The sequence below is a fragment of the Odontesthes bonariensis genome, chromosome 22 (assembly GCF_027942865.1).
Source record: "Odontesthes bonariensis isolate fOdoBon6 chromosome 22, fOdoBon6.hap1, whole genome shotgun sequence".
NCBI lineage: Eukaryota > Metazoa > Chordata > Actinopteri > Atheriniformes > Atherinopsidae > Odontesthes > Odontesthes bonariensis.
In genome coordinates this window covers 21319361-21463539 of record NC_134527.1, presented here as the reverse complement: position 1 = coordinate 21463539, position 144179 = coordinate 21319361, and the positions used below count along the sequence as shown (strand labels likewise).

At 41.1% G+C, this 144179-nt stretch overlaps 4 protein-coding genes across 8 annotated transcripts; 2 read left to right on the top strand and 2 right to left on the bottom strand.

Moving 5' to 3' along the window:
• Positions 1-75325: 75325 nt before the first annotated feature.
• Positions 75326-82584, bottom strand: mzt2b (mitotic spindle organizing protein 2B). Of its 4 annotated transcripts, none has more exons than XM_075456430.1 (5): positions 82400-82584; positions 81569-81757; positions 81320-81480; positions 78107-78244; positions 75326-76424 (listed from the first exon to the last, which is right to left on the bottom strand). In XM_075456430.1, the coding sequence occupies exons 2-5, from the start codon at positions 81742-81744 to the stop codon at positions 76276-76278; spliced, it is 624 nt and encodes a 207-aa protein (XP_075312545.1). In that variant the 5' UTR covers positions 81745-81757; positions 82400-82584; the 3' UTR covers positions 75326-76275. The 4 variants fall into 4 exon arrangements, with proteins under 4 accessions (XP_075312545.1, XP_075312543.1, XP_075312544.1 ...); XM_075456428.1 differs by lacking the exon at positions 82400-82584 and adding an exon at positions 81939-82333; XM_075456429.1 differs by lacking the exon at positions 82400-82584 and adding an exon at positions 81853-81938.
• A 39-nt stretch (positions 82585-82623) lies between these two features.
• trim23 (tripartite motif containing 23) lies at positions 82624-89086 on the top strand. Its single transcript, XM_075456410.1, has 11 exons — positions 82624-82760; positions 83418-83580; positions 84590-84711; positions 84830-85108; positions 85190-85372; positions 85456-85671; positions 86022-86156; positions 86282-86411; positions 86497-86607; positions 87237-87361; positions 87451-89086. Exons 1-11 carry the CDS (start codon positions 82662-82664, stop codon positions 87628-87630), a joined length of 1743 nt encoding a protein of 580 aa, XP_075312525.1. The 5' UTR covers positions 82624-82661; the 3' UTR covers positions 87631-89086.
• Positions 89087-89103: 17 nt separating this feature from the next.
• ppwd1 (peptidylprolyl isomerase domain and WD repeat containing 1) lies at positions 89104-94216 on the bottom strand. The gene is made up of 11 exons (XM_075456409.1): positions 94038-94216; positions 93799-93901; positions 93132-93235; positions 92882-93002; positions 92346-92793; positions 92075-92265; positions 90603-90792; positions 90337-90518; positions 90172-90253; positions 89908-90090; positions 89104-89430 (listed from the first exon to the last, which is right to left on the bottom strand). Exons 1-11 carry the CDS (start codon positions 94168-94170, stop codon positions 89287-89289), a joined length of 1881 nt encoding a protein of 626 aa, XP_075312524.1. The 5' UTR covers positions 94171-94216; the 3' UTR covers positions 89104-89286.
• Positions 94217-94624: 408 nt separating this feature from the next.
• On the top strand, positions 94625-137987 carry cwc27 (CWC27 spliceosome associated cyclophilin). 2 transcript variants are annotated; one of them, XM_075456412.1, is made up of 14 exons: positions 94625-94845; positions 95067-95163; positions 96027-96139; positions 97050-97193; positions 97315-97413; positions 97502-97605; positions 99424-99493; positions 99941-100020; positions 100114-100150; positions 100241-100416; positions 118881-118984; positions 127506-127609; positions 127733-127836; positions 137503-137987. In XM_075456412.1, exons 1-14 carry the CDS (start codon positions 94804-94806, stop codon positions 137663-137665), a joined length of 1437 nt encoding a protein of 478 aa, XP_075312527.1. In that variant the 5' UTR covers positions 94625-94803; the 3' UTR covers positions 137666-137987. The 2 variants fall into 2 exon arrangements, with proteins under 2 accessions (XP_075312527.1, XP_075312526.1); XM_075456411.1 differs by having other exon boundaries at positions 127503-127609.
• Positions 137988-144179: the final 6192 nt, after the last annotated feature.

The window sequence follows — 144179 nt, the reverse complement described above, 5'->3', positions numbered from 1 at the left end:
AATCAACAGTGCAGGATCTACAATGCTAAGAATGAACACCCCAGCCCATATGTGCCATACCAAGGATCGACTCTCGCTCTCACTCGTGTGCCAAGTCATGTCGGCTGCCAGGAAACAAACCACAGAAAAATATTGATTCAGGCACAAGCCAGCAGAATTATCAGAGATATATAGAGCTGCTGGAGTGATCATAAACCCGCATGGTTGTGCTCAGCTGGAGACCTGGACAGTGGGGCATCCTTGAATTGCTTACAACAGGCAAAGCGAAATAATTCAGAGGAGAAGACAGCCATGCTTCGCAAAAACAGTGATATAAGCTTTAAATACCCGGCTAAATCAACACCCAGGTCCCCTGATCTTCTCCTCTGGAAAAGCTGTCATGCTCTCCAGGGCCTCCTCTCCTCTTTTTTCATTTGGTTTCCTCTCCTCTCCTTTCTTTTTCCTCTTTTCTTCTCCTCACATTTCCCCTCAACTTTCATTCCTCCCCTTGTCTACTTATTTATTTTACCCTCCCCTCCCTCTGATCATATCCTCTCATCTTGTACCTTCTTGTTTACTCTCCTCACACCTTTTGTTTTTTCATCTTCCTGACTCTTCTACTCAATTTCCATCCTTGCGCATCTCTTGTTTCCTCTCCTGTTTTTATTTACTTGATAAAATCCACAGCTAGTTATTTTTTTTCATTTCAACATGTGACGGTAAAGAAAGATTTTGTTAAACTGTTATATCCTCAGGAATATGATGTTTCTACATGACTGGCACTGCTGTTGTAGGTAAATGAGGAGGAGAGGGTCAGCAGGAGCGACTCAGTTTTTTCGTGTGAGGCAGCTCTTCTGCGATCTGGAGATAAACACAAGGAGTCGGTGTCAAATCCATTTGAATATTCTTTTAGACGTGATGCAGCTGTGTGCAAATGTGGGCGTGCTGAAGGTGGTCATAGGGTTGCTTCCTGGTTTTACATGTGTGGGCGTACGTGGGTATGCATGTGTGTGGGATCAGCAGGGTGAGTATGTTAAATTGTTCTGTGTTGCGGAGATAACACCAGATCCTTATCAGCTGCATCGTGGGGCTTAAGACCCTGATGGGCGTAAGGGTAGAATGAATTTTCCTCACCACTCTGCATATTACAGGATTACACTGCACCTTTAGATATGCTTGGGCTGAGCCTATCTCTGCCTTATGGCTATATGCATGCAGATTATTGAAATAGACTGTCACACAGCGAATGCATTGAAGCAACACCACAAGAATTGCATCAAGTCCTGCAATGAATTACGATAAAATGAGATAACTGTGATAAGATTGGATTTTTTTTTTGTTGTTGTTTTGACCAAATAGTGCTCGCAACCTGAGTGTGCAGCTGTCTTTATAACAGAGATTGATTGAGAAAAGCTAACGTGGGCCCCTGAAAGAGGGTTTATATCTGCCACTCAGATGTCTATCATCAACTTGCATCATGTGTGACAGATTTTTACCCCTCTACAGACTAGCCGGTAGAAATGTTGGGCAGAAAAGAGTAGACCTGTACTCGGAGTTTGATGGTGGACGGTGGAGGCAGGGAGGGATTTTCATCTTCTCTTTTCCCTTCAGCGCCTCCTTCGCTCAGCCCGTCTCTCCGTTCCTCACAGCCTCTGGCTAATTACTCCCTTTTTCAAATGCAAAGCAGCGGCAGAAAGTGAGATGATTTCTCGGCGGCCGCTTTAGGGGGGGGAAAAAAAGGCGAGGAGAAAGAAGAGAAAGAAAGCCACAGCAAGAAAAGAGGAGCAAGAAGAGACGAGAGAGACGCTGAATGGAAGAAAGAGGTGACTTTCTTTCCTCGGCTGGTGAGGACCTTTGAAGTTGGGCAAGATGTAGAGGGGAGGGAGGGGTGTTTCTGTGAGGGGATGGAGGTAAGAAAAAAGCGAGGGAAGATCGTGTTAACGAGATGGCCTCTAAAGACGAATTAAATGGTGGGAGAAAAGAAACACGATCAGGCCTGGCCCTACTTATAGACTCCTCACAACTCACTCTTTTCAGCACTGCAGAGGTGTTCCAAAGCCTGAATTCCTTAGCTCAGCTCTTTAAAAGGCTTGGAGTGTGGGGTGTGTGAGTAAGGGACTGCATTGGGGGCAATAGGCTGTGTGGATGAGTGCAAATGTGTATGCGGGAGGGTCACCCGTCCTTTAGTCACACATCCCAGCCCCTCAATGGGGAGGTCAGGGACTTACACACCGATGGAGGGTCAGAAGTGGCAGGGATTACACGTCTACTCTAAGTCCCCAAGATCCTAGTGTTTTCACTCCCTCTTGGTGTTTGTTGTTTTGTGGCGGAGCAGACGGAGGAAAGAAAAGGAGACGGTCGGGGAATTAGTGTAAAGCTCAGGAGATGAATGGGCATCTTATTCGCACCTCTTGTTGGCTGTTTTTCAGCCCCCCAAAACAGCCCTCCCATTCCTTGTCGAAGTGAAAGCACGTTAGGGTTGCCTTTGTTGAGACAAAAGGAGACTCCCCTCCTGGCTTTCATGCTCCTGGTGGAGCAACAAGAGGATTTGGCCCGCCGTGCAGCGCCCGAAGCTGCTCCAGCTTTGATTGGACATCGGCAGGAGAGAGCTCTGGTTCTCCTTTCTTGATTAATCAAGTGATTCCAGTGCTCTCAATAACACCTTCTTTTTTTAACACACCCTTTCTGCGTCTCAATGATCCCATCTTTTCCCTCCAAACACCCCATCCCGACAAGCCATGTCTGTTTTTTTTGCCCTAAATGAAGAGCATTTTGTCATCGGATTTCTTTTTTTTTTTTCATGACATTTGAGCTAATCTAATGTGTAGGTGTTTTTTTTTTTTTTGTTTGTTTTGTTTTCTGCGTGCCTCTTTAACACTGAAAACATTAGCAGAACTAATTTAGAGCATTTGTACAAGAGTTGACCAAGAGTTGACCCGGGCTGTTATTAACAATACAAGTGGCTCCAACTGTCTGATTTTAGATTATTCCGTGAAAAGATATGTTTTTCCTCTGTAAACATGAAACGAGAGAATGAAATTGTCACTTGAGTGTTTTTAAAACAAGTACCACCAGCTCATGCATAACACGCCTCTTCTCTATACCTTGATTTATACGCACTGAAATGCAGCCACACTCCACAGATTATTCTTTTATCATTTCTGATGTTGCAAAAGACTATCTAGCATATTGAGTTCGATTCTGTTCAATTCATTTTAGTTCAGTTCAGCTGAATCCAGCGGCTAATGCATTTCACCAGCCATCACTAGCTTGCGAGATCTATACAAAGAATAAAACTGGAAGGGAACACTTAGAGTTGCATTTTTTTCATCATTGGGTGGGTGACTGGCCGTCTTTGTGGTGACTGATATTTTTTTATCCAGGACAGATGCCTTCAAAAGATTTTTAAACAAAAAAAATTTGTTTCTTGGCAGAAATCTAAACACAATTAATGCAAAACTCAAAGCATTTCTATTGTATTGTAGCGAAGACTGAGTATGTTTACGTGGCACAAGGAAAAAACAAATGGTTTTCAGTCAGTCAGACCAAAATTGGACATTTAAAATTCATCTAGATATTGTTAGTCTGACTAAAACCGAGCAGAATCAAAGTTCTCAAAAGTGGACTAATGTACAGAGATAATCCAGGTGGAGTTCAAATCATTCCTGCATGTGTAAACTCAACTAGACTCAAATGGGCTTGGAGCTTCCCGCAGGGTCCAAAGTTCAGTCTTTTTGCATCTTTTTGTAAAAATAATAAAGTGTAAGTGTATATCAATACATCTGAATTCCTAATAAAGCTGCTCTCATTCAAATTTATTCATATTAATAAAAAACAACCAGAGGTTTCCTTTTAAACAGTGCTACTGCATCATTCGTGACTAATGACATAGCAAAAACAGAAAAAATAACATCCCCATCCCAATCAGACTGAAAAACTGCAGGAGCGTTCAAAGCTACAGTATAAAAACATGTGTGTCTCCTGGCGAAAGATAAAAGCCCAGACTCATCCGAAAATGTGTGACAGGTATGTCTGTCCACATATTTAAAAGATGTTGGTTGTAAACTGTGAGCTGGCAACAGACCCCATTGTCTGGAAGGCAGCATCCACCGGGATAAGCGTTTTGTAACAATTACAAATGACTATCTATCTTATTTCTTATTTTTAACCCCCATTTAAAGGGGAACTCCGGGGCATTTGAAGCGCGTTTCCATTGCTAGAGGTTGTCAAATACTGATAGTAGGACACAGAGAGGTGCAAATCTGCGCTCCCTGTGTGGAGATCGCGCTGTTCGCACAGCGTGTCATGCGAGGCTAATACGTGGTGGCTAAGGGGCAACTGCTAACCCTTCCACGTAAAACAACAACTTGCACACAGCAGAAACGTCACACCACTTTATAAACCATCCGACAATAAAGTCACAAGCCTTACCATCAAAACCATATGCATGGTTCTCACATTACTGGCATGGGGACGTTACAAAACAACTTTATAAACAGCATGTAACTCACCGGCTGGTTGTAGGCTCGCGCATGTGAAAGCCCAAAAGAGTCGATGGACGATAATCCCATATACAAAACAATTATTTTCTCTAGAAAAACTGCGTTCAAGTATTTAAAACATTACAAGAATATTACTGGGCATGTATTGTTGTAATGTTTTAAATACTTGAACGCAGTTTTTCTAGAGAAAATAATTGTTTTGTACATGGGATTATCGTCCATCGACTCTTTTGGGCTTTCACATGCGCGAGCCTACAACCAGCCGGTGAGTTACATGCTGTTTATAAAGTTGTTTTGTAACGTCCCCATGCCAGTAATGTGAGAACCATGCATATGGTTTTGATGGTAAGGCTTGTGACTTTATTGTCGGATGGTTTATAAAGTGGTGTGACGTTTCTGCTGTGTGCAAGTTGTTGTTTTACGTGGAAGGGTTAGCAGTTGCCCCTTAGCCACCACGTATTAGCCTCGCATGACACGCTGTGCGAACAGCGCGATCTCCACACAGGGAGCGCAGATTTGCACCTCTCTGTGTCCTACTATCAGTATTTGACAACCTCTAGCAATGGAAACGCGCTTCAAATGCCCCGGAGTTCCCCTTTAACTCCATTTACAAAATGAGATACACTTTCAAGGCTGCTCAGGAGAGTATGGAGTGCAGTTATTCATCAATTGAATTATGCAATTTGTGCAGTTCTCTAGTAAATTATGCATATCTTAAGATCCGAGTGAAGAAAATGTTGATATTTTGCTTTGAAATATAAGTCTCAGAAGTGAGTTGTGGATAAAGCTAAGAGTATCCATTTGATGAGCCATGAGACTCGCTGGCTTGATGGCTTGACACGGTGGAGCTGTACTTAAAATAAGTCCTCTCACTCTATAACATTTCGAATATAAGAAGTGTTAGGTATCTGAAGATACGGCAGTGCATTGTTTTTACCACAGCATCCCTCCCTTTGTTTCCTTCATATTTCTGGCAAAGTTTACACTCGTTGCACTGGCTATAACATGCATGCGTATCTCTTTCTCAGGAAGCAAGTTCGAGCCTTACCAGTTTATTGAAAAAGACAACCAGAACCAGAGGGATACGCTCTGGGTCCAAATTGGTCAGTCTTATGAGAGATATAGAGTTTTTTGAGCTGTTCAAAAGGCCGCATCTTTGGTTTAACTTGTAGTTGTGGCTGTGTGTTTGTTTTGGTCTGAATTGCTGCTGCTTCGGTGCACGTTCCAACAAAGGAAGCCCATAACACGACGCACAGGTCCTTCAGGCATATCAGTCAAACATTTCCAGTTTGTTTATCAATGGTCCCCAGATTTGTTTTATTTGAAATTTTCCCGTTAAAGGAGACTGCTTAACATTTTGATTCTGTGTTGTACAAAAACAAACCAGATAAGATGAAAATGAGATCAGGTAGGCCTGTGTAACATTAGTGAAATGGCATAATTCCTGCCATAACAAAGATAAATACTTTCATTCATGTTATGTGAATGCAACATATTCTTAGAGTTATTCAGCTGACTGTTTCTCTCTCCATATCCCATGTAGTGTGTTTATACCACACACCTGTTCTGCAGGATATCTCTTTCTTCTCAGCTTAACAGCGCTGGATCTGCCTTATCAGCTCGGCAGCTTTGAATCTGTATAGTTGGAGGATTTTCAGTGAGTAGGTGGGTGGCTGTTATAGATGCGACAAAGACAAGAGAAAAACACAGAGAGTGGGAGAAAGGGGGGTTAGAGGTGGTGATAAACAGAGTTGGGTGGGGTGTTGGGGTGCCTTGCAACGATAAATCAAGTTCCAGACTAATCTATTTAGCATGCTCTCACCATTATCCTGTCAGTGAAACAGCTAATTAATTAACTGATTCCACAATGAAGAGGTTTTGAATGAGCCCATTTAGATAATTACTACAAGGAGCCGATTGGGCCAGTCATTTACAACTGTCACACAGGTTCCAGCATTGGCAGCTGCCCTTCATGCTGGCCCTGGTCTTCATTGTCACAAACACTCTCCATACTGCATTACAACAGCTTTGTTTTGAGGTTTATGGGTGTGAGCACAGAGATAGCAAACACAAAGTGATTGTTTAGTTTGAACACTGGACAGAACCGAACAAAAATCAATCCACAACCTCATTGTTTTAGTAGCTCTTTAACTCTTGGTAAAAAAAAAATTTAAAAAAATGACTATCTGCAGTGTGTTCTCGCAGGAGAGAAGAGAGATGACGAGTCCGAGTATGTTCTCTGTATCTTCGGCATAGACTTTGCATCACAAATGTTCACACAGTAAAAGGAAAGGTCCCTGTCGTCAATGTTTGCCGTTAAATAACGTGGCAGTTGTGCATTTTGTCTGCAGGCGGCAAGGAACAATTGAAAGTACATCCCGCACAACAACACTTTAGGGATTACTGATGAGCAAGTATAATGAGAAAAAATACTAGACGGTCTTGATGAGATTTTCCCTCCACAAACAATGTCAAGGACAATTGTCAGCATCATTGGCTGCAAAGTTAATAAAAGCTGTTTAAATCTTGTTTCAGGGAAATTTTCGGCTCCTAACGTGATGGCTGGAACCTCATGTGGCTTGTCTGATTTTTAAAAAGGAAAAAACACAGACAATTTCTTGTTCAAACACAGTGACGCTGATAAAAGGTTGCTGGTATTTTCAAAACTGAAGCAGACAACAGACATCAAATCTCTCACTGCTTGAGGTTGGAGATAAAAGCCGATGCATAGAACGGACTCTGCAGTTATATAGTGCCTTTAAACCAAAGCTTGATTCTACAAAGACCTTTATGATATTTCTCATGCAACCCTTCACACACATAAATGCTTATTCTTCATCATACATACAAAATTTGGTCAAAAATTTGCCCAAGGACACTTTAACACTTTTACTTCATGCTGGGGACTGAAGTATTGACTTTTGGATCAGTGGATGCTTAATCACCAGAGCCAGGGCTGCCCATCATTACTCACGTCCTTATGAGGGAAAATCAACATTAGGAAAGTGTAAAATGACAAAAAAGCACAATTTATTTATTAACTGAAGTCTTTGTGAAAGGTGGCGTGTGATGATTTGCTTCGTTGTCAGTGTATTCTGTGCTGCTTTTGGTGGTGATAAGTTTAATCATAGTGACACCGCTGATGTGCAGCTCTGTGTCTTAGAAATTAGTGCAAAATTGCAAACAGCATTCATGCTTTCAATGAGCATAAAGAAGAAGTTGACGTACCCATTCAAGACATTTTGAGCTCGTGAAAAAAATGGTTTGTTTTCCTATAAAATATGCTCTGAAGTTTCACTTGACAGCACTCAGACTTCATGTTGGTTCAATGCATCTAAAAATTGGCTAAAGGCTCAATGCTCAACGTGGATGTGTTGGATTAATTAACAAGCCACCAAAAGGACAACTTTAGCTTCTCCATAAGCTGTTCTTTTGTAGCTCAAACCAAACATCAGGTAGAACTCAGTGATGTAAATCCAGGTTCTGTGGTTTTCTTCAATCTGCTTAACTCTGAAAATACCCACCTGAAGTGTATGCTCCTTTAACAGGATCAGGGTACAGCACAGATTTGGAAGATCAGATCTAACAAATGCAAAGATGCGGCAGCACAATGCATTGGACAGGGATAATTTTTGGGACAAACCATCTATACGTTTGAAGACTCTGCACAGCATTTTATAACATTATGAGTAAGGATTGTGCAAGTGTAGGAATTCTAATGATAATTGGGCACTTGTTAGAGTAAAACAGGAGAGCATGCCCCTGTTTGACTGGCCAGCACAGTGTGTTGCCAGTGTGTTGGAAGTTTTTTTTTTTTTGGGGGGGGGAGTAAAGCAGTCATCCTTCAACCAGTAGACTGTTGATTCAGCTTCAGCTTCTCGTCCATATAGCAGAGTATCCTTGGGAAAGATACTGAACCCCACATTGTCCATCAATGTGTTCCTTACTGTTAACTTCCTTTGGATAAAGTCATCTGCTAAATGGATGTCTCTTTTTGCTAGTGGGTAATATTCTCCTTAAATAAATCTATAGAGCACTGGGGAAAAAACCCCACTCCATTATAGTTGAAAGTCCTGAATGAAAATGATCACTTAAGTAAAAGTTACATCATGATTTACAAAGGGTAATTTAGCTATTCAAAGTATTAAAAATATGAGTACCTCTTTGGTCTCTGACTGTTGCTGTTGTAGCTGCTGGTGGTGAAGCTGGTTTAAACAACTTCACATAGTTTTATATTTAGACTTGTGATATGACAATTAGGAAGGCAAAGAGCAAAAACAAATTTCTTCTACAGAAACATAAAGCCAATTTTTTTTCCAACTTTCTTCTAATCTTTTATTTTTAGTGAGATGTTTGACAATCATTTATGAAAACTCTCGGCTTTTCATGGGACCAAAAATGTTGGAAATCGCTGGTTTAATCTTTGTGTAAATTCTTCATTGGCACAAAATTTGCCAAAATACCGTACTTGTAAATGTACTTTGTTACTTTACTCCTCTTGATGGTTCTCACTGTGGACACTCAGAGATCATTTACTATGTATTTTTGTAGGAATTCATGAAACTGTAATCTACTGATTTGTGCCTGAAAACCTTCTCCTTTTTTCCACTGTACATGGACCTAAAATTAGTTGGTTAATTAATTAATACGCAGTCTCACAGGATGTGGTGTCAAGTGTTTCTTGACTCTATTTCATTTGGTTTTCAGCTGTTATGTTGTTTGGCTCTAACTCACTGTTTGCTTAGGTTTCAGGATTAACAAGTATTTCTTTAGAATTTGAAAAAAATATGACAGTTTGCCTTAAAATAGACTCCTGTTTGTGGCTTATTGGGTAATGAGTTCCACCGTACAAAACAGTTGTGCAGGCACAAATGAAAGTCCCCACTCAAATTCTATAATTTCTTTTTCACATTTTACCATGAGAATGGGTTGTCTCATGGGAAAATGTGAAGATGGCCTAAACACCTCTGAACTGATCCACTTTCCAATGTATTGTCATTGTCTGAGGTGGACGATGCGCAACAAAATGGCCCTCACGTCTAACCCAAAATTTTCCAAATGCAAACAAATGCGCTTGATACCCAGATAAAAGAACAGTACACTAGTTGTGAGAGGGTCCGTGTCAAAAAACATTGAAAGTTCTCTAATCTGAGAAGGTCAAATCTGAAGGACTGCAATGAGGAATTAAAGAAAAAAACAACACTGTAGGAGGAGGTTAATTAACTGTGCGAGATGGAATCCCAGTTCTTAAGCTTGTATCTTTTAAAAAAAATAATTACTCGATCACTTCTGTATGAATAAAGCAACGTGGTTTTCATTGTTTTTTTCTGATTCAAGCAGCTCATTACTACTGATTGTTTTTAGAGGCTTTGAAGCTCCTCATGAAACAGCATAGTTCTGTATTTGACCCTCTTTATAGCCTACTCCTCATCATGGACATGTCTTTGTCATTAAGATTGACAGAGTAAGATTTGAGAATTACTGCATATGCCTGAAGCAAATTGGCTACTGAGAAGCTCTTAAACAAATTACCAACTCTTTGATTGTCTTGGACTCTTCATCACAATCTCCAAGCATTTAGATATTCAGTGAATTCTCAAACTACATGTCAACCATGCATTACTTCACACCATTTGTTGTGTATGACTGAATGAAACACCAGGCTACTGAGTTCATCTGAGCTGATGAGGGCGCACCACTGCTCTGGGTCACTGTGGGCATATCACCCCTCCATCCACACGCTTCATCCGGTCCTCTTCATAGTGTGGGAAAGCCCGAATTAAATCCACACCACCGTTCTGAGCACAATGGCCCAAAGGTGGTTATCTCATCTCCTGAGTCACTGATCAGGGTTTTGTCTTGTCACCTTTTTTTTCTCAATCAAACAGCAGCAGACCGCTCAATCCACTCCATCAGATCAGAGCTCCTCTCTACATATCTCCCCTTTTCATTCCTCTCCTCTCAATAATGGTCAATCCCACATCAATACGCCAGGCTCCTTTCTCTGTGTCTATTCCCAGAGGTGGCCTCATTACCCCAGGGTGTTTTGTTTGTTTGTTCCTTGGTCAAAGAAGTTGAATTGAGCAGCCGGCAGGGGTGGATGGAGAAGAGAAGAGGGCCAGAAAGGGGGTAAAAGGGTGAAGATGTAGTTGTTGGGGGGGCAGAGGGCAAAGGACACAGGAGTCCCCACGGCTCTGAAGAGAACAGATCAGCAATCACCGGGCAGAAGGTCGTAGGACGTTGATTCTATGCGTGGAAATGGTAATACAAATTATCACAAGGAAGATTATGGTGGCTAAAGTGGCAATGCACAAAAAACTTCCTAAGAAACTTACAAAGTACTGCAATACATATTACTAATCATCTGAACTGTGTTTTTGCTTAGACATTTTTTTTTAAAAACACAGCCTATTCAAGTTTCAAAATGAGAAATGTTTTTGCTTTGTGAAAAAATATCTGCTCAAATTAGATTTGATGTCAACAACAGTTTTTTAAAAGTCAAGCCTGAGGCAGCAAGGCAAAGAGTTGTGTAAAAGCTCACTTCCAATTACCTTAATGGGCAAAAAGTCAGTGATGAATGTATATAAAAAGAACATCCGAGGGAAGGATTTCAGAGGTAAAGATATAGGAATAGCAATTCTCCGCTTCGAAATGCAACGAATTTAAAACTGTCATTGTTAACCGAACAAAAGATTCCGAAAATCTGGAGAAATTTCTAACCGAAAACCATTTATTGAATGTTAGAACTTCATGCCAATCACTGTCACATATATGGTTCATCAGTGCTTCCACAAATGAAAGTTAAAACAAAACCATGCAAAAAATAAGAAGCAAATGCGATGTAGAAATACTGCTGCCTTCTGTGGGCCTGAGCTTATTTAAGGAGGAATAATAATAAAGAGGAAAACTGTCCTGTGTTCTGACCAGTCAGAATCAAAAGGGATGTTCCTGAATATACCATTTTTAGAGCAACATGTGCTGCCATCCAAATGATGTCTTTGAGGTGAGGCCGAGTTTATTTCATTAAGACAACAATGTATTACAATTGCATGGCTCTGAAACAAAAGAGTCAGAGTGGAATACTCTGGGGAAACCTTTCTAAAATGACAGAAAACATTTAAAGCAAAAATATGACAAGCAAAATGCCAAACTTCTCAGAAACTTCATTCTATATTTACTTGAATATAGGGTTGAAATAATTTGAAAATCATTGTAAAATGTTTTTTTCTATGGTTTACACAGCAACCCAGCATTTTAGACAACTTGATTCTGTTGTTAATAGGTCATACTTGATAGATTTCAGGAGTTTCTGGGCATCTCGAAATACTTTAAAAGATGGCATAGTCCACCAATCTTCACATTTCATTTCTCAGATCAGTGCTTGTGTTTTTGAAAATAACATAATTAATTCTACCACCTCTGGGAGAAATTATTTGTGTCACCGAGACCTGTGATGTGGGAATTCTAGTTCACCATCCGAGCTGTTAATCTGCACCTTAAATTTCAGTGACACATTTCTTCTTCTTGTTGAATCTGAATAGAGAATGACACTTTAACACCCACCTACACACACACACACACACACACACACAGACTTTGCACCCTGTGAAGGACACACAGGCCGATGAATTACTGGGAGTAGGTCATTTTAAATCTGGCAGAAGGACAGCGTGTTGTTCCTGCAGAATGGGTCGTAATTAAAGGAAGCCGAGCAGCGGCTGGGGAAAAGGCCACACATCAGCCCCTCATGGGCCTACCATGCCACTGATGGGAATTTATGGTTCACCCTTGCCAGTGTACGTGCTCACTGCTCAGCTTTGAGCCAGACTTGTTAACTTCAAAATCACATGCAGGAACTTGCACTGTGCAGACAATGGTGAGATGCAAAGAAATTTGAGGGTTCATTGAGCACGTTTTGTAAGAAAGTGAACATGTTACGTTCTCATGTATACAAAACGTTAGCCGCACGTAATGCAAATATAATATGTGTGAGGTCACTGGGAGATAAGATGCAGCTATCCTCATCAACAGAGGACACAAAGGCACAAATAAAGGCTCACGTGCACACGGAGAATTATTTAGTGAAGACAAATTTGAGCGTGCTCTCTTCCCAAACAAAAAGTGAATTGATTTTATGACTCCTCTTCTGCAGGGGAAGAGGATTTATTTGAACAAGCCAAAAGTGTCTGCAGCACTTCACTAAGCAATCAAAACTGGATACTGCATACTAAACTAGCTCTCTTGCCCTCGTTCCATAAAAGTTTCTATTCCATCTATTTCATTTCTTTTCCTCATTTTCCACTTTTCTTTTATGTTCATCGTCTTTTCTTTACTGCCTCCCCTTCCGTCCCCATTGCCTGGACTGCCTGTTTTTACCTCTCTGTGCATTTTTCTACCTGTTTCCATCTCTTTTTCTGCTCAGTTCTTTCCCTATCGCTCCATAAAACACTCCTTCTACCCGCTGGTTTCTGACGTCTCTCCTTCCACCTCAATCCATCTCCTCCTCACTCTCTCCCTCCCTTCCCCTCTCTATCCCTCCACGACAAACTCCACCCCCGAACCTCCACAACCACCACCACCCCGCTCACTCTCACAGCCGTTCACTCCATTTTTCTGCACATGAGATTTGCCTAACAATAAGTGGCTCTGCCCAAGGTCAGATAAGAGAAGCACAGCCCAGGAAGCCACAGCCACTGTTTCTTTCATCCCATTTTTCCCCCCTCTCTCTCCTCACAGCTTTCGAATTATCTCTGCAGCACATAATAATAATTACTGAGGACGGCAACATAGAGATAAGAATGCAGGAGCTGAAATGGCGAAAGAGAGGGAGAGGCAGAGAGAAGGGGGACAGGTTAGAAAAACTACAGAGGCAAGAAGGAGCGTAGTAAAGATATATTAGAGAGGCTGTGAGGCATGAGAGAATAAGGATAGAAGGTAGAAGTCAGATGACAATGTGGAGTGGCAGAGGGAGAAGCTATAAAGAAGAAATCAGGAGCTCAGAAAATGGAAATTATTAAAGGACGATGCTGGTCTTCATATACATTTTAGTCTGTCAAAAAAAAAAACTATTCAAAGACTAAAATAATCAATGTGTTTGTCCTCTCACTACTTTCTGACCCTGTTTGAGACTCAAATATGGATCAGTTTCATTTCTAAAAAAGCACATTTCTTTACAGCTGTTGGCTCTAGTTATTAGCCAAAATAAATGGTTAAATTGAAAACGGCAATTAGTACAAACTTGACAGTTCTGCTCCCATTCCCCCTCCTTCAGCTATCAAAGCATTGTCATTTCTAAAATCTTCTTTGCTTAAGAAAACAACAATATCGGAGATATACCTGTTCACTAAAAAGGACATGTGAACAAGGATATGTGTCAAAGAATGCTTTGAAAGGTTGTAAAGATCTCCAGAATACACTTAAGACATCAGCTCCCTAATAGTGAGATTCTTGCAATGCAGACATTGGTTATCCTCTCGTGCCTGATTCATAACTCACACTTTAGATAAATAATTGGTCAACTTTCAATTCAATTCAATTCATTTTTATTTATATAGCACCAAATACAACAAATGTCATCTCAAGGCACTTAGATAGTAAGTCCAATTCAAGCCAATTGGAATTCAATTAATTAATAATAAACTTGTGCTGCTGTTTTGACTTTTGACATTTTGTAAAGTGTATGTAGTTAGTTTATGCATGCACCTGCTGCAGTTTATTATGTCTATACTGCTAGCTGGCTCTGGATAGATAAAGGTCCCATCCACGAGAAAGCCAAACAGACTCAGTGTGGTTATATGCAATCCTGGATTACATTAGGGCAGTGGTTCCCAAACTGTGGTACGCGTACCCCCAGGGGTATGCAACGTGACGTAGGGGGTACACGAAAAAATGAATAAAAACATGGTTTGAAAAGAGCCTGATTACATTTTTAAACTGGCATATACTGGGGTACCTGTTCACAGTGCCAAAAACACAAGATACTGCCATGCATAGATAGGCTATCCTCTAGTGGTCAGTGAATTAATTGCACTACCGAAAGGCTAGCCCCGAGGCTAACCGCCAAAAATGGATAAATGGCTAAAAAGGATAAATAGCCCTTCCAGAGGGACATCAACTTCTACCACAAGTCAGCCCACAGTCGAAGGTGCACTTTCCAGTGCCAACAACCCACGTTATTCTTCACCTTCACCGTCTACCTTTGACCGGGATGCTAGCGTTGCACCTGTGGCTGGCCAAGCTAAAAACCTTGTCAAAAAGGCGAAAATGTGCCACCACGTACTTGTGTGAGAGTGGATTCTCAGCCCTAACAATTATGAAAACAAAATGGAGAGCGAGACTTTGTATGGAGGATTATTTAAGACACAGACTTTCTGAAATTCAGTCCAGTATTGCAGACTTATGCGCGTCCTGTCAGGCACACCCTTCTCATTAAAGCTGTTGTGAGTTTGTTCTTCAGTGTCAAGTGATTTATAACTGAATATGTTCTAGAAATGTAGAAATGTTTGGTAGATTAATTTTTTCAAAAGTGAACTGGTGTTGCTCACTGAAAATGCTGGTAGAAATGGACCTATTTGGTGAAGAATAAAATAAAAATTTAAGTGATTTCTGATGTGTTATATGCTGTGAGGTGATGGTGGTGGGGGGGCTTAGAGAATGTGTGTGCAGGAGTAGGGGGTAGATGGCTGGAGGTCAGATGTCTGAAGGGGTACGTGGCTGTGGAAAGTTTGGGAACCACTGCATTAGGGAAATAGGTTAAGCTATGATCATTGACCGAACCATGCAGATTTTACTGTGTTCAGTCTGTATTCAGATGAGGCTATGCAGCTAACTCTAGTTAGCCAAATATCAGGTAGATGTCAAGACATGGAGGGGATACAGGTATCTTTTTAGCTTAGTTCAACCTTATTAAGCGTTCTCCAATTAACCTATAAAACAACGGCAACATAAACCCCACCATACCATCTGCTTCCACCATTGTATCTACATCACATTTCTTCAAGGTTTGTGGACGAATGTGGTCAAGTAACTGCAATAAACAAGTCGACATCACTGCTGTGCGGTCTCCCTGCAATATGCATGCTTTGTTGAACAAGCTGTCCTGAGAAGTTTTCTTTTACTTTAACTTTCAATGTACAGCTCCTTTTAACAACAATGTCTAGGAAACTGAGAAGAGCCTGCAAAGTTTTTCGGTTGCTCCAACCTACGACGTAACGCTCACAGATTCCCTGTGCGTCCAGAAGATCAAGATGGTTGACAGATGCTGGCAAAGTATATCAACAAAAAGGATATTGTTCCCACTGGCGGTCTGTCCAGGGTGTACCCCGCCTCTCGCCCGATGACCGCTGGGAAAGGTTCCAGACCCCCCGCGACCCGATCAGACGGATTCAGCGGGTACAAAAAATGGATGGATGGATATTGTTCCCAACAACTTGATTAACAGTAATCAATAAAATTGAGGACGTTGTTTATAGTTTTTGGTCAAAGACTAAGTTCTATGCCACAAAGGCAATGATAACTGCAAATATTCAAATAAAACAATACAATATGTTTTGTTGTAACAAAGATAACAAGATATGTATCTTGGGTGGGGGGTGCCGGAGCCTGTCCCCATTGCTATCAGTCAAGAGGCAAGGAACACCCTGGACAGGTCGCCAGTCTATCGCAGGACTAACACAGAGACAAGCAACACAAACAACCTTGCATGCTCACGCTTGTCTCAACAGTCAATTCAAAATCACCAGAATGAACCTAACATGCATGTTTTTGGGCTGTGGGACGAAGCAGAGGTACCCAAAGAGAACCCATGGATGCACAGGGAGGAAATGCAAACTCCATAAAGATGTGCTCCCGCTCAGATTTGTACCTGGAACCTTCTTGCTGGGAGGTGACAGAGCGAACCACCAAACGACCACCATGCAGCTCTCGCTAAAAAAAAGTGGAAAGTAAGAACTAAATACAAACAAAATACCACAAAGTCATCTCTGATTTAGACCCTCTTATACTCAGCAAAAGACAAATATCTTCATTAATTTTTTGACAGAATTCAGCTCAGTGTCATCATATCCCAGGGTGAGGAAAAACCGAGACAAACAGAGGAAATTGCTTTTTCCCTTTTTAATGCTAGCATGTGGTTCAGTAGCATTTCTGCACCTGTGACAATACACCACTCACTGTCACACATCAGACCTGTGCTCTGCAGGGGTCAAATTGCCATTTTGCCACAAGATGAAGTGTCCATTAAATTGATTATGTTTCTGCAATCACTCTAGAAAGGAGAAGAAAAGGGGACTATTTCTCTTCATGAAATGTTACACCTGCACACACACTCATCTGCGGGGCTGACTGTTGCGTACTGGCAGATGCTGTAACCGACCTGCAGGGAGTTGCAGCGTGTTTATTAAGATTTGCAGAAATTTGGACCATTTTGGCACATTTAAACAACGAGTCAGACAAACACACATTCGCCTACAAAAGCAGGCAAACACACCACCCATGCTCCTCCAGCCGTCCTACCCTGCCTAACCCCTGACCTCCATATCTGAGGGAGCAGAGTAAGCTCCCTAGTCCCTGAGCTGCTGCTCCCAAACCCCTCAACGCACACACAAACATGCATACACCGCCACATCCACCCACCCATGTCTCACCCCTCAGTACTCCACCCCCCACCCCCAAAGGACCTGCTATCAGCTGGGCTGAGCCCTTCTGCACCAGCCTGATATCCACACAGGATTGGAGGGAGGGGCGGCGGCTGGGTGGAAGCATAGAGAGCTGTGATTTACAGTGAGAGACGGAGACAGAATAAGAATCAGGTTCTTTCTGTATTTCTGTTTGCTGTCCCCGTCTGTCTTTGTGTGCAGCTCCCAGATGTGTCTAGGTCCTTCTTCTCTCTCTCTGCGTGTAGTGATGATTATCTCTAATATATTATTACTTCAAACCATGGCAGATTAACCCCCACCTTCACTGCCCAATCCCTCCATGTTTCATCCCCTCTCACCACCTGGCCACCACCCCAGCATCACCCCTCAGAGTGTTGGGTGTAGTAATGCCATTCTGACCACTTCTTATCTCCCAACTCAGGCCCTGTCACCCAGGTGACCCATGAACTACCCATCAAGGGGGGAGCTGGAGGCAGAGGAGGAGGAGGGGTTTGAATGGGTGACTAAATAGAAGATGAGGATGGGAGGAGGTTTCATGGGAGGAGGGCTTCTCCCAAGAATTAAGTCTGTTCTAAAATCAGTAAAAAAAATCCCCTTTAGATGAATCTAGTCTGGTCCCACAACTAAAGCAGAACAGAAATCTCAACACTTCTTTGATCTGGCACATTGATTATTTTTTCAGTTTTTCAAAAGAGTGACAAACTGTTTTTGGATATATTTGTGGAAACAACATTTACGATTACAGCTTGTGGATCTTTCTCAACTTTCATCTATCGTGCCATTGCTCGATTTAAAAAAAACAACAACAACAGTTATTTTACTCAAAAAGAAAGAAAAAAATGTTGGAATGTTGTAGAACGGTTGACAGATGCTTGTGATCACTCATCTACATTTAAACAAATATCTGTCCAGATTTACAGTATAATTTTTTTGTTGCGGACCCCTATAACTGAGAGAAAATTCAAAGCTGTTTCATCATTAGGTTTAAACATAGGAGGATATTAAAGATGGACATTGGGGCTGAGACATCAAGAAGAAAGCTGAAGTGCAATAACTCCCATGACATCTAGGGGGCATACTCTAAAAACTCTCTGGATCCAGTCTATTCTCTTTAAGAAAGCATCAACTTCTCTCATGAAATACTAGGCCCCCGTCCTATTTTCAACCTTTTCCCTGCGCCTCTCTTTTATAGTTTTTCTTTTAAGGGTTAAGGAATAGTTATCATTTAGCCCTTTAACTGGGGCATTGGGGACCATGTTGGCAAATGACCGCTACACCATTTGGGGCGCTGCAGCCCTGAAATTCTCTATATATCTTCTGGAGGGGCTGCAAGTTAGATTACACTTGATGTTGTGTGCAGTAAACCTAGCAAGCTCCCGCGTAGTAAGTAAGGTAAATTAGCCATGTGTGAATCCAACAGGTCATTTTCCAGACCATTCATGGCAAGTGAATGTGTGCTGATAGCTGTTGCTGTATTGTTTTGTTTTTTTCTGCTGGCCTGAATGTATCCTTTCTCATTGTTAATCAATATACATATTCACAAATGTTGAATGAATATAAATATAAATGAAAAAAAGTCGGCACGATGGATGAATAGGGTCCCTTGTCCGGTGTCCCTGATGCACTGTAAACAAAACAAAGCGATTTTTGCAGCATAATTTGCACTATGTCTTACCTCCTGTTTGCTAAGCACCACTTCAGAGTATTTCACCTTGCACTTGATGTGTGGAAAGGCAACTGCGGGGAATGTTCTCACTTAATTCATTGGGGGTTTTTTATGTGTAAAAATGACTATAGAGGGGTATGCCTTCATTCTCCACATGAATATATACCAAATCTTGAACAGAAAAACCAGTAAGGCTATAACTGAGTAGACATGTCTTAGATCCATGATTTTTATGTTGAAGTTAGTGTAAATATGTTGTCTGAAGCTGAGATTAACATAGAATACGTTCAAATCTGTCAAAATGATCACAACTGCTACTTCATAAGAGATTTCTGGAAAAGCATTGATGTAGAAACAATTTTGCTGCTATTTTCAGAAAGTGCTGAGAGAGATATACTGCCTTTGAGGTCTGCAAAGAATTTGACAGCGGTTGCAGACTACATACGTACATCTGATTTGCATATGTGTCTCTCTGATTTGGAGGCAGACCTTATCTCTGTGTTTTTAGCTCGAAACCTGCCAATGACTGACTGTTAACCCTTCAGAAATTCATCGTTTGGCTGCATTGATTAAAAGATGAGTGAACTTATTATGCATTAAAGCGTCATGTCAAAGCCCTGGCACGGCAAGATAGCAGCCTTATCTCTCTTCTACCTGATAAGAGACAACATGGGAGAGAGACAGGGCAGCGGTAGCAGAGGGGAGGAGGGGGGAGGTTGTGGCGAAGTGGGGGTGGAGAGGTGGGGAGAAAAGCACGGCTGGAGGAGAGATACAAGATGGGAGAGAAGGGTATGGGGTGGTGGGAGGTGGAGAGCTGCAGTCTGTGGTGTTGTAATATGAAAGGCAGCGTATAGTACATTCAGAGCACAGGGGAGGGAAGGGAGAAATTGAGAGGGATGGCAAAAAAGATGGGAGACAGTACCAGGGCATTGAATGTTGCCTCTGTCATGGCATCATTCTTTCTCTTTCTCTCTGCTTCCTCACATTGCTTCTTTTTTTTCTTTTCTTTTTTTTTGCCCCCATTTGCATTTTTCCCCATTTTTCTTCTTCACTGTCCAATGGTCTGACTCGCTTTTTCCTCCTCTTATTCTCCCCTCTGTCTGTCGCCTGCTCCTGCTCTCTCTTCGGTAGGTCTTTGAAGGGAGGTCACGAGGGAGACAATGCAAACACAGGCTCGGTGAATAGAGAATGGGAAGAGGACAGCTGTTGGAGATGACAGCGATGGCTGTTAAAACGCAATCTGTCTCTCTTCCCACCGGCCTGTTGCAGACGCACACACGCATGCATGCATCCACACAGACTGTGTGGCTCACATCTTTTCACAGAGGCCACAGTGTCACGGCGACACTCCCAACTGTCAAACACGAGTGCGAGAGCACACACTTCACGGCATGTGTCATCTCACACACATATGTAAATGCACAGACTCTGTATAATGCACAGTTGGTGGGACAAGAACAATGAGCACATGGTAAAATGCATCCATGAGACACTTGTGTAGATAAAAGCTATATCAATGGATTAACACGTCGCAAGCATGAGCAGAGATAGCTGTCCATATTGTGCATTGTGGTCATTGTGGAAGTAAGAAAATATCTTGTCTTTATAAAAAGAATATCAACACCAGTATGTCCTGGTACTGAAAATGTGATGCAAAACCATTATTCCACGACAAGTGCAAAAATACACGTTAAGTATATAACTAGTACTTTTCAAGCATGCAATACTGTCATCTACTATCACAACTCATCATCATTCTTTCATCTTGTATTGATATAAGGACATAGCGTCTGTTTCAGCAGGTTATTTCAGCTTGTAATCTTTGATCTAAGTTGCCAGATTCTGCTTTTAGTCGCATGTCGACTACAGTTTTAGCTCTATTTTTGATCTTCACGAGCAAACACCTCAGTTCTTAACTGATCCCATAGCTATCACTCAGAACTTTGTCCCCAGCTTGGAGTTTGACACAATTAGCTACTCAGAGTTATTTTCATTGGGAACTGGCACCTGTTGCAGCCACTGACTGTATAGAAACACGGACATACCTACTGAGACTGAGAACTGAAGCCAACATGCAAGTGCAATACCTCTGATGGCCTGTACGTCGCCTGCTCTCGGAGATAGAGGCTCTAATACACCATTACCAGTCAATTTTACTCCGTCTGAGTGGTTTCTTTGAATATTTTGCCACAGCAAAGTGCATATTAGGCATATGAAAAAGTGTGTCCAGCATGGCGACTGGCTTGACATGTTTGGAACTCTGTAAGTGATTTATTTGGGGGACAGTTCAAGTTTAATTGATTCACACCGTTTTAATTACGGACTAACATTTTGTTTTAATTGACATTAGAATACACAACATATTTTTCAGACAGTTGTTGTGTTTGCTTGTTTTCATCAGTTGTTTTTTTATTGTCCACAATAATATTTCTTCTTTACTTTTCATTTACTCAACAAACAGGTGATCAATGGATTCTGAAATCCAATACTTTAGTAAGTTTATAGCCCAAGATTACACACTGATTTTTGTAAGGCCTTGAAAATTAAAAAAAAAAAAACATTTACAACTTACTGGTTTAAGTTTTAAGAATGTGTTGTATCGGAAAAGATTGTCATATAACTTTGACTCAAACAGATGTCAAACAAAGGTATAAAGCAGCATGAAATGGGAATGCTCAAGTAAAGTTCAAGTATAGAAAAAGTACTCACACATGCTTAAAAGAGTAAATGCACTTAGTCACCTTTCACCAGTGCTACTACAAAGGTCAAGATTCAGTTCAAATGTAACTGCTACCATATAAACTATATAAACCATTGACCATTTAACTGCACCTGAGTCCTCAGAAGATAATATAACCTGCATTCTGTAAGTCTTGTTTAACATTGCATGGCTGCTTATAAAAATCATGTGTTTTTTAAGTTTCCATTAGCATGTTTTACACGTTAGTACTTTTAAAGTTTTACCGTCATACAGTGCATGCACTTGTAATAAAGTTCAGCAGCTTTAAATGTTGTTAGCTCATTAAATGGAAGATAGGTTTGGCTGACATTTATACAGTGTAGCTCTGCTTTAGTTTAGAGGAGGTTGTTTATTGTGAAGAAACCTCATGAGGTCAGGTGCATTTGTGCCTGACACTGAATGTTTAAGTGCTATTTTAGTGTAACAGAAAATTCTAACCCAGAGCATTATTCAATATGTATGAAAGCTTTGTATATTTGCATCCTTTGTATTTGAGGTTACATCAGCTGTAGATAAATATGATGGAGAATCTGGTCGCCGATTAATCAAAATTGTAAAGATTTCCAACTAAAAAAATAAGGTTTGCGTTGCATTATGAGCTTCACTTGAAATGCTTTTTTTAAGGTACAAATATTCTGTTTGATATATCCAAATGAATCTTTAAGACAAAACACTGAACAGGGAGCTCACAGTGTGACCTTTCCATATACAATAAAATCACAGAAACAAAATCCTGAACACCTGTGATAGCCAGCAGCTATAATTGTGTTTTCACATCATTCTGAATTACATGCTTTTAAATTTTCATCAAAATCCCTGAAAACAAGCTTTTTTTCTTTTCTTTTTTTTTTCAGCACAGGGACTTTCAGAACACCACTACAGTAAATTTACATTGGTGCAAACTTTCAAACTGATACAGAAATATATGCAAATTTGACTTGTTTGTGCTCAGAAGAAATTGCTTTTAATTACAAATGTTCTTAACTAGCAAGAAGGAGTGGTGAGTAGGGAGGGGGGGCAAAACACTGGAAGCAGGAGAGACTGATTTAAAGTCTATTAGTCAACCAGTAATCAGCACAAACAGCTGACTGATGGGATTCGGGGGGTTGGACAAAGCAAAAATGTAAACAGGAGGTTTGCTCTATATCTGGCGTCCACATCCTCTCTCGTGGAGGGGGAAAGTGGTGCAAAGGAGGGGGTGCAGGGAAGAGGAAAGCAAGAAATCGCAGGTAACAACAATTCTTGTTGATGTGTGTGTGTGTGTGTGTGTGTGTGTGTGTGTTTGCATGTGCGAGCAGTATCTCAGCTCCCATACTCCTCTGACAGCAGGAGATAAACATAGGCCTGTTCTACTGACCACATGATTTATCAACATGAATTTCACCCTCATCTGCTATCTCTTTCTGCTCCCCCTCTTTTTTACTCCATCTCCCCCCTTCACTTTTTCACTCCCAGTTGTCGCGGGCAGAGCTCCCATGAAAACACACACACGGTCCGCTCATTAACTGTCAAAACGCACTAATGAGAAATAAAGAGATTGTCAGAGTATATTGGATGGAGGTGAAAGAGCGACATTCTGGGAGACACAAAAGACGAAAATGAAACAAAGAAAAGGAGGGGGAGGAACGCCAAGACGAAAACGCAAGAAGAAACTTATTTTTTTTTGCGAGATGAGAAAAAAAAAAACAGGGTTCATCTGGAAGATTAAAAGCAGAAAGCTGTTGCTAAGGTTTTAAAACCTAAAGGAAGCTAAGATCTAAAGAGAAGCTCCTTTTCTTGCGGTGAAAGAATAATTCACAGCTACAGAGAAAGCTCACTATTAGGCACGTGAATCTATGCACGCTCACACACCTTGCAATTAGACTGTTCCCTCTGCTTGGTTTGTGCGTGGGGGCTCTGGTGTTGAAAAGGGTGTTCACACCTCGTCTTCCTGCATCCTCGCTCCTTCCTCCCTCCCTTCGTTTCTTTCATTTTACCCCCTCGGCTCGGCCCCCACTTGGAGCATGATTTGGGCAAAAGGTGCCAGACACTCAGAGCCAGAACAGGGACTCACACTGCTGGAGATAGAGATGGAGAGGAAGAAAGAAATAATGATGTACGGAGAGCTGGAACTCTGTGTGTGTGTGTGTGTGTGTGTGTGTGTGTGTGTGTGCGAGTGGTCTTCCATGTGTCGTGTTCAAACAAGTGTTAGCTTGTTTATTTACCGTTTGGACAGTGTTGATTGTCCCCTCCTAACCTTGCTTTGCTTGATGAGCCTGACTTCACAGAAGTGCTAACTAGATCTCAACTGCTTGTGTATCAATAGCCTCTCCCCCTCCAGTTTCTTCTTTATGTCTTTAGCTGGTGATGAACCAGTCAGAGGGACCTTAAACATTAATGTCAAAACATCTGAGAATCATCCAAGTAACCAGAGAATTTAACTGTAATTCCTTCACAGGTCTCTTTTTACTTGTGGTCTTAAGTTTTATGTCTACAATTCTGGTTTGACTTTATTGTTTTCCTTCTTTAATTTGCATATATTTTGAAGTCATCGTGATGTTTCACTGGCTTTTCAAACACTGGAGTTTCATTTTCTCAGACTTTTAAACTAGAGAAAGAAACTTTCCCTCCATGTCTTTCAGCCAAGCCTGATGAGAGTCCACGTTAATGCCCGAACATGTGTTCACAGGGACGTGATTTCCATTTAGGTCAATTGATTATCAAGAATAGGACGTTTTACATTAATCAACATTTAGACTGTATTTTGAGCCTTAATACAGCAGCACATGATTATTTGTTATGCCTCAGTGTGCATTTGAACAGAGCTTTTCGTCTCTGTGTTGTGGCAGCTGGTCCAGTTGCTCAAGCAAGTTAATGCATGTGAGTCCCTGTCGCCTGGTACGAAGCAGGCAAACTTTTATATTTTCCTCCCGTAATGAAACCACATTCTTTCATGTTAAGGCCTTCCGTGAGATTTAACTTGTATACACTTTGCTCTGGTCTTTGAGCTCGATGAAGTTTGCTTTCACTTGTTGTTTTTACTTAGTTTTGCCTTGGACGAAGATTTTGCTGCTCTTGTGCAACTCCCAGTGGTTTTCCACCGCATTGTTCTTTCCAGACACCGTTTTTGCCGCATTCTGGCTTCGACACGGTTTCGTACATTTCACACCAGGAGAGCTTTAGAAATGGGATGCACTCTCTGCATGACAGAACAGATCACATTCAATCAGGATAAAAATCACATATTTTTGTTCCATCTAACAACTCAGGTAGTAACCGTCTTGCTTCCAAAACATGCCTCGTCCTGTCTGATATTGCTCTTTATTCAAAGAACAGGGTGTCACATAACACCTTTTGATCCCTCAGCTGCTGAAACGCTTGTTATCTATGGTTCAAATCTTCTGATTGGTTTATTTTTGGCCAGTTAAATCGGTGTAGTGATGCAATATCTAATTAAAAACACAATGGTGCATCTGATAGAAATATTAGTGTACTAGACTGGACACAATGAACTCTATTGGAACTGGAAATTGCCACGTCCAGTGGACACAAAAGTGTAAGCCAGGTTGTACATTTTTTACCCTTAAACAAATGTAAATGCAGCCCAGTTAGGCAAAAGGCTTCATTTCATTGGCTGTCCCTTTGTCTGATTTGTTTTAGGCATTCAAAAATAACTAATAACTAATGAATAACGGCACAACATTTACGGTAGTTGACAAGTAATTACACAGTAATTTAACTTTATGAACTCAAGTTACAAAACATCTACTCAGTTCAGTCAAATTGAATTAAATGATTTTTAAGACACATACATGAGACACATATGCTTGAATATAGTATATACAGGTCCAAGAAAACTAACTCAAAAAAAACTAACCCAACTGGAAAAATGCCTCACCAAGTAGTAACAATGCTGCCACTGAGATTTTTAATTTCATCGTCTGTTGTAAGGTCTAACCTGAGAGTATTCTTGATTACATTATTTTATTAGTCTATGTCTTGTATATGTCATATATATGAAATATGAATAAGCTGTGGCAGAGTCAATCATTCCCATTTAGATTGCAGATATGACTGAGCAAAAAAACTCAATCTGAAGCTTGTGAAAACTTTTCAGGAAGCATAAAAGGTGTAATTTGCTCTTTTTCCTGTATATGGGAACAATAAATTGCTGCTTTTATAGTCTCACTGTCTATTTCACAGGCCTATGTTTTTAGGTATTACCATTTGAATGAGCTCCCCCCCACCCACCCCCGTAGCTATTACTAATATTGACAACTGGACACTATTTAGAGGAGAAGAAAAGACAGAAAGAAAAGTTGCTCTGTTTTTGGACCTTATCCCTTTCTGCACACACTGTGTATTGATCAGGACTGTTTTTAACAGACTGCTGTGAGGTCCATTAACCAATGGTGATGACAAAGCATTATGAGACTAATGTGTCCCTGGGGGACCGTAGGGCCAAAGAAGAATGAGTGGGACACCTCAGCAGATGACACTGTTCTACTTCTTTTATCCGCAGCGCTATCAGTTTAAAGTGAAGGCTGATGGCTTAAAGGCTGTCAAGATTTTTCTAATCATAAATTGGCCTATTTTTAAAGTGGCTTTAAAACGCCGCATATATCGATAGTGATAGTCTACATTTTCACACCCATCTTTAAGTGTTGTCTATCCCTATGACAGAGAACTGTCAGCTTAATGCAAAATCTGTTTTTAAAGTATGTGAGCATCGTTATAAGATGGAGCTAAACTGACGCGACTGCGACACCTTGTAATTCAATTAATCCAGACAAACTGGAGTTTAGTTTAACTACACGTCTAGTCACTATTGTATCTATGAATTCATGTTTATATAAAACTAATTTGCAGTATCTGAATTATTTTTATAGACGTAAGAAAATTAGTTTTTAATTACTATATTTGCTAAGAATGCTCACACAGGAAAAGATAATGTGCAAAATGTTTAATGATAATCATTTTTCAGCTGCTTTGCGATCTGTTAGTACTTAAGGTTAGAGAAAGATCGTGACTTAATATTAAAGTTAACAGTGACCACACAAAGTCTGCATTGCTTGTCTTATTAACTTCCCTGATCGTAGTTTTAACAACACTGAACTTTTTTTTCGAAAGATGCTAAGCTCTGGGTGTTATATATCAAAATTCTTAGAATAAAAATACTGAAGAAAAAAAAAAAAAACTTTCTTTCGAAAGAAAAAGGAAAAAGGAACCGAAACCAATCTCAACATTTGACACAAATCCATTTCCGTGATCAAACATGGCAATAAACAGATCTTCTTTCCAAGGTTAAAGGCCTCGTTCATTCACTTTCACATTGCGAGTGTGCTCAGGAGGGCCTCTTTCAGGTCTTCAGACAGAAATCTACACCTCCTCAACTCCAATGTAACAATATGTCCAAAGAGTGTTTCATCCAAGCCATTCTGATCTTCAGAGATCTAGTTGTTATTTCAATATTTCACACCGACACTTTCTGAGGTACGGTAAATCACTTTAATGGTTGTGCAGGAAATTGTTCCCCTTACTTTCTATTCTTTTCTTTTTCTGGGATGGAAAGAGAAGTGTGTCTCGACACTCAACCACATTTGAAAACACTTTGTTTTAAGGGTGAGAACAGTTGGGTTGGCTCAGCAGCTTGTGGATGTAGCAATATAATTTGATTTAACATTTACTCTGTAATACCCTCAATAAGTGTTTCAGGACACAGACTGTGGAAGATTTCAAAGAAACATTTTCCATTCTTGGATCTCAAGAGACGTTCTCCGGCACTGTTGTTTATCATTCTGTCCTTGACCCTTGAATCTTACCTTCATATTATTAATTCTGTTTGCTTCTTTTGTGGAAAAAAAGCCCATCAGTAACAAAGAGAATGAACGACATGTCTCTAAGAGTGAGGTTTTCTATCAATATTGCAAGGATGATCAGTACGGCATGCAGCAATTACAGTCTGATGCTGACTGATACAAAACAACAATGTTATTCTTTCTGTAGCAAACTAATATTTTATGAAGGTTCACAATTGGATGCATCAATGTTACTTTCAGCAGCAGGTACGAACCAGTTTGTCATAGATGCATACAAGCAGTCTGTTCAAGAGTAAGATAAAACTTTTTCATCTGTTGAACTGAAACATTTTGTCCTTGAGGATAAAACATAGTATTCTTTTAAAGTAATTTAATATTTTGTTTGACGCAGTTCTTATCATTCCACTTCCCAAGTGTAACAAGTCATTTTCAAGTCAAATTTCTTGCTTCAAGTATTGAGTGAGAGACGACTATTATAAAGCCATGCGATGAAGTCATAACGTTGCCGATTATCTATTCTGTCCAAACGAATTCTATGTCATCAATGAACCTCTTTCAATGGCTGATGTTTCCAGTAAGAGTTATTTTGCTCGCTTGTGTTAATTAGTTCACTTGCCTCCATTGGAAACCTTCTACAGCTCCAAATCCCCAAAAACCTGTCGTGTGTAAAATGTAAATAAAAGCAGAATGCAGTGGTTTGCAAATCTCGTAAACTAACATTTAATTTTCGCAATAGAAGATATAAATCATGTCAAATGTTGAAAGTGACATATTATAATATTTCATGAAAAGTATTAGCTCATCTTGAATTTGATGGCAGCAATACACCTCAAAAGAGTTGGGACAGGGGTCTGTTTGCCTCTGTGTCGCATCTCCTCTTCTTATAACATTCGTTTGTTCTCTAAAACCTGTATTTACCTTCCAGAATTGATGGAGCCTTTCCTGTGCAGGTTTCCAGTTCCATAGGCACTAATGCACCCCCATACTGTCAGAGATGCAAGATTTGAACTGAGCCCTGACACAAGCCACGGTGACTCTCTTCTTTAGTCTGGAGGATGCAGACCAAATATTTGCATTTTGATTTGTCTGAACCACAAAACAGCTTTCTGCTTTGACTCAGTCCATTTTTAAATGAGCTTTGGTAACAGGGGGTTGAGTACAACTTGATCCACTTCCAAGGTGCTTGGAGTGGGAAAAGCTCCAGAGAGGTTGGATATGTATATACAGAAAGCAACTTTATTGTTTAACCAAGAATTTCCTGCTTGTGGCCCTCAAAAGCTTCATCATGAAACTTTTTTTTTAAAATAGCAGTTAAATCGGATAAATAGGAAAGAAGAAAAATACAAACCAGCTAGTATCTGGTTTATGAAGGCCACAAGCCCAAACGCATTGGTCAAACAAATAAGCTAGCAGAAGGGAGAATGTGGCAGCGTTTCTGGATCATGTTCACGTATGGCTTCTTCTCTGTATGACAGAGCTTAAACCTGCATTTGTGGATGGTATGGTGAACTGTGCTCACAGACAGTGATTTCTGGAAGTGTTCCTGAGTCCATGCAGTGATTTCCAGGACAGAATCCCATCTGTTTTTAATGCAGTGCTGCCTGAGGGCCTGAAGATCAGACATCCGATACTGATTTTTGGTCATGTCCCATGCACACAGAGACGTCTCCAGGTTCTCTGAATCTTTTGATGATATCCTTCACTGTCGATGATGGAATATTCAAAGTCTTTACAACTTTTATGTTGAGGAACATTATTCTGACATCATTCCACAATTTGTTGACACAGTTTTTTGCATATTGTTGAACCTCTGCCCATCTTTACTTCCGAGAGACACTGCCTCTCTAAGGTTCTCTTTTTTTTTAACCAATCATGTTACCGACCTGTTGCCAGTTAACCCACTTAGTTGCAACATGTTTCTATAGCTGTTTCATTGTAGTGTCACTTACTTTTCCAGCCTTTTTGGTTGGGATTGTACACAAAGGATCCAGAACTGGTTTATTGTCCAAACAAATGGCTCATTGCCTCAGGCCTACTGTATGAGGAAAGCTGCAGTTTTGGCTCTCCATATCCACAGTACTCAGAATGGTAAATTCAGAAATTTGTATTGTTTTTTAAGACTGTATACCATCATGAATGTCTTTTTTGATGTAATAAAAAAAAAACATGATGACCATCAGTGAACATCAATTAGAAGTACTGAACATTAGCCATTAAAATCCTATCCACAACACGAAGGAATGGATCGAAGTGAAGCTCTGTATTTATCGTGCGTGAAAGTAACAGGGAAACGCGATGTGATTTGGACTGTTTTACCACCTGCCGGCAGGCCCTTCAGGAAAGTTTTCCCTCATGGAGCTCCTCAGTCCCTGCAGGGCTATCTAAGAAAAAAGCAGACAATGATCCATCCATCTGTACAACCGTTTCTCCCTCCTGCAAGACCCTATACTGTACAGGCTGTGTTCCTTTTGCTGCAAATGAAACAGGAGCTGCTGGTCCTCCCTTGTAGCCTTGATGCGATGTGCGAGCTGAGGCGCGTTTTAGATGCTGGTTTATAATCCGACCATTTCTTTTGTTTATTCTGCCGGGTCGTTTGCTCTGACTTCACCAAACTGGTTGCTTGTTACCTCTTTAATTCAGCAGTTTTTGTTCCGTTTGTGTCTGTAGAACTGAGATCACTAATTAAACATTTATAGTTTATCTCTGCTCCACTGATGATTGTCTCGGTTTCATAAACAGTTAAACTGTAGATAGTTGCTTTCACTATCATGTATATTTAGGTGTGGTACAAATGATGTCTTGGTATGCAAATAACAAATTTGGCAAGTGTCCGCATCCATTCATTGCTAAAAACGGGAGTGAAAATCAGGTTTGAGTGCGTGCTTGGTTTCATGGTATATTATTTTTTATTAAAAAGTGTCCATACAAAGGCTTGGCTTAGGAAAAAGAATGCGTATGGACATTTTCTGCCTTTGTGTGTATGATACGCTTAGTTTTATGCATCTGGCCCCAGGATTTTATCAGGCCATAAGAGCAGCCTGAAAATACCTCGAAAGTGACCATGGGTTAATGCGTAGACTTAATCTCAGTGTCAGACTTGGTTCACGGACAAATAATAGAAAATAGAAAAATTTGTGAATGAGAGCAGCTTCGGAATTCAGCTTTGTTAGGATCTAGTATATATTGGCACACAGAGCAAGATAGCTAACAGATGTGAAGGATGGACACCATGCAGAAAGCAATATGATGTCATGAATATGCTAATTACCGAGCTTTAGATCCCTTGAAATAGGTAACGAGACTTATAAACTGATTTCCTTTTAGCCATGTGATATCAGTAACTGTGCTAAGTACAGTGTCACTGTCATGGACAGAAATGGAGGCCAAAATATTATCAAAAGAGTATCAAAACAAAGTAATCCTTGAATGTTCAGGAAGATTTTTTGTTGAAAAACAGAAAATAAAGACGATGTCTGTAAAGACTCCTCAGAGCTAACAGTTTAGGAGGAAGAATGTGCAGTTATTTATTGTTAATTTGTTTGTTGTCCTCTCCTTGTGTGTCCGTAGCAACCATCAAGAAGATGCCCCAATGTAACTGTCCTCCTGCCATCCATTCGCTTTTCTTATTTCATGCTCAGCTGGGAAGTCATGTTGTTCCTGTTACTCTGATATCCGGCATGCAATCAAAACATCTGCAGGACTGAAACTGTTTAAGATTACTTCTAACCTTGTTTTGTTGATTATTTTAGGACACACGACAAGTGGTGCAGAGATTTTTCAGATAAGCAGATATCCTTTTGTTCTTTCAAACCTTTATTCTTCACATTTTGTTCTTTTTTTTTAACTTGCTCTCCTTTTTCAGCCTCCCCAATTTCCTCATCAGATTCCTTCCCTCCATAATTACCACTTATTAATTTTAAATGAGAGCCCTAACACGTTGCAGGGTTTTAATACAGCCTGTTAATATGAGAGGTAATTTATGGGGTGTGTGGGATGAAGGGATGACGGAATGAGTGTCGTCCATCACAGAAATCATTATAGACTGGAAGCTCTCTTTCACTCTCACTCTATCAAAGAAAGAGACTCTCACCAACTCCTCAGCGTGAGCTGATGCCACAGAGGTGAGTGTTGGTTAGCTCTCAAACAAAGACGCTTGGACAGTAAGTTGACGAGAAAGTCACTAATTTCATGTTTTTTTTTTCTTCATGTATATAGAAACAACATGTTCAAGTTTGATGAGAAAACTGAAGCTAATACATCCCTCCGTCTCCGCTTGCACTCTTTCCCTCCTTCTCTTCCAACAGTTTCCTTTCTTCTCCTCTCCACTCTTGTCTTTGTGTTGCATGCCCCATTTCAGAGGCTTTTCAGGGGCTGAAGTGGCGCTTGGCTATGCTGAAGTGTCTGCACTGCTGTGCCTGAGCCTGCAATTCACCAACTGTATGTGTGTGTATGTGTGTGTGTGTGTGTGTGCGTGTGTGTGTGTGTGTGTGTGTGTGTGTGTGTGTGTACCGATGGGTGGGAGGGGGATGTTGTATGTGTGGGTGAGTGTGTATGTGTGTGCCCGAGCCTGCAATTCACCAATTTCACCGCTAATTAGCCCACAAAGGCTACCGGCAGGGAGGAGCAGAGAAGGAGGAGGGAGAGGAGGGTGGAGAGGGGTGGCAAACGCGGGAGGTCCAGGCCTGGGGGGGTGGAGATGCTGGCACAGCTGAGACACATGGCACGGGACCAGATAGACGTCTTTCTGTGTGTGTGTGTGTGTGTGTGTTGTTGGAGAGCATATGCGTTTCTGTGTATCTGTAGCAGTGTGTTGGAGCATGTGTCTCGTAGCCACTCTCCTGCTCTGGCGATGGCGGGGTTGGTTGCAGCTGTAGTTCAGCGAGTCTTAACTCCTGAGGCTGGTCCCAGCATGCCCAGTGGTCCCACTATGCCCACTGGCACATACTGCTGGTCCTCTGCCATCACTGCCTGTGTGTGTGTCGGGGTGTGTGTGTGTGTGAGGAAGCAAGAAAGAGAGATTCACATCCCTCTTGCCAATTGTTTTACTACGTATCAGACTGGAGCCTTTTAGGGAGGCAGGTTGCCTGGCTTCCAGCCCATCAGAGCGGTGGAGACAGTCCAGTGTTTTTATTGTTGTTTTGGCTATATATTTGTTTTTGTTTTTTTTATCATGTTCTGTGTGTGTGTGTGTGTATGTATACGTGTGTATACACATATATATATATATATACATATAAATATGTATATGTATATGCACTTATTCAAAATGAGAATAGGATGGATGAACAATCACTTTCTTTCTGAAAATAATTCCATGATCAGGTCATAATAATACCTCTCCAACTCCAAACCTTTTCTAAATATAGTTAGATGGTAACATGATGGTAGTACAATGGTGATGTTATCTATATGCATGCATCTTCATCTTTACCTAAAAACTAAATTCACCATATCTTGCTGCATTCGCTGCATCCACTTCTTAACAAATGCGGACTTACACACTCACCTTTGCACTCTGTATGACTCTTTATTACAAATACGTTATTGGGTAAATTACAGACTTACATTTCTAGCCATTAGTAATAACCCACTAGCCGATATGATGCTAGATCTACAACTAGACTTCTTTAAAATGTTTCTAGCTATGTTAAACTGGAATTGGCCTTAAAATATTATCAGCAAACAAACACACGTTTACATACTTTCAAATGTGTTGTAAGAACTGCGCTGAAGGAAACCTGTTGCTGTTTTACATAGTTTTCTAACTGGGAGAGAGATATGTTGGATTTAGTTGTTATGCACATGTCTTTTAAAACAGATGTTTATGTTAAATTTTTTTAAGTTGAAAATTGTTTTATGCTGCCTCTTTGGCTCGGGCTCCGTGGAAGACAGATCTTGTATCTTTAATGGGGCCTTCCTTGCCAAACAAAGTAAATAACAGCCAAATATCAAAATTCAGGCTTAATAATGGCACTGCACAACAGGTGGTGCCACAGTTACTATAACTTGTTCTTATATAAAATTCTAAGTGCAAATCCCAGATAATTTCTGGATTTCTGGTAGATCAGTGAAGGAGCTCGATACTATTAGCTGCAAGATAGTCCTGCCAGATCTGAGCCACTGTCAAAATGGAACACGACACCACATTGATGCACTGTGTGAAGTATCCACATATTGTCTCTAGGAAAGTCGCTATTATGATCACCGATTTGATCACTGCGTAAACGAACTGCAATGTCAACGCAGCGCCAGAACAGTCTAAACAGACGTGTGAAGCGTGCTGGACTCACTGCAGTCCTCATCCTTAACAGTATGTGTTGCTACTGAGAAAATAAGCCCACTACACCGCTGGTATGGTGCAAGAAGAAGTCATTCAGGAAGGTCATTATCTATAGACCACTTTTTTTGCGAATAGACATTACTGTATGCAGAAAAAAAGAAAAAAAAAAGATTAGGAGTTGCAAGATTGTAAGAAACTTATCTCAAGATTATACGTTTTTATTTTTGTTGATTCTTTGATTTAATAATGAATTAACTTAATCTTCCAACTCTATTTCACAGTGCAGATTTGAAAGGTTTGTAGAAAATATCAGCTGAAAACATTCTGAAATCACAGGAACTTGTTTTTACCGTTGGCTGTGTGTTTTTGCTCTTCTTATTTGGCAATATAAGCATCATGGTGGTAACAGTAGTTTCACTGGTCTCATTGGCGATTAATGATCATGTCAAGTTATACTTTATGGCCTGATACATTTGAAAGAAGTCTCACCTTCTGTAAACATACTGTACAAGAAATGAGTGACTTCTCGTTCAGTTTGGGGCAACGGCTTTGAATGGTTACAGTTTATTATATCAATAATTCAAATGTGAATTGAGAGATCTGAAATATGAAGGGAGATCACAAATATTCTTGACAATGAATGGTAAGATATTTCTAATAGCATGGCCTGATACACATGGCATTGAGAAGTATTTGTAGACAAAGAAGGCACAGCAGAGACTCTGCTGCCTTTGGGGTTCCCAGGACCCCACTCTGCTATTTTATTGCCCTAGATACACAATCTTCTTCTGCTCTTGGCAAAGGGCTGTGATCACTTTGGAATATTGACCAATTTCCATCCACCATTTTTGGGATTTGGTAGTTAACTGCCTTGTCATCTCTGTCAAACAAACCATGATGAACACTTCTTTCTGCCCCCGAGTTGCACACACTTCTGAGATGATGTTGCACAGAATCCCTTTCATAGGCAAGGTTTCAAATTCTCTGTTATACTTGTAAACTGTATTTGATGTATTTGTACCTTCTCTGCTTTTAATGGGTTGTACAGGTGTCCGAAGAGATGGACCTGCTTGCACTTTCTTCCCTGCAGCTCTTCTTGTTTTTTTTAAACACGCCACTGCAGCAAGCATCAGGTTACAAAAATCAGGAGGTGCACAACCGGCTGTAACAACATTTAAAATGCCCAGCACATTAATTATTTTGATGTCAACTTGTGGCGTATGAAATTTGCTTGACTCATCAAAGAATGGCTGTGCTATAAGCTTTCTTTTGATAGTTCTGACCAGTGTGTATATCAGTAGTAATACCAGCACATGCATGGATCAAACATGTAAAACACCAGCCAGTCCAGTCTATAGCTGGTCCTGTCTGTGGTGAGCTCTGGTTACCAGACCAGATCTCATAACCACAGACACATTTCCTCTCTGTTCTTCTAGTTAAAGGGTTGATGTGCCTTCTCACAACCCTGACCAGCAGTAATCACAGTAGCTTTATACCCTTGCTTCAGAAGCATAATCCTTTAATGCTGCTGAAATGTGTTCCAAAGATGAAAAAGGTGAATTCGCTCAACCCGACAAGTGGCTGACATAGTCAGCCTGCAACTCTCCCGAGTTGTGTTGCAGAAACACAATTGTACATTTCCTCTGTTTTAGACAACACTGAAGCGGACCAGTGGCTCAGCTCCTATGCGGTTCGATCAGTCGTGACATTGTGCGGACACACAAGAAAGGTTTCCTTTTTTGGGCTACTTTTTATAGCCTGCGACCGCGTAGTCAAAGGGTTTGTCAACTCACTTGGCGACAGAGTTGTACTCAGCTTGGGACAAAAACATGATTGTTTTCTGCTGCAAATAAGTGAAGCAGATCAGGAGAAATGACCACGTCAAAACATTCGCATTAAAAATGGCAACCAATCTTCACAATTTTCTTCTTTTACCTTTTCCAGTTGCATTGGTTTCACTCTTGATTGACAGCTGAAGATGTCAAAACAACACGGGAAATGTCTGAGCTGATTTGGGAAATGTAACATCGGTGATCAAAGCTTTCAGAGCTTTGACACAAAACTTGATTTGAGTGATTAAAGTGGTATTTTTTTTTAAGTTGGTTTGTCTACATTCAGAGCGCTTACATATGTGTGCTTGCTTATTAATACACATTTACATTTTCATATGTTACCCACAGTGAGAAATTCTGAGTAGATAGATAGATAGATAGATAGATAGATAGATAGATAGATAGATAGATAGATAGATAGATAGATAGATAGATAGATAGATAGATAGATAGATAGATAGATAGATAGATAGATAGATAGTTTGCTGACTGATAATATTCTTCAGGTGCCCATTTAGCAGGCTGAAGTAAAAAAAGGAGCTGAGGTCTGTGTGTGAGTGATGGCTTTCTTGCCCTGTCTCTCCTCTCCACTCCCCACTGATGGATTAAAGCTCTGGACAGGTTTCAGCCCTATTGATCTAACCTGCCACGGCTGCTCACATCAGTGACAATTGTGTGTGTGAGTGTGCAGGGGAGAGGAAGGATAAGATGGGACAGAGGACAAGGGGGCATTGAAGGGTTAAGGATGTTTTTGCACCTAGCCTCAACTAAGCTAAAGGTGATTAATCGGCTTTCTTCTTTTGTTTGTTTGCATTTGTTAGCATTAGCTGTACAACACTGAGCAGTAAAAAAAAAAAAAACTGAAAATTCAACTAAAAAAGAGAACTCGGTGCTAATTACAAGTTTTGTAGAATGAGTGGGAGGAAGCATTTAACTAATTAAATGAGTAAACCCATTTATGGACTAAATGAGACACATCTTGTTTGCTATTGTTTCAAACAAGTCTGTGAGGAATACATCTAAACTTAATGAGGCTACTTAGCACGATTATCTCTTTGCTTTAGTGTTAACTAGTGCAGTGCTAATTCAGGGAGAGTCTCACTCAGGTTATTTTCTGCAAATACATGTCCCCTAAACACCTCACATTCTCTAATGTTCCTTGACACCTCAAATGCAGGCAGTCGGTCGTTATGACAGTGATACAGAAACACACACATTCCTGTTTTTTAAAACAGTGCAGCTATAAGGATGCACTTGCTGTACATGTGTTGAACATTCATAGACTGATAACAATTGACATCTTGGGCTGGCTGCAGTATTTGGTCATCATCACCATCTTCATTGTTTAAAGCCAGATGTGGCCACATTTGGACAAAAGAGCAGAGCTAAGCAGTAGCACCTGGCACCTGATTTGACAAAAAAAACGGATCTCTTTGAGGCCTCTCTTCTGATTTATGGCATCAAACTCCAAAAAGGACCACATAATAATTTGAGGAGCACAAAAAAAATCTTCTCACATGAGAAGATTTGAACAGGAGTTTTCATTTGAATGAGAGTTAAATTGAAACCAATTGATTTTTGAGCCAGCTTCTAGTAGCCATAGGTGGTGTTGCATTAACATTAAATCCACGATGTGAACCAAAAAAACAGAACTAATTCTAACCAAAGCAGCAGAAATTCCCCTTATTTATCAATATTAATTATTTTGATAACTGTTCCTATCTCATCAGTTTAGAATCTATTGAAAATCGTGTACAGATTTAGGCTGAGAATATAGTTGCTTTTTAACCTCGAACACAGCACAGCTGTTGGTGTAATTGTTCACATACTTGCTTTTGTACTACACTTGTTCCTGAAGGATTTCCGCTTGTGAGCACATAAACTGAGGCATTACATAACTTGTGGATTTGCAGGACGTAAACAACGAAAATGGAGACGATAAACATGTTAGTATTTTGTTTATGTTAAGATGATGGCGGAAAAAAGCAACCACTGTGGTACAAAAGATGGTATCTAGGAATCCTTAATCAAAGACGCTGGATATCTGCTCCTACACGACTTCTACTGGTAACCTCTATAATGTATCTTCTATAGATGTAGCATTAAGTTTAGAGGGCATGTGAACTGACTCTTGAAACTTAAAACAAATGCAAGATACATGAGGGAGCAATCGTAAACACAAGAATTCACACATAAAAGCAAGTATATTCTCAATCTGGGAGCAACAGCCAATATTTTTTGGCTTTGAGTGTAGCCAGCAAACCTCCTCTTGCATATGCTGGTCACTATTTGAATGCAAATACATTTTTAAAAAGCTGACAAAAAGCCAAGTGGCATGGTAGTGTGGTGATTAGCACTCACAGCACGAAGAATCCTCCTGTAAATCTCAGCTGGAGCTTTTCTGCGTGGAGTTGTCTTATTATTCCTGTCTCTGCTTGTTTGTTTTTTTTTTCAGAAATGTTAGGTTAGTCTGGGATTCTAAATTGACCATAGGTTTGTGTCTGAGCATGCATGGTTGTTTGTCTCAGTGTTAGCCTAGTGATGGACCAACAGTCCATCCACGGTGTACCCCACTCACCCTGACAGCTGGAACAGGCTCCAGCCCCCTGCAACCCTGAACGGGATAAAGTGAGTATGGTAAATTAATGGATCAATGAAAAGCTAAACCATCCTCAGATGATAAGCAGTGGTTTCCACATTGTATTTCAGCCAATGGATTCAGCTTCTTTTGCTATCCACACGTGTTTACCTGCATGCAACCAAACCCACACAAACACATTTGGCCAGACAGAAACCAGAAAGCTTTTGGTACCAAATATCACTGAATATTGTCTTTAGGGATAGAGCTACCAATTGGTTGTGTATTGCCCTTCTAATCTTGGGAGGTTGCTGTTTTCATAATTCCCTTTGGTATTCGAAATGCAGTAAATTGCAAGTTTTGATGCAGGTCTTGATTGTGCAATAAAGCAGGCCTGCTTGGTGAACATTGACAAAGAATATGTATACAACAATTGCAAAGCATTTGCATATTTGCATGCAGAAGTCTGTTTAAGGAGACTTACAGCACTGCAGCGTTTCTTCAAGGCTGTGGCTGCACACATCAAAATTCTCTGCAGGCCTCAAATGCAGGGAATCGACAGTTTTGAAAGCAAAAGAGAAAGTCAATTTTGCCACAAAATAATGAACTGCTTATCCAGACAACACAAAACTCTGCACTGCACTTCCTTGGGTTTGCATGGAATTCATGGGTCAGGTTTAAAGTAGAATGATAAAACAGTTGCAACGAAAAGTAAAGAACACACTGATATACTAGGTTAATTTACAATATCCATTTTTCACCAAAATGAGTGAATATGTGTAGGTCTTTTGAGTCAAAGTCAAAGTCTTTATTCATTTTCTGCAACTTAATTGGATGCTGTCTTGATCTGAGAATTATTGGAATATCAACTTAAAGATCATTTAGTTTATTCAGGAAATTAATTGATTTGTGGCACACTTTTAAATTAAAGACGTTTTGATCATTGACTTTGTTTTTTTTATTATTATCTTTTAGTTAGGAATAGTAGTAAGTTTTTAAGCCTAAAGTCATCAAGTTTCTGACTCACGTCCATGTCATGTGGCTTCCATATTTCTGGTAAGCTCCTAAAAAAATACAAGTGGGAAAAGAAAAAGATGTTATTAGAGATAAGGCAAAGTATTTTCAGTTGCTCTCACAGATAACTAATTTTTCTCATTTCTTGGCAGTCTTACACTAAAGATGAAAGAGTTTAGTGAGCACATGTGAAAACACCCAAAGGCTGTTTGTCTCTGTAGATTCAGCATCGAGACTCATTTCATGTGGTAGACTATCACCAAGCTCCATGCCGTTCTTATCCAACTAACTGATAAATAACATAGTCTGTCACAATGATAACAAGGTCAATTCAATAGGCTGACCAACAGCAATGTTTTCCCCAAAGCGTGCCGAGCGGCCACATCTGATGCCTGCGTTGACCTCCATGCTAATGAACAAAACACAGAGAGAGACAGCGAGAGAGAGAGGGAGAAAAGAGGGAACAAATGAATATGAATGAAAAGCAAATCTATCAGAAACACGCCTCCTTTAAATAACCCCCTCCTTCATTCCCCTCCTCCACTCCTTTCCTCACGCTCCCATCCCCTCCACCCTGTTATATTTTATTCTCCAACGCATGGTGAATTTAATAAATATATGCAAATGTGTGCCGTGGAACATGACGAGTGTAAATCAGGCGAGGATGTTCTTTGAGCGCTGCCGAGATTGAGGCTGAGAGCTGACCCTGGGTTAATCATTTTTCACTTCCCTATCGCATTCAATTCTGCTGCCTGTGTGCATGCGTGTGTGCCTGTGTGTGTACATATGTGTACTACGACAGTGCAGCATACATGTGTGTGCATCTGTGCTGCTGGAGGCAATACATAATGCATTTTAAACTTTGTGTACATGATTAGGATAATATTTACTTTCAAATTTATGCAAAATGGGACATCCGTACTTTAAAAAAAACGTTAAATCTGACTCTTGGCATTTCACAAGTTTGCTATGGATTTATTTCCTTGAAAGTATATTTGCACATTTGAATTGAAGTGACAGCAGGTCTCTCAAACTGCACTTTGTGATTTTAAAGGGTTTTATGTAGCCATGAAAGGTTAGAAGATCTTAAAATGTTTTGTGTTCCCTCTGCAACGGGCTAAGAAAGGAGTGTGCTTTGTCATTTCGTCTGAGCTGCGGGTTGTTGCTGCAGTAAATTATCTCACCTTAAACCAAGTAGTAACATGACCAAAATTGTTCTTTTGTTTTGCTCTGTTTTTTTCACTCGACAGTTAGAGGGACTAAGCATGCAGTGGCTGCCTCATGAACCGGTGCATAATTACTTGTCTTGCAGCGCAACCCTGCAAATATTCACACATCTCTTCTCAGTCTGAAAATTCAGCATGCCGATCCCACGTTGAGATTTATTTCACCAGTTCAGTTGTTTATTGAACTGAATTGTTTGCTGTAGCTGTACATGTGGATTAGACTTTTAAAGTGCCAATAGCAGCAGTACATAGATAGCAGGCTTTCTACACGAAGCTTTGCATTACTGCTCCAAGCGGCAGCAGGGATTACGTGACATTTTGAGGTAGATGGTGGAATGTAGATGTAGCAAAATTCGATTTGCATACGATTTCTTTTCATGTGTTACATATCACGTAAGACGTATCATGAGCTAAATCAGCCATCACTGCCATGGGCTGATGATTTCTGCTTTAAATCTGCAATAAAAAAACACTGAGAGTCTATGAAATGTAAGGTCAGACAGCCTTTGTGTTATATGTAGACATCTTGGAGGAATCAGGGCCAACCAGTCCTGACTATTTGCAGGGTGGAGCTGTACAGCTCATTTTGATGCGCTGTGAGGAACAGATGAAAAGAGAAGCTAACAAGCTGAGGAGCAGTTGGTATGGGCTAGACGGAGAACACAGCAGAAGCAAGGTATAGCGAGGAGTTGTGGGAGACAGTGAGAATAGGAGCTGACTACAGAAGCCTTTAGCTCCATAAGTGCTGGGCTAGATTTGGTCAGGAAAGGGGCTTAACCCAGGAGCAGGGAGAGCAAATTCTCAGCACAAAGCAGAAGCCGTTTCTGCAGTGAGCAAGTTTCCGGTGCAATGCCGAGAAATGCATCCCCATCCCCATTCGCATCCCCATCCCCATTCGCATCCCCATCCCCATCCCCATCCACATCCACATCCCCATCCCCATCCCCATCCCCATCCCCATCCCCATCCCCATCCACATCCACATCCCCATCCACATCCCCATCCCCATCCCCATCCCCATCCACATCCCCATCCCCATCCCCATCCACATCCCCATCCCCATCCCCATCCACATCCACATCCACATCCCCATCCCCATCCCCATCCCCATCCCCATCCCCATCCACATCCCCATCCCCATCCCCATCCCCATCCACATCCCCATGCTTTAAAGAGAGTCTGGAATGGAATGATATAACTACATCATAATTTGTTTACCTGATTGAATTAACAGATGCGAATTTCAACAAGTCCAAAATCCATCCATCCATTTTCTATACCCCTCAATCCGTCGGTCGGGTATCGGGAGGGGGTGGCTGGAGCCTATCCCAGCGGATAGCGAGAGGTGGGGTACACCCTGGACAGGTCGCCAGGGCCAAGTCCAAAATTGTCTCTAAAATTAGAATGATCAAATTTCATAGTTTTAGGTTCATTTTTAGATTATTTCATCTGGGCTATACTTAGTTTCGGGCTTACTACAAAAGTGTTAGTCACGGCCCTTACTTTGGAACATTTGTACAATAATATAATAATAGGTGAAAGAGATGCTCTCAACTGTACAATTGTTGGATTATCATAAGTGTGCGTGTATTATTCATCTACATGAAGAACTGAGAAAAAAGATGAAAGAATGAAACACCATTGTCAGCTCAATATTATCACGATAACTTTATTGGATAAATGTAATAATCCACACCTGAAACGCCTTATGCGTGCTCCTAACATATTGGCATAACACCGGTATGGTAGGGAAAAAAAGGGGGAAAAAGCCAAAACTCTGCTCTGAGCCAGCGGCTTTCTCAGCTAGCAAGCACCCAGTCAACTTGTAGGGCTCACCACGTGACATGGCTTCTCGCTGGGCCTTGCCTCTGCTGTGAGATGCTAATCCCTGGAGCTGGACTGCCTCTGAGAGGCTTGCTCGCAGGTCTGAGTTAACCTGGCTGCTGGAGCAAGCGGGTTTCTGAATTGCTGAAAACACAAAAAGGGAATACATCACCATTATACTCCAACATGCATCACTTTCTGGTTCAAAAGTGATTGAATCTGAATTAAACCAATATTTGAATTGGTCATTGCTTGGCAGAGAGTGGTGTCAGCTGCTGCTGCGAGGTGGAGAAAGCGGCCTGGGCCAGATGAGCATATTCCTAGATCCTCATTCACTAAATGTAGAAGATGTAGAGTCATATCCCAATCAATCCTAAAGGCATGAAGGGATTTTTACGTGGCAAAAACTTTGAAATGTGTAATTTGGAGGTACACTACGGAAGCCGAGAATGACCATGGACATTTTTTTTTTAATGCACTATTAATTTGTGATAACGACTTCTTATTTCAAAGTTGTGAAGAAAAAAAAAAAAAATTTGCTTTTGCATATTCACTTGTATCCTTTAAAGTCAGGAAGCAGGGAGGCCACCCCCCAGCTGAAAACCTAAGGCTGCTCTGATTCGTCAGCACACTGTCTTACGCATCACCCAACTGTTCCACATCATTTCAAATTCAAAATATTAAAAAAAAACATTTCATCAGATGAGCAGTTAAAATGTTGCCCAAAATGCATGAACTGTTCGTCGCAGATGATCAAATAAAGTCACTGATGATGAGCTGACGTCAGAGACCAAAAGCACAGAGCTGTGAGAACATCAGACAAGGTATCATAATATATAAAACTAGAAATTAAAAAAAAAAAGTATAGCAGGTCCCTTCTAACCTGTCAACAGTAGCTTATGTCCACATCCAGCAGATGCAACATTCATTCTGAATTGTGTTTCTGGTCACTTGACGAATTCAAAAATGATATTCACTCTCCTTTTAACTCTAGTTTGCTCTCCAACAACTGAAACGGGCAACAATAAAAATGGAAATTTGTCTTTCTTCTGTTTCGTCCCTCTCCCAGACATGAAATTCAAATTGAAGGGTTGCTGTTTTGAAACAGTGGTGGAGATTTATGTGATTTACAAATGCACACTGAAAGGTGGTTAGAACCAAAACCTCCAGGGAGCGTTTGCAGCTTTTGGCCATGTCTAGTTGAAGCACTTGAAGCTGTAAATTGCTGCACGAGATGATTACCAAGAAAGGAACAGCAACCACGTTTAAATTAGTGGTGAAATTTGCTTCTTAAAGGCACAGTCTCTGAACTTTTTTTTTTTTTTTTTTTTAGCAAATCGATTCATAACTGCATCTGCTTGCCATTTGGTGTTGGGCAAGTGATGTTTTCGAGCTTGATAATGAAAAACAACCATGGAAGCAGTGACTGAACTCAAACAGGAAGGTTTTTAAGATATAAATAATGCCCCAATGCTGAAGAGAGTGGCAGAGCAGAAATTTGTGAGCACATAGGTCCAAGCATCACCTTTTACATTCTAAATTGCTTAATCCTGTATTAACTTGAACATTTTAATATAACCCTAATTCCAAAAACATTAGGAACCTCTGGAATAGGTAAATGAAACAGAATTCAAATATTAACCGATATTTTTCATTCACAATAGAACACAAAAAAAAAACATATCAAATGTTGAAAGAAAGACATTTTACCATTGCATGAAAAGTAGTAGTTCACCTTGAATACCATGGCAGCAACATATTTAAAAAAAAAAGTGGGACAGGTCCATGTTTCCCACTGTGCAGCGTCCCCTCTTCTTTTAACAGTCTGCAAACATCTGGGGACTGAGGAGACCAGCTGCTGGATCTTTGGGAAGGAACATTCTTGTCCATTCTTGTCTGAAATAGGATTCTGCTCAACACTCAACACTGGGTCCTGTTTGTTGTATTTTGTGTTTCACAGTGCTCCAGATGTTTTCAGTTGTGGTCAGTTGGTACACGCATAGTTTTATATTTTGTCAAACATCTGTATCTGTACATATGACAATGATTCTGATATCAGATCAAAACACAATTTCATTATATTGCCCAGGAGTGTGCAGCTGTTTAAGATGCTTATTTTCACTGATACTCGGCTTTTTCCTCATTTTATGTTGACTGTCACAACAGTAAAAAAATAAATGTCCATTTTTCCATTAAAATCTGAGTCACATATTCAATATCCTCCAAATTCTAAGGTTACGATTGCACTTTTGGGAAATACAGGAATGTGGGCTCTGAACAATGAAAACAAAATGGTTCTGGAGAATTCTGTGATTTTAAAAGACGAGCTCTGTTGGCTGCGTTTAAGGGTAAGTAGTTCTAGTTTCTGCCGAGTGTGGAGGTCACTGCCATTTGGGTTTTCTGCTGTGAAAAAAATTCCTGCTCCAGCTTTTCAACTCAGATGAATACATCTTCTAATTTGACAGTGCCTCGCTGTATTCTGATAGCTCTTTATCCCATTTTAGGAATGTACGCCCATTGAAAGATGGGCATCAAAGGTTTTTGATCTGTCGTTACACAAAAAGTGCAAATGTTCACTGATGAGTTTTACTGGGCAAAAAGTTATCTTAGACTTGCCTGATGGGATTTTTAACACATTTCACCGATGCTTCAAGTACCATGAATTCAGATAATGCTAGATGTAAATGTACCGTTTGTATTCTTGAGGCTTAGCTTTTATTTGCCTGAAGTTGATCGACATTCGCATCATGGATTCATATCGTTTACACATTTACAGTCTTGTCAATTGTCAGCGGCGTATTTTTTACTACAATACGTTGACTGATTCTGGACAAACAACATCTACCGCACATCCATCTCAGATGAGGTGTGCCTCTTCTTTTGCTCTTATGTGTTCCCTTCTTCCTAAAAAGGACAGAAGGTGTTCTCTGTTGCACAGACTGTTAAGCCCCTCAAGGCAGATATGGGATTTCTGATATTGGTCTGTATAAATAAAACTGTCTTTGTTTGACAACGTGTGATAAATATGAAAAAAAAAAAAAAAAAGATTATTTAAGTTCATCTGGCTTCCGTCAAGCTGAAAAACTGACAACAGCACCGCAGTGATGGTTAAACAAAAGCACATACTCACTCAATTAAAGCAGGGAAAAAAATCATTTGAGAACTTGTAATGCCATTAATGAATACTGCCTTAGCAAAACACTGCAAAACTACTTGAATCTTAGAGAGATTATCTCTGTAAATGCATAATTTCTTGTGACTTACAGGCAAACACATTAAAATGGACATGCATTGTCTTTTTGTGCACTGATGTCAGTCATCTTGTGATTTTTGTAACACACTCTCAACTTCCAAATACAGTCTATGTACTTTTTTTTTTATTGTTTGATGTATGTATATATATACTTTCACACTGGTATGAATCATGAGTGGTCAGCAAAGAGCAGTGTAATTTAATGAGTACACAAAATCATTCATTTATATTTCTTTTCTGAAATATGGGAACAAAGTGAAGTGTCATGTATTTGGTTTGCAGAGGTAAATTGCCATCCTGTCTTTGTAAAAAAAAAAAGAGAGAGAAAGAGAGAGAGAGAGAACTTAAATTTGTATAATTAGCTAATTCTAATTGCATTTTGTGGTCCTTGTTTTCTACTTTGTTTTGTATTTTAATCAAATTGTTACACAAGTGTATGCTCAGTAAAGTAATGGCAATGCTCAATTCTTCCTGATTGTCTCCTTGGTAGGGCAGGTTGAGTTAAACAAGGAAAAGACACAATTACTTCTGGAGCAAACCATGTTAACGGGTGGGGGGAATTAGCAAGGGAGAATGCAATTTTGACCGGGATAATTCTGTCCAGCATGTGTGTTAGTGGATTGTTCATAGGAATGTGCATGTGCAGACACTGGTCTTCATGTTCCATTCTGTATGGCGTCGGTTTTATGTTAATACTTTGTGATTCTTTTGTCGTCTGGTCCCACCTCAGTGGGCTGTTCCAGTAGGAGGGTATAAACGCACTTAACCTATCGGTCTCAGAAGTATGGCTCAATGTGAATAAATGTTGTTGGCTGTGTTATGTAAAAGTCTCATGCCGCTTCATTAAGAACACAGAGTACGTAGCTGATGGCCAAACTGATCATTTCCTTAAGACTTTGCCAAGGCTCCTGGTTCAAATCTCAGCTGGGGCACTTTCTGTGTGGAGTTTGCGTATTCTCCCCTTGCATGCGTGGCTTCTCTCCAGGCACTCCGGCTTCCTCCCACCTTCCAAAAAAACCTGCTTGTTAGGTTGATTTGTGCTACTAAATTGATCCTTGGATGGTTGTTTGTCTCATTTGTCTCTGTTTTGGCCCTGTGATGGACTGGCAAAATATCCTGGGCGTGCAGGGTACACCCTGAACATTTGCACAAGTGGCAGCTGGGATAGGCTCCGCCCCCCACCGATGACCCTGAACAGGATTAAGTGGGTACAGAAAATGGATGGGTGGATGGATAGACTTTTCCTTTTTGAAATTAAGGTTAAATATAGAAAATTCCATTTAAATATTTTTTTTTTTCATTTAAAACTGAGCCAGCTTCACTTTCCACAGAATGTCATCTCAGCTTTACAACCACAAGATTTTTTTTAGTGCATCTAAATGCAATTCAAAATGCAGTCTAAAGAATAACTTGACGGTAAATGTTTTCTAACCATGAACAAATTGAGTAGATATATTCTTCGAAACGAGCATTGCCTGTGTACACAAAATCGAATCCATCTTATTCCTGCGTGCCAGAGCTCCTTTAAAAAGTGTGCACTGAAACATATTGCTGCACCGAGGCCGTGATCCTTCATCGTAATCAACATGAGCGCCACGGTTTATGTAGATGCTATCACACATACTACTGCCAGAAATGGATATTTATCTCCAGCTGAAAATAGTTCCCAACAAATGCACTTTACTCCAGTTTGAGTATACATTGTAAAAACTCCAATGGTCAGTTGCTTTAGGAATTAAAAATTAAAACGTCACTTGTGTCTTTTCAACCCCCGTCTCATGGCAAAACAAGAACCAGTTGTATAAATTGAATCTATTTTTACCTCACAGAGTAACACAGTATCACATCCTTCCATGAAATAGTCCCGTATTTGGAGGAGTTGGAGGACGTTGCTGCACAGCTGATAGCCAAGTTGGGGAGTGAGAATCAAGTTTGGACATGACCAATTTACTTTGAAATGTTGTTCTTGCACTTTCACTCACTGTTTCGTTTTCTGTTTAAATGTTTAAATTAAACTCCTTGGTCAGGGATTCAAGGCGACATGGGTAAAGTAAGGAAAACATCACAATAAGACATTTAGTTTTCATCAGTCCAAATAAAGTGCAGTCTTCTGTTGCACGACTATTCAATGTTTCACTGAAAGTGGGCCGACTTTGGGTCTGTTCCTGAAAAACAAAGCGAATTAAGAAAAGTTAGAGGAGGACACACTGTAGGTTACTGGTTTTGGTCTTTCCATGGAAGCTTTGATGATGATGATTTTTTTTTTTTTTTTTTTGCTTGTTTTAAAATAGAATAGGACTCGGGCACGTGACGTCACTACGTGAGCGGCGGCCATACTGGAGGCTCAGAACTGTTTTGTCTACATTGTTTTCCACTGCGCGCAGACGTACTCCCGCCTGGTCTCGAAACTTTCTTCGTTGGTTTATCTATTTTACTTATTGTCTTTGCCACTATGGTCGCACGTTGCTGTAACCTGGTTCTCACGCAGATGGATGTTTCTCATCCATCTGGAATTTTGTCGGTTGCCTAGCTGTTCTCTGCTGTGAGTAGGCGGGGATTGTATTCAAAAACCTCTCGAACCTGATTGGAGAATTCAATGTGTGTGTCACGTACTACTTCGACCAATCATATCGAAAGCGGACGTGACGCGTTGGAGCGCGACCAGTCTTTCGGTCTGTGGTGGAAAATAAACAAAACACAACAGCAGCGAGCAAAGCAGGAGCTAGCAGCAGCTAATCGTCCAGCAATGGCTGTGTTTGACTGTGTTCGTTGTTGCGCCGGATGCTACTTCATACCTGTTAACACCCCGCCCCACGATTATGATTGGCCCGGTTATGGGGTAACCGAAGACTTCGGGCTCAACAAGGCGCGCCCAGACCCTCGTGCGAGCTCACGAAGTGTAACGAAGATGCACGAAGCACGAAGGGTCTGCGTGAGAGCCAGGCTAACGTTGCTGTGTCGTAGGGTGCAATAGCGTAAGCCGTGACAGGAATGGGGGGGAAATCGTAAATGGTTTATCTTTTTAACGGTTTCCTGCTTGGAGGCGCACCCACGGAGACCAAGTGTCCGAGATAACAAAGCGTCGTCGACTAGCATGGATCGCTGCTGTAAGACGACCAAGCATAACTTTCCACTCAATCCCGGTGTCGATGAGAGTGTGTTCTCTGCATTTTCATTCTGGTAAGTTACAGACTTTTGTGTGCTGAGGTAAAGATCCCCGCCTTCACAAGAGGACACTGTCAGTTGGAAGCAAGGGATGTCTCAATGGGTTAAAAGCGGAGGACAAATTTCGTGTGTATGCATGTATACATGACAATAAATCTGATCTTAATCTTAATCTTAATTTAATGTGGAAAATACAAGGAAAATTGCCCATCTCCAAATTCACATGGAAAGGGCGATTGGAACTGTCAGAAACAATACATCTTTTTGTCAGCAAAAGTACCTATCAACATAGTTTTGCCATGCGAAGGTGAAGACAAAACATTCTTTGACAAGATTGTGTCTGTATGTTGTACTCTGACCACCATGAGCAGGAGTGTTGTGCAAAGTTGAAGTCGTCTCAAATAAATATGCTTTGAGATACAGCCAAGTGTGTGTGTTTCATTATTTATTTACAAGTAGAGTAACATGACAAAAGTGTAAAGTGTCATTATAATTGAAACTGTTGCAAAGTATAAGCACTGACACCACATACTATATACACAATTATGTCCGAAAGGGTGAACTTAGGCAGTAAATCTTCGTCGACAATCCATTCCTTGCTCGGTATTTCATAAGGGTCCAGTCCGTTTATAACGCCAATCTTCTGTATGTACCGATCTCTGGCTTCCTTCTGTAATGTATCTCGGTATATCCCACATCCTTTCTTCGATTTTAACATGCTTTTCTCTCACTTTTCTCTCACTGTTTTTTCCTTGATCTCCGTCTTGCCTCAGGGTTTGTTTACGAGATTGTGCCTCCAATATGGCGACCATATCCCAGAATGCAACGCGTGTGCCCGAGCCCTATTGATATGAATTGGGGGGCATGAAAACACTTCTGTGACTCACCAGCTGTTTCCGGTTTGAATATGCAAACAATAAACTCACATGACTAACTTACCTACCAGGTATGATGCCCCAGGTATTCCCAGAGATGGATGTAATTCCTAAAGAGCAGTATTCATTTTCTTAATGCTGATGTCCATATATTTAGTTTGTTTTTGTCTTTTACGGCACTATTTGATTTCTATTTCAAGTTGGGAGAACTACTTCTTCTATTGAATTGGAACCATAACCAACGTAGCCTGTACTGCCACCCCCTGGTGACACTAAGCAGTCTGATTTATTTACTTCAAGCCAGTTCAAGGAAAACTGTCTAATTCACATTTCTGTTTTGCTGCATGTCAAAAGATTGCTTCAGATTTGTTTTGCTTGTGAGTGTAAACCTAATTTGAGAGGTAGCTGCATGCACCTACAAGGGCTTATTCAAATATTTGTCAACTGTTGTCTGATTTCTTATTTACATCTTCTAAATGCAAACCAAAACAGTGGAAATGGAAACCAGGCTTGTAACTCCATTGGTGTGTCATTTATGACATAAAAGGAGGCAATGATTTAACTAAAAATAGTCCATACAAGTGAAATTGTAATTGCCTACATATACAGATCTCCATAGAGTCTCACAACTACATTACAGCTTTGATACAAATGACAACATTTCTGTAAAAGCTCTGTTTCACCCAGCTTTTCTCCACACTTCCAGCATAACCAGATAAAGAATTTCTCAGCTAATATTGGTGAAGAAAAGTCTACACCAAAAATCTACACCTCACAAGTGAACCACGTGCTATTTGTTTTCTGTGCCCTAAGACAAACTCCTTAAGGCAAATATCACCTACAAAAACACTTGAGTAAAACCCTTAGGCGCACACGTGTGTGTATCTGTATGTGGAGCAACACATCCAGCACATTCCTATCCTCCATTGATTGCTGGATGTGTCACCACAGGGCCTCTGTCTGCTCTTTTTCAAATGATTGCGCTTCTAATCAAACATAATTTACTCACTATCTCAGCGCTCTCTGCAGCCCTTCTCACCCTCACTCGCGCTCACCCTCACCCATCCTCACCCATTCCTGGTAGCCCCCAGCCCAGGGCCTGTTTCCAAGGCAACCGGCATCTAATTTCTGAAGTGTCAGTTTGCATTATTGTCTTCACGCTTTCCAGCAATAACCTCTCTCCTCTTCCTCTCTCTGGTGTGTTTGTCTGTTGCTCCCTTCATCACAAATGCACACAGATACCCATACAGAGTACACAAAAATACTTATACATGCACAACGTACACACTCGCTCTCGCTCTGGTAGTGCAGTGTTTCCTCCGTGGCCGCTTTATCCTTTAGATTTCTTCTCTTTTTTTTTTGTCAGTGCCATCTCCTTGAATTTTCTCCTCTCTTTCATTCATATAATACAGCACAAACAAACAAAAACGTCAAGCAATGAATATGTGCTGTTACTGTGTGGAATACATTACCCTACCTGCTAAAGAAAAACCAAAGTAAACATTGAAATGGTCTCAGAAAAACTCTTTCTTCTTGTCAGAATTCATATTCTACCAGAAAACAAAGCAAGGAACCTCTGAAAACTGAAAAATGTAATTGCCATATTTCTATAAAGTAACTAAATTGTGGGGTTTAAGATCTCCCCTAACACTAATATAGACGCAAAGAAATTAATGATAAAATAATGACACTTCAAACATTTCTTTTCAGAATGGTTTGAAAACGAGGTTACATTAGATAATCAAATTAATTTGGAAAAAATTGGTTGGTATTGGGTTGAAAAATTCATTGCCAGACCAAGATGATCTAAAGATGCTTGACTTATGTTGGATCGTCACACTCCAAGTGGAATCAAAATGTCAGTTTTCTCCTTCCTGCAGTTTGAGAAAGAAAAAAAAAAACTTGGATTGAAATGTTGACTGACAGCAAGACATGGCTGCTTTCAAAATGTTAATTTGCTTCCTTTAAAAATTCACATTTTGTACTTCCCTATATTGCAGGTTGTCATTTCATTTTTTGTCCAATTTGGATATCCAGAGAGCTTTGTCAATCAAAGCAGCAGAAACAAGACAAAATCCAATCAACCAGCACAGATATTAAAAACCAAAAACAGCTAAAAAAAAAAACTTTGATCTACCAAGAAAGCAACGTCTAATTATCAGGAGAAAAAATAACTTGGGCGTTCACTTTGATCTATGTCACCCCATTCTCACAAGAAAATGTGTAATATAAAAAGTCAGCCCAGTTCACCAGAAATTGTGAAATGGAAATGTTTGTCCAAGCGTGCAAAACAAAAGTAGTTTCACAATCCGGCTTAAAAGTTGAGAGATGCCAACATTTTGCTAGGCAGTTGTTTTGTGTTTGATGCCATTGAGCAACATGACACTGTGTTGTGTATGCCGTCCATGACAATGCACATGTTTTTTAACATCTAACCCCAAGCGTGTACATTAATTCTAACTGTAATTGTGTACTTTTTACTCCTAGGAGTCATCATTATCAGGTGGAAGGATGCAATCAGTAAAATGATTGTGGAAAAGATGATGCAGCATGGGATTTGAACCCGCAATCTTTCACCTGAAGGTTGGAGGATTAACGCCAATGCCTGTCAGTCATCACTTTGTGACAAGATAGTAAATGTCAGCAGTGGTGCGATGGATGCTGAGTTAGCTATTTTAGCATTTTTAAGCCTTCATGTGAATTTTCAACTTATTTTCAGATGGACCAAAGCACGTATTTTACAAAACATTAACTGTCACACCTCAGTTTCAAAATGTTTTGAGGGAGCAACATCTTCCCAGCTTGTTGTTTTGTGTGCGGTAGGGTCAGCATGACGTGACAGAAACCACCATCCATGTGTATCAAAATGTGTGAGCCCTAAAAATGTGCATTTCCCCAAACAAAATCATGTATATTGAGCATCTGTCCTTAACCTGGATACTTTTACTCCTAATTCTAAACATTCACAGGTAGAAAATAGGAAGGCGTGCAGAAAATGTGCAGCAGAACGGTGACATCAAACTAGCTATCTGTCATATGAAAATCCAAAATATAACCTTACAGGAGTTTGGGTGAAAGTTAATAATGCAATATTCATGTCAATATTCATTCATTTTCTATACTTGCTTAATCCAATTTAGGGTCGCGGCGGAGCTGGAGCCTCTCCCAGCTGTCATTGGGAAAGAGACACACAAGCATACTCACACTCACTCCTAGGGACAATTTAGAGACGCCTAACCTAACATCCATGTTTTTGGAAGTACCAATGCATACATGGAGAGAACATGCAAACTCCACACAAAAAGGCAGGAATTGAACCTGGAACCTTCTTGCTGTGAGGCGACGGTGCAAACTCATGTCAGCATATTTAACATAAATGTCATTTCAAATTGACACATTATTACTTGAACAATGAAAGCTGCAGTGAAATCAGGACACAAGTCAGGAAAGTGTAGTAACTGTCCAATTTTTGAGCATTTTATATCAATTTAAAACTGCAACGGTTTAGAGCCTGGATCAATGTAGGTATTACTCATTCTGTTGTGAGAATGTGTGCAGTCTGAAGGCGGCTTTCAGAGGAGAATGTCAGGTTCAACAGTGATGAGCCCAAATGCAGATACAGGAATGTAGGTTGCAAAAGAAAATCTATAGGGATGAACTAGAAGTGTTTCTGGTGAAAGGGCAGGAAATCTAACAAAGCCCCAAAAATACAAATCCAATTACAAGTAATAAAAAAAAGAAAAGGTAACACAAAAGGCTGGCCAATAGATGGAGAAAACAGATGGAGACAACAGGCAATGTGACAAAGTAGGAAGAGGGAGAGAAAAGTGGACGTGTACACACACAATGATTGGAAAACAAGACAGAAGTGGGAGCAATCAAGACAGTCAATTTCAAAGAGAGGGAATAGGACAAACACATTAAGTAAAACAGGGCAAAACACAAATAACCCCAGGAAAACCCACAGAATAACCAGGACGAAATGAAACAACTGAAACATCATGACAGGGGACTCTGGACCCAACAGCTCAGGGTTCACTCAGCCGAGGCTGTCGCTGCCTATTACTTCAGAAAACTCCTGACTTTCATCAAGGTTTTACAGAAAATTTATACAGGGCAGCATCTCAGACAAACCATTAATGTATCGTGTTCAGTCAGCTCAATTGTGTCTGCCTGCAAACCTTTGGTTGGAACAAATAAATACCAGAAAGAAATACCAAATGTATTGAATGGACTACTTAGGTGGGTGCTTGAACACAGTGAGATGACACCACAAAGTGAGCAATGAGTTTATCAAACAGTTACGTTAAGTGGAGTGTTTTTGAAGGTCTTAAGTGAATGCTACCTGTGATCTCATTCTCATTAGAAACTGAGAACATTGTGAAGTGTCGATAGTCCCGGCAGTCAGACGACGTGTGTGAATGTGTGAGAGCGTTGATGCTGGAGAGAAGAAACCCGTTCGCCTGCTTGAAGTCAGCTCCAGACACGAGCTGAGGAAAGGCAGACAGGAGATGAAGGATGCTTCATCAGGCAATCAGAACAGGTGATTTATGCTGCATGTGTGAACTGCAGGGTAAAAATGACTACAGGTCACACGTTCATGAAGGAATTTGGTGTATTTGTATCTTTTTAACAGGCTGTGATTTTACTATTTCATCCAATAATCACCAGTTCACTGTGTTAAAACTCTAGCCCCTAAAGAAATCGAAGACATGTAGTGCAGTTGTTGACCCAGGGTTATACAGAGATCAAAACAGAGGCCTGGCAGAAAAGGAGGACTTTGCATGTTCTCCCTGTGACAGCGTTTGTTTTCTCCATGTGCACTGGTTTTATTCAACAGACCAAAACATACATGTTAATCTGAGATGATAACTGGTTGTAAGTGCGAGAGGGCATGGTTGTCCGTCCCGCTCTGTTATCCAATGACAGCAAGGATGCATCTCAGCCCCCTCCACTGAATAAAACAGGTGTAGAGATGGATGGATGGATGGAAAGTTGCAGTTGTAGAAAGAATCAAGGGGAAACATTTACACAGCTTTGTAGCTGTATATATGATGCCAGGGAGGGGGTAAGCAAGAATATTCAGTAAAACTAATACCAATACTGTTTTTACATCAACAGTAGCACGTTTAAGCTCTTTTTCATTTTTTTATTTTTAAATATAGGTGAACCCACTAAAAAATAACAGATGTAGGAACTTTTTAACTTTCCAAATAGTTATTGAATTATAAGGAACTTTATTTAACAACAGTTTTTTTTTTTAATATCTTTTTGCCTGTGGGTTGTTGCTGCCAGTTTCAGATCCTTCATGTGAAAACTTACAGTTGATCAATGTGTTTTGCTGTAAAGGAAAAGATCCCCAAGTGCATCACCCTTGGGTTTCTGTCAATGCCGATCAGAGCCAGAGCTGATAGATAGATACCTATGACTACTACAGAGTTATGAATGCCAATTAACACCCCCCCCACATTTTTTACTAGTGTAAAAGGGATTCAGAGGTCTTTTCTGTTATTCACATTAGATGACAGTTTGAATATCTATTTTAAGGGAGCACTCACACATATTTAATCACCCATTTTAAAACAGAACACAATGTGCATAGGTGTTGGGTTCATAACACTGCACATGTTGTATTATATTGGGAATTTAGTCATAAATCATATCAGCTGGTCAGCTGTGCTGTGCTGATTGCAGACACAAACCTTCAAGTGAGAATCGAGGCACAAGGTAAAGAAAAGAATAGGTTTCTATGGAGGCAGCTGTTCGATATCTTCTTTTCTTTTTATGCAGTATTGGGGCTCCGCAGGGTATTGTTTTGGCTCCTTTTATTTTCACCACATCGGACTTCGGTTACAACTCGCAGTCCTGCCACATACAGAAGTATTCTGATGCTGTTGTGGCATGTGTGCGCGGTGGACAGGAGAAGGAGTACAGGGACCTTGTGGAGTCCTTCTATGGCTGGACCAAAAAGAACTGTTTGCTCCTGAACACTACCAAGCTAAAGGGGGAGATCTAAAACTCCATACCAGTCAGTCTGCATTGATGGAGGGGAGATAGAGACTGTTCAGACCTGCGAATACCTGGGGGTGGTGCTGGATAATAAACTGGAGTGGTCAACGTAGACACAGTGTACAGGAGGGGCCAGAGCCGTCTCTTTTTCCTGAGACGGCTCAGGTCCTTCAATCTCTGCAGTGATATGATGTACATGTTTTATCACACTATCATTGAGAGTGCACTGTTCCATGCTGTTGTCTGCTGGGGGAGTTGCACTACAGACAGAAACTGTAGGCGCCTGGACAAACTGGTGAAAAAGAGACGCTTCAGTTGTAGGCAGAAGGCTGGACCCTCTCAGTGCTGTGGTGGAGAAACGGATGAGGAGGAAATTATATTCTGCTTTGGAGAACAATAAACATCCTCTCCACAGCATCCTGACAGGACAGAGGAGCAGCTGCAGTGAGAGGCTCATCTCTCTGCGCTGCAGGACTGAGAGGTTCAGAAGGTCCTTTGTCCCCACAGCCATAAGGCTTTTAACAGTGACTGCTGACATGTTCTTCTGAAATGAATTCATTAATTTATGTACTCATTTATTAGTTTTATTGTTGTTCGAATATGCAACCATAGTCAATATTTTAAAAAATTAAAATTTTTGAGCGACTTGACTAATTTTGAATTTCCTCCACTGGGGGATGAATAAAGTATTTTTCTTTTCTATTCTATTTCTATATGCAGGATATGTTTTTTAGAGGAGTTTTTTTAGTTTCCATTTCACATGGGTGTGAGTTCTTTGTGCATTTAAACAGTCTGAGGTGGAACACAGACAAATATGATATGTGTATTATAATAATGATATTATTATTATATTCTGTTATCATAATATAATATGATAGTTTTACCTTTTATGATTATCTTTCTTTAATTTTCTTGAATTAAAAGAATGACCAAACGCCTGGAACAGGAAGTCTTGGCTGCCGGCTTCATCAGAGACAGAGACATACTGGCATCTGCCCCCAGAGCTATACAGTCACATAGATTGAACAAACAAATGTTGTTTAGTGAGAAACGTAGACTCTATCATTTTTTAAGCTTCACCCAAAGTCGGAAATGATTTGCTCTTTGCCCCTTCCGTTATTATGTCTCATGATAAATTTGCGGCCACTTTTAAGCAGCATCGCTTTTTAGCAAATCATTTATCAAACCAATTCTGGGTCGAGCTTCTCAAACTAGAGGATTTGTTATTTTGAGTTTTGTTCACAAAACAATATGAAGCTAAATCAAAATTTCTGGCATTTACAGACTGAATATATGAACTTAGAAATTCCAGAAAATTACCAGTTTCATCCCTCAAAGTTACTAGTAGCACCAAGCTACTTAAAGTTTAAGGCCACAAGCAAAACGTAGATTATGCACTCGGCTTGCAAATCTAATTATATTTTATTCAACAATGTGAAATGGGGGCATTCTGCTTTTTTAGCTGGTTTTAATATTGTTACGACTATCATTTTCCAATAATACTTCCTGTTTATGTTTTGTAGTAAATTAACATATCATTATAGGTTGCAATTCTTTATAAAAGCAATAACTTTTGTCAGAGGATTCACCATCAACATGTAAGGAAATAAACACTTGGGTAATTTTTCGGCAAATATAGTCGGAATATTGTTATTAAAACTAGACTTCTCAGATCTTTATCTTGCAACGTGTTAAGTATAGAATTTAAAGTTTGGATTTTTCAAAATGTCTCTTATGACTTAAGGCTTTTTTTTTTCATTTTTGTCGACTAATGACTCACTAAATATCTTATAATAAAACTTGTCATAGATCATGACATAGATCATGGTTAGTTGCAGCTCTGATTTCTACATAAGTGAAGGTTCTGAATATTTCTTTCTCTATCATCTGAGGAAAATCTGCTCTCGTGTGCCCACTTTGTCTATTTTCTCGCATGTTAGGATTTAAAACGTGGAAATCAGAGCGTGTGTTGTGAGCAGCACACTATATTTCCTTTACAGCTTCAGTTCTGGTTTCCTGTCCGAGCCACTTCACAGTGGTGAGTTCACAGTGAAGGGCTGACTTGTTAGAGGCCTCCCAGGACCTGGTAGGTTAATATTTGAAAGAGGGATGGCTCATAAATATGAGCAAAGGGACTTTTAATTAAATAAGCACTTCTTAAATATTCTCCTGAGCCCGCTGCTTTTGTTTAAAGATGAGTGATTGACTACTATCTCTCAGGGCAGGACCATTAGTTTCGCCACTCCCCACCATACTCCATCCGTCCCCACAGTCTCTCTATTTTTCCAGATCTGTCAACATCTCTCCTCCCTTTCTTTCTCAATTACCTTCCCTCACTTACTTCTCTTTTTCCTCCCTTCTTCCTCCCTCCCACTCTTTTTGCGTGCGTCTGCTGTCAGCTCCCTTTCCCTTCTCTGTTTTCATCAGTCTACGTCCCTGAGCCACTCTCAGGAGGCCCATATTTCTCCAAGCTCATGACAAGGTAATGAGGCCATGCTAAATCCTACCACGCCCTGGAGCTACATCAGAAGGTGGAGGGGGCAGGTCATTCCCAGCTCGGCTTGGCCCGAGCCTGGCCTGGCCCGGCCGCCTCCACGTCTGTTTCAGCTGCACGACGCAGCATCTGTCAACGCCCGCTCTCCAAAGAAAACTTTCGGTTCTGTGGAACTATGAAAAGACAAAGACAGAAAAAACACTCAGCATGAGTTCCACACTTTCAACTGTCCCATTCCTTTCTTTCTATTTGTCTATCCCCTTCTACTCTTTCTCTTCCTTCACCTCCTTCCTCTGGAGCTGTGCCGCAGCAGCAGCCTGCCATGCTCTGCTGATTTCTAGCTGGAAGATGGGGATCGGCGGGGGAGCTCAGTCTGGCTGTGGGCAGCTGAGCTGTGGACAACACACACACAGAGACACACAAACACAAAGAAACAGGTACGCGAGGCCAAGGTTTGTGAGGAAGTGTGGGCGTATTGTGTCTTAACATTTGCACCTCGTCATTCGGAAATCTTTACAGCTTTCAACATAGGAGCTCATTTTGCTTGCATGAATGGAAAAATTATATATTAGTGTATGGGAAGGCACCATGCTACACATTTCTTTATAGTATTTTGTGTAATTCTCCATTCTACACTGCGGCCTCCAACTTTCAGTCGAACAATGTGTTTCTTACCCCGGAGTTGATGATTCTTAACATTTGTAACCTTGAGTCACAGGAGTTATTCTGCTGCTCTTTGTGTCATAACTTTTATTTAATCTTTTAATGAACAGCATATGAAATAATTAGTTCGGCAAACACTCATTAATAACAGCCAATGAGAAGCTCTTCATTGTGCCAATATTAATGAGGATGAAATATTGATTTTTTTTTTTTTTTCCAGTGCTGAAAATATATATATATTTTTTTAAAGCACATATAAGAGAAAGGGGGAAATGTTTTTGGCTGTTTTGGATTGAAAAAAAAAAAGAAGAAAACCGCAGTTATGACGAGTTGAAGGCAAAAAAAAAAACATCTAATGTGCCATCCACTAGATCGGGAACCACTGTGCATTCATTAGCACGTATTGATCATCATGTTTACCAAACACTGCAATGATACTACTGAACAGTGGAGCGCAAACGGAGGGACTGACACGGACTGATCCGTGTGTGGGATGGAGTGACACTCCACAGAGAGGAGGAGAGCAGAGAGACGAGACACGAGAGGTGATGGTGTGATAATGGAGGCGGGAGATACAACACTCGGAGGGCGCGCTGGATGATATAGAGACGATGGTCGTGCTCCAAAGTATTGGACAGAGAGGCAGGTAGAGTAGGCTGCAGGTGACTGGAGGAGCAGGACTGTGCGAGAGAAGGAGAGGAGAGGGGGGGGGGGGGGGGGGGGTGAGGAGTGAGGAGGGGGTGGGCAGGCATATTAAAAATGCAGCAGTGGGGAGCAGGCCGGGGATTCACAGTAATTAGATGACAAAACGGCGGCGGGCTGGAGATGAGAGAGAGGGGTCACACACAATGCCACTGCCGCCGGGTAATTTGTAAGTGTCAATCACGAGCCTGCCAGGGGAAAAGCGAGAGGGAGAGCGGGACTGGGAGGGTGAGGAGCGGGAGGTGGGGGGGTGTTAGTGTATAGAGGGAGGAGGTGGAGGGGGCGAAGAAGGGGTGTGTGCAGAGATAGAGGGAGTGCGACTGAGCATGAGGGTGCAAGCAGGCTGAGAGAACAGGGGGGAAGGGGGGTTTACAAGAAATGGAAAGTCAGAGGGAGACAGGGGGGAAAAAGAAAATCTAAAGATAAAGACAAGAACATGAGAAGAGGAGACAATGTGAATGAGAATATCTGACACTCAGTGATTAAAATCCAAGATTTGTTTCTTGTAAAAAAAAAAAAAAATAATTTAAAAGTATGAATGTGTTGTCTGTCGGTGTTATTAGGAAATGGCTCTTCTTTCTGTTACAACATGTCCTCGTATCAAACAGAGTTGTCCATTCTTCTACAAACGTATACACCCATAAACACATACAAACCAGGCGCAAGGAGTTCACCTTATAGTCTGCAGAGTTTCAGTTCGATTCGTTCTGCCTCCACACAAGAAGATAGGGGAGAGTAAAATTCAGTCTGTGGTGCTCAGAGTCAAATTTTCAGAATCGGATAAATTCATCCCGTTTGAATAATCCGCAATCCATATTTTCTATTTTGGATTTTGCACCATTATTTGTTTAATACTGCTGGAAGACTCAACCCAGTCTCAGAAATATCTGACACAACAACTTCCACGTTTCAGTGTGAAGCATTAGTTGTATATTTGCAGATTGCAGCCAACTAAATAAAACAGAAAAAAACAGGTGGCCACAGTGGGTCAGTAAACTGGATATCCTCAGCCATTCGATGAAAAAAAGAGTGTTGCACCCCCTTCTTCATTTGAATTTAAACATAAATGTATTATATTTAGAACATATTAGGCATTGACACTATTCAAACTAATTTCAGTAGAAAACATAGCCTTTTAAAGTTTGGAGTATGGAGCAGCTGCATCTTTGATACATGTGCGTTTATAGAAGCATCATAACTTGTCGAATTCAAAATAACAGAATGTACTTTTTTTTTTTTTTTCTTACACCCCTCTCCTCCCTTTTTTCAATTATGTGCCAGAACCACATCAGAGCGAACTTGACACACAAACTGTTCAGAAAAGGGCAAACGTAGCAGGTGATTGGCTGAAGCATTTGTCTCTTACTGTCACATGCCAGCATCAATCATTCGAGCCAATAAGTGGCTTTCATCACACATAAAACCCACCTGCAGCTGCCAACTGATTATACCAGTTGGTCCCAACTTTTTTGTTTGGGCAACAAAGAGAAATTCCTGCTTGGCAGCATGGATTTTTAATTGTGATCTTGCACATCTTAAGGTACAAACGTCTGCTTCTCAAGGTACAAACAAAACATCCTCATGCTACATTGTCCTGTCACCAGGACGATACGTAGAATCACTTTTGTGCAAAGGTCAGAAATGTATAAGATTTAATTAAACTACTATTGCCATAAACAGGTATTTTTGTGAACGAAAGCTAAAGCAGAATAAACTGAGAAAGTCTACAATATTTCCAAGTTATTAGCCCAGGACACTGAAAGCAGGCCCTGTTCTGAGCTGGGCCCCGAACATCCACTTCTGCCTCTGAACGTTGACTTTTGTCATTGTTTAAACTATTGCACCGTTTTTGTGTCTTCACCATAAAGAGAGCATGAAACTGATGTTTCATTTCCCATCATCACGGTTTCTGTGCTGCTGGAATGTAAAGCAGCGGTAAGCTGTAATGGTGATTCCTTTTGTATTTGTTTAGGACGAGCATGACGAGATTTCTTCATTTCCTCCAGCGCACTGGCACACATTCAGAAATATAACAGACAGCTGACTAAAGACCTCGACACATAAAACCATCTGCATGGCTTGTACCAGCTTATGTAAGTAAGCAGGGTGTTTTTTTTGTGACTGGGATGAACCAGGTAATGGCTAACATCAAAGGATCGAGGCCGTTTTATACAATTTCAACACCAGGATCTCAGAATCTTAAATGTACTGCAAACTTTTGAATTCAGGAGACACGTTCAGATTAATCCAGCACCAACGACATGAAAGAAAATGAGATTAACCTTAGCACATCAGCGATGCCTGTAAATATTCATCATGTTTGGGACTGTTGTATGGCTTTTGCCATGTGGCTTGATGGACGGTTGAATGTTCGTGCGTCTGTGTGTGTGTGTGTCTGCGCGACGGCCCTTTCATTCTTTTCATAATGGGTACAATGGGGGCAGAGTTGTTGGCATATATCCAGCAAGCTGATGTGTGAAGAGCCAAGACAATGAGCAGGCATCCCAGCAGTGTGTGTGAGGGAGCATGGCTAACACATGCACAGTATTACCATGATCATGTGCACAGACGTGAGACACACGCTTACATCCATGCATGCAAAATGGGGTGAAAGCATGTTGCACAAAAATGTACATGATCTGTCCTTACACATGCAAAATACTCATGCCTGTACTGTATTGTGCGAGCGCGGCAGGGTAGTGACATGACACGACACAACAGCCCTGACATATAATGAATTTCTCAGGGGGATTCTGTCCTGCGTGACCACTGGCCTCTTTATCTCAAGCACCTGGGCAAGCACTGACATGCCGCACACACACCGGCGCAAGTGAGCCCTCCCGCACAAACACGTGCACGCATCGAGGCTAAAAAAAAGGAAAGAAAAACATTGACAAGGGATAGCTCCCAATCGACAAAGAAGTCAAATGAACGCAACAGAAATGAAACGTATATATAAAATAAATAGAAAGAAACTGGTGCATCGCTCAACATTGCTGTTTGTTCTCGAGCGCCTATTGATGTGCATTTCAACCGGCAAACAAATGTGCTCAAAAAGAAAGCTCGAAATCAATTCAAGCTAAACCGGTTTGAAAGTTAGTAAACTGCAAACTGAAGGTGTATTAATTAAATACGCATGAATAAAGGCAATTAAAATCTTCACAGCTGAAATACACAGGATAGAAAATTCATTAAAATCTAACTGAGATAAAGATTGACTAGTAACCTCTGTCTCTGCCTTAATTAAAAGGAGTTTTGAGCTCTGCAACACACTTGCACACAAAACACCTTTAGAAGTGTCTTAATTGGGAAATGATTAAATTCCTCTTCTCTGTTTGTTCTTCAGTCGACAATTAGCGGCTCATAATCAACAGCATAAATTGTTACTTCTCCTTTTAATAGTTCCCACGTGTGTTCTTCAAAACTGTGCGGTTTAAATGGACATCGGGTGTCGACGTGGCCTCGATGTTCGGAAAAACCGAGATCCTGGCTCACGCACCGCTCAAAAAGCCATGGGACAAGCTACGAGATGTCCTTCAGGTGTATGTTTTTCTAAAAATGCCAGAGATTAGTGAAAAAACAAACCTCTTGAGTAGCAATACCACACCCACACACACTCAAGTATTTTTGTTGCCTGAACAAAAGTGTTCTGCAACTAGCAGAGTGAACTGGTTAAGATGGAGCTAATTGTATACGGTGGGATACAACACACAAAAAGTTAAAAAAAAAACATCAACTTTATCAGGTCATTGTGTGTTTTTTGAATGTAAACTGTGAATTGAAAACTAATTAAATACTTATTAACCACTGATAAATCCAGCGCAGTGAACCGAAGATGATTTCACTGTGTGGGACTCTTGAGTAAGTGCTTCATCATCACACCTGGCTAAGAAAAAAGGAGCATCTCAGCTCGGCTAAAATGCCACAAAAAGAAATGCCGCGTGCGCCTAATATGTCTGTTTAGAAATCAAATAAAGTAACTATTAAAACAACTCAAAGTATTTAATCAATACATTTGTCACAGGCCAAACAACAGCAGGATAGTCAGTCATTACATTTTTACAGGGAACACAACAAACAACACAACAGAACTACAACATTTCAGAAGACACAGAATATACTTATGTATTTATCTATTTTTCGGGAACAAGTCCTCCAGTCTAAAGCACTGTATAGGCTAGTTGTCTGTACTCTGAAATGTGAAGATTACGTGTGTTTTCAACAACATAAGGGTTGACCATCTCTTCAGAAAGCCTCTCAAAGCCTGTCGCCACACCATGTCCTTATCATCCTTATTAGCATATTCTTAATACATAAAATAATCTGTTGTGATAGCCCTTTTTTCTTCCTTTTGTTGTTGGTGGAAAGCCCCGTTTTTTTTTGTTTCGTTGTCGTGTTTTCTTGGTCGACAATTACAAAACAAAAACAAAAAAAAGAAGTCGAAAAATGTGTGGGAAATTTACAACTCAGTTGATCCTCCATTTACTCACACAGTTTACTCTACCGAAACGTCCAAATATACTTAATTCAAAACACGCTTGTGTTGGTCTTTTCACTCATATACTGTGTATGTGGAACAAGGTCAGGTCTCTTCAGCAGGTAGAAGTTTTTACTTTCAGTGGGGTGCAAATAGGAATCTCAGAATTTAGATGCTGAATGATGAATATTTGTCTCTAGGTCTTTAGAACAAAAAGTAGTGAGAGCCTGGTGGAATATTAATATAAAAAAAAACAAAAAAAAAGGTTCCAACTATCCAGATTATGAAACAAATTATGGCAGTTGTTGTAGAGACCCCTAATTAAATAAACAGTACACACCTACTGTGGTAAAACAGCAAGACTGTTGACATGGTTTAGAGACACCGAATGCAGCGTTTTTTTAGCAAATAATGAGTCCAAGGTTCAACAGCTGTAGTGTCTCTCCTTCTGTGTGTGTTTGCCTGTAATTTGACAGCCTGCCACCCAACAGGGGTCCAAGTGAGTGTGAACTCTATTCGTTCTCGCAGCCGCCGTTACAGATGGGAAGAACTGCCTCTTGTTAATAAAGTGAACAAATAAATAAAGCTTAAGAAGCCTTGTTTACCTCCTCGGTCTCTGTTGAATAGTGCTCTTTATCAAAAAGCAGGATTTTGTGTGTGTGCGTGTGTGGGTGTGTGGATTAGGGTTTATATATTTACCTTGGTAATTACAGTCATCCCGACAATCCTGCTGCGAAGAGCATTCAAAATCAGATTATGGTTGCTGTAAAACACCAGAAACTTCCATTTTCCTTTGGAGCATGGCTGCAACTTTGCTATCAAAACATTTTTCTACATACATTGTCCAATCGAATGACAGGCTAAACAAAAACTTTACTCGGTATAAAAGAAAACAAAAGGTAAGTGGTCATTTCTATCTGTTAAAGACACATCTAAGAAAGGCAATATTGTTTCTTACCTCAAAGTGTGTGGCACTCGCTGTTTCCTGCAGAGGACAGTAAATCTTTAAAAGCAGATCAGAAATATGTAGTTTCAGGTATAAGACTCCGATTGTAGAAAAAACAAAGAAGGCTGATTAGGATCTTCTTTGAGTGATGGATTAACAGGTAGCTTGGATAGTGTACGTAAGTCTGAAATTTAAAAAAAAAAAAAAAAAAAACGGTCGGTGTGTTCATGTTGATGAGGAAGTTTGTCACCCACAAAACAACAATGTGACTCATTTCATTCTTAACCGTCTTATCATTAATCTCTGGTACATAGGAATGAAATACTTTCCTGTCCACTTTGTTAACAACATATAACAACAATAACTTTGACATTAATGCAAAATATATCAACAGCAATCCCGTTTTTCAGAATGTGGACATTGATAAGAAAATGTGTGTTAGTCAACGCGGGTGATGGAGTGGGATGGCTGGTAGAAGATGTACTCAGATACTAGAGGGAAAAGCACTAAAACCACACAGTGAAAAATATTCTGCTGCAAGTAAAAGTCCTGCATTGAAAAAAGTGCATGTACAGTCAGGATTGAGATGTTTACTAGTTGATAGAAGTTCTTTTCGCATTTGCAATCATTTACAAATGTTATTTCTTTAAATATCAACCAGCATCATTAATTAAAATCTTTAATTAATGAGGGATGCTGTCTTTCATTTTTAAATCGCAAAGTGAGGTTCGTTCTTTTTTTATACATAGCACATTTAAAAATGGCCCTTGTTGACCAAACTTGACCAGAAAACAGCATTAAAAACATAAACAAAAAGAAGCACACACGTTCCCAACTTTAAAAAGTGTGAATAGAAAGCTGATCCTGGTAGTTTTGAACTTTGTCTGAGCTGCTCAGCAAATACCAAAGATTTTTCTTTTTTTTTAATGAAAGTTTGAGTAAAGACGAAGAAACAAACCTGATATTGACTTCCCAGATCAGAGTCACATGTGGTCGGTCACTGGATCATCGGATGTTCTGTGCAAGGGGCCGAATTATCATTCATATCTTTGCATAGTAAGACTTCCTTCACAAAACTGAAGGTTAGATATTCACATTTGAATACACAGAAAACATTCTCAGTGCGCCCTGCGCGACAGTTTCATCCTGAAACACTTCTCTGAGGACAAAACAATACACGGCTGTTGGATGATTCTACTCTATTGTGTGTTGTAATGCATCTGTCTGTCACATCACCACGACATGGCTCATATATACCAAACTGACATCAAGAACCAGTGGGAAGGAGAAGGCTCCCTGCTGGGCCCCCTTTCGCCAGCATCGAGGCAAAAAGACACTTAAACACACCGCAAAGACCATGTCCAACTTCCAGCAAGGATAAATCATCTACACCTGTACGGAGAGATATAACTCTCCAGAGTAAAGGGAATTCTCTTACTGACACACCTGACGCAGATTAGACACGGTCTGAAAATATAAAACATAGACAGGGTCCTATTTTGCAGACAAGAGAGACATATAATTCTCACTGATGCTCCAGACAGTCTAGGTGTATAAAGCTGCTATACTGTGTGTACAGGTCCAGTGTTTGGAGGGTACGTTCGTCACCGCTCTACCAGCCGCAGGTCAGATGCGCCTTCCTCAGACTCGCAGTGCAGGCTGAGCTGCAGCTGAAATCTGTTTCACAGCTGGACAAGGTAAATTTGCTGCTTATGATGAGTGTTGCTTTTGTCCCAGCCGGGGTCCTTTTTTGTGGTGGCCCCAGTAGCCTTATGCCATTGCTGTTGGAAGCACAATTCTGGATTCTGTGATTGACATTCACACTCACGTTCACCTTTGCGATGCTTCCTCTGCTCAGGCCTGCCTCAAAACAGTCCAACAGCTCTGTTCCTGTGAGGTTCGCTCAGCCGCAGCATTGAGCAGGGATCTGAGAAATATTTCATTTTGTGGTCCTTTGATAGCCACGGACCACGCAATTTTTAAGAGTGGTCGGAAGATTTTTTTTAATGACTTGAGGAGGGAGCTACGCTCAACTTGACTGTTTTCTGTAGCAAGTCAGTCAAGAAGAAATACCTTTTTCTATTAGTCAGATTTCTCCCCCGTGTTGCAGAAAAATTAATATTAAGAACATGACCCTCTATTTCTTTAGTTAGTAACATAAGAACAGTGTGTTTTTAAAGCTCCGCAAATATATGATTTAAAGGTCACTGGAGGCAGCCGTGTATGCTGCGTTAGTTTAGACTCCGCCACAAATGTAATGGACGAACGTTTTGCTCGTCAAACGAAAACCTTCCTTTTCAAAAAAAAAAACACGTGCAAGGAAAGCTAATCTATCTGTAGAATTTGCCAGGGTGCCCGAATATTTGATTCATCTAATATCTTCAGGTTAACTTATTCTCTTGGATTCAGTCAACTTCACTCAACTTCTTTTACACTTTCAAAACTCACAAGGGAAGAATTCTTTTCATGCATACGTGAAAAGGGGCAGCTATAAGGGCACCAATGCTAAAGAGCCCGAAAGACACATTTCTACCGCATTAAAAAAAAAGAGAAAAGAAAAATGAAAATGAAAATGTTATCTTTTGTATTAGATCTAAGCTTTAATTAAATTCTTGCTTACACCCAAAGACAGTGGAGGTGAATTAGGAATGTAGCTACAATTGACAACACTGAGGTTGTGTCCTTAGATTTTGTGATGGGTGACAGAATGGGGTCCCAAATGCAGGATAATTGACAGGGAAAATCAAAAAAATGAAGTTGATTACCAGTCTAAGGGCCATATGCGTGTAATCAGCCCTGAGGACAAACAGGTAAGCGGTCGGCAAAGAAAGAACCCAAAGACAAAGTCCAAAATTCAGCGGCAAACGAAGACAAAACAAAATTGGTAACAAGTGGAAGTCAAACACTTCGAAGGATTCAAAGCAGAACAGCCAGCTGCAGGGTAACACCGGCAATCTAGCAGAGAACAAAAGAGACCAGGGAGAATATACACAGAGTGTGTAATGACAACCATTTGGATGGCGGGAACAGAAAAAGTGGGATAATCAACTAAACATAAAACAGATGTGGTGCAAACACAGGAGGAGAAGTCACAGAAATGAGCAAGGACAAAATCCATTTAGAAAATAAGTCAGGAAGCAAACTAAAAGATGAGTAAAATGATAAAGAGCCATCAAATTTGGAAAGAACAGAACTGAAGCGATGACAGATGGTTTCTCGAGTTGAACTCGATACCTTTTTGGCGCCTTCAGCCGCACAGAACAATGAAGTGTTTTCTCTGCGTTAGTACTGTACCGTGGGTCATTTGCTCATTTCTGTCATCATAAGGAAAATAAAGGGAATTTTATTCAAAAAGCCACTTTACTGAATGAATGAAAGAATATAAGTAATTCAAACATTTTAGAGACTTTCTGTAGTTTAATGCTTGCTTGACAGGATTTTATTGTTTTTAACCTTTTTCCAAAAAGGTTTTATGAAGATGAGGAGAAACGACTTTTCTGGACAGGTCGCGGCAGAGCCAGGGCTGAAATGTTTATTGATGATTACAGAGAAGAAAGATCACCAACTGAGGCAGACATAACAGAAAACTCCTAAACACTTGCATGCTTCTTTCCTCAGTAGATGACCTGGGCCACTGGTGACATGTCCCGCGCAGTTTTTAAAATCTCAATTCGTTAACAGTTATGCGTAAAGTCGATTATTTCACCAAGTAAATTTAATGAATAAATGAGAATGTAGAGAAACGTTTATTAGGATAAGACAATCTCCGATCTAATCAACAGACCCCATCTAATGTAATTGGATTGCCAGCAGCGCGTTCAAAAATGCAAAGGAAGACAAAAAGAATTCCTAAAATGAGCAAGTGATGGTTTTTTTGGTTTTTTTAAAGATTCTGCAATCAGCAGGTTAATTGGTGTCACGTGAGGGTGTCAAAGTTGACTATAAAAGGAGTGTCTACCAAAGGGCTAGTCTTTCCAAGCAAAGATTGGTAACCATTTTGTGCCAAACTGTCATTTTGTGTCACAAGCTCAAAATGTAAGTTTTTTCTAGGGCTGGGCAACGATTAAAATTTTAAATCTAATTAATCACACGATTTCCCTGATTAATCACGATTAATTGCATTTGTATGCAAAATCCAAAAATGAATTCAAAAGTAGTGTGTAGCTTTTAGCATTTAGTTTTATTCTAAATGTGCTGCCATATGAATGAAAGTGCCATAACATTTGTTGTGCAAACACACTTTTAACATCAGCATTTTTATGTAGTTTTTATGTAGAAGCCTCGCTCCACTGTCTGTTTCCTTGAATGACTTGCTGGATATCAATTGTGCGTTTTGCCTTTAAGTGATATTTTAGACTGGAACTACTACGGTGATAAGACAATTCAACTTGGCAGTGTTTACAGATGACTTTGGTTCAGTCGACTCCGCCGTCTGGAAGAACTTTAAAATGAAAATGGCCGAGTAAAAGTTCCGTACCCTTCTCCAGGTTTGGTGGATCCACCAATTACTTTCTTTTCCGGTTCCACAGCAGACAGCAACAGACTTTTACAAAATAAAAGCCTACTTAGAATGGCTATATATGAAGGACAAATGAGTTTGAACTTGTTTTGACTGAAGGAATTAATTTTATAGCAAAAATACCAATTTGGCCTTAACTCCGCAAAGGAAAGCTTTTGCTGTGTTTCTTTCTCTTACAAGGTCATTTAAAGAGGTTTATGCATGGAACCTACTTACAATGGCTATATATGAAGGACAAATGAGTTTGAACTTGTTTTGACTGAAGGAATTCATTTTATAGCAAAAATACCAATTTGGCCTTAACTCCGCAAAGGAAAGCTTTTGCTGTGTTTCTTTCTCAAACAAGGTAATTTAAAGAGGTTTATGGTTGGAACTTACTTAGAATGGATAAATATGAAGGACAAAGGAGTTCGAACTTGTTTGGACTGAAGGAATTTGTGTTTATAAGCAAAAATCTGAATTTCGTCTTAACTCCTCAAAGTAAGGCTATTCATGTGTTTCTTTCTCGTAGGGTGTAGTGTGTAGCTTTTAACATTTAGTTTTATTCTAAATGTGCTGCCATATGAATGGAAGTGCCATAACATTTGTTGTGCAAACACACTTTTAACATCAGCATTTTTATGTAGTTTTTATGTAGAAGCCTCGCTCCACTGTCTGTTTCCTTGAATGACTTGCTGCTATCAGTTGTGTGTTTTGCCTTTAAGTGATATTTTAGACTGGAACAACTACGGTGAGAAGACAATTCAACTTGGCAGTGTTCACAGATGACTTTGGTTCTCCATGTTTGGTGGATCCGCGGATTACTTTCTTTTCCGGTTCCACAGCAGACAGCAACAGACTTTTACAAAATAAAAGCCTGTGAGCAACAGACTTTTACAATAATAAGATAAATAATAAAACCTGCGTTAATGCGCAATAATTTTTTTAAATAATAATTAAACTTGTTAAATAATTAACGAGTTAACGCGATATTAACGAGGTAACTCGCCCAGCCCTAGTTTTTTCCAATGCAAGTTTACATAAAACGTTGGTCTCTTAATATTTACAGAGCAGAATACTGCAGGAGTCTGAGGGGAACCTTATCGTGGAAAGCCCAAGGACAGTAGTAGTGCTGCCAGAAACAACATCAGGCAGCGCTACATGAGAAACAGTCATGCCATCATCATCAATACAGCCACATAAGCTCAGGAGGAGTTTGGAAAACCATTTATACTCAGAAACACAGAAATGTAACCTGAAACTGTATCACACAAGGAGGAAGCCATATATCAGCTCCGTGCAGAAACACGACCGAGTTCTGTGGACATGAGCTCATCTCAGATGGACAGCGAGACAGTGGACGACGCCAGACCTCATTCTGCACGACTTCCAACACCATGGCTTCATACACACAGTGTGTCTTTTAAAAATGTCCGGCGCCTAGCAAAGAGGAGGAGACAACCGCGGACTGTAGAGAATTTATTTATATAGCACATTTCATGTACAAACAATTCAAAGTGCTTTACATAAAATAAAAGCATTGCAGCAGGGAGTGGAAGAAGTATTAAAATACATAAAAGAATATAAAGAGAAACAATTAAATTATTTAAATGAATTTAAAAACAAGCAACAGTCTAGATGAGTTAAAAGATATCGTGCAGATTTCATGCATAGACACATGAGAAAAGAAATGTTTTTAACCTGGATTTAAAAATGTCTACATTTGGTGAAAGTTTAATCTCCGCTGGCAGTTTGTTCCACTTGTTTGCAGCATAACAGCTAAATGCTGCTTCTGCATGTTTAGTCTGGACTCTGGACTGGACCAGCTGACCAGCGGACCATTAGCATACTTAGTTTCCAGGCCATTTAAAAGGATCCTTTAAAGAAAGGATGATGGAACACAATGGTAAACATGGCTGTGTCCAACCCTTTTTTTTTATTTGTTTATATTCTTTTAAATTGTTGGTCAGGGGATGACACTGAAAATCCAATGTCAAATAAGAGTCCAAAAGAATTGACAAAAGACAGATTTAATATGTAGTTGTGTGTTTTAGAAATATTTCCAAACTTTTCTGGAAATGCCTTTAACAGTGTGTGGGTGTGACACAGTTCAAGTCTATATATCTGATTATCATATCCGATGAAAACCGGATGCTTCTACAAACATTCGATTTTTCTAACATTCTAACAATGTTTAGTACAAGTTCAGCTGGCTAAACTTATCTTGAGAATTCTTGAACCAAAGAACGATGGCGTGTACAGTTGAGTTGAGCTGAGGTTAGAGTTCAACTTGGCCATTTAATTGAACCACCATCCTCACCACGGTATACATGCGCAGGACAGGAATCGAGTCAACCGAAAGATGTCCGACACCGTGACGCTGTGGACTGTGAGTCAACCTTCCGCTGCTTCTAACATTCTCTGTGGGAGATTGTTGTACATGAAGGTAAAGCTGCAATCACTGCTCAGACCTTATCTTTGGGTTACTTGAATGGTGATGTTGTCGGATACCAAAAAGATGGGCGGAGTGCCTAAACCCATTTGAGCCTTGCTGAGTGTCCACATGCAGGAGGGATTCGATACCCAGCTGCTCTATGTGGGTGCTTTGATTTTGTAGGATTTTGGTCTGACTTCCTAAAAAAGGTAATGTAGATGTGTGTTTTTTTTTTTTTTGTTTGTTTTTTTAAATCAGTCAATTTAACATACGCAGTTTTTTCTGCTTTAATGTAATATTTCCCCACAATAATTATTTGCTCTGATACCTATCATCTAAGTACATTGCCTAAAATCACATATTTGTGGACAGTTTTTAAATGTTTGGCTTCCTTTTTCCCCATCCCTGAGCCATCATGTTCCCATCACTTTTAATCGCAAAGTGGTAGAATTTCCGGTTGCTACCTTTACGTTTTCTGCTCGGTTTACTCCAACCACAGGTAAACTGTTCTAAACCATGACCCTCTGCGTGTGCCATACAATTAACAGAAGTACATCTATCTCATAAATTCTGCTTATAACATATAACCAGGTGAATTAATCAAAAGGTAGCTTTAATGTACAAAACTGAAACTCAGTATATATCCATTTTCTTGCAGAAATCTCAGGGGAGGACTCAAAACCTTCAGAAGATCGAACCAAAGATACCTGCCTGGTGCTACCCAACTACAAGGCAAATGGAAAAAAAACTGGCTGATTTTGTAACTTGGGCGGACTGACCCTTTCGTTTCAACACCTCTGCTGCCTTTGGAAGAAATAACAAACAAGAAATAAAGTGACGTTTATGGTCTTCAAGTGCTGAGGCAGCTACAAAAGGAACAATGATAGAAGAGGAGGATCAGCAGGAAAATGTTGAGCTGGTGGCTGAAAGACTGTAGAGCGAGGACACAGTATAGAGAGTGAATGGAGATAGAGACAGAGGATAGAGGGAGGTGGTGGCGGTGCTGGGAGGGTAGTGCAACAAGATGGAGAGAGACTGCCTGCACATACTGTCAAGGCAGTTAATATAAGGTGTGGAGATAAGGCGCCACAGACAAACATTGACCAAATCAGGCATTTCAGCAGCGCAGCTCCAACTGTCAGTCAGCCTGAGAGACAGACCAACAATCAGCACTCTACCGCTGATAAGGGCTCTACTGGGCGCGTGCAGGAAATAGCCAATCTGCAGCCAGCCCGGCGAGGGGGGGGGGGGGGGGGGGGGGGGGGGGGGCTGGGATGATGGAGAGTGAAGGGGTTAGAGAGGGGAGTGAATGCAGAGAGACAAGAGAGGGAAAGTGAAATTCAGAGAGAATTGTGGACCAAGAGTTCACAGGGTGGGAAAGAGATGGAGAGAGGAGGCTTGAAAAACAGGGTGATATTCCTCCACACCTAAATGCTCTCACGGAGGAAGAGCTTCAGGAGGGAATGCAAGTGACAGGGTTATAAGAATTTTTTTTTTTTTTTTTTTTTTTTTTTTTTTAAACTAAAGAGAAGTGTGATGTTGGCTCTTAAAATAGTGTCTCTTCCCAGGTTTTTGTCACCTGGGAACAGCTTGCACAGAGAGTGTGAGAACTTGGTTTAGACCAACATCTTACATTAATGATTTGCCAGCAGCTTTGACTGGCTCATTCTTCAACATGCCGCTCGCCTTGCCTTGCACACAATAGCATCATTTCATCCTCTCTATTGATTAATGGTGCATATAGCGTGTACATGCACAAATCCGCGTGCATGAGTGCATGCAGTGCGCCTGAGTGAGGAATAACACTCCCTATTTAATGGAAGACTTGGTGCTGGCTATGAAATTCCCTCATAACAAAATAAACACATCCAAAATGCTGGACTGGATGCCTTTGGAAATCCAAAGGAAGTGGAGGGCCAGATGGTGGCTCGGATCCACACTGACCCCTGTGGGCCTTTTCATGAACTGCAGCCTGGCAGCAACTTGGAGGAAATAAATTCCCAGCCATTTACCTTTGTCAAACACATTTAGGCTCCTCTAAGCAAAGCAGTGGAGAGCACCAACAGCTGGCGAGTGTTTATTTTCAGAAGTGGAGTCAGAGGGGTGTCTGAGCTTCCTTGATCATGAACCAAACCGCCATTACCATGACCACAGATAACAGTAGGAATCGTAAACAAGCCAATCACCCAGGGCCTATTTGTATTCTCATTTGTGTTTGCATGCACCAGTGTGCAGAGGGGGGGTGCGGGCAGAGAAGACCAAGGAACAGGGTTGAAGTGTATGCGAAAGGGTTAAGTTTCATCCCTGGTTGCATGCTGCTTTCCCTTGCTCTGTCAAGCCCCATTAAACCTGCTACACCACAGCAATATGGTGCCATCAATTACAGGCACGCTGCCATCAATGCAGCGTGCAGAAGAGAGGAGAGGAGAGGCAGGGACACATAAACAGGACAAACGGTCACATAAAAACCCTGCGGCCACATAAAGCCCCGCAGCCTGCCTCAGTGTCTCCCCTCTCCCACCCTTCACCTCTGAGGTATCGTCGCGTTTGTGAATGACCAAAATAAAAACAAACCAAAACAAGGAGAGAGAGAGACATGCATATTTCAGACTCGGTTTCATTCATGTCACCACGAGACGATTTTGTGAAAAAGCCGAAAACGATTTAAAGAAGAAGGGGCGACGGCGTTAATTGCAGTGTGCCTCTACTGCCCCCGTGTGATCAAAGCCAAACCACTCCGACCGAAAGATGAACTGGAATCAAATCCCATGCTTACGAAACATATTTTCTTGCACTCATGCTCGTCTGCACTTCACCTCATTGCCACAAGACAGAAAAGAAAAATCAATAGGTGCATTGCAGAGTAAGATCAACAGCATTCTTGTCGGTGACACTTACAAATCAAAGAGGAACCTACATTTCTCCAGACATTTTATTAGTATCAGCAGCCATTTAAGATGAGAAGGCCCGAGCAGTTACTTGTTTAGAGCGAGACAAAGAAGAGGCTTTATGCCGAGATCTTAAGGGGAATTGTCTGCAACCGGCAAAGAGAGAAAGAAGCAAGTGTTCTTTGCCTTTTTTCTCATTGTACAGCCTTCAGCAACGGCTTGGATTGGATTCTCCGAGGAAGGCGTACAACAAAAAAAAAAAAACAATGTTGCAAAACAAATACACTAAAGATGCAGCATGGTCATCCTCTCCATTTAGTTTTCCCATCTATCATTTGCAGTCTTCACTGTTCGAGCCACCGATGCCGACGTGCAAAACGGAGATCTGTTACTGTGCGGTTTTTAACCCGTGTCTGAAGGAGGTGAAGTTTCACTGCGTCCGTCTTAAACCTCTGGACTCGGATGACCAGCAGCTCAACTGTCAGAACAAGCAACATCTGCACGTTCATAGATTCACAGTCTTTCATGAAATGGCCAACTAGCTTCGGTTATATAAAGGCCTTTTCCGACCAGTTCGGCATTCAGTAAAGCGCTTTACACTACAGGTCACATTCAGCTGTTCATTTGCATATTCATGCAGCCTCTCTGTGGCGCATACATTCACACACAGATGACGCATCAGCGCAAAAGGGCGAGTTAGGGACGTGGAAGAGCCACTTTACTCCTGAGCCGCAGCCTCAATTTCAATCTTTTAAATTGATTCTTGCTTTTTTCATGAAAAGAAAAACTGAGAAAAGTGACGTGTTTAATCAAGAAGTCTGGTCTGTTGTTGGAATAGTTTCAGTTTATTGATGGTATAAAAATGATTACACTTGAATGCAGTTTTTTTTTCAATTTTCAGTAAAAAAAAAAAAAAAAGAAGAAGAAATTGAATGAAAATATTTGCCTTTACCCGTTTACACTGATATCTGCAAGAACCCCAATGAGACATTTTAAAGGGCCGGTATGATGGCCGAGAGAGCTCAACTCACTGAAACCTTGTGAACGCACAGGTGAACCCTGCTGCTAATAAAATATCTTACTCAGTTTAATACATGCAAACTGACGGCAAAAACTCCCAACAAAGGCAGCGAGATGGTTTCACAACAGTCTGGAATAACATCTTATTCATGCGACTCAAGAATTTTAAAACTTAACAGAACAGTTGACCTAAATTACAATAAAAGTACTGCATAACAATCAGGTCCAAATTCGGTCCCTTTCCGTGCCGCTCGCAGAGGTGGTTCTTTTTCCTTCATTTGCAGCACAAGCGTTCGTTTGCATTCGTTTTCTTCAGCTGAGGTGCACTCAGCCCTTTTCAACCACAGCAGAATAACTGCTCTAAAATGGTGAGAAACAAACTTGCGTTTAAGGTAGTATCAGTATTGTGTATCTTGCTTTCATTTGATTTACCAAGGCTAATAATTTCAAACCACATCCCGTGATGGGTAAACCCTGCTGGAGTGGACCCTCTGACCAGAGAAGAGCTTCCTGCTGCAAACTACCCAGAATCACTCAGATATCGTCTCTAAATGTTTGGGCATTCTTTTGTGCCGTCACATCTCTTTATATAGATGAGGAGGAGACAACAGTTATCTTAAACCCAAGGCACATGAAACCAAAATTGTACTAAAATGAAAAAAAAAAAAAAGGAAGCGGTCACACACAGTTAAACACACATAAATAAGATGTAATGAAACCTAAATATTTACACACTGCCTCACATTGACCTGAGTATTATGTGGAGTTGATCTGCGACGAGGAGCTACTGCTGCCTGAGCTCTTGGTCTTCTGCCCTCTAGTGGCGCTGGGCTGCCGCTGCACCCTCTGGCCGGAGGCCTCTCGGCTCTTCTCACCGTGACTCGCTCCAGCTTTGCTGCGCACGGCTGAAACAAAGCAAGAAAGACGCTCCGGGTTAAAGGTGGAGATGGAGTTTAGATGAGCGTCATACGACTGTCGCTGTACGGCAAGAAACGTGGCGTTTATGGGGGAAGAAATGGCAATGAGAGGGACAGAGACACGATGCAAAGTGAAGTCGAGGCGCGGGAGAGTTTGTTTTCTTACCTTCCTTTAAAACATCATTAACAAAGAAGCACACAGGCCATGCACACGGGACTGAGACCCATAAAGTGGCAAGAAAGTGCTTTTAGCAACAATGAAATGTGATAACAGAGTGTCTCAAGTGAGACTGGAAATACTTAGAAATAATAATGACTTTTTAGGACTAATGTTCGCTGAATTTAAGTCAAATTCCATTTCCTTCAGCCAGTTTCGGACAGTTCAGACTCCAGTTTCAGCCCATTTGTTTTTCAGTTCTTTCGTTGTGCCTTTTCTACTTTTAGGCAAACTTCTTTTGAGTTTTCTCTCCTGACTCTTTGACGTACTCCTCGGTCGACCTGGATGTTTCACTTTTACAACCTTCCCATTTTCTTTGTACTTAAATAAACAGATTTTGCTACGCTCTGACTTGAAATACCTTCTTAAGAGTCCTCATTACTGTTTTTACTGAACTTTGACAGGGACAGTTCATCGAGCGCTCTCTCTTAACTATCATGTATATTTGAGCAGGTTTTTGTTTTTTTTCTTAGAAATGCAAATCATTAGTTATTCCATCATCTTTTCCTCACGACTGAGTAATTTCATAATTTTTTCCACCAATTCATGTGAAAAAAAGAGCAATTACAAGAATTTTATTAAGATTTCTTTTTGATGGAACTTTCTAAAAAAAAAAAGCCTCATTTTTCAGATACTAAATAAAAAATATTTTGTGTTATATCTCTTCTTGGCTTTAAATAAGGTTAATGAACATCCTCCATGATTGGTAATTCCATCACCTTTGACAGGGATTGCAATTCCAGTGGCTAAACGTCTTCCTTTCTGATAATTTCGATATCAATCTAACTACTTTATGCATCTTCACAGTTCCACTATATACATATTACTTAGAATTAGATTACAAGTGATTATAGTTGTAATGACTGCTTCTCCAGTGTTTAACTTGAGGTGTGACTTTGAACAGTGAGCACTGGTTGCCTTTAAAAGAGTAGCTTTAAAACACAAGTGATCTGTTCATTGAAGGGAAGGAAAGAGCAGTGATGCCAAATGGTGCATCCTGTATGAGCCACTTCAATACTCCTCATGAAGCTGTTCCCACAGCTTAGAAAAGAATAAAATTAACTAGGTGTTGACGATCATTTTGAGTTTCGAAACTATTTTTTAACTTTTTAAAGCCTTACTCTTACTCCTAAAACTTGAGTTTAAAATATCACCGAGGACTTGAGGATTTCTGTTTGACTTTCTAGCCACTTTAAAAACAAACCAAAAGAATCAATTTCACAGTGAATATGTCCACTTGAATATGAAAGCCGCACCCCCCAAAAGGGCAAACTCTACTCTACACCGCACACGCATGCATGTACACACATATGCACACAGTTTCCGTTCAGCATAATCATGAGATGAGGACAGCCAGATACATATCGCAAGCACCAAAAAGCACTTCTGTTTCTAAGACAAGGCAAGCAGGAAGGACAGATGGAGGCGTAGGAGACAGAGTGGCAGAGGGGACCTTGAGAGTGAGAGGAGCTAGCGTCTTGGGGTCCGTAGACCGTGATCTTAGCGTTGACCCTTGTGGCTCTGGGGCCCGACGCTGAGGAGGGAGCTGCAGGAGGCTTCGGGCTCTTTCCAGAGACCAACGAGTCCTCTTCTTTAGGAAACAAAAGGCACGGGAAGAAAAGAAAGAATTCATGTGGAATGGGAAAGAAATTAGAACGGCGTTCATATGGCCATATGGGGTGAAGTGAAGAGGAGGGGAGTTAGCAAGAGGGAGTGCAAGAACCACTACTGCAGCACGTACAGACCTGCAATGAAGAGTGGGAATATTTCACAGGTTTGAAAAGGGGACGTGAGAACCAAAGAAAGAAAAAAAAAACACTATCCTTATTTCTGTAGCCTGGCATCACCTGACAAATGCTCCAACGTTCATCATTTGTGAACCGATATGATCGGACGTCTTTGTACAAAACAGAACAGTCCTAATCCTTAAAAACCAGATCCCATTTGTTTGAACAGGAGAGGAGCCAGATGCATTACGCCAGAGGAAAGGACGCCAGCTCCTGGCTCTCTTGTACTTTCCAGAAAGACATCCCAACAAACACAAACCCTCTCAAGCACAAATCTAGTGGTCTGTGTTGGCGAAGGTGCATCGCATGAGGTACATTTCACTGTTTTGACAGTTAGTATAACACAGCCACAGTCAGGTGAATAAGATAAGACACCCTCTTTCAATCCTAGGGTTACATGTATCAAGACGTAGTAAAAAAAAAAAAAAAAAAAAGAAAAAGATTTTAAATTTAGTCTTAAAATTGATCAAATAAATAATATTTCAGATAAACATAGTATATATTGTGTTATATTTTTAAACCTAAACTGGGTGCAAGCTAGGTGTGTTCGTCCTGAATGTTGAATACAGAGTGACAGCTTCTGTTGTCTCATGTGGGTTTGGAAGATTCAGAATCGTTTAAAGTCACCGGTGACCTGAGTCGAGACATCACGTGACTAAATGTGCAACAAGTTAATTGATAACTAAAAACCAGAAAATGTATTTAACTGTATTATTAGGTGATTTTTTTTTTTTTTCTGTTTTAGCGTAAGATAATTCTAAAAGACACACTTGAACTACGTTGGAAATTATGCCGTTATTATTGTTTGAATGGCTTTCACTCAGAATCTCAGACATTAAAATGATGTTTGTTAATGGTTGAATCGATGTGAAATTTTATATCATTGTGTAAAAGTTTGGAGCTGTCCCTCATTTCTTTATATATCGCCAGAAAAACAGAGCAGCTAAAGCAATTTATCAAAGCATGTGCAACTAAAGAAATGTAAATAAATACAGTACATACAGGGAAAATAGAGTTTGAACAATAAGACCTGCTGCCACTGATTCTCAGTCCACTTCTTGTGTCATTTGGCACAGCTCAGCCTTTTCTCCCTGTTTCCCTTCCTTAAAGGGGAACTCCGGGGCATTTGAAGCGTGTTTCCATTGCTAGAGGTTGTGAAATACTGATAGTAGGACACAGAGAGGTGCAAATCTGCGCTCCCTGTGTGGAGATCGCTCTGTCCGCACAGCATGTCATGCGAGGCTAATACATGGTGGCTAAGGGGCAAGCGCTAACCCTTCCACGTAAAACAACAACTTGCACACTGCAGAAACGTCACACCACTTTATCAACCATCCGACAATAAAGTCACAAGCCTTACCATCAAAACCATATGCATGGTTCTCACATTACTGGCATGGGGACGTTACAAAACAACTTTATAAACAGCATGTAACTCACCGGCTGGTTGTAGGCTCGCGCATGTGAAAGCCCAGAAGAGTCGATGGACGATAATCCCATATACAAAACAATTATATTCTCTAGAAAAACTGCGTTCAAGTATTTAAAACATTACAAGAATATTACTGGGCATGTATTGTTGTAATGTTTTAAATACTTGAACGCAGTTTTTCTGGCATGGGGACGTTTTGTAACGTCTCCATGCCAGTAATGTGAGAACCATGCATATGGTTTTGATGGTAAGGCTTGTGACTTTATTGTCGGATGGGTTATAAAGTGGTGTGACGTTTCTGCTGTGTGCAAGTTGTTGTTTTACGTGAAAGGGTTAGCGCTTGCCCCTTAGCCACCACGTATTAGCCTCGCATGACAGGGTGTGCGAACAGAGCGATCTCCACACAGGGAGCGCAGATTTGCACCTCTCTGTGTCCTACTATCAGTATTTGACAACCTCTAGCAATGGAAACGCGCTTCAAATGCCCCGGAGTTCCCCTTTAAGAATGGCTTCTTGACAGCCACCCTTCCATGGAGACCATTTCTGATGAGGCTTGGGCCAACAGTAAATGGATGAGCTGAAGGTCCAGATGCATCTCTCAGCTCCTGTGTCGGGTCTTTGCTGGATGTTTTCCTCTTTCTTAAGGACATCAGTTTCAGATACTGCTCATTTGTTGTGGATAGTTTTTTTAGGCTTGATATTTCTTTTCTCCTCCACTTGTCCAGTTTCCTCAAATGTTTTAAGGACACACTGCACACCATGCTGAGATATGCCAAGTTTTCAGCTAATAGCTCTTTGGGAATCAGCTTGTTGGAGCAAAAATACTATTTTCTGTCTGTCAAGCTGTGTTATCTTCGGTGTTTTTCATAGATGAAACTAAAGAAATGGGAAACAAAGTGCCCAAAGATACAATTTAAAACTGCTTCATTAAGTCGTGTGTTATGTGTAGACACAACACCGGTTCATCCCTTGATTTAGGTGCCCTCTCTTTGCTTAAATGATTCATAGGTCAGTGTCAAGTGGCTTAACAAACTAAAAACGCATTCCTCTAAGTTTTCAGACTAGACTGAAAATGAGTAAAGAGCAGCCCATGTCCAAAGAACAACTTTGAAAGACCTTCAGAGAGCCTCGAAAACTATTGCTGAATACCGCTTTAAAAGATACAAGAAAGTCTGGCTAATTGGAAGCGAAACAAAGAAATGAGAGGTGAACCAAGGTTTTCAACAGAAACTATTGATCATCCAGTGGCCTTTTATGATGCACAGCTGGCAGGACAAGAGGACTCTGCCTTTGAACATGGAAGGACGTTCAGCTTTTTACAGTATTCTTTCTTAACAAGGTCAGCGACAGCAAGTGTGAAGATCTGTATACCTGAGCAGCACCTTTAACTTCAAACTTTCAATTCTTGTCTTAAGACTTGGGGACAGTGTTGGCACCACACACTAACCTCTGGCCTCTGTAGGAGCTGTGGTCATGCTTGTTGTGTGGGAGGCAGCTGAAGCCTCCCCGACGAAGCTTTCAGCTACTCTCTGGCCGGCACACATTGCCTTCAGAGTCTGGAAGACTGCTTGGGGGGCCACGTTCATCTTTAACAGGTCCACTAAGATCCTAAGAGGGCAAGAAGAAATGTGAAATGTGTGTGTTCCTTTACAGAAACGACCACAGTCCGGTCTCTGCTGATGATCACTACACTCACTTGAAAACCTCTTGGTCCATAGTGATGCCTGCAGCCTGAGTCAGTTCAAACAGCTCGGTCTCTTCAGCATTGAGGACTTTCTTCTTTTTCATGGCATATTTTTGCACGTTTGTAGTGACCACCAGCGCCGGGGAGTCAGGGGCGGAGGGCACCGTCTGTTGTGGCTGTTGAGACATCACTAATGTACCCCTAAGAGGTGAGAAAAGAAATAGAACCGATAAGGTATATTGAGACTACTTTAGTGTTACCTACCCAGACTAAAACGCAGCGTAATTCAACCTCACCTTCACATATGAGCTTACAGTAACACAAGACGCTAAACTAGTTAGCATAAAAAAACAACCGCTTTAATCAAATGAGAAATTCCTACCGTTAAAGTAATGAGCGCGTTAACTGTCGCTTAAAACCACAACAATTCCCTCTGCTTGGTAAATGAGACGCGCCAAAAAAACGTCATCCGCGTGAGAATTGTGGGATATGTAGTCAGGACCCTTTAAATGCTAACAGAAATGTTAGACAAACAAGTACTTGTGTAGGTTTTAGCTTATGGTCAATAGTTTAGACCTAAAATATTACTTTAAATAACCACTATATTTGAAGGGCTGTGACAGTAAACATGCACAACTATGAAATGATGTATTAACTCTGTTGTACTTTTGTTAAGCTAGCACAGAGTCTCTCTAAAGCGGTGACTTTCAATCAATGAATTCAAAATGTTACGTTTGACAAGATAAATAGCTTCTGAATTTACTAGTTGGTGAAAATATTTCCACAAAGTGACATCTGTCATCTTTTCTAGAATATTAACAAATAGGTTACAAATAGGCTTACTTTACTGCGCACGCGCATTATAAGAGGAAGTACATGAAAGTGAAAAAAAAAATATGTACGTCTTTGCAGTTATAACTACGAAAGTCAGCGTCTCACAGTCATACTATGCACATATTATGATATTCCAACTTCAAAGTCTATGACATTAACGAGAAGGAACAGCCGCTCTGTAGGCTAAGAGGACTTGCCGAACGAAACCGGAAGTTGTTGGGGGGGATTGTCCTCTCAACGCCTGCTCAGTCCTCTGCGCTGTCGTCCAAGAATGGCCGCTGCTGCAGCAGGAATAAACAAGCAGGGCGCCGTAGCGACGATGGAGCCATGTCTCCGACACGGGAGGGGAGCTCATGGAGGCACCGTCAAGGTTGTAATAATGTCACCAAAAATCAACTGCGCGATTGTGATCGATGTGATTAGTTAGCTTGCGTGACATTCTAATGCAGGACTCCCCTTCATGGCTTCTGGTTGGAGACGAATGCTGCTGCGTTGGCGTGGTGTCGGAGGATGCTCAAACCTAAATCTGCATTAGATCAGAGCTGCGTAACAACGTTTTATCACATGAAGATCGTAATTTACCTAGTTTGGGATACAGTTAGCTGTTTTTAAGGCTGTTGTTTGTGCCAGTAGCGTGCTAACAGAGCTGGATCTACCGTCGCTATAGCTTTGGATCACTGCCGCTTTTTGGAAGTAAAACTCGGGGAAGGGATTTAAAAAGTCGCTGCATCCTGAGCGTGCAAGGAAGAAGTTGTTTGTTGTTTTGCATTTGTTTATAGGATACATGGAGAAAGAGAAACCAGCAGGGTCAAACGAGTCAAGGTGACAGCAGGCAGCACTCGGAGATGTTCAGGCACTTAATCTGACTGACTCTAACCCCATCATTCTCTCAGTCCTTATAGAGCAGTGAACATTTTCAGCTGGAAAGGGTTTGAGCCCTCTGACTGTGCAGGAGTCACCTTGCAGCCGTGGCTGACACCGACAGGAGGTGGTCTGGCAGAGGATCAACGTGTTTTGTCTCTTTTAGGTGCTGGAGTGCGGTGTCTGTGAGGACGTCTTCTCTCTCCAAGGCGACAAGGTCCCTCGTCTGTTGCTCTGCGGTCACACAGTGTGCCATGACTGTCTCACCCGGCTGCCCCTCCATGGCAGAGCGGTCCGCTGCCCCTTCGACAGACAGGTCACCGAGCTGGGTGAGTTCACCACAGCGACGTCAAACTTTTCTGTCGCCACTGCATTCATCTTCATGCTGGTTTTCCCAGGTCGTGAAAAAGAAGGCTTGACATATTGCAGTGACACGGTGCCATTATTCAACACAAATGCATCCAAAAATGCAGAAGGAGTGAAAAACCAACAATAATCCTCGATCCACCAGCTTGTAGAACCACCTTTAGCAGCAATAAGTTGAAGTAATGGTGATGTCATCAGTCTGTCACATGGTTGTGGAGGAACTTTGTCCCACTCTTCTTTCCAACGTTGCTTCTGCTCATTGAGGTTTGCAGCATTGGTTTATGCACAGCTCTCTTAAGGTCCCACCACAGCATCTCAGTCAGGTTGAGGTCTGGACTTTGACTGGACCATTGCAGCACCTTGATTCTTCTCTTTTTCAGACATTCTGCTATAGATCTGCTGCTGTGTTTGGGATCATTGTCCTGTTGATGACCCAGTTTCAGCCAAGCTTTAGCTGTCAGACAGATGGCCTCACATTTGACTCTAGAATACTTTGGTATACAGAGGAGTTCATGGTGGGCTCAATGACTGCAAGGTGTCCAGGTCCTGTGGCTGCAGAACAAGCCCAAATCATCAGCCCTCCACCACCGTGCTTGACAGTTGGTGTGAGGTTTTTGTGCTGATATGCTGTGTTTGGTTTTCTCCAAACGTGCGGCTGTGCATTATGACCAAACATCTCCACTTTGGTCTGGTCTGTCCAAAGGACGTTGTTCCAGAAGTTCTTGTGGTTTGTTCAGATGTAACTTTGCAAACCTAAGCTGTGCTGCCATGTTCTTTTTAGAGAGAAGAGGCTTTCTCCTGCAAACAAGCCATACTTGTTCAGTCTTTTTCTAATTGTGCTGTCATGAACTTAAACTTAAACTGCAGGAAAACATGTTTTTTGTTTCAGAAATCTGTGATCCAGTTGACTGAAAGGATGTGACCATTGCACTCAATCTTTTCAGCCATTTCTCTTTCCTCACTCCTGCTTAGGTGACTCTGGTGTTTGGGGTTTAAAGAAGAACTTTGCTCTGCTGGAACTCTTGGAGCGACTCCAGAATGGAGCCACCAACCAGTCAGGGATGGCTGACGATGCCCTGAAAGGCATGGGAGAAGTATGGGAGCTTTCTTAATCTTTTATTTATTTTGTGCAAATGCTCTAAAAGTCATGGCACACTCACACCTGCTGGCTCTTTTTTTTTTTTTTTTTCTCACTGTCATTTTTCCATCTAGTGTATAATCCGGTGTGACGAGGACGAGAGCCACACAGCCTCCATGTACTGCACCGTGTGTGCCACCCACCTGTGTGCCGAGTGCTCTCAGCTCACCCACTCCACTCGCACGCTGGCCAAACACCGCCGGGTGCCGCTGGCTGATAAGCCTCATGAGAAGATGCTCTGCCCACAGCATCAGGTCCACGCCATCGAGTTTGTCTGTCTGGAAGAAGCCTGTCAGTCCGGGCCGCTCATGTGCTGTGTGTGCAAGGAGTACGGCAAGCACCAGGGACATAAGGTAGGCGGAAAAAAAACCTCACGTAGTCGTGCCAAATCGGTTCATCTCAGGCGGTGATGCGTGGTCAACATTTCTTTACAGCACGCGCTTCTTGAGTCCGAGGCCAATCAGATCCGTGCGTCCATCCTGGACATGGCCCACTGCATCCGCACCTTCACGGACGAGGTGTCCGAGTACTCGAGGAAGCTGGTGGGCATCGTGCAGCAAATCGAGGGCGGCGAGCAGATAGTGGAGGACGGAGTGGGCATGGCGCACACCGAACACGTAAGACAAGTCACGGCCCTTCTCTCTCAGACTCGGAACGGTGGCGCTTTTTGTCTGACGTCGACACCTTTTCCACCCGTCAGGTCCCCGGCACCGCTGAGAGCGCGCGCTCCTGTGTCCGAGCCTACTTCGCGGACCTCCACGAGACTCTGTGCCGGCAGGAAGAGATGGCACTGAGCGTGGTGGACGCTCACGTCCGGGAGAGGCTCATTTGGCTGAGGCAGCAGCAGGAGGACATGACCATCCTGCTGTCCCAGGTCTCCACCGCCTGCCTGCACTGCGAGAAAACTCTTCAACAGGTGCGAGACTTTAAAAGCGTGAGCTCTGGGAACAAACCGGAGCATTCGAGGCCTGTTGGTTTGTTTGTTTTAAAGATGAGGATTAAAGCTCATGCTCGTGTGCATTTCGGTGCAATCTGTTGGTTTCCTTAGCTAGGAAAGTGTTTTTGAATTGGCTCTATATGAATGAATTGGATTATTTTATAAATAAATATGATTACAATGAATGGAATTCCAATTGGCTTGAATTGGACTTTATTATTTAAGTGCCTTGAGATGACATTTGTTGTATTTGGCGCTGTATAAAAAAAAATGAATTGAATTGAATTTGTATTATAGCCTGATGTGTGTTGATTTGAATCCCGATGTAGGATGACTGCAGAGTTGTGCTGGCAAAGCAGGAGATCAACTGTTTGCTGGAGACACTTCAGAAGCAGCAGCATCAGTTCACTGAGCTGGCTGATCACATCCAGCTGGATGCTGGCATCCCTGTCACCTTCACCAAGGTACACACCGTCCCTGCTCATAGTTCATAGTTACTCCCGGACATTTGCGACCAAATAAGTCACGAAACAAAAAGAAGAGCTCGAGTTTTCTGTAACATATAATCAATCATCCATTATGTTTCCAGGACAACAGAGTCCACATTGGTCCAAAGATGGAGATCCGTGTTGTGACGCTCGGGCTCGATGGAGCCGGAAAAACCACCATCCTCTTCAAGCTGAAGCAAGATGAGTTCATGCAGCCCATCCCAACCATCGGTAAAAAGGCCTTGTCAGCCTTTTATATCAGTTCCCAATATAATCTGTTCAATAATGTCCTAAAAAAAAGTTCTTTTTTTTCAAGGTTTCAATGTGGAGACGGTTGAGTACAAGAACTTGAAATTCACTATCTGGGATGTGGGTGGAAAACACAAGCTCAGACCCCTGTGGAAACACTATTATCTGAACACTCAAGGTATGTTTGGGGCTTTACACACTTTAGACTTATAGTTCATTTTGGCTTCGGGGACATTTGACCCGCGTTGATTCGTGACACACGTTTGCAAAGCGCGAGCGTGTTGCGTAAACCAGCGGCTGAGAATGTCGACGCTCTTCTCACCGAGCAAAAAGAAATGAGCTAAAACCCACTAAGGTGGCTGTTTACTTCAGAGGGAAACAGAAGAGTTGGCATCACATTTTTTTTTTTTTCCCCCTTTTCCAATCCACAAGGGGAAGTGCAGCCTTGAAATGAATTGTGGCTCAAAGTCGCGGATAAAAGGATTGGCTCTTTATTTTAACTCCACGTATCTCACACGGTGCCAGGGAAACATGTCAACCATTTAGGTGGTGGTGTTGTTTTAGAGTGCAAAGAACGAGAAAGTTTTATGAGGACGTGCCACGTTTTCTCCCTTCTTTTCTGGTTAAAATGTCATACAGTTATATTTGTTTTACGGTGGTAAAAGAACCCAAAAGGCTTAATACGCCCTCTGAAAGTTGGCGCAGCTGGCATGATTATCCAATCTGGACCGTAGTATTGCGCACACAAACTCCGGCGTCCACATTTCCACGCTCCGTTTAACTCCCAACTGCTCTTGCTGCGTGCAGCGGTGGTGTTCGTGATCGACAGCTGCCACAGAGACAGGCTGATGGAGGCCCACAGCGAGCTGGCCAAGCTACTGACAGAGAAGGAGCTGCGGGATGCCTTGCTGCTCATCTTTGCGAACAAACAGGTAAAGCGGCTTCGCAGGGAGTTTCTACAACATGTAACCTCGGCGTCGCTCAGTTGATAATCAGCTTGCATGCCTTGGTCGCTTCGCAGGACGTTCCCGGCGCTGTGTCGGTGGAGGAGATGACGGAGCTGCTGAGCCTGCACAAGCTGTGCTGCGGGCGGAGCTGGCACATTCAGGGCTGCGACGCGCGCAGCGGGATGGGCCTCCACGAGGGGCTGGACTGGCTCTCCAGGCAGCTGGTGGCTGCTGGGGTCCTGGATGTCGCCTAAACGCCTCTCTCTCTCTCCCTCCCTCCCATCCTTCACTCACATTCTGGCTTTCTCTTAACAACCGAACCCAAATGTAAGCCTCGCCCCGTTTCATTAGCTTCTTCACAAACTTAAAGGATGTGGCTTAAAGCCTGACCCCCCCTCCCCTCCCCTCCCCTCCCCTCATCTTTCCTTCTTTGGGCGAAGAAAGAAAGATGTAAATACTTTCTCCGGCTTCATTGACTCAGACCATGGAATTCTCTTTAAGTCTGTCCTACCTGCACCCTCGCAGAAGTAAACTCAGCCAAAAACCTGAATTAGGACTGAGAAGTTGCACTTAGTCACGTCTGGTTGCTTACCTGGTCTAACATGTTGCTTACTTTCTTTTTTTTTTTTTTGGTTCTCCTTTCATGAGCCCTCCTGCTTATCTGTAGCTACAGTAGTGGACTGTTCTTTCTATCGCACATTTACTCATCATGACCTCCTCCATATGAACTAAATCCAGTGCTCCACCTAATAATTACACTATAATCTCTTTAGTTTTTGTCAAACCTGTAATCATTCGACGATCCTGAGAAATGACTACAGTGCCCCACCCCACCCTTTAGTTTAATTCGGAGCATTTGCAGGTAAGTGAGATGGGACAGAAATATAAGCTGTGGTTTAAAAAACAAAAACAACCCACTGGCTTCAAATTGACAGCCAAATGTTCAGATTTTGCCTTGTCATCTAATGTAAGCAATAGCAGCTGATGTCTACTTGGCTCCAGTTTTGTGTGTAACTTTGTTTTTGTTTTGTTTTTTTAAATAATGTGTGACCCTATTTAATGACACACCGGTAGAGTTTTTGGTTTGAATGGAGAGTTTTCTGTTACGAGCTGTTTACTGCACTTATTTATGAGCGGGAGCGTGGATGTTTCGTGGAGTTCTCTCATCTGCTGCCTCACTACCAGTTTTCATTTGGAAGCAAATGAATCATCTGCTGTTTCTTAAGTGTGTATTAACCTCACTGCAAAATAAATACATATATATCTATATTAAAAAAAAGAAGAAAAAAAAAGGTTTTGTGAAAATATTCGTATATTAACATCTCATCGAGTGTCCGTGTATCCGTCTGTCTGCTTAAAAGATGGGACACCTTTAATCAGCTCTCAGTAAAACTGTGAAACGTAGTGAAACATTAAACCCAACACTGACACTTGTCTCGTTATTGAGGAACCATCGTTTGAGTGTGATCTTTATTCATTGCTATGTAATGTTTACTATTTGTATCTATGTATAAAAATACAAATTTGAAAAAAGAAAAAAAAATGCACGCATGAAAAGCCTTCCCACATAAGTTTGTGAACACACTTCCGTTTGTTTTCTGAAACCTCGAAGCACAAGGCGCATTCAAACCTTTGTTACAAGTGGACTTGATAATGGCTTTTTGTAAATTATACATAATGTGACGCTGTAAAATAAACTATCAGACTTCATCCGTCTGTCTGGAAGCTTCTTTTTTTTTTTTTTTTTTCCTTAACTGGACTTTAGAAAGAGTTCCAATTTTAATGGACTAAAACCTCCAGACTTCTACTGCTGAGAAAAGAAACTATTTCTTAGAATCCCTCGAAGCCTCTTTAATAAATTGGTAAAAAAAACAAAACATGCCTGTACAGATCCTGACTGAGACACACGATCACTTTATGGTGATGTTGATAATGCTGATGTCCTCGTACGGTTTGTCAGTCTTGGGGTTAACTTTGGAGTTGGAAATCCTCTGGACTGCCTCCATGCCTTTCGTGCACCTTCCAAACACGGTGTGCTTGTTATCGAGCCAGGGCTGTGGGGAGGGGGAAAAAAACCCATCAAAATCAGATTAAAAAATGACCAGCTTCAACTTTTTGTTTGAGTATTGGTTTTGCCAAATGAACATGACTGAAATATAATAACAGGAGGATGGTGTCATGAAAGAAAAGGTTGAAGGAACATTGTTCAACTCTCCCAAATGTTTCGACTGGAGTGCAACTTTACTTCTTTTCTTGGTTCTTGAAGACGCTTCGCCAGTTCTGAGCTTCTTCATGAACCCAGAAAAGAAGCCCTCCGCGTGTTTTCCCCCATGGAGATCTTGGCCTGTTCCGATGATCACGTACCGACCCGATCCCAATTATGCGAGATGAATGCAAACCGTTTTGGCATGTTTGTTTAAATAAACATGCCGAATTGAATTCTCGCCTACCCACGTGATTATTTCAATGTTGTCATCTAGTTGAGATGTTGCTGGGCTTTAAGTTGAGAAGCTTGGACTGAGACGACTTACAGTGGGAACCACGGTGATAAAAAACTGCGAGCCGTTGGTGCCGGGGCCTCCGTTCGCCATACTGAGCGTGTATGGGCGGTCGTGTCTCAGCGTGGCGTGAAACTCGTCCTCAAACTCTCCCCCCCAGATGCTCTCTCCTCCCATGCCTGTGCCCGTGGGGTCTCCGGTCTGAATCATGAAGCCCTGCGTACAAAAGAGGTTCATTTTTTGTACAAAGACTTGCTCAAATGATTCCTTCATCTGCTCATTGGAAAGACCTCTTACCTTTATGACTCTGTGGAATATGTGGCTGTTGTAGTATCCGTTCCTGCTGTGAACACAGAAGTTCTCCACAGTTTTCGGGCATCTAAAAACAGAAAAGGCAACTATCTTTATATGTTCTGAGACGTAAGAAGGTGCTCTGAAAGCCTCATCTGGCTGGAAACCTACTCCACGGGGAACAACTTGATGTGGATGTCTCCCATGGTGGTGTGGATGATGGCGCTGTCCGACACTCTCTTGGGACCCTCGGCCTGAGTAGCAGCCATCACCTCTTCCTTCGAGGGCTTCTCGTTAAAGATGTCTCTGTCTGAGTCTGCGCTCTTTGTATCCTCTGGTTCTCTCTTAGTGAACTAAAACAGAAAGAAAAAAATAACAACATGGAAAAAAAACACAAGGTGTTGTACCTCGAATGAACGAATGCCGTATCTTCTCACCATGTAGAAGCGGTTCTTCTTGAAGGCGGTGCAGAAGATGGTCGGGTCAGGCTCTACGTTCTGTAAGGCGGGGTTGTCGGAGGCCTTCATCTCTACTGTGGGCGCCACGGCCATTGCCTTGGCAACACCCTGGAACAGACACAACTGAACCACGCGGATGTTCTCCAGCTTCCCGAGGATCCGCACGCACCTGGTGAAGAACACCCAAAAACACTGGCACTTGTGGGCATGGAAAATTCTTCCTGAGTCTGCATGTGAAGTCATTCTCCCAGTCTTCTCTCAGCCGCCTTCAACTTGTGCAAAACGCTGCTGCCCGTCTTTTAACCAACACTAACAGACGTGTGCACATCACTCCTGTTCTTAACTCCCTCCATGGGCTTCCTGTCCTTTATAGAACTGATTTTAAACTTTTAATGTTTGTTTTTAAAGCTCTTAACGGCCTCGCCCCATCATATTTATCTGAGCTTTTAACAGTCCTGGTAGAGCTCTGAGGTCAACAAATCAATTTTTGCTGGAAGTGCCCAGGTCAGAATACAAACCCTGGGGTGACCGAGCCTTTTCCGTCGCTGCCCCCGGGCTCTGGAATAAGCTCCCCGTTGAGCTGCGTCTTATTTCTGACCTGGGCCTCTTCAAATCTAGGCTAAAAACCTACTTATTTAGGATTGCTTTTAATAACCAGTAGTATGATGACACGTTTATCTTATTTGATTTTGTTGTATTTTATTGCTTTCACTGTTCTTTTATTGTTTTTACTTATTCTTCTTTTTATTTATTACCTGCTGTAAAGCACTTTGGTACATCGTAAGGATTGTCTGTAAAGGGCTGTATAAATAAAGTGCATTTACATTCTTTCAAATATCACCAAAAGTTTGATTTGAAAAGATATCAATATTGGCAGCAGGTTATCACCTTCTGTGGAAAAAGCAGGACTGAGCAGCTAGTGTTGCCCTCGTTGGCAGAATGAACTACTTATACTCTGCATAACTGTTTCTGACACTGGCTTCGTAAAATGTAGACCTTTAGATTTTATTAGAAATTCTGACATTTCCCTCACATTTATCACATCGCATCAGGTTTGAAAGGTAAGACGCGCACAGGTAGCATCAATCCTTAGGGGTCAAACATCTGTTTTATGTGTCTGATATGTATTTGAGTGCAATGCGTCAAAGAGGATCGAGTGTTTGCTTGGTCAAATGTGCTAAACAGGGATATGCTTAGTTTCTTCCCTCCAGATGATCATATAACATCCACATTTCCTTCCTATAAACCATAGGTTTTCCTGTCCTACCGTGCAAAAATAATGACAACCTCTTAACGAAATATGTGAAGACACTATGAGGAAATACACTATGAGGAAATACAATATTTTTTAGGAAAATAAGAACGAATTAGAAAGTAAAGCTACTTTTTAGACAAACTCTGTTGTTGCCTGGTCGAAACCCCATCCTGTCTTTTGTTTTCGTCCGACATACCTGTTGGTTTCCACATTGATCACTTTGATGCCCAGCATGGTCCCATACAGGACAAAGTGGCCGGTCTCATCAAAAATGATATTTGTCAGTCGGATGCCGTCCACCTTCTCCAGTTCTCTCTCCACAGCCATTCGCCTCCCAAACTCCATGTCGGGCAGCTGCTGCCTCATCTGCTGCAACTCTGTGAACATCTAACACATACAGCAGGTGTGACGAGCCAAGTCACAACATCAGTAAAGATCCAGGCTGAAAGGCTGCGTGACAGACTTACTGTTAAAGATTCATCGAACACTCTCATCAGTTTTCCTGTTAGGAAACGGAAGATCCTCACTTTCCTGTCAGAGGCTATGGTGGCCATCTTCTTCCCATCAGGGGAGAAGGTAAGGCTGGTGGGATACGTTTTGTGTTTTGCAAATTCATACAAGTCCGTGTCTGTTTTGTATTCCCAGCCCACATACTTGGGGAACTTGAATTCATTTCGAAGGCCTGTCCAGTATTCCAGCATTCCCGCTTTGTCAGCAGACACAATGACTCTAAACTTGGGATTGAGGCGGATTTGGGACAGCGGCGAGGAGTGCATTTTGTCAAAGACGTGCAGAGGCTCGTTGCTTCCTCTTCCATCATACACAAAGATCTTTCCAGTGGATTTTTCTGAACAAGCCACGGTGCAGATCGCGTCTCCGGGATTATAGACCCACTCAGACTGGCCCGGATGAAAACTACAGAGATAAACCAAAGCAGAGAAAAAAACGTCAGTGTCTGCTGTATCTTTCAGGCAGAAACTACAGCACTGTAGTTTAAACTTACCCCAACTTCAGCATATTAATCATGTCAAAGTTGACCACATCAAATACTTTCATGGCCTGGTCATCACCAACAGAGCAGAGAAGAGCTCCTTCTGCACTGACTGAAATGCTTTCAATCACACCTGCGCAAGCAGCAAGAACAAGGTTTGGACTCAGAATGTTTACAGAATGTAGACGAGTATCCAGCAGAACCCCCTGGCAAACTGCAGTGTAGGTGTTGGAAATAAAGTGATGATCAATTCAGTTCATACCAAGGTGACTTCGAAAGTGTTTCACAAACTCTATTCCCTCGTCCTCCTTCTTCTTCCAAAATTTGACATGACCATCCTGGCTGGCAGTGATGATGAAGTCTGTCCTGAAACAAGAGACGATTTTTGGTTCGACAAAACAGAACAATTTTTATTTTTTTTCTCTGCATGAACGTGTGCTTCACAGTGATTCTATCTTGATCTTTGGTGATTTAAATTCCTCCAGCCTATAAAGTTTTCAATAAAAACATTTCAGTTGGGATGTCATCATTAACTGCTGCCTCTTAGTGGCAGAAGTATGTTTGGCTAACCGCACAGCATATGATCTATCATTTATCAAGTGAAAAAAATCTCAAATTAAAGCAGGACAGCTATCAACGGTGATTTTGTCAAAAAAAATAAAAATAAATAAAAACATCTGGTCTAGAAAATCAATAACTGCTTAAGGAGAGTCATAAAATCTAAAATTAAATACTTCCTAAATGTTATAACCTGAATGTTTTTTTTTTTTGATAAAATTACCAAAAACAAAATATATAGGTGATATTAACAAGTAACATTTTACAATGATTGAAAATTATATACAAGTTGGATATCTAAGTGCTCAGTTATGTTAGTGGACACCCTGACATGCGTAAGCAGTCAACTTTCCTTGTGATTTGCGACTTACTTGGAACAAACCAATTGCGTGATAACGTCTCTATGCATGTAGCTCCGTTCATACATGGCAGCTGATGGAACATTATTCAGATAGACACGCTCGTATTCGAGTACTGAGGGGGGATAAAACAAAACAAAAACAATCAGAAATTAGCGAAACTGTTGTTAGCATTTATTAGCATATTAGCATTTATTAGCAAGACTTGTAGATATCCAACAATGAGGTACATTTAACGCAAAGAAACCCACCTTTTCGCTTCTTAGTCTTTGTGGCTTCGTTTGGCATGGGTCCGACCCAGTCGGCTTCTTCTCCATCCCCATCTCCATCCTGGCCATCATCAGCTTTTCGCTTCAATTCCACATTGTTTTCAGATGCCGCCATTGCTGTTTAACATCCGTCTGGTCCTTTCTTTGTCAGGGCACTTCCGTTCGGCTCATGGACTGAGTTCCTAGTCTAATCTATCTCGTTAATTACACACTATAACGGATTACATTTGGTGCTTTATTGGCTATTCTATTTCTTCATCCTGTATGTTTATTTTAGATGAATTACCAACGCGCTCTTTAACCAGAACAGCTTGTTAAGGAAAAAACAAGTATTGTTGTTTCCGCGGATCTATTGTCACAGAACATTTGGATCATACCAATATTTGACGATGGGGGAGTTATAATCTAAGAGCTTTCCGCTTGCGTTTGTTTTGCCACTAGTGTTCTTGCAGACTAATACGCAAATTATTTTATAAATATAGAGTCTTTTCAATTTGATTGTTAGTTTAACTAAATACAAAGTAAATAAATATATTAATTGAGAAACCCCCGCGTACTCGGAAGTAAACAACGCGGTCACATGGACAACCAATATGGCTGTGGAGAGGAAAGACTGATACTTGTTACATTTAAGAAAAATCATTATAATAAAAATTTGTGATCCGATTAGTATTGTATCGGCAGTTTACGTGTTAGTGTAAGATAATTAATTGTCTTGTGTCAAGAGAAACAGAAACTCAGCGGCAGAATGAGTAACATTTATATTCAAGAACCACCAACAAATGGAAAAGTGAGCGCGATATTTATTTCTACATAATCCTTCTATGTGCATTTTCAACAAGAAAATTCTGTATTTTATTCACTTACAAAATGTCTTAAGTCGTGTATGCTAAGCTGATGATCGCTAAGTGTCGATACTTACGTTGTCTGGGAAAACGTTTCATGCTATGGGGGGAAAAAAGGCATTTACCGTTTAATACTTTGACGTTTCCCTCTTTTATGTTTTCTCAGGTCCTGTTGAAGACCTCAGCAGGTGACATTGACATTGAGTTGTGGTCTAAAGAGGCTCCTAAAGCATGTAGGAACTTTGTCCAGTTGTGCATGGAAGGTAAGCGTTCAACGATTCACGAAAGGAAACTTGTTGTCGCGCGAGCAAATTTGTATCTTCGTGTCTTGAACAACGTATGAACATTAAACCAACACTGGGGCAGTTTGTGAACCTTTTAATACTATGTGCTTCTGAGCCATTTTAAAGTACGTTGACTTTTGTTGTGCACATTCCCGGGCCTGAAATAGCCCTGGAGCACCTGGGGGCTGAGATACCGCAGTTCTCCACTTTGGTTTCCAGCCCAGCACCATACTGTTTCGCTTTATAGTCGCTTGACATTTTTGTGGACTTTTGATGGCGTCTTTGTGGCCTCTTCAACATGGCAATACATTTATGTGTATGGCTGTGAATGTGCGGTGCTCACACAGAGATTTGTTTGATTGTTTAATGGCAGCGGTGTTACAGCCCACAACTGTAAGGGGAGCTGAAGAGCAAAGAATTTGCCAGTTTAAACATTTCATATTTCATAGTAGTTTAAGGAAATTGTGTTTTTTTTATTCAGTTTGGAATCAGCCATTTCACTTTAGACATTTAGTTTGTCTAAAGCCCTGAATTCATTTTGTGGTCCCATGGGAAAAAACTTGTGTAACTAACTGTGTACAAAAATATAGGGGAGACACTTTTTATTTATTTATTCACTTCATTCTCCACATATTTCTAATCTTGCTTCCAGACTTTTCATCGATCTCAGCAGATATGGGCATTGATCTGATCAGTTGAACTGGTCCTGTTTTCTTTGTAGTCGCTGCTAAAGTATGAGCTTCGTTCTTTGAAAACTTCTGGGAAGTAACTATGAAATTATACGACTGTAAAATAAAGAGTTGTGATTCTTTTTTTCTATGTTTCATTTCTCGACGCATTAGGTTACTATGATGGCACAATATTCCACAGAGTGGTGCGTGATTTCATCATTCAGGGGGGAGATCCTACGGGATCAGGGACGGGTGGAGAGTCCATCTACGGCCGCCCATTCAGGGTCAGTTGGCTTTCCTCCTCCTTTTATTTTCAGCAGCCGCATCAAAGCTGTCACCAAGGCAGATTTTCACCAACTCAGAAACATCAACAGAATTAAAAGTTTTCTCTCCCAAAAAGACCAGGAGAAACTCATCCGTGCATTCATCTCCAGTAGACTCGATTACTGTAATGCTCTTTTAACTGGACTTCCCAAAAAGAGCATTAAACATCTGCAGCTCATGCAGAACGCTGCTGCTAGAGTTTTAACCCGGACTAAGAGATCTGAACACATCACAGCAGTTTTAAAATCTTTACACTGGCTTCCAGTCAGTCACAGAATAGATTTTAAAAGCCTGCTGATGGTTTACAAATCCCAGAACGGTTTAGGCCCAAAATACATCTGTGATATGTTCAGAGAATATAAAGCCAGCAGAGCTCTTAGATCCAAGGACTCAGGTCAGCTGGTCCAGTCCAGAGTCCAGACTAAACATGGAGAAGCAGCATTTAGCTGTTATGCTGCAAACAAGTGGAAAAAACTGCCAGTGGAGATTAAACTTTCACCAAATGTAGACATTTTTAAAAATATTTCTTTTCTCATGTGTCTATGCATGAAATCTGCACGGTATCTTTTAATTTATCTTGACTGTTGCTTGTTTTTAATCATTTTAGTTTTATTTCTTTCTCCTTATATTCTTTTATGTATTTTTAATGCTTCTTCCACTCCCCGCTGCAATGCTTTTATTTTATGCAAAGCACTTTGAATTGTTTTGTACATGAAATGTGCCATACAAATAAATTTGACTTTACTTGACTTGACTTGACTTGACTTGACTAACGCTTTATCGAAATTAGATCAAACATCAGGAGAAAACAGCTGATTATGAAGCAAACTTGCTTCTTTAAAACTTGCAACATCTGTCCCAAACTTTCAGGATGAGTTTCACTCCAGGCTGCGCTTCATCCGGAGGGGCTTGGTCGCCATGGCGAACGCAGGGCCACACGATAATGGCAGTCAGTTTTTCTTCACGCTGGGACGTGCGGATGAGCTCAACAACAAACACACCGTATTCGGAAAGGTAAACCTGAAGAATTGTGCCGATTTATGTTGAACACGCACTATAAAGTTCTTGTTAAAGAGTTCTTGGGTTGTGGCTTTTGTTTTTTTGTTTTTTCTCATTTCAACAATCTCTATGACAGGTCACCGGAGACACGGTTTATAACATGCTGAGATTAGCGGAAGTTGAATGTAATGCCGAAGAAAGACCTCTGAATCCCCACAAGATAAGAACTGCTGAGGTACTACTGAGATTTTCCATTCTTGACAACTTTTTAGTCGTAAGGGCCCATTGTTTCACGCAGCAATGACACGGTTTTCCTCTTCCAGGTTCTGCATTCTCCTTTCGATGACATCGTACCCCGCGAAACAAAGAAAGGAAAAAAGGAAAAAGACAAAGAGGACGCAAAGAAATCTCAGTCCAAAGCCACAAAGTGAGCGCTCGGACTTCCTTCGTCCTCATTTCTGGAACAAAGTTTGTTGTGAAGCTGCTGGATTTGTTTGATAGTGGCTTCATTCTTCTTTTCGTTTTCCTCCATCTCATTAGTGGGAGAATGCCAGAAACATTAGAACCTTCGATAAAACATTCGCATATATTGTGAATAAGAATAATAATATTGCCTCTGATAGATGCAGCAGAAGGTCACTGACATATAGTCAGTAGTCGGTGTAGAAAATAACATTTAGTAACCTGTTGTCTTGAAAAAATGAGCACAAGATGATTATGGTATTACAAAATCTAGTGAGCCCTCATCTTATGAAAGAATCCTTTTTATCTCAGTTTAATGACATAATTAACCCATGATTAAGCCAGCCAGCCCCCCCCCCCCCCCCCCGCCCCCCAATATCATCATCAGACAGCAGGTTATTCGAGCATTTTGCACTAAACAGATCACATGTTGTCAACAACTGCTTGTCTATTTTTTTTCTCAGTTTCTTTTAGGTTCATTTTTGCTGCTGCGTTGCAATCTTTCACCCGCAGCTTAAGTTACCGCAGCCTACATTAGTGGGATGTGAAATTGTGCGACAGATGTGTTTGTTGGGAGCCTTCTGCTGGCTAATGTGCTTTAATCACTTTGCAAAAATGCCCGCCATCATGTGGTAGAACAATGCAGGGATTCCTTGCTCTATCTGTACCAGAGTACGCCTTTTTTTTTTAGAAATATATTGATTTAATTGACGCATGATAAATGCAAACGGATTGAGCTTCGCAGTGTATGATGAGAGTTGTGTTGAGAGCCAGTGTTTTATTCAGCTTGACGGAGCAGCATCTGCGTGATGAGAATGCTCTCATGAAAGTGACTGTTATCATTCAAATAGACTGATTTTAGTTTGATTTTGAGTTGGTATTAAAGTGGATGAACGCGGAGACATGTCTGAATGTGCTCAGGCTGTACAGCCCACATAATGAGGAGAATTCAGAGGAGCTCGTAAAAAAAAAAAAAAAGGGAGAAATGAACGCCAACCAGTTCATTTTTTAAATGTGAACTCGTTTTTCATGAGTTTTAATCAGCGTGAACTGAACTTTGAACTCTTTGTTTGATTTCTGTTTAGAATAGCTTCTATAAACTACGTGGCTACCGTATTTTCCGGACTATAAGTCGCACTTATTTAGACATTTATTTCACAAAATCCAAGACCAAGAGCAGACCTCGTCCACGTTGATGACGTGATCCGGTGACTCGTTGTGTTCAGTTACCCGATTTTCAATGAACTCACGGAAACTGTCGACCTTGGCTTGGAAGTCTGCCGGCAGGTTCTGACACACCGGCGTCCGTGCTCTGATAGAGAGGCGGTTGCGTTGCATGAAGCGATAACATCAAGAAGGCCTCGCCTGCAGAGTCATTTACATTCATCTCCTTGGCAAGTACCAGGGCACGGAGACGTAACTGCACCGTTGACAAGCCTCTCCCGGCAGTACGCTGTTCAAGCACCCACCTGTGGACTCGTTCCTCCAGCTCTGGCCGTCTTGCTTTCAGCCCGCGATTAGCTTTCTTTGTTAGCGGCTGTAGATAGCAATGTTTACTCCTTGGTTCATGTCAGTCAGTATGAATTTTACATTTAAAAATATGTTAAATTCTATATATATATTTTGATATATAAATCGCACCGGACTATAAGTCGCAGGACCAGCCAAACTATGCAAAAAAAGTGCAACTTATACACCGGAAAATACGGTAAATGCAATTTTTGTTGCGAGTATTTGTTGTTATTGATGCTTCAGCACCAACGCTATGTTGATTTTTTTGTAGGAACTTCAGTCTCTTGTCATTTGGAGAGGAAGCTGAGGAGGAGGAGGAGATGGTGAATCAAGTCAGCCAGGTACTGAACTGCTGAGAGACCAGCGTATGTGTCCTCCTCTGCGTTTGACCCTCATGTCAGTCAGTCCCAACAAGTGGTCCGTTTGTAGTAGTGTTAAGGAATGTTTCCTAAAGAAGTCATAGGTTTGGAAACGGCAGGTTAACGATAATAAGATATTTAACATCCAGAGACAGCTAATGTTTAATTGGCTAACATCTGCTAACGTTTTCCACCAAGTCCTAAAATGTCAATCATCCGTGCATGAATATTCTGTATAACCATCGAGCAGCAACATTAGGTGGTTCTAGCTGGTCAGCTGTTGTGTGTAAATTGGGGCATAATGTTTGTTAAAAGTTTCTATTGAACTTAAATAGAATTTTTCAGAATTCGATCGATTTATTATAGGTAGATAAATGCTGAAAATTTTAGAAAACTGAGTCATCTTGTTGATTTTGTTTGTTTCCTCAGACATTTAAAGGGAAAAGCAAAAGCAGCCATGACCTTCTGAAAGATGACCCCAGACTGAGCTCTGTTCCAGCAGTTGAAAAGTTTGTGTAATAAGTAATTAGTTAATAATTGTTTAATCCTTTTTTTTTGTTTTTGCTTTTAGATATTAACCCGTTTTTATTCTACTTTCAAAGGAAAAAAAAGAAAGGAACATCTGGAACTGCGGCTCACGTAAGTCGGACAGGATGTAAAAAAAAAAGGCAAAGTTCAGGGAGTCGTAATTTATATGATCACGAGTTAAATTTTTTCCCCCTTTTCCAGTCAGATGATGAGGCAGACGGTGACGTCGAGGATGACGTGGATGCAGATGAGGAATATGACTCGGACAAGAAAGAGAAGATTAGAGAACTCATCAGTCAAAAGCTAAAGAAAGAAAAAGGTGCAGAGAAAGCAACGGAGTCCGACGAGGAGGAGCGAGGGAAGAAGCCCAGCCGCAGGTATGACTGCACGTTTCAATCAGAGTCAAAAGTGTTACCTTGTCTCATCTCTTCCTAACCCCCATCTTTGACCCCGTGGAAAATATCATAGGTTAAGGTTAAGGATGAGCTTAAGATGGTGGGAGATGTGGTAGTCAATTCAGCCAGACCCAGAGTCATCCTAGAAATCCAACAGATGGCAGGTTTACTCAGTAAATGATCCTCCTGCTTGTTGCCTCGATCACTGGCTGCTTTAGCGTCATAGCTAAACTGTTGCTTCACTTGTAATGCAGCGTGGTGGCCTGATGGGGGCCCTGTTGGACTGTTTGATAACATAGAGGGCCTGCTGAAGCCTTGTTCATAACCCTCTTTCATTGAACGGATGCAGTGGCATGAGAACAGATGCTTCAGACTTTTTATTTATCTATTCTTTTAGCCTTAGATATTTTATTTACAAATAATTGCTTTCATCGTGGATTAATCTGTCACCTCAAATGAAAAAAAAAATGCATCGGTCCATACCTTGAAGAGGACGTCTCAGAATTTATCTTGTCTGCAAAAAAGAACCTCTTATGTTCAGGTTAATATCATATGATACTATAGAAATGTCTTCCCGTCAGTCAGTTGTTTCAGCTCTACCTTGAGCTCATAATAAACGAGCATCCCGTGACCACATGAAGGATATGAGATGAATATTTAGACAGCCCTCGGGCCGAGACGAACTAAAAACAATCATTAACACATATTAATTCAGCCTCTCTGCGGCAGCAAATTCCCCCTAAACATGCATGTTTTGTCTGGCGGTTTCTCTGATGGGCTTGTGGTTGGTTTGCAGAAGCACTTTGATGTACAAATGACGCACCAAAAGGGGTTCATGTATTCAGTTTAAAACGGTTGTTTGGCCAAACTAATTTCTTACTCAGATGAAGCACATTTTGGGGGTAGATGTGTGGCAAAAACACACACACACACTGCCTTGTATTTAAGTGAAATTCAACTTGGAGCATGTTTCAGCATACTTTCTTCCACTATTATTGTTAATCATGATATAGTCAGGAAGTCCAGACTTTTCTTTCTTCAAAAGAAGGGAAGAAAACATTTGAGAACCCCCGTGTTAAGCTAATATATTCTGAATATGTCTCAGTAAGACTTGAAACTTGCCAAAATGTGACTAAAGGGGTATAACTTGGCAAGTTGTATAAATGATGGATCGAGAAACTTGCTTGGCGCAGTCATCTCAATCACTGTAATCCCCACCTTTGATCAATATTAAAGGGATAGTCCAGCAATTTAGATTTACATCTTCAAGAGTTTTGAGTTAGAGTTGATAAGATAGAATAATTTTTCATGCAAATCTCATTTAGTTTTGTGCTTTGGTGATAGCAGCCTACTTGTATTGGGGGGGGGGGGGGGGGTCTTGGTCTTGGTCTTTTTGGATAAAGTCATTTCTTTTGTTTGTTACCAACTGAAGCGATTCGTTTAAGTTTTTTTCCTGAAAAGCTTAAGTCAAAGTAGCAGAGACTGAGATGCCCCGATTGTTATGCAGCGGCTTGATGCAAATCAAATGTTGGAAATTTTAGACGTCCACTCGAACAATTACAACGGGACGGCGCTCGTGATTTGCTCTCTGATTGGGTCCGTTTCATACACCATAACGAGAATAACATGCTCAGATATTGCTCAATATGACACAAAAAGTAAACATCACGTTCTAATTGTTATTGACTGTATGCCGAAATGTGAAACATCAATGGTATTCAGGGGGCTTGATTTGTGTAAAACTCGTGCTGATATTATCTTTCACAGCCTTTTGTTTTTACCTCATTAAAGATGCAGTCTGTACAGTTTCTATATTCCTTAAGTCTTGAATAATGACTTAAGGAATGGATAAATATGAAGGACAAGACCTGCTCTGCATTGGTACCGCTACAGCTTCCCAAATGCATGCCTGCTTGTCATGGCATTTAGCTACCACTTGGGGGCAGTCTCAAAGATACATGGAACAATCCGAGGTGTGGGGTCACTTTTTCTAGCGTTGGTCCTGTTGCTTTGTTCTGTCATGTTGAAGACAGAAGTCAAAGTTGATGTAGAACTTATTTTGGGTTAAAAAGGATCCATATTGTCTGATCGTACTACCAGCTGACTCTCAACCACTCACCTATGACTTATGCTCAGCGTCATCTCTGAGGGCTACGTGCTGTTAGCTTTTCGGAGGACTGTGCGCAAGCCTGTCTGCATTGGCTGAACATCCAATATCCTTCGCTTTGTGTGGAGTGAAAGGGGCGTAGAATGACGTTTGTCCTAGCATGAATCATTTATCAGACGGCGTAGATCATTGGAGGCTTGATCTCTGCTGCAAGCTGTGAGCACTTAGCTAATCCACAGGTGGTCTTATGGAGTTAAACTGTATCAGTCGGTGGCGCGACCGGAGGTTATACTGATAGAAAGGTGAGTCTGGCTAACATCAGCGATCCCCTCCAGAGGAGGGCTGAATGTCTTCTTTACAGACCGCACCTTTAAGGAATCCAGTTAAGCCATGCAAATGTGAAAACGGTGCATGTCAAAGTTAAGTTTCCTGCCGTCAGCCATTGTGGATTGTTTGTAAAGTCTAAAGTCAACATGACTTTAGTTGCTTTGACTTCAGAATCGGAGCATTGCCGTCTTAGCATGTATGTTGAAAGCAGCGTTATAAGTCGCTTAAGTTTCCCACAAAACAGCAAATTGTAGGTGTCATGGTGACGGAATTTACTCAGCAGTGATTTTGGGTGACTCAACAACACATAATATTTGATAATATTGAGGCTTTTTAAATGATGATGTTACTGCTTTGAGGGGCGACTGCAGTCTGAAGTCGTCTGCCTCACCAGGCCTCCACGAGTACCCCGACATCAAGTTCTTCAAAGCCTCGTTTCCACTATGCAGTCCGGTATTGGTCGGTTCAGAACGGTACGGGTCGAGTCGCTTTGGGGTCAGCTTGCTCTCCCACTGTACAAAGGGGACCCTCAGGGGTGGGCGGAGTTTGGCCGAAGCGTAAATAGCAAATAACAAATAACATCCATAATTTCGAACCACCTCCAAGCTTCTTCAGCGTAATGCAACACTGGCTCGCGGTCCGGTTGAAACCACTCTCTGCCATTTTTGCGGCAATCAGCTGGAAAACTTTTTCGTTTCGCACAGCGCCATCGAGCTCCCGCTGCGCAGCCTCCTCACCAACAACGGAGAGCAGAGCCTGGAACCGGTCCTGTGTACCCCAAGCAGAAGGGTTACAAAAATGGTAACGGGTTCCATGGGACCGGTACGCTTTCGTGGTAGTGGAAACACTGAAATAAGCGAACCGTTCTGAACCGACCCGTACCGGACTGCATAGTGGAAACGAGGCTTAAGTCCTCAGAGCGGGCCAACAGGAGGGTGGTTGTCCAATGGGATAGAATAGAATAGAAAAATACTTTATTTATCCTCAAATTAGTCAAGTAGCTCAAAAAATTATAAATATTTACAATTATTGTATATTAGACAACAACAATAATAATAAATAACTAAATAAATAAATTTGAGAAGAACATGTTAGCAGTTACTGTTAAAAAGCCTTAAGGCTGTTAGTGAGACAGAGAAGGGCGGTTTGACCAGAGTCAACGGTGGCGCCCCGCTTTTGCACTTTGAAACAGGAAAAAGGAAAAAGGTGAATGTTGTAATGGTGCTGGTCGCGTGGCATCGTGGCCACACAATATATCACAATAAACTGCCATAAAAGCTGAGTTATAGACCTTTTTCGTAATAGTAGGACAGGTCCAGGTGTATTAATGTGTGCCACATGTTCTACAAATAACCAGCAGGTGCAGAAGAAGAATGTGGTCCATTCCGAGCTTCTTGGTTTATATAAAGCGAGTTCTATTGTCATCAGTGTTCAACAAACGGCTTCGTATCTTCCTAATTTTGAGCAGCCCATGTTTAGCCTGTCAGTATGCCGTGTTTACAGGAGTGCAGCTATTGTGAAAGTCCTGCCTAATCAGAGCTGTTTACTTGCACGTGTTCACACATAGAGGGTTAGGATCAGGCAGGATGAGTCATTTTACGAATTTAAAAGGTTCTCTTTTGTTGTTGTTTTTTTTGCGATGCTGTTGGACCAGATGCCCCTGGATAAGTGCACCAACATACATCATACAAAAAGAATATATGTGAAAATTTAGCTCATTTTTACTTTAAGATCCATTAAAACTGCATCCCACATTTCTCAAAATGCAAAATCCAACTTTTTTCACAAATCTCGCACCTCCACTTTGTTAGAAACTCACAGCCAAGCTGAGACCGCCCTCGTCACGCATTCAGCATCATCGCACCTATCGGGATCCTCAACAGCCCGAACACATGAAAACACATGCAGAGTCAGGCTTCGTGGGTACACCTGTGGGTCGGAAAACAACGAGTAATCTAATAAGTCAACCCCTTTTATTGTTATTTGTTGTTGTTGACGACCGAAAACCCTTACGGCCAAATGCTCTCAGCTGTCAAAGTCCAGTTTCTGTCTACTCCCTTTTTTAACGTGCACACACACCACGAAACACACACACACACACACACGTCGCAGCTCACTGGACCAACATTAGTGGACCTGCTATTTGAAACAGGAATGTTGGCACGCATCGCAAATTACTTACTGTGTTGAAGTAGAAGCAAACCGTGTGTGTGTGTGAACCGAAGGCGAGAGTGGAAGGCGACGGTCTGTGAGGCAAAATTAGTAAGAGAAAAAAAAAAAAAAAAAGGATAACCCAAGAAGAACAGAGAGGGATTTATCCGTCATCTCTCTTTGATGCTGCAGGCCGGGCAGTTATCTCTACTCCATATCCTCTGAGCAGGTAGCCCTCAACACACATATTAAACATACCCTTCTCTCATTAGTGCTAATGGGATAAGGAGCAGGCCCCCAGTCAGTTATGTGTGCGTATGGCCTGACTGACAGCCAGCTCAATGCAGGCAGACTGTAGTATATTAAACACAAGCGCAGATTGTTTTGCTACAAGAACTGTAACCCAACACAGTGGTTTGTCTTGGCAGGGAATCAAAGAGCAGGCCGGTAGGTACAGTGTTAGTCCAGGACAAAGAGGGCATTGTTGCAGGGCGAGTTCGGCTCTCCCACCGTTGCTTTGCTTTGGGCTTTCAGCTACTCTGTGTGCAAAGAGGAGCACTGACCGCTATCTAGTCATCAGCTTAAAAAAAAGGGGAAGGACGTTAAAAGCAGTCGCTTTTCTTAGTGCTGCCTAGTTGGACTTCACCGATGCAGGAGTGCATCCATTTGATCCCCTTTGTACTCCGATGTATGGGAAAAGCAGATCTCTGGTGTTTGCCGAATCAAATTTACAATCCTCATTGAATCTTTGCCCTTATTGTCAAGGCTGCTGAGAAAACCATGAAATTAGGAGTCTCCCTGACTCCCAAATGGTTTTTACATCAGGACAGAAACCATTTTATGTTGCTATTAAGCCGCCAGATGATATTCCACTGCAATATGCCATGATTGCAAAATGTTTGGACTTGTTAACTTTCAAGGGAAAGTTGCCAAATAACAATGTTAACATTAGATATGAGTTACAGTCACTCTGAAAAGCTCCAATTTACACCGAGTTTGTCTTGAAATTGCTGCTGAAATATTTGCGTTGGCGATCTGGATTTCTGATTCCATTCTCAGTGTTTTGCACTTCTTTTGTGCCACTATTGATTAAGACTGGTTTTGCTTCTTTTAAAAAAAAAAAAAAAAGAATAGGCCTCTTCAGCGGGTGGGTGGGGGGGGGGGGAGTGGGGGGGGGGTTTGCTCTATAAAAGACACCACTGAATGAAGTCCCAAAAGCAGCGTATGTGGTAGTCGCCACCTTTGTTGAATCCGATGGGGTACGACTGGAGAAGCAAAAACGCTTCCATATGGCTGTGGGACACAGTGTGAGCTGCTTCTTGCCAGCAGGGCCTGGCTCCCTCTGCTGTTCCAGTTACTGCAGCCCGAGGATAAATGACAGAGCTGCACATCCTGTGATTCATATCACACGTTATCGCATAGCTGCATTTTGGAGGCTTTAATGATGCAATCGGAAATAACTCGGAGCCCGTTAGAGTTTAAGGTGCTATCCAGTTTTTCACATCATCTTATATTAGGTCCTTTTACAGCACGCCATTAAAGGAACTGCACTCATTTCAGAATCTGTTGGAGTGTGCAAGCAAAGCAGAAGTAAGCTTCAAAGCAGAGAAAAACATGCGTTTATATATTTAAAAAGGAAAAACGATGCCCCCCCTCAGGCCTTCATCTTTGTAAGTTATAGCTTTCTCTGTTCATGCAGTGATATGATATAATTTGTCTCAATTGTCTGTATAAACCTGAAGCCCCTGTTCTTAGTTGGCTCTGTGTGTGGCCTTTAGAGATTAAACCGGTGATGGAGTTTTAAGTGTAGTTTTGTTTTTCTTCCCATTGGGAATTCATCGAGAGCTTGGCAAAGTGGTGCAATGTGTGTTTGTCGGCAGCTGGACTTCATCCTCTTTTAGTCTTGAATAGATGATGCGAGCCTGGGCGTTTGGGGGCTCCTCTGAAGTGCTTGACTTTGCGAACCTTGAATATGAAATGAGTCGCGTCCCAGCTCCTTATCGACCGGAACGTTATAGAATCCAAAGCACGGCCAAACGCTCGACTTCACTGAAGACAGGACTGCCTGTTTTTTCTACAATTACAGACTCTTGAAGCTAACTTTAGCAGCAACTCAGCCGCATGCGAGACGTCAACATCACGAATGTCTCGAGAAACAAACATATGTTCGTTTCAGAAAATGGAACCAAAAAAAATCTCTGGTTTCTTTGGATTTGGTGGATTACTCTGGTCAGGAATCTTAAAAAGATGTATTTAGGTATCCCGTAGAGCAAAGAAAAATCAGTGTTTCCTCTGGTGTTCTGTCATGTGTTTAGATGAAGGTTTCTCATAACGTTTGTTATGTATAATGATTGTGCCCAACAAGCAACCTCCCATAGCGAAAAAATGACCATCGCAATAAAAAGCATCATCTAAAGTGATGCTGTGTTTTTTTTTTTTGTTGTTTTTTATTTAACTTATCGCTGCATCTTACTCGGCTTGCTTTGGGCACGCTTCAGTTTGCACAGCACCATAAGAAAGCATTCTTTCAGCCTTGTGGACTGGGCAATCTAAAATGCAACATCAGACACTAATTATCCCAGCCAAGCGGCCGTACCCCAGACGGCATGTCACTGTGTATTAATTGGCTGCACCTGTCTCTTGTCATCGGTCAAAACCGGGCGCATGCTCGGAGGGGGGTGAGGGGGGGCGGGGTTGCAGAGATCAAGAAAGCGTTCGGCGCTGCGTTTGTGCAGAAAACTGCCTTAGATAATCCAGCTCTTGGCAGCGGGTTTGTGTATGTTTTGGAACTGCCAGGTTTACACATCTCTGGCCCACTGTAGCATGCCTGCCTCATATGGGGCACTTGCCTGCTGGAAACAGTTCCAGACATATCTAGGGATGTGGAGGTTATGCTTGAAAGTGAACAAGAATGGCGCTCGGACCGGGATCAATGTCAACAACGGTTGGTACTCTCAAACAAGCACATTATCTAAGAGGAATAGAAAATCCACAGCTAGACGTAACCGTGATATTCCACGAGATTAATGACAAGATTAATAAGGAGAGCATCTAGTCTGTCGTCAAGAGGCAGATGAGTAGTTCTGAAAGGGGAAGCTCGGTCCACTGCGTGGGTAATGTGTTAGCCTGGATGGCTCTGCAAAGTCATGCAGATTCCTGTGTTGAGGTTGGATTCCTCCACTGCTGCTCACAGTTCTCCTTGGCTTTTGACCAAGCCATGGAGTGCCCCCTGAGGGGAGTTTCACCCAGCCGCCTTGTTATTCCAGCACATTCATCCACATCACTTGTTCAGTCATTAGACTGGATTGAATCCCCCTGTAGCAGCGAGAATCTGCTACCATCCTTGTGTTCTCACTCTAAACAAGACTTGGGTGTTGAATTCTCCTTTCGAACACACGTTTGACTCGCCCGAGTTGTGCCGGGGCCATGTTTAAAAGTTGCCTCGTTTGATTTTTGCCAGTATTTACATTTTTTAAAGTCAGCCGAAGGTCAGATGAGATTAAAAAGAATTTCCAAAAAAGGCAAGCACGCGTGCTTGTACATTTTGGAAAACTGCAGAATTTTTGATGAACCATACAGTCATCACTGCACTATTTTTAAGGTTGTCAAATTCCTGTGTTGGCCTCAGACTCCTGCCAGACTCTGGTGTGTTTAATGCGAGGTTCTGAATCATAAGAGAGCACTTGGTCTACTGCCAGTCACCTCATATGCTTTCTTTATGAAAAGTTAATCATCCACAGCTCTCTGGGTTTTTTTTTTTTTAATTTTCTGAAGGAGCGACAGTAGCTGGCAGTCACCAAGTAGACCCAGGCTGCCAGTACTGGAGGACTCATAATATCAGTAGCCTGGCCAGTTTACGCCTACTTCTCTATCTATAGTTGATGAGTTCCTCTCAAACCTCTTGATTGGACTCTTAAGTCTCCTCTCCTGCTGGTAGATTGACGGAGAGATGAGTCGAGGATGGAGTGTCTCTTCTCCTTGGTCACTGCAAACAAGGGATAGATACAAGTGGACTCACTATTTACTCTTTATTTCCTTTTCCAACTGTTGTTTTTTTTAGGGCTGGGCGAGTTAACTCGCTATTAGCGCGTTAACTAATTAATTATTTAACGCTGATTAAAAAATTTTTTTAGCGTGCATTAGCGCAGGTTTTATTATTTATTTTATTACTGTAAAAGTCTGTTGCTCACAGGCTTTTATTTTGTAAAAGTCTGTTGCTGTCTGCTGCGGAACCGGAAAAGAAAGTAATCGGCGGATCCACCAAACATGGTGAAGGGTACGGAACTTTTACTTGGCCATTTTAATTTCAAAGTTCTTCCAGACGGCGGAGTCGACAGAACCAAAGTCATCTGTAAACACTGCCAAGTTGAATTGTCTTATCATCGTAGTAGTTCCAGTCTAAAATATCACTTAAAGACAAAACACACAACTGATACCAGCAAGTCATTCACCGAAACAGACAGTGGAGCGCGGCTTCTACATAAAAACTACATAAAAAGGCTGATGTTAAAAGTGTGTTTGCACAACAAATGTTATGGCACTTTCATTCATATGGCAGTACATTTAAAATAAAACTAAATGCTAAAAGCTATACACTACTTTTGAATTCATTTTTGGATTTTGCGTACAAATGCGATTAATCGTGATTAATCAGGGAAATCATGTGATTAATTAGATAAAAAATTTTTTTACCAGCACTGAATAAGTCTCATTCTTCACTGAACCTGAGTTATCGATGTTTACTGCATCTGGACCGGGGTGTGCTGGCTATTCGTAGATCCAGGACTAGATGTGTGCGTTCGGGTCCTTCCAAAGTTTCCTACAGAACTAGCTTGTTTCAAACGAGTGAGTTTTAGAGTTAGGCAGAACCAATAAACTTAAAGAATGTCTCGACAGGTAATGTGTCAGAACTAATCTCTTGAGCTGTGGAATGAATCAGCCACTAGATACTTAGAGAATTGTGACTATTGAATGTTTATCTCAGGGTGCTTTTATTTCTGATGCTTCACCTTCATATGGAGCCCCGTGGCTATCTGAGATGGGGATCCTGAGACGTTCCCAAACCAGAGACATATAATCCCTCCAGGGAGTTCTGGGTCTGCCCCGGATTCTCCTCCCAGCTGGGTGTGCTGGGATGTGCCCGGAAAACCAATAAAAATGGAGGCAACCGAGAGGCATCCGAATTAGATGCGTCCTCTTTAGTTGTTGACGAAGCCCCCAATCCATCTGTGCATCTCTCCCTTTTCAACTTACCATCAACTCTTGAACGTGATCCTAGTTTTTGACATGGCAAATATCAAAGTTGGAACCTCTGAAGAGTTGATGCGGCTCACTCCCGTTTCAGCGAATTGAACAGATTCCCTTTATGGTAGCACAGAGATATGCGTCTGCAGCGCTCTCAGCTCCCACAGAGTGTCGATGAATCTTCATTCATTTAACACAGAGAGGAGCCCATACCTCTGATTGTTCCACATATTCCCGATACTGCCCCCAAGTGGCAGCAAAAGGCTATGACACGTAGATGTGTTCGCGAACATTATTGATCTGGCGTGAACTGAAAATGTGCGAAGCGTGTGAGGTTGAAGTGATTGTTTTGAGCGACTGCTGATCAATGATTGCCGCCTGGTCTAGAACACGTAAAGAAAAATAGTGGTAATGGTGATAAATGCTCAGCCAATGTCTGGCCAGCTTTTAAAAACTCAAAAAAATATTCAAATTACAGCAACATGAAACGGAGCAAAACTTCAAATCCATATATTTGATTGACAGCTTTGAAGGTAAAGAGATTTTCTCTCCAAACAATTAATCAAGTCAGTTGAATTCCAGAGATATTATGAAGATCCATTCTTATCATGCAAGAGTTCTGCATAAATCTTATTAATAACCAAAACGTGAGGGATTATGTTATGTGTTTATGGCCATTATGATGAAAATAAATAAAAGCATGACTGTACTGAAAAGGGGGATTTATTGATCCTCAGTGTGCAGAAAGAAAAATGATTTTCAGGGTTTTGATGTGAAGGAGAAACCGGCTTAGCCCTTTGGTGTTTCTGAGCAGGTGGTGTTGGGGCATTTCCTACCCCTTCTGGCCTCTTCTCTCTTTATTGCCACCAGGGCTGTTGGGCTGATTATTTGACTGTTGCCATAGATACATCGCTCTTGTTTTCAGCGTCGCAGCATGTCAAGGCAGGCAGAAAATGATCACTCAGTCCAACGTGTTCTTCACTGAGGAACAGAAATGTAATACCTCACCTCTCGCTCCTGGGAACGCCGTGGGTCACATTTGTTACTTCAGTCTTTCTGCAATGAGTAAAGCCATCTTTCTCACTTTTTCAGGCTTAATCTGTGCTCTCTTTTGTCTGTTTTTGCCCTTTGTATCGTGTTATTCCTATGCATTAAGTTTGACATTTTAGAATTAAGATCCGACGTTTGAATTTGATGGCTTTTGCGTTTCTTTGAGTCCTACTGGACAATAGAAAAGCTCTCAGAAACTGGATAGAAGTGAAGAAGGGAGAGATGGAGCAACAAAAGCTAATGGTGACTAAAACGGCCTCCAGTCGATCTGTATTTTTCGAACGGCTTTTCCCCTCAACAAACATTGCACTGCTGTCTCATACTTGACGGGCAGTATTCATCCGGTCCAAATCTTCACTCCAAGCACGATGGTCTGCAAGTCGCCAGGAATGGACGTTCGTGGTTACATCCCTTTGTGATAAAAACTAGTCTTAAATTTAGCCGATCCCCCCGGATGTAGCCAGTGAGAAAGTGTGATCTGACATTTTGGTGCCACAGTTTGTTAAAGTGAAAACAAGAACCACTATTTTTTTTTTTTTTTTTAAAGCTGCGCTTTCTGTAGTCTATTTGCGTGTTTCCACTAGCACGCAGTACCTGCAACCGGGTACACTTTTGGTATCACCTCAGCCCTGGTTCCAAGCGAGCCGAAGCGTTACTAAAACGTGACGTCAGCCGACTGCCTTCCACTGATTGGCCGATGAGTGTCGTCACTGGAAGTGTCGTCACTGGAAGTGTCGTCACTGGAAGTGTCGTCACTGGAAGTGTCGTCACTGGAAGTGTCGTCACTGGAAGCGTCATAACAGCGCGACGACCGACTAGAATGTAAATGAATACAAGACTCAAGACAAGACTCCACATTTTACTGCTTCAGTTTGTACTGCTACGAGATGGCTTCGCAGAGGAAATCCACTCCTTGGTTGTTGTTGTTGTTGTTCTGGTCTTCCGGATTTGTACGTTGCTCGGCGCCGTGTAAATGACATCACGGAGGTTTCGCGCAGCCGTGTAGCGACGACCCCGCCCACATCGAGGAGGCACGAAGTGATACTCGGTTGTAATGGAAACACAACCAAGCCGAGCCGTATCGAGCCGTACCAAGCTGGTGGAAATGCGCCATAACTGTGTAATGTCCACTCTCCCCGCGCTGCATATTCATTAGGGCTGTAGCGATACACTAATCTCACTATACGATACGATACACGATATTCAGCCAACGATACGATTCGATTCAATACACTTACATCATTTTCTGGGGGGGAAAAAGGGGTGGGACGATATGCTTTGGTCACGATTCGATTGTATCACGATTCTAAGGTACCGATTTGATTTGTATCACGATTCTTGATAATTGCGATTCTACAAGTATTGCGATTCGATATAATCAGTAATTGCAATTTTCTTTTCCTTCTTAAAAAACAAACAAGTTAAATAATAAACTTTTAGAATGAATGTCGTTCCCATAAACAATGCACATCAGTCTGTGTCAGTCAGTCCAGCAGCTGACATTTATTTCAATTGAGACAAAAAGAGGTACTTAACATGTACAGCATTTTTTTAAAGTTTACAGTTTCAAAATTAATTTAAATGTCCACACAGCACAAATGTGGGCTAGTTTTAACATAACTTAATGTAATGAATTGATGAAGGTTTTCTGGACATGGATATGACGTAATATAATTGATTCCGGTGAGAAAAATCGATTTTTAAAATCATCCCATAAAAAAATCGCAATATGTACATTTTTCCTCTCCGATTTTTTTCACCCACCCCTAATGATAAGAAATCAGCCGAGGAAGAACATACCAAAGCGCATGAAAGATAAAACTGCATAAACATAGACAAATACAAAACCATGCACAGATTAAACATTATGGCAGAAGCAGAAACCACTACTCTAAATTTTAACACGTCTGATTAGCTAGCAGCCATCGTTTATAGGTGTGGAGAATAAAATATAAGTTGTAATGTGCCTTAGTTCTTTGTTGCAGGTGTGTGCTAATTGATGATAAGACTGACTGTCCAATGGCACTTTCTCTGTGTGGTACTTTACAATTTTACAGTACAAAGTTGGGACAGGTCCATGTTTACCTCTGTGTAACAACTGGACCACGAAGCCATTTTGTTGGAATAGATGCAGGATGTGGTTTAACTTTGTCTTGCTGAAATATGCAAGGCCTCCCCTGAAAAAGACGTCAGCTGGATGGGAGCAGATGTTGCTCTAAAACCTGAATATACCTTTCAGCTTTGATGGCGCCTTTCCAGATGTGCAGGTTTCCAGTTCCATAGACACTAATGCACCTACCATACCATCAGAGCACTGAGACCTGATAACAAGCCGGATAGTTCTGCTCCTTTAGTCTGGAGTCCATTATTTCCTCAAAGCATTTCAAATTTCAAAATTTCCAACTCTGCCTCAGTCCATTTTAAATGAGCTTTGGTCCGGAGAAGACAGCAGTGTTTCTGGATCATGTTCACATATGGCTTCTTCTTTACATGATAGAGTTTTAACCTGTATTTGTGGACGTTACGGTGAACTGTGTTCACAGACAATAATTTCTGGAAGGGTTCCTGAGCCTCTGGATGCAGCGATTTCCAGGACAGTATTTTCAGGGCAGAACCTCTGCCCATGTTAATTCCTTAGAGACTCTGCCTCTTTAAGGTGCTCTTTATATTCCTAATCATCTTACTGACCTAATTGACCCAATTAGTAGCTCCCCGCTTCTTCAGCCGTTTCTTTTCAATACCACTTACTTTTCCAGCTTTTTTGACATGTGCTGCCTGCGTCATATTCAAGATGAGCCAATATTTCTCATGAAATAGTAAAACCTGATATTAGTGATACAGTCAAATCTAATTTTTAATACCTGATTTATTTGTTTATACTTTACTGTGAAGGAAATATCGGCGTATGAGATTTGCAAATCATTGCATTCTATTTTATTTAGAGTTGCACATCGTTCCAACTGTATTGAAATTGGAGATCTAACGAACGTATCAACACTTTTACTCACGTTTTCCCAGGTTAAGAAACTGTGTTTCGATATGAGTTTGACTTTTTATACAATTCTTTTTGACGCTGTTTACATAGTCTTCAAATAGATTGTAGTGTGGTCTCTCCTGTTTGTGTCTAAGTAAGAGGTCTGCATTGATGTATAACTTTTAGGCCGAAGTAGTTCAATTGTTCTTTTATATGATTTAAATTTACCAAATTTAATTCAATTCTATTCACAGTTTTTTTTTTTTTTTTTTTTTAAGATTCTTTTTTTTATAAATATGTTGCACCTCTGTACTGGTATTTCTCATATTGTTAGATACTTTAGGGTATCATTTGCAAATATGTACACTTTTACTTGGCACCATTCCCCAGTCTTATGATGTTCTCACCTCCTGTAGTTGGTTGTTGGACTGTGACAGATTTAGACCCAAAATATATAGAAAAAAGGCCCTGATTGAAAAAAAACACAGAATTTGGCTTTAATTCTCTTTTGGACATGTTATCATGACTTGAAAGCATCTTCCCTCAAAGTAAGTCTTCACATTTGGGCAATCACTGCCTCGCTGACGTAGTTGTCCGTGTTATCTTTGCCAACATTCTGCAGCCAAGTGTGTTTTTAACGAAGAATAAATTAGTTATGTTTGGTTTATATGTTGTTTTATATCTAAACGTTCTAGCAAGAAAATCAAAACAATTTCTCCTTATTTATCCCTCTTTATCCCCGCCGTTATCTGGAGCTGTGACGAAACAGCCGCTCTATTTAAAGTATTGAGTTATTTTGACCGCTTATGCTTACAATATTGTATATAAAATGTTATTCTCAAAGAAGACGTTTGTTGTCATTTCTTCCGGACAAAGCAGAGCACACAGATTGAGTATGACTGCCGACCGTTTCTGCTCTTGGCAACTCTGTCTGGATTCAGCTGTATTATTTTTTTTTTCTTCATAACGGTAGAGGACTAACAACCTTATGTCTGACTGATTCCTCATGCATATCCTCAGAGGAACCGAGAAAGCTACTAGGGAAGAGACATGACATCAAGTCAGACACAGCTGTTGACATTTGCCGAGGCACTTACAGTTAAAATATCACTCAGTTTGATGCCTCTCTGCTTTTGCTGCAGACAATGTCGGCGAATTAAACAAATGTAACACGAGCTACAAACAGAGGAATCAAAGCCGCAGATAAAAGGAAAGAAAAGAATATAAATGAATGTCAGTCCAGAGAAGCAGATGTAAGAAACAAAAGCAGCCATTGTTTGATCTGGAGATGCCTCACATGTTTCTAGGCCAGGGGCCCAGACTCAGCAGCTTACCTGTGCTTTGTGGCTCTGCAAGTGAATGGGATCAAAACAGAGCTGTCAGGCAGTAGAAAAATATTATTATTTCCTAGCATAACATTTCTGCTCTGCAACTGGCATTAATCTGAGTCATATGAAAGGGAACAATAATCCGCATTGATGGGCTTGTTTGAGCTGGGCCACTTGCCCAAAAGGGACAGTACCTTGAGTCAAGGAAGCCAGGATGTGCCTTGGCCTGCCTCTGTCATCCAGTTCAAGCTTTTATGAGGGAGGCTGACCACAAGCAGCCCCTATAATTCTTAATATAGTGCCACTTGAGCAAAGGAAATATAAAGTTTTTTTATTACTTCTGCTGCTAACAACATTGTGCATTTCATGTATTATAGAGCGTTTCTGTAGTTAACTGCACACAACCAAAGTGTGTTGCTCTGTTTTATAATTAGATTAAACATGCATGGGTTTTATAGGCGGCGTGGACATGAGTCAGACGATTGGGACTGAAATGACGAATCTGAGTTGAAACAAGAATAAATGATTTCGATAAACAGACTTGCTACTCTGTTTTGACATCAACATTCAGTGATTAATGAACCCATTTGAATTGTAACACATTTTTTGTTTATAACTTAAAACACACAGTATTGGACTTACCTTAAAGGGTATTTAGTGGGGACTTGACTTTAAATCCTTTGGTCTAGACTTGGGACTCATTAATTTTGATTTGATTCTGTTTAAATTTGACCTGAAAATCCATTGAATTTAGAGTTATTGTTCTTCACCTGACCTCCTCTCTTGGTTTTGGATTTATTGGTCTTGGCTTTGGACCTGATACTTACTTCTCTTAACTCCGGACTTGTTAGTGGTACTTACATTGGCCTTGACTTGGAACTCTACCTGGCACATGTGAGTATTCACTCGGCACGTGTTAGCTCTGACTTGCTCTTGACTTTCAGCTTGTTGGTTTTGATGTAGAATTTAAGTGAAAATTTAGGTGAAACTCTTTTGTCTTGACAGGATACTTAATTACCTCGACGTGGGACTTGTTGATCTTTGTTGAATAGGAACATGTTATATAGGAACATAATGTCTTGACTCGGGACTTCTTGGCTTGATTTTTTTACTTGGAACTTTTTGGCCTTGAATTTATACTTATTGGCCTTGACCTCTCTTACAGGTCACAGGATAGGACTTGTTGATCTTTAGTTAGTTTTGACTGGGGACATGTTATCTTTACTACTTTACGGACTATAAATCTTACTTGGGACTTGTTGGCTCTACTCTCTTTTCTGTCTTGAACTTTAATTTGTTGTTTTCTGGGGACTTGTTGACTCATGATGACTTGTTGGTCTTATTGAATTGGGACTTGCTTGTATTGTTGTATTGGGACTAGGGCCGGCACGGTATATGTATTCGTGCCGAACCGTCACGGTACGGGGGTCACGGTTCGGTACGCGCACTGCCACACAGAATACACACGGTACGGAAGTTTAATATTGATCTGAACGCGGAACTGTTATTTTGCAAGAGTTTCCTTCATGACCCATTTAAACACTGCCACATGCAAGCTCTGATTGGTCCGTAGAGATATACGCTTTCGGACAGAGTAGTTATAAGAACGCAGTTATCAGAACTGTCCTACTCGAATTTCGTTCTGATAACTGTCCTTCCCCAGCGGAACTGTTTCAGTCTGCATTCGCACATGAGTCGGGACCAGGTCGGGACTGATGCCCCGCGCGCAGCCGTCTGCGTCAGTGACGTGTTACGTTAGCCGTTTAGCGCCACATTCAACAACAAAACAAAACAAAACAAAACCCGCAAAAAGTAAGGAGAGAAGAAAAAACACCACAAAGAAGCTAATATGGAGAGCGGGGAGGCCACCGTGTTCATGGTCTGCATGATGGTGATATTAATCATGGACGATCACATCAGGGGTCTAATATCGAGGCTGGAAGAGCACACAGAGAGAGTCAGGATCAAGCGCAGGCGATACTTCTTCGTTTCATGAAGGAAGAAAGGAGAGCAGAGCGCCGCAGACAAAAGAGGAAACGTGTAAGTTTAACTTATTAAACACGCGCCGGTTCTGTCTGTGTGGTATGATAAAACATTTCAGCCGTGATAGCATGACATGGGGCGTAGCTACCGACCACCACACACCTCCGTCAGATGCGTTCTATAGAACCATGAAAAGACCCGACCAATTACGTCTCCCAAATGTATTACAACAACCCCTGGATACGAATACATGCAGAGCAAAAAAAATTACCGAGGCAATTGGAATTTACAGTCCATCTGCTATGCGCCCATATTCCACTGTAGAAGAGGCAGGATTCAGATATCTATTACATGTGCTCGAACCTCGCTACACGCCTCCTTCGGCACTGTACCGAAAATGTACCGAACCGTAGGGTCCGTACCGAGGTACGTACCGAACCGTGAGGTTTTTTTTGTACCGTTCCACCCCTAATTGGGACATGTTAGTCATCACTTGGTTTTTAATGATATCTGCATGGTCTCGACTTGGATCTTAATGATCTTGACTCGAAATTGTTCTTTCTGACCCGGAACTTGTTGGGCGTTACTTTATATTTATTGGTCTGTATGTGGTATTGACTTGGATTTTGATGGTCTTGACTTGAACTTTTTCTTCTTGACCTGGAACTTATTCATCTTTACTCAGTTGTTACTTGGCACTTTCCTATCTTTACTTGTTGACTTCAGACATATGGGTTGTGAGATTTTTTTTGGTCGTTACATAATTTTGACTTGGGACCTGTTGATCTTTAGTTGATTTTGACTGGGGACAGGGTGTCTTTACATGGGACTATATCCTTGACTTGGGACTGGTTGTGCCTTACTTTTTTTTATGACTTGCATTTGTTCATCTTGACTTTAACTTGTTTTTGTGTTTTTTGGGACTTGTTGATCTTTACTTGGTCATTACTTGACACCACTTGGTCTTTGCTTGTTGACCTGGGACATGTTGGTCATTGCTTGAGATTTGCTCCCCTTGACTTGGGACTTCCAGCCTCCATTTAGTTTCAGTTTTGGACTCGTTGGTCTTGACTTGAGACTTGGTCATCTTGGTTTGTTTCAACATTCAATATTAAAGGGACTTTTTGTAACGGCAGCAGCAAATGGAACCAAAAGTTATGAATTCCTTCTGTCTGAGGATCTCTCTGTGTCAACCCTCTTGTCATTTGCAGATGTAGAAACTGTTATAAAATAGTTAAATGTGTTGATTTCACATTATTAAACAATGTTTCTCTGCTCACAGTGAAGAACTACGAAAGGAAGCGCGCCAACTGAAGAAGGAACTACAGGCCATAAAGCAAAGAAAAGAAGAAAGTTTAAAACCTGCTGCAACTGAAGTCAAGGAGGGTATGTGTGTAGCTTTTATGTTCTCCTTGTATACTCGTGGATGTTTACTTGTTGGTTTTCCATGACAAACGATACAAGAGTGCCTTTTTAATGATGTTTCTAGAAGTATTCTTCCACTGCTCCGTCTTTAAGTGTGAACAAAGTCTCTAAGAGGGTGGTCCGGGCTACATTCTCGGCTAATGTGCACCACGACAGACAACCCTCTGATTTACTCAATTAGTTGCAGAAGTTTATTTTTTCCCCCCAAGGGTCTGCATTTTTGTGTTTAAAGCTTTCTGAAAATTGCATGGGTGAAAATTGTTGAAACGCTGCCACAGTCGCACATCAAACCCATTGTGTGTTTGTTAGTCTGCAGCTTTGGCCAGTGTGATCCTGTAAAAATCTGACCCCAAATCTCCTCAGGGTCTTCACCACACTGCAGTATGTCATGCTGCTGTCAATCTTTGGATTTTTTTTTTTTTTTTTTTTTTTTTTTTTTTTTTTGCTGATGCTGAAACACATTTTTCAAAATTACAAAAACCGCTTAGGCTCAGAGGTTAGCCTCAGGTTGTGTGTGTGTGTGTGTGTGTGTGTGTGTGTTGTTGTGCAACAACACAAAATAGCTTGCAGGGGGTTCTTCTTGGGCCAGCCTAAATGTGGGATTACCACCAGCCAAAATTTATAGGAGCCCATGGGCTTTTGTTGCTCAAACATTGTTTTTGTCTCCACCAACACTGATGGTTTTATGTTTTTAAGCACAGACACTAAACCCACTCTGGACTCACTGCTGTTTTATTCAAGATTTTGGGTGAAAAAGAACAAAATACAATAATTTCATTGTACGTTAATGCTATGATTACCTAAGACTTTTCTTTTTCTCTTACTAAATATGTTGCTCTTACTGATTATCGCATTAAGTTTATGTCTCTATGAACATCCAGGAAGCTAATAGCTTAAACTCCCTTTCTTACAAGGTATTTAGACTCTTCCGAGGTCCAACCACTTCTGAAGAAAGCAAACCTTGATCCATCTGCTCCAAATAACTACAGGCCTATATCAAAACTGCCGTTTATTTAAAACATTTTAGAGAAAGTTGTTGCCAATCAGCTCACTGCAGTTCTGTCTGCCCATAACATTTTAGATGAATTTCAGTCTGGTTTCCGTCAGATGCATTCTACAGAAACAGCGCTTCTCAGAGTCACAAATGAAATACTGATGTCCTCTGATGTAGGTGAATGCTCTGTTCTGGTTTTGTTGGACCTTAGTGCAGCGTTCGACACAGTCGATCATAAAATTTTGATTGATAGGCTTGGACGGTAGGTTGGGGTCTCTGGGGCTGCCCTAAAGTGGTTTTCCTCCTATCTCTCTGATAGGAATTTCTCTGTATCTGTTGGGCCTTTCACATCAGAAAATACTCCTCTTTCCTGTGGCGTACCCCAAGGGTCTGTCTTGGGTCCATTGTTATTTGCTCTATACATGCTTCCATTAGGGCACATTATAAATAAATTCAGTGGTGTATCTTATCATTGCTATGCTGATGACATTCAGTTATATATCTCCTGCAAACCAGAAAACCAATCCAACTTTGCTGTTTTACAAGACTGTTTGGGTGCCATTAGTGAGTGGTTGGCAAATAACTTCCTCCAGCTGAACACTGAAAAAAAAGAGGTTCTAATTATTGCACCTGACAATTCAGCCCCCAAAATTGCCCTGAGTATTGGGTTTATTTCATCAGCTCCTCAGTCAAAGCTAAAAAACCTTGGGGTTACCTTCGACCGAAGCATGCGCTTTGAGGAGCACATAAAATCATTAGCACGAAATTGTTCCTTCCAGCTCAGAAACATAGCAAAACTCAGGTCCCCTGGTTCCCGGCCTGAGCTGGAGATGATTATTCATGCATTTGTGTCTTCCCGGTTAGATTATTGTAATTCATTTTTCACATGTCTCAACATATCATCTCTGAACTGTCTACAAATTATTCAAAACACTGCTGCCAGGTTACTGACTAGATCCAACAGGATGACTCACATCACACCCATTCTACTTTCCTTACACTGGCTGCCTATAAGGTTCAGGATCCAGTTTAAAATTCTTCTCATCACATACAAAGCCCTTAATCATCAGGCACCCGGTTACATCTGTGACCTGATCCACGCCTATAACACAACCAGGCCTCTTAGGTCCTCAGACCAGAGCTTATTGACTGTCCCCCGCTCTTGTCTAAAGACAAAGGGTGATCGTGCCTTTGAGGTAGTGGGTCCAACTCTTTGGAACTCTCTTCCTCTCTGTCTACGGTCTGCAGCTTCTTTAGACATTTTCAAAAAGAATCTGAAGACCCACCTATTTAAAATAGCTTTTATCTGTACTTAAAGTGCCCATCTGCTCTGTAGCCTCATGCTTTTCTGTATATGATGTGTTTATGAAATGTTGACTTGCATCGTATTGTGAAGCACTTTGTGAATTTTATTTTCTGTGAAAGGTGCTATACAAATAAATTTATTATCATTATTATTATTTGTTTTGTACCTCTATGGCAGCTTATCCAGAGGCAGGAGTTTCTTATAAGAGTTCCTCATTACATTTCTGTGTTCGTTCGCAGAAAAAGTTGATTCCATTAGATGGAATTCGTAGATGTCACGGGCCAATGACCACTGCAGGGGAGACGGATGTCTGCTCAAATGCTGTAAATTTTAAAACTCTGCTTAGCCACAGACAAACACCGTGGTGAGGGTTTGTTTCATCTCATCCCGCTGGGGAAGCTGCAGAGCAGACAAAGCTGCACTCATAGTGGGACTCATCTTGACACCAGCACCATTTAAAGCTGAAATCATTCTCCTGCTTTAGCTCTGACATCTTGGTGTAGGTCAGGTTCTGGTCTTATTTCGCTCATGTGCCTTTCGGTCAGTACACATTAATGGTTGAAAGGTAAGGTAGATTACATACAGATTGAGACAGAATGCGATATCCATTTGTTCCATTTGTTGTTGATTTTGATTCTACTAAAGCTTGGTAATCTGGCATCATTCCCTGACAGGTTATGGAGCTTTGGCGGCAAAGCTGAAGCACAACAGAGGGCGACAAACCTCCAAGTTATAAATGTTTCACTTTATAAGTTCACCTTCTTGCCAAGCTCCAAGTTAAAAGTTATACATGAAATTGCACACACATAATCAAGGTAATGTTTTTATATATATATGCTTCTGCGTTTTGTCTCAGTTTTTATTGAATAGATAATGACACAGTGTATGAAGTCAGTTAGTGCCCAGAGCTCATCCCAAATGTGCCCATTTGGCTGGCATATGTATGACATTCTGTTTGATTTGAGAGAAAGCCAAATAGTCACTTCGCCTCCATTTTCATCCCATGATTTATAGCATGTTCCAGTAGTCTAAATTTCTCTTTCTTGACATGACGGCTGGTTTCAGAGCCAAAAATAAGAGAGCCATTCTGAAACCACTGTCACTTCAGTGCCCACTCAAAACAGTCTCTTCTCCACTTTGATAGTTTACAGGTTAGAGCCTGTGTGCTCTTTTTATATACACCAGTGCCCTGTCAGTCGATTTAGAGGGGGCATTTCATTTCTACACTGATGAAGATTACGGCTAAATCTACCATCTGGCCACTTTTTACATGCTTAGTTGTATTTAAAGGAAGCTTTTGCAGGATTTTCCTTTATGAACTGCCCTTTTTTTTAATATTATTTTATGTGGTGTTGATCTTCATGACAAAATATTGGATGCGTCTTTGACTGAAGATGTTGCCTCACAGCTTGGCACTGTACTGCTGTGACTTCCCTTTCAAAATTGTTGATTGTTTCAGAGAGAAGAAGAACCTTTTGTCCCGTAGAAGAGGTGTCTGTCATTCGCAACAGCCTTTGGTTGCTACAACATCAGCAGCTTGATTTGTTACTCACCAGAGTTCAGGTGACAGGAGAGGTGGAGGAATGCAGTTAGAAAGGCCATCAAACTCAAAGATGGTAGTTACCGACAACAGCTGGAGAGGAGTGATGTGTGTTCCTGATGCAGGACCTCGGGGCACCATCAGTCAGCGTCCAGCCTGTCACGGTCTGCAGTGGGGGAGGCAGAGAAGCGGGGTGACGGAGGGATGGATGGAGATCACTTCTTGGTCTCATAAATCTAAAAGGGAAAAAAGTTTGCCCCCATAACCAGCCCAGCAGACTTCCATGTTGACCCCTAAAGAAGTAGGGAACACGTGGCTTTTCAAGTTCAAGAGTTGTGTTTGGAAACGTCATTGATTGCTCATCATCAATTGGAGGAAAGAAAAAAAAAAGCTGCAAAAAAAGGAAATCTGTATCCTTTCATGAACTGGTCTGAAGTGAAGGAACTGGGCTGCATCGTGTCGCCTGAGGGTGGCGGTGTAGGCCACGTTTGCTTGTGGTTTTCATTCAGGCAAAGAAGTAGTTGCACTAACAGGAAGCAAACCTCAAGGAGGAAAGAAAAACAACCCGTGGTGGACATCTACTGGAAGACTTCTTATGGAATCGTGCTAACCAGACGTGTTTCCGTGAAGTCTTCTTCGAACCAGGCGAGAACAACCTCAAGCTGGCGTATTCAGGTTTTGGTCAATTAGTGAAAGTTCTTTTTAATTTTCACGGTTGAAATTGACACTTTTTTTTTTTTTTGGTCTTATTCCATCTTCTGAGTTCAAATAAAAGCAGCAATGGAAACCCCGGCAACTGATGTGGCTCCAAGCTGCTTCGGTTTGGTCAGTATAAACATAACCTAGGTTCATTTCATACATTATTTCGTGTTGTTTTCACTTTCTCTCCAGGGTCTTTCTCTGTCACTGGATATCCAAAAAAACTAAAAAGCCTCTGGATTGAGTTATTGCTTCAACATCTAAAAAAAGAAGAATTACAGAATATGCCCCCTAAATGTTACAAGTTCATCCCCTTTTTCTCCTTTTTACTCATTTCAAAATATGAAAGAGCAATATAAAGTCAGCGAGATGACTTTTAACAGTAATTGCTTCTCATTAGTATCTAAATTAAAACAGCCACAACTAATTAACATGAACTAATGAACAACTCTGTCCGTCAGTGGCAAATAGTTGATATTTATTTAAGGACATTTTTCGTAACAGAGCCAGAGTTAACTTTATTTGTTTTTTTCAATTGAGTAGATTCATTTTATCCATGTTTTAAAATCCTTTTACATTTTGGTTCCAATGCCCGAATACTAACTGCTGTTTTAGGTAGTGTACTTGCATCATCATCCTATTATGATGTCATCATTACTGTGACTTAAGCTGGTCTTACAATAACAATCGTTGCTGTTGGGATTTCTGGGTCAATATATCATCCAGATGAAGGCGGTTCTTGCCACAGGCCTACTCATCTGTAGCTGCATAGATACCTGTCAGATATGAATGTAGTATTTTTACTTGTGTGTCCTTTTTTTTTTATCTTTTGTGTAAACCGAATGACTGGTGACCTACATGGAACATTATAGATAGTTTCAGTTGTGTCCAACGGCTTTTTTTGGGGGGGGGGGGGTATTTCTGTTTTCTGTGCTTTAGGCTTTTGCCTCAGCTGAGCTTTAGCGGCACGCCATCTCTCCACGGTCTCGTCCTCCGAACCGCTCGTGATAAAGGGCTGCGTGAATAAACGCGCTCACAGCATGGATGCTCGTACCCGAATGAGAAGCAGCAGTCGGGTGTTTACTCTGTTAGATCATGTGTTTTGTTGCCTCCGAATGTGTCAGAACGTCCAGTCAGAAGCAGCACAGATCATCCTGTGAGGTGTGTGTGTGTGTGTGTGTGTGTGTGTGTGTGTGTGTGTGTGTGTGTGTGTGTGTGTGTGTGTGTGTGTGTGTGTGCGTGTGTGTGACATCACAGTTTGTTGTGGAAAGAAAGTGTCCGTCCAGCCAGCAGACGGTGCTCACCGTCTGCCGCCCTGTGACCTCACAGGCTGTGCGTCTGAGCCGGGAGGTTTACAGAAGTGCATTAACTGCATGAGACACCGACGTCTGATTGTCTCTCCTCTCATTCGTGTTGACAGAAGTTTTCACACTTTACTTCAAAAGAGGACAGTTGGGTGGAATTTTTTTTTTCCTCAGGATCACCGTCGACATGGTCTGGCGATTCTGCCTGTCTGCTTGCGCAGTTCGTCTCGCAGAGCTTATTTACTGTTGTGTTCTCCAGTCCAGCGTTCGCTTGCTTTAAAGTCTGAGGAAGCAGGAGGTCATACGTCTCCTTCGGTTCGACAACGGTTTAAAACTGAAACCGCACCCAGTTTACAGTCATAAAAGATCAGGAAGACTACGAGGCTCAGATTGGTATGGTTTTAAAATATGAACATTTCCGAAGCTATGACAGTAGATGCTGAAACCAGCCGTTGTTTTATCCCTCAAACAGTATATTATCAACTAAAAGATCATTTTATTTGAACCAAAACTCAACAATAAGCAGCTGGAAGCTTCTTTAAGTAGCTGCGTACAACCAAAATTGATTTCAACAAGGTAGCTCTGTTTTCAGCAAGCTGTTTCCTCAGTTTATAAGAAATGTGATTAAGAAGTGGCTGATTACAGGAACACTGGAGGGGAATTTGAAGGTCTTAAAGACCTGGAGATAATTTCTCAGAGGGCTCATCATACAAAAGAGCTAGAAAGGCAAATTGATATCCATGTTTGGCTGTGAAAGACCTTCACAAAGATCTGTTCTACTGTGCAGCAACAGATACAAATATGACCGTAGCAGAGGAATAATCAGAAGAAATATTTCTAGTTTTTTTTCTTAGGGATGCACAACTGTGCCTTTTTTTCAGAAATGTTGATATTTTCCAACTAATTCGGACCGATTGCTGATACAGCTATATGATGCTTGTGCCCCCTTCTGTAAAGGAACTGGCACATTGTTATTTAACAAGCTCGATCGTCTCCCAAAAACATTTGCAAAGTTGCCCACGACCGTGCCAAGTTTGACCTTTTTCTGCACGCGTTGCATATATTTCACGGCACTGATGACACCGATTATCCTCCGTCCCCTGCTCTTATCCCAAAATCCAACATCAGAAGGTTGTAAATGAGCCTGTAAACAAGCCTGACACGTTTCAGCAACAGGTCCCAGGGACTAAAGAAGTTAAAACAGAAGTTTTGCGAACAACAGCGTGTGCACGGTGGCGGATCGATCATGCTGTTTGGCTTCTGCTACAACGAGTGGCACAGCGAACATTTCATTGATAGAGAGAGGAACGGGTTCAAACGAAAGCTAGGAATCTGATTGTGATATCACACTTTCTGTAAGACGGGAAAAATGGAGAAGACAAAAGGGCAGTGATCCTAAATATGCTACAAAATCCACAATAAACTACCTCGAGAGGACCAAACTGAAGGTTTAGCCAGTAGCCCCAATGGTCTTCAGGGCTTAACATCAACATTCAGCGTGTGAAAGGCAGCTTAAAGATGTCACAATACTCAATGAATGAGTCAAAAACAAACCCAAACAAGAACAGAAAGAATGGGTTTTTGTGCCACGGTGCGTGGCGTTTGTTCCTCGTCTCTTTGTTTTTGTATTTGCTTTTGGATATCCATGTTCCATATTTAGCCTTTTGCTAATCAGGTTATCTGCTTTTCACGGTCACATAAACTTTGCTCAGCCTCTTTGCTGATGTCTCCTCTTCGAAATCTAAATGGGCCTTTCTTTTCCTAAAGGGTGCTTGTCTACCCAGCGGCCATAATGTTCGGCCATCTCTGAGCGAGACAACATGAGGGGTCACAATGTTACGTTACATCTTTGTGAAAGTGAGGGCATGTCGATCTGAAACGATGGGACCATTTCTCTAGATCTCATACACATCTCACATCTCGACGAGCTGCAGCTCTTATATGTTCTTTCCGATCACCGGCCTGTTTTTAATATCTATTCTATGATGTTCCATTAACGGAAAAGAATTCTAATGAGACGGGACGTCAGTACAGTGTGAGAGATATGACTGAGCCACTGATTGAGCTATTATGTCTACTCCCGCGAAACCACAAATGTAGGTCGACATTGTGTTTATGTTAAAATGGGAAAAAGTTCATAAGTCCCGGGGCTGATTTTTCTCAATTTCAACCTGAAAAAAAACCAGCCGCAAATCCATTTAGTTGCTGCCGCTAAACTTTATGGCCAAAGTAAACAACGATGGAGACCCTCTGGAAAAAGTAGTTTCTTTGTCACTGTCACCAGGGAAGAGTGAAAGTAGATCGAATTCAGCCAGAATAAACAGTTTTACTCCTGCATGGTTAAAAAAAAAAAACTCATTACCGTCCTTCGATCGGTGGGTCAGTGGCATGTCATATTAAGAATGATGCAATTCTGCATCCCTTGTTTTCATAGCAGTGCCAGTTGGCCTCTTTAACAATGAATAGATATGCCGGACTCCACAGTTTTTGAGAAACAACCTGCTCTCAGAACAGGGACCTTGGAAGTGGAGAGAGATTAAATATGGAGCCAAATCAATGCAAAGAGAATCGCTTCCTTTGAATGAATGGGGTGTTTAGTAGTAATCAGCAGTGGTTTCTGTCTCGTCTTTCCGAAGAAGAGAAAACGCCAACCAACGAGGCCGTCGCTGAGTACCTGGAGGGAAGAAAGAAGTACGAAGGGCTCAGGAAACAAAAAGTGAAGAAAGGAACCAGAGAAGAACAGGTAAGCAAAAAGAACTCGGCGTGCGGCCGTTATTTACTGAAATTCGATCATTTCTGCAGTTGGATTTGGGATTCTGTATAAAGTGGCTGAAAACGTGTGTTTATATCATGTCTGACATGGCAGACGCTGGCCCTGCTCAATCGCTTCAAGTCCAAGCTGTCGTCAGCCATCACTGAGGGTCCACAGGAGGACGTGGAGGAGCTGGCTGAGGACGACGACAAAGGATGGTGAGTGAGCCCGATTGCACTTTAGACGAATAAGTGAAACACTCCTCTGGTTTTTGTCTTTCTCGCGTCCAGAAGTCACGTAGTTGTGCGGCCTTTTCCTCCGATTTGAACTGTCGTTGATCGCGGTGTTCGTGGGTTTAGTGGAGTTTGGTTTACAACCTTTTCCTCTAACCTCAATGATTCACTTGTTATCAATCATTTAGGGAAAAGCAGAGATTTAGTACTATTTGTACCAAATTTCTGTCCAGTTTACATTCATTCGCCACTTGCTTTACCACCTACTAGTTGGCCCCTAGTAAGGACCAGATGATTTTTATTGTCTTTATATATAAAAACTAGGTCTGGGCAAGTTAACTCATTATTATCGCGTTAACTCGTTAATTATTTAACGCCGATAAATATTTTATCGCGCATTAACGCAGGTTTTATTTTTTTATATATATATTTTTTTTTAATTAAAAAAATAATAATAATTTTTTTATTTTTTTTTTAATTATTGTAAAAGTCTGTTGCTGTCTGCTGCAGAACTGGAAAAGAAAGTAATTGGCGGATCCACCAAACATGGAGAAGGGTACGGAACTTTTACTCGGCCATTTTCATTTTAAAGTTCTTCCAGACGGCGGAGTCGACAGAACCAAAGTCATCTGTAAACACTGCCAAGTTGAATTGTCTTATCACCGTGGTAGTTCCAGTCTAAAATATCACTTAAAGGCAAAATTGATACCAGCAAGTCATTCAACAAAACAGACAGTGGAGCGAGGCTTCTACATAAAAACTACATAAAAATGCTGATGTTAAAAGTGTGTTTGCACAACAAATGTTATGGCACTTTCATTCATATGGCAGTACATTTCAAATTAAACTAAATGCTAAAAGCTATACACTACTTTTGAATTCATTTTTGGATTTTGCATACAAATGCGATTAATCGTGATTAATCAGGGAAATCATGTGATTAATTAGATTAAAAAAAATTAATCGTTGCCCAGCCCTAATAAAAACCTGAGAATTGAAGAAACGTTCTTCCTCATAGACTCAACAAGCGCATCAACATTCTACTTCTACTAATAATCAGTCACAAAATAGTGAAGTAAAGCCATTTAGAACTTATTCATAATGCCTGTATTCATCAGCCTGTATTCATCAGTCATTAGTATGCTTTTTCCCCTAAAAGGATTCATTATTGCCTTGTAATATCAAAGTCATTTTACAAGTCGCTAAAGCAATAGGAGCGTAAAATCCTCTGTGTTAGAGAGCTTTAAAGTCTTTTAAAGTCCGTCTAACTTTAATCTGGCACCAGGGTTGACGAGTGACACAAATACTATACCCAATCTGTGCTGAGTCCTCTGAAAAAGGGCCACTAATTTAGATAGTAGACACATATTAGTAGGAGATCCTGGAGAGTTCACAAGGCATTTTTTCAAACAGTATATCGTGGACTGGAATGTTCAAGCATGACAAGTTGATATAAAAGGCCCTTTTTTCACAGCCATTATTGCAATGTGTCATCCCTGTTGCCAGACACTGTCACGGTTAGACTAAAAAGAAAATGTTTATCGTGATAGGAAGAGCAGCATCAAAGAGACGGTGAAATCCCCCCCCCCAAAAAAAAAAGAATCCATATTTGTACTGTCTGTCGGATCCAAAGCTTGCTTCGGGTTGTGATGAATGTGTGTGAAAGTTCAGGTTGCATGAATGTGTGTGTATGCGTGTGTTAAGTTTGGAGTTTAACTGGAAGCCACCAGATTGGCCATCAGGAAATCAACCCTGACGCTATGTTTTCCTCTCATATTCTGTTTTTCACCAAAGATCTCAAAGTCTTAACTACACAGAGTGAGGGTTTGAAATTAATACCATGTGTGTGAATCGGAGCAAAGTGTCTGTGTGCGAGAGAGATTTATAATAACAAAACCTGTAGTTGCTATTAGTCTTGAGAAGCGCTCTTGAAGTGTAGTCTGACTGCGTGTGTGTGTGTGTGGGGGGGGGGGGGGGGGGAATTTGCGAGAAGCCTCAGCTGGCGTTTGGAGCCTCTGCTGGCCTGCAGACACCTCGATGTGCCAGGTAGGGTGAGAAGGGAGGGACTGGGCCAGCAGCAGAGCACTCCTAGAAAAACACCAGTGGGAAGTCTGTGCCACTCTGGAGGCACTGCAAACAGAATGTGGGTTACAACAGGTCAGACATTGGGAGTCAAGTCTGGGCCACAGGAGGTAAACTATTCCATCTGTGTCTGTGTCTACAGATTCTGACTCTCCCTCCTCAGCCCTTCCGCTTTCAGCTAACACACACGTCCTCACCAAGTCCACACTCTCAATGCAAAGAGCCCACCGCCGCTCTCAGGGTCCCTGTTGTACTGCTTCATTCTCAGCCCTTCCTCGAGTTTGAAAATAAAAAGATAGAGTAAAAAAATGAGTCGAGGGAAAGGCTTCTGCCGACTCGCATCATGGCGACACAGAGGGGTTTTGATAAGCCCCGAACGCCGAGTTTCCACATTACGTCTCAGCGCTGTACGACGCTGAGGCTGTACGGCCGTCGGGCTGTCATCACCGAGACTGCTAGACAAATTATCGGAGGCAGCCTGCTCGCACAGCAGGAGTCCTCAGGGTCTGCCAGAGTCTGGCCATGACATTCTAGATGAGCTGTCACAACTCCTGCCGATTTCAAATGAACACGGGCGAGAGTGCCGCGCGCACACCCACACAAACGCTGATACACCCAAACGCTGCACAGGCAGCAGGCGAGCCATCACATCCAGAAAATAATCAAATTCAAAGCAGAGAGTGGGCGGCTCCTTAATTTATGAGCACAGCGCGATAGAGAAGAAATGAAAGCCCCCGTTGACCATCACATTTAAGAGTAGTTTTATAGATGCAGGCACCGGTTTTAGACATTAACCAGAGCAAAATAGAGCTGCTCCTAAGTTCCTCTCGTGTTCCTCTCATATAAACAAGTAACGGGCAGCTGCCTTGCACTTGTCATTTTGGATAAATCATCCAGCCAATAGCATATCCAGCTCCATTTATCCATGAATCCTAATTGAAAAAGAAATAGCCAGCGACTGAAGTGTCGGCTCCAAAGCTGTGGAACAGACGGTTAAAGGTGCCCTCTCTTACTGACAGCTTTAAAACCTTCTCCTTGGCCTTTAACTGCATTTAACAAGTTTAGCTTTTTTTATTGTTTTAGTTCTCACTTCTTAAAGCTGCAGTCTGCAAGATTTGTTGTTGTCATACGTAAAGTCCTACTTTTTGGCATTTTAACAGTTTACATGATCTATCAGAACGCTTGAAGTTGAAAACGGTGACCTCCGTAGTCGCAAAATGCAAGAAATGCTTATTTTTTAACCGAAAAATAAAAAGTTATTCAACTTCCTGTCCCGCCCCTTCAAAACACATGAGAACTCGTGCACGTAGACGTGCACGCCAGATGCGCCTACACGACTCCTCATTCATCAACTCACCTGTCATTTGCGATCATGGAAGACACAGTAAGTAGACTAGCCCGTAATGAAGTTCAATAGTCCAGATAAATAAGCGTGGGGACGAGCCTACCTTGTATCGCGCGTGCACAATCGGTGATTGACAGGCAACAGAGCCCAGCTCGTAAACCTGATTGGTTACCTTTTACCGGTCCGGTCTGCAATTTTGTAAACAAACCTGCTGGCTTTGGAGGGACCTAGCGGGACATATAGGGGACCTAGAGAACTCTTTTTTTTTTTTGTATTGGGGTATTTAATGTACTACTTTCAGAATCCCCGGACAGTTCCAGGCATTATGCTTGAAAAAGAGTTGCAGACTGCAGCTTTAAGGAAGTAATTTCAGCTTAGTGTTTTCCTTTCTGCGTTTACATGCCTTTAACCTGTCTCTGTTTGCGTGTTTTGCTTTTCTTTTCTTATTTGTGTTGTGTCCTGTACAGACCTTTGGTTAACTGCGGGCATTCAAATGGGATTATTTTTAAATTTTTTTTTAGAAATTGATTTGATTCAGGCTCGTCTAGGAGACCTGGATTACCTGAATTTTCTCGTTTTGCATTCAGGCAGAATTTAGGTAATTGTTTTTGGCCCAAAAAAAAAAACACCCTCAGATTGACTATCTAATCATGCAGTTACTCTGGATGGCATTACCTTGGCTTCCAGTACTACTGTGAGGAAACTTGGAGTCATTTTTGAGCAGGATTTTTTTTCTTTTGATTTACATATTAAAGCACTCTTTTGAGCGGCCTTCTTTCCTCTGCATAATATTCTCCAAATCTGGGGCATCTATTCCCAAAGCGATGCAGGAAAACCGGCCCGTGCCTTTATCACATCTAGGCCGGACCCACTGCCGTGCCATTTCAGCCGGGTGTCCAAGCATTTCTCCTATCTCAGCCTCTCTGCCTCAGCTTCCTCTTACACTGGAAAATAAATCTAAGTCTTACCAAGTATATTTGTCTCATTTCTAGTCAAAATAGCTCATTACACTTAATATAAGACACAACTGCCTAACAAGTACTGTTTCAGCCAGATGTAGGGACTTGTTTGAAGACAATACATCTTGAATATTTTGTTAAATGAAAAAGTCTTGAAAACAAATTGTTTTGAGTCACATATCATATGAAACAAGCTTTTTTTGACATTTGAAGAGGTTTTTAAGCTACTTTCAAGATCACTTTAATCTCAAAAGTCCTAAATATCACATCTTATTTCAAGAAATCTTGACAAGCTGATTTTCACTAGTTCCATTGGCAGATTTTTTTTGCTTATTTCAAGCAAAAACGTCTTGTGTTTGCTGGGTTTTTTTTTGCTTATTTTTGGAGGGGCATTTTTTCCAGTGTAGAACTTGACATCTGTCTCATCACCTTCCGACTATGTCGGAAAACGAATGCATTCTTTGTCGCTCAGATCTGAATGTTTGTCCGATGGTCTCTCCCTGAACACGCTCGCCGGGGGTGGACCCTGACTGCAAGAATAATAGAGAGGTAGTTTTGCAATGAAGCAGATCTTGAGAGAAAAACTGAAAGCCTGGCTCCGTTCTCACCCCCACACAGTTGGCAGCACGATGACAACGTGATGTTTGTGGATGTCGTATTTTCGGCCTCCCAATTCCCCCACCAGAAATGCACAGGGGAGCAGGGGTTTTTTAAGGTATTCGACTATCCAGCAAACGGCTCCGAGAACCGGTCTGCACCTACATCAGCAGGTCTGTGGGGCTGTAAAGACTGAACACAATGAAGTCCCACACACACCAGGGGAGGGGGGGGGGGGGGGGCAACTCATCGGCCTGGATTAACTTAGTGTTGCTTAAAGTTTCCTGTTGGTCATTTTGACGGACAAGCAGAAAAATGCCCATTCAACAAGGGACACAACAGAGCTAAGTTTATATAACCGCCAAACCCAAAATACTGAGTCATTAAGAGGACAAAAGTAGATACTGGCAACAAGATGCGAGGTATCCTGAGCCGAAGCAGAACATTTTAAATGTCAAACACATTTCCCAAAAAACTGGTTTGGGCCAAACACCAGACTCTGTAGCATCTATGTTACATATGACTGTAAAACACACGGTAGTGGTCGCTAACAAGACACAAAACTGCTCGCTTTACACTTTTCTGAAAGAAAAAAAAAAGGGACGACTTCTATTCATATGGGCATGTTGTGATTATTCTTTCATGCCAGTGAGTCTTGACCATATGTATTTATTCTCTATGGGCAGAGTCTTTCATGAGATCAAGTATTTGAGTAAAATATTCCACTATGTTGCAACTTATTAGCACATCCCCCCCCCCTCATCTTAAAGTTGAGATCTTTAAGACAAACAGCATGTTTAACAGAATTAGTGTGGTCAGTATGTCCGTCCACTTCGGAATCTAGTATTTCTGATTCTTCACTCGGACCTAAACGTTTGAGGATGGAGCTGGGTGACAAAAAGCAGTCACTCCTGCTTTGTTGTTTAGATTTTCTGATAGCGTTCAGCATGCAGCTGAAAGGAATCTTGTCGGTGTTTTATCTGTGAAACGCCTGACGCTGGTATCTCATCTGAGGAATGTCCCGATTTCTTGAATCCGTCTTTGGGGGGAAGACGAGCTGACGGGGGAAATGAAAGACACATGAGCGTCTGTGCTCTGGGGACCAGGGGTTCTTTCAGCGTTTCTTTTCCCCAAGATGTGTCCGCAGCATGAGCCAGACGGTGGCATTTCGAGACGTTTTTTAACTGCAGAATTAAAATGGGCCCATATTCGCCAACTGTACTCGATGATGTTTTAAAGTCGTGCTCCAACGACTCGTATGAGTTCCTGAAAATTGTATGATTTAAAGTTTTTTGCGATTTAAAAAAAAAAAAAAAAAAAAAAAAAAAAAAAACAACAATATGAATATGCTCATGAGCTCCACCCAAAGCTCAAAGTCTCCTCCAAATCTGCAACACTTCCACTGCTGTACCTATGTTGCAAAGAACAAAGTGCAACGAAATAACGATCAGGGCTGCTCACTAAGCCTCCTTTTTGGTGGAAAAAGGGCTGCTTCAGCTGTTGGCTTTTTTTCGAGCGGTGTGCCGCAGGCACGGCGTGTTTTCCTCGACAGAAACTTGTGACCAAGCTGCTGGTGGTCCCGCTCAAAACCCGGCTGTTGTTTGGTTCGAATCCCTTAAAAGTGGCCATATAGACGGGGCTTAATTGACGCTTAATTATTAATTAATGCTTCTAATACTGCCACAAATCTTTGGACCTCAGAAGTATTTCTTAAACTCTTTTTTTAAACTGGATTTTACTTTGAAAAATCCAACATTAATTTATGTTTATGCCATTTTGCGGCATCATCTACGTCGGGAATCTGGCGCAACTAGTTTCACGTGAGAAGTTGTGCGACATTCGGCAACGAGATTCGTGGATGGGTCGGGAGGAACTCGTACTGTCCGTGGGGAAAGGGAAAAGCAAACATTTTGATAAGGTACCTAAACAAAAGCACTTTATATGGTAATTTCTCTTGTGAAAACCTCTTTTATAGCCAACCAAATTTGTACAGAATTTGTCCAGATAAATTGTACCCACATCTGTAGATTAACTATGTTGAAGAAGACGCGAAAGCCTACAGAATTTGATTTCATGCCATCACCGTCATAAACGGAACATGCCGTGTCTGCCATTTTAAGCAACCAGATGGAAACAAACCGCCTTGCTTGTGTTAGCTTTTTTTCCCGTTACTTGCTGAAGCTCCGCCCACCTAAGAGTCAGGATCAGTTGATGCTGGTTCCTCCAAATAGGCGACGTGGAACATTCAGGCTATCTGACTTCACTTTTGTTCGGCTGAAGGTGACACTCTGCGGATTCAAAGCGGAGGTCCTCAACAACAGTTTTGGTGGCTGGTTTTGCTTGTAACGCGTAAAAAAAACCCCACCATATTATCATGTTAACAAGCTGAAAAGGCTGATCTTTAGCTCAGGGGGGACTTCAAAACAACTTCTAAGATTTATAAGCTTTAATATGTTCTACTTAACCTCTTGATTAAAAACACATGAAATGTTTTATTTTATTAACATCATCAAGGTTCAGAGCCTTCCGAGTCCAAGCTCGACAGTTAATGTCTTGATTATTTTAACAAACCAGCAGGAAAGACGTCGATGTCGTGCCTCACGGCGTCACTTTTGGTGTTCGTTTATATTTGAAAGGTAATAAGGGAATAAAAGCAACTTTTTAAAGCCTTCCCAGATAGCAGATGGACCAGTGACGGCTTCCTGACGAGCTGTGGCTGTGTTCTCACCATGTACTGATCCACTTGATAACATCATGATACAATTGTATCCCGCTGGGTTTAAGAACAAGAGATCTTTGTGTTCATAGATATTATACCGGCAGCTCCCAATGATGGGCTGCAACAATTCTATTGTAGCTTTGATTTCCATAGCTTTACAGCAATGTGCTGTAAATATGAAAGTTAGCAACAAACTAGCCAATGCTGTTCCGAGCAATTCCATTCATCACGTGGCAGCTGTTTGCTCAGACGGCTCGGACTTTTCTCCGATCCCTCCTTCCCACATCTCTGGTCTTCCCCCATCTCGGTGTGCGTTTCAAGTAATGCTTTCAGTCTCGTCTTCACCTCTTTTTTTTTCGTTTGGGTTCATGTTGAGAAGGTTGAGCAGAAGTTATAAGCATCCCACTCCCAAGAGGTTGCCATCTTACATCGCTAATATCTATTATGCAAGGAGGCTGTTACTATAAAAACAAAAACATCCAGAGTCTCTAAAATTTTGAATCTATATAACCAAAGCCATTGTTGATAAAAGCCAAACAAGTTGAGTGTTAAATATGTAAGTTATTTACTGACTCTATAAGTTCTTTGACATTTTGAGCGGGTACCCGGGCTCTCTCTGTCTTTGACACTGGTTTCTTTGAATGAAACTGCAAGATACAGTACAGTGGAAGTCATGGCCCGCCCCTCATTGCTTTATGTTTTCTTCCAAGCAGCCAGACTCTGAATCTTTTAAAGCGATCTTGAGCAATAGTTCTCCAGGCTTTCTGAAAGTCTTTTAAAGTTTTAGGCGGGGGGTTTTTTTGGACTTTGGCTGCTATTTTACTAATTTTCAGTCCAGTTCTTGTACCTGACCATTTTAAGATGAATGGGTTTTTGCTTAAGCCTCTTAACTCTGACCTATGAATCATTTCAGCATAAAACGGGCTCCCAACTCAAGGGATTAACCAGTTTTGTGTCTACACGTAACGGACAACTTAGTACCAGTTTTAAATTGTATCTTTAGGCACTTTGTTACCAGCAGCCTGTCACGAAGACGCATCATTTGTTCCCATTTCTTTAGTTTCATCTATGAAAAGCACCAAAGATAACACAGTTTGACGGACAGAAAACGGCATCTTTGTACTAACAAGGTGATTGTTTGCACAGTAATATACATTAACTTAAAAGTGAGTTGTGTCTGAGTGTGGAAGCTTTAACTGTCTGATAAAGGTTACAGTGTCTGAAAAGGGGGTCAAATGCATGTCTCCTGCCTTGTTAAGACGGTAAACAATCCATTATCTGCTTAACCTTAGATATCCTTTGTGTCCCCGCTAACCCTGAGCAGAAAAGACCTCGGGTGCTGTTCACCTTTTAAATGGGATGAACTACAATCTGCCCTCCAGCTGGAGTCTTTCAAACCCTTTGGAGCCTTTAAAGCTGTTATCTGATCTTTATAAGACTCCTGTAATTACTTCTTTCCATTTGTTAATTGTTTTTTACGACTCTAGTTAAGGATTGTTTCTTAGCTCTTTCCTTTGTCGGGCTTTAATGGGTTGTTTGAGTGTTTATGCTGCCGCACATTAAGAACGTCTCAGGTGGCGCTCTGAGCTAGAATTTGAAGATGATTATTTGTTTTTTACTGATTACTGATTGTCAGTAACACTGAAACAGCTTGGATATTTTGAAAAGTTAAATGAGGTTCAACATTTTTAGTCGATTCACTTTCATCTGCTTTAGTTCTACCTTAGTTATATCTGCAGCTGAAAGAAATACCGACAATCGGACTGAGAGACGTTTTTTAGTTTTTTTTCAAATTCAGATTCTTCCTATTTTCTGACAATAATGTTGGTATCCAACTGCTTCAAAGAAAATGAGACTGGCCTCAAGGCAGAAGTTCTGCCGAGCGCTGATTTAGTGGATCCTCCGCTGCTGTTCTTTGAACTCTCTCCACCTCTCTCCGTCTGATTTAGGATGGCCCATGTCCTGCAGTTTGATGAGCAAACCAGAAAAGTCAAAGATGCCACCATGCAGGACGAGGATACGTTTGAGATCTACGACCCGCGCAACCCTGTCAACAAAAGGAGGAGAGAGGAGAGCAAGAGGCTCATGAAGGAGAAGAAGGCCAAAAGGTGAAGTCGTGGGGTTAAAGGTCAAGTCCTGCCCGAGCCGTGCGACTTAAAAAAAAAAAACGGTCACACAGCATCCCGCCTAGTCCACTTTCCCATCATTTCAACCCTTTCCCTGGCTTGAACATCTGGATCAAGGATGTGGGACCCAAGTTTATCTATGATGGAAGCTGCAATGGATAACCCTCATCAGCAGTTGTAAAGGTTAAGATTGCTTGTTGATTAGCTGTAATGTTCTTCCCTTTTTATTTAATGTTAACGCTTCTTTATGTCATGTCTGAATTCAATGTAGGCTTTTCCAGAAAAAATAAACATTTATGAACATTTATGATCAGTAGCCTCTTCTTTATTTTAGAATTTCTAGTTCAAACACCCAAAGAGAATATTTCCCTGTACAATATGGTTTAAGAATCAAAGGAAATTGCCTCTCAAAAACTGAAATTTTGTCTATATTAAGAAGAAGTGTTTTTTTTTTTGTTTTTTTTTCAAATGGACAATTTAGAGCAAATACAGAAGACTATGTTGAAAATCTACGTGTAGGGTGCGGATTATTGTTAAGTTTCAAAGTAGAAACTCAACATTAAAAGTGAATACACCAAAACGAGTTATAAAATACATAGTTACAAAGAGATGTGTCTGTTTGCATGTCTGCATCATGAATTAAAATCAAGTCAAGACACCACTAATTAGAGCTACAGTGGCTGTCTAAATGGATATTATGGAGAGTGTGCTACTTGCACAGTTTTACTCAGATAAACAGGCTCTGACTTGACACGGGGACTATCAAAAGACATCTGAGTTTCTGTGTGTGAAATGTGAAGAATAGGATAACATCAACATCTGACGAGAGTATCTAAATGAGAACCCTTGTATGTTCATTGGTGCAAAACTTTGCAAAAGGACATGAAAATATCCCTTACATAGGCATTGGAGCATACTCTCTGAGATGAGACGAAGAGTAAATGTGTTCAGCTCAAATGGAGTCTTGGTGTGAACCTGGCCAGGATTAACACAGTGAATACATAGTCCTTATAGAGCAGCACAGAGGTGCTTAAATGAGGTATGATTAAATGAGGCTTAATTAGAAGAAAAGATTTAAAAGACATACAGCTCATATACCAAAATACTGCCTGACAAGAAGACTTATGCAACATTGTACTGGCAAAATCCCACTGAAAAATATGATCTGCTGAAGTGTGTTGACTTACTTGAATCTAACTGAATAAAAAGGTGGAACTTTTCCAACAAAGAGCAATTCAAATCCGTCGTTTTAAAAAAATAACAAAGTGCACAAAATGCTGGAAAACTTTAGCTGTAATGAGTTTATTTTGTGGGCCTGTATTTTGAATATACCGCATATAAATTGTTAAGACTTGTAAAGGAATCACTGGACTGTTCAATTTAGAAATATTTTTTTCTTTTTTCCTTGCTACCATATGGCAGCAGGATTAACAATAAACTTTTATAAGAATTTTAAAGAATTTTTTTTTTTTTTAATTTTGTGTGTTTGACAGGCTGCAACTAAAATATTTCAAAGGTGAAAAGTTATTTTTTTAATTCTTTTTTGTTTAGAGACACCATGCATGTTCTGATTCCCATGCTAAGCTAGGCTAACGTCTTAGCGTAGCTTCATATTCAAATATATGGATTTCTCTTTTTTTGAGAAGTATTATTATTAGATGTCTTCTATATATAATAATTATTTAATTATTAATTATATGTGTACACACAATATTATGATAGATAGTTTAGTTTAGCTCAGCTTGGCTTAGCATAATCTTGTTTAGTTTAGCATAAACACTGGAAACGGTTAGCGTGGCTCTGTCTGAGATTGTAAAAAATCATCAAAAAGAAGTAGGGGTTTTTTCTCTTTTATTTTTTTAAATGGACAGATTTAAGAAGCATTGATGTTCACTTTAAACTTTTCCAACAGAATGTAATAAAAAGAAAATGAAAAGAAATGCCAGAGTGAAAAACAGGGATGGCCTCACTGTTCTTCTCATTTTACCACTGGAGGAGCTTTGGTTTAAACCAAAGACTTTACCTCACTGTGGTGGTTTTGGGGTAAATTATTTGCCACTGCCTTGTGTGCAACCAGAAGCTGCACTTTGCCAGCACGCTATTTTTTTACTGTAGGCTACTTCTGGGATTATGCTTAAATTTTCATATGGAACAGGAAGGAGAGTTAATGTTACATTATGAGCCCGGTCCATACCCGAGCTGCCCAAAATCTGAAACAGGTGACATGGCAATCTAACAAACTGTATGTGCTTCTGGGTCTCCATCATGTTGTATCTTTTAATGCATTTTCAATTTAAGTATTATCCACAATGTGGGTTCAAATGCATCCAAAAATTTGTCTGAGGCTAATGTTCATCAGTCTGACAAACAGATTATTAAAAGTTAACTCTAAATTCCCTCTATTTCTGTCTTTGTTAAACCATCCTCTCCTTTATTTCAGTTAAACTTCAGGCAAATTTTTAAGAAGACTGTGGATATCATCCCTCATATTTTTTTGTGACCACCATGTGGAAAACGAACAGCACACGAAAGCTGCTTTAATGCACATATGGGCATGTCCTTTACTCTTTTAAACTTCAAAGTATACAAAAGTTTTAATCGTCAAATATTCATTTTATTGAAGATGCGCAGAAACGCTTTGACTGCTCAGATAAATTTGCTTTTTACAAGGATGCTGCTTGTCACATAAATCAGTAATTTATGTTTAAAGAGGAGGCCAAAGCGAAGGACAGGACAGTGTAATTCGTCTCCAGCACCAACAGGAGAATATTTAACGTTCCTCTGTGTCACTGTGCCCAGTTCGAGCAGGAAATACCACTCTTTGCTCCAGGTCGTGTGACTGTGAGGAATAAGATGGAATGGTAATAGCATTATCATGCTATTCTGCAGCTACTATCTCCTACTACCCTTGCAGATGATCTCTAAAAATAGCCTTCTAATGCTTTCAATCTCTTTGAAATTCAACTATGCTTATTTTGTGGCAGGGGCTCTTAATTTTCATACGTGAAGAAACATCGTCAGGGAGGGATGGGATTGTTTCCAAAGTCTTCATTAAGCATGATGACGAGCTCCAACAGACAGCCAGAGTCATGAAGAATTGCTCATACGTTAATTAGGTGTGTGAAAGAACCAGTGCCCGACCTATGAACTTTGACAGCTCAGTACGTTAGCTTATTGGAGAGATATTAATGAGTTCGAGAGATCTGCGAGATGATTGTTTCAACAGGCGCGGATGAGTTTCATGGATCGTAGTTGGTTGTTATCAGATGCCCAAGGACAGAGCAGTGAATTCTTTTGTCTCTGCTGTCAACTCTTTGTCTTCACTTCAGCGCAGAAGTACAAGTTCAGCACTTTCCGAGCCTGTGTCCTAAAACAGCAGTTGCATGCTCATGAGTACACTTTAAGAGTTATTGGCTGCTCAGATTGTTCCCCTCGTCTACACTGGCTCTGAAGGGATCTGTTTCTAAAGCGAATTCAGTGTCACTGATGGGATACAAAAGCTGAAGTTAAATCATTTTCGAGTTTGCTTTTCTCTTTTCTTTTTCGGCTGCAGCCGTGGGGCATCAATACAAAGAGGGAGGTATACGGTAAAAATTCTGCAGGACGTGAAGATTCAATTTAGTGCAATAGAAAAGAGAGTTACAGAGGTACCTCAAATTTGTACTCACATACTCGCAAATGATTAGATTGAACGTTCTGACGGTACTTTCTTCATGCGAGGATCTCTTCACTGCCAATGCAGACATGAGGAGGAACTACAGTCCCCAATGACTTGCATTTTGGTACTTTAAGAAGACAAGAAAATGTGAAGCCGTCTTTTACCACGAGCTGTTTCAGGGCTCCTTCTCCTTTTATATGCTTTACTTGGATAAATGTCCTCACGTCGTTGCTCATGTTTCACAGCCACTTTATAAGATTTATTTTTTTGCGCAAGCCAAGTCTCCCCTTTTCCCTCTGAACCCAGAATTCTTTAGAATAGTGCTTCTTGTGTTACACCAGTCCAAAATTTGCATGTGCGCTTATTTGAACACCCACATTGTAAAGTAGCACAAAGCAGTCTTTGTCTGGCAGTGCTGTCATCATTTTCGTTGCTGGCGTTTTCGTGGACAGTGCTCAGACACACCTTGACAATGACATGTCAGTGGAGAGTGATGCGACTGACACTGGCAATAACATTTCATTCTTCTCACCAAACCGGAGGTCTGAGCAAGGCCGTGACATTTCCACAGAAATTCAGCCGGTCAGGACTGAATTGGATGCTGGTTCTCTCGAAACAGATTTAAATAATAGTTTAATAACCGGGCTGAAACGAAAACCAACGGTGAGCTAGAACTAAAACAAACCTCAGAAATATTTAACCTCCCACTGGAAGATTATTTAGCATCGAGTTTCATGGTTGCTGTTCAAAGTTTTGGTTTGAAATATGAAATATTTCCACTCAATGTCAGGCGTAAAATTATAACATACAGAGATTATACAAGAAATACATTATGTAAGTGTAACACTGAACCATAGTGTGACCCCACAAATGTATGGTTTATAATATCGTGGTTTGGCTTCAATGCGAATGCTAATACCAGCCAGTCATAGCATACGTGCGACCACATTAATACACAGATTTGAACTTTTAGTTTTTGTAAAACTGCAGCTCCAGGGATGTCATAATGAGTTTGTGGGCCACTTTAACACTGTTGGACGAATTATTTAATTTGGTACAAATGTTCCCAGACAATCAATTCTAAAGTTGTGAGAAGTATTCTCATGGAGTCAGTGGTAATCTAAGTTAATCTAAATTAGTCAATATTACCATTAAAGTGGTTTCATGAGTTACAGTTAGGATTCCATTCACAAACCCATTTAATTATTACAGAGCATAGTCAAATCAATTACTTTAGCCCTCATTAGTCCCCCTAAACTTGATTGCAACATTTACACCCATCCAAAGTCTTATATATATCCATGTCTATCGAAACGAAAAACATTAGCTGACTAAAGTTTCTTATTCTCCTCAAAAAGGCGCCTTCTTTTCACCAATTTGTTCCTCCTGTCCTGCACTGATCCCATCATAGCCACAGTTTACCAGGTCTTGTGACAGAAACAAGCTGAAAACAAGCCCAAACAGTCATTTCCATTCTTCATAAAGAAGCCCAGAATCACTTCTCATTACTGGTCCTCACGATTGTGGAAAGGAAGTCACTGCAGTAGAATGTAATATGATTAAGGTAAAAATACATGCCTAAATACAACGATGGGATACTCCAAATAGATTTATTCCGTTATCGCTTACTCCAAATATGAATTTATTTTGGTAAAGGTGGTCAAAAAATTCTGTTAACATAGAGTAAGGTCTCAATCAGGTTGATACTGGAATTTCGCTGTGCATGTACAATCCAAATCTGTAAAAAAAAAAATCGAAATAAGAACAGAATTGATTCATTTCCTAATCGGTTAAATCAATATTTTATTTACAATAGAACACAGAAAACATGTCAAACGTTGAAAGTGAGATATTTGACTACTTCATAAAGATTATTCTAAAAAGTTGGGACAGGTCCATGTTTCCTACTGTGTAGCATCCACTCTTCTTTTAACAACATCTGTAAACATCTGGGATCTGAGGAGACCAGCTGCTGGACCTTTGGGAGAGGAATGTTGTCCCATTCTTGTCTGATAGAGGATTCTAGCTGCTCAGCAGTCCTGGGTCTTCTTTGTTGTATTTGAAATGTTTTCAGTTGTTTAAAGGTCTGGACTGCAGGCAGGTCAGTCCAGCACCTGGACTCTTCTACTATGAAGCCATGCTGTTGGAATAGATGCAGGATGTGGTTTAACTTTGTCTTGCTGACATTGCAAGGCCTCCCCTGAAAAAGACGTCATCTGGATGGGAGCAGATGTTGCTCTAAAACCTGAATATACCCTTCAGCTCTGATGGAGCCTTTCCAGATGTTGAGGTTTCCAGTTCCATAGAAAACTAATGCACCCCCCATACCATCAGAGTACTGAGAGCTGATAACAAGCCGGATAGTTCTGCTCCTTTAGTCTGGAGTCCCATTATTTCTTCAAAGCATTTCAAATTTCAAAATTTTCCAATCTGCCTCACTCTATTTTAAATTAGCTTTGGTCCGGAGAAGACAGCAGTGTTTCTGGATCATGTTCACATATGGCTTCTTCTTTACATGATAGATGTCCACAGATAATGATTCCTGGAAGTGTTCTTGAGTCCATGCAGTGATTTTCAGGACAGAATCAGGTCTGTTTTTAATGCAGAGCTGCCTGAGGGCCTGAAGGTCACAGAGATGTCTCCAAAATCTCTGAATCTTTTGATTATATTATATTCTCTAGATAATGGAATATTCAAAGTCTTACAATTTTAGGCAAATGGACATTATTCTGAAATTGCTCCACAATTTGTTGATAGTTTTTTGCAGATTGCTAAACCTCTGTCCATCTTTAATTCTGAGAGACTCTGCCTCTCTAAGGTGTCCTTTTTTTACCCAAGCATG

Excerpts from the sequence above, each read along its gene's own strand:
- mzt2b (XM_075456430.1), bottom strand. The coding sequence starts at position 81,744 with ATGTCTCAACAGCCACAACAGACGGTGCCCTCCGCCCCTGACTCCCCG. Across the intron at positions 81,481-81,568 it reads ATGGACCAAGAGGTTTTCAA|GATCTTAGTGGACCTGTTAA; the intron begins GTGAGTGTAGTG and ends TTGCCCTCTTAG. Across the intron at positions 76,425-78,106 it reads TAGCTCCTCTCACTCTCAAG|CCGTGCGCAGCAAAGCTGGA; the intron begins GTCCCCTCTGCC and ends GCTTTGTTTCAG.
- trim23 (XM_075456410.1), top strand. The coding sequence starts at position 82,662 with ATGGCCGCTGCTGCAGCAGGAATAAACAAGCAGGGCGCCGTAGCGACG. Across the intron at positions 83,581-84,589 it reads CAGACAGGTCACCGAGCTGG|GTGACTCTGGTGTTTGGGGT; the intron begins GTGAGTTCACCA and ends ACTCCTGCTTAG. Across the intron at positions 86,157-86,281 it reads TCCCTGTCACCTTCACCAAG|GACAACAGAGTCCACATTGG; the intron begins GTACACACCGTC and ends TTATGTTTCCAG.
- ppwd1 (XM_075456409.1), bottom strand. The coding sequence starts at position 94,170 with ATGGCGGCATCTGAAAACAATGTGGAATTGAAGCGAAAAGCTGATGAT. Across the intron at positions 90,519-90,602 it reads AGAAGAACCGCTTCTACATG|TTCACTAAGAGAGAACCAGA; the intron begins GTGAGAAGATAC and ends TTTCTGTTTTAG. Across the intron at positions 90,254-90,336 it reads ATCAAGTTGTTCCCCGTGGA|ATGCCCGAAAACTGTGGAGA; the intron begins GTAGGTTTCCAG and ends TTCTGTTTTTAG.
- cwc27 (XM_075456411.1), top strand. The coding sequence starts at position 94,804 with ATGAGTAACATTTATATTCAAGAACCACCAACAAATGGAAAA. Across the intron at positions 94,846-95,066 it reads AACCACCAACAAATGGAAAA|GTCCTGTTGAAGACCTCAGC; the intron begins GTGAGCGCGATA and ends ATGTTTTCTCAG. Across the intron at positions 97,414-97,501 it reads ACAAGATAAGAACTGCTGAG|GTTCTGCATTCTCCTTTCGA; the intron begins GTACTACTGAGA and ends TTCCTCTTCCAG.